The 134,632-nt window shown below is 43.8% G+C and overlaps 2 protein-coding genes across 3 annotated transcripts; both read left to right on the forward strand.

Moving 5' to 3' along the window:
- The first annotated feature begins 2,216 nt into the window (after positions 1-2,216).
- LOC115638922 (puromycin-sensitive aminopeptidase) lies at positions 2,217-69,454 on the forward strand. 2 transcript variants are annotated; one of them, XM_030541016.1, is made up of 23 exons: positions 2,222-2,454; positions 13,633-13,717; positions 33,518-33,595; positions 37,155-37,276; positions 38,995-39,102; positions 39,988-40,188; positions 40,678-40,774; positions 40,884-40,917; positions 42,409-42,523; positions 45,733-45,897; positions 47,469-47,573; positions 48,034-48,094; positions 49,080-49,189; positions 53,811-53,874; positions 55,005-55,144; positions 59,926-60,060; positions 61,508-61,727; positions 62,339-62,481; positions 63,740-63,796; positions 64,324-64,431; positions 64,949-65,104; positions 65,211-65,258; positions 68,082-69,454. In XM_030541016.1, exons 1-23 carry the CDS (start codon positions 2,332-2,334, stop codon positions 68,232-68,234), a joined length of 2,628 nt encoding a protein of 875 aa, XP_030396876.1. In that variant the 5' UTR covers positions 2,222-2,331; the 3' UTR covers positions 68,235-69,454. The 2 variants fall into 2 exon arrangements, with proteins under 2 accessions (XP_030396877.1, XP_030396876.1); XM_030541017.1 differs by lacking the exon at positions 40,884-40,917 and having other exon boundaries at positions 2,217-2,454; positions 40,678-40,802.
- A 14,566-nt stretch (positions 69,455-84,020) lies between these two features.
- Positions 84,021-116,337, forward strand: KPNB1 (karyopherin subunit beta 1). The gene is made up of 22 exons (XM_030541102.1): positions 84,021-84,153; positions 84,472-84,530; positions 87,480-87,662; positions 92,242-92,442; positions 94,701-94,853; positions 96,031-96,090; positions 96,428-96,517; positions 98,820-98,930; positions 100,670-100,771; positions 103,063-103,287; positions 103,851-104,042; positions 105,727-105,857; positions 106,939-107,086; positions 107,371-107,442; positions 109,767-109,911; positions 111,877-111,959; positions 112,618-112,725; positions 112,967-113,110; positions 113,221-113,326; positions 113,433-113,547; positions 114,294-114,455; positions 115,049-116,337. Coding segments are annotated over exons 1-22 (2,631 nt in total). The 5' UTR covers positions 84,021-84,113; the 3' UTR covers positions 115,050-116,337.
- Positions 116,338-134,632: the final 18,295 nt, after the last annotated feature.

Genomic DNA, 134,632 nt, shown 5'->3' on the forward strand with positions numbered 1-134,632 from the left:
GGGTCAAGATGCTGTCTTTTCCAATGTGTTTGTACAGCACCCAGCACAATGGGGCCCTGATTCTGACTGGGCCTCTGGGCACTATGCTGATATAACGAATAATAATTAATTAATCTAGGAATAATGTCAGGCTGGGAAAAGGTGTACTGCTGCTGCCCATGCTGTTCCTGTTTGGGATACAGGAGTCCAGTAACCAATGCTCCCGCTGGTACCTTTCGCCAACACTGAATTTACTTAATGACAATTAACTAATTAATTAAAAACAAACATCCCTCCTTTCCTCCCCAGCCACTTGTGTTGACAACTTGTATCTCAAGTTTTAGCACATTGAGCCTGATCCTGAACTACGTGGCTTTGCTCTTGGTTTCAGTGGGTGCAAGATCTGGCCCAGCATGAATTGAAACAGCTGCATAGAAAATGGGTTTTCTGATGGCAAAGGTAATTTGACTCCTCTTTACAATGGCATTAATGGGTGGTGCTGCACAATTATGGCCCCTGCGCAGGCAACCTTCATACAGCTGATACCATGCACTATGGCTGGCTGGCTGCCGTGAAAATGCATGAGGCCATCTGAGATGTTCAGTTTTGGGCATCCGGACCATGAGCCTGGAAAAGCAATCCTGGGGAACAGGTATAGAGGACTTATTAAATACCATGCACACCTCCAGCCATTCTCTTCTGTCTCCTTGACTGTTCTCAGGGCCTTGCAGCCAAAAAGAAATCCCAAACAGCTGTTTTTTAATTATGCTTCAAGATGGTCTGTTCTTTTTCCGTGCCCTAGTTCCTGCTGTAAACTCCTCTGGGTCTCAGCAAATTAATGCTCTCTCTCTCTCTGTGTGCTAACTTATATTTTAAACAGTGAGATATCACTTTTAACGAAAATAAAACCTTCTGAAAAATTCAGTTGTGGTTTTCAAGGATAGAAGGAAATTAACAGAACACTTTCCCTGCGTAAGATATTTTGCTCCCTCTTAAAACAAAGGAGGAAATAGAATTCAAAAAGAGATTTTATTTTTTGGCATTTGAGATTTTAATCAGGTTAATGTTTAACACTGTACCCATGGAGGAGATCTGGGCTCTATTTATTGGACCTAAAATTACTCTCCCCAGTCTGCCAGGAACAGTGGAAATTAACATGCGGGGTGGAATGGAGTGTCCTGAGTCACTTAAATGTGAGCTAAAGAACCCCACTGATAGGATATGGAGGTGGGGTTAGTTTGTGAGACCTGCACATCCTTCAGCTGAACAGAGGTCCTTGATTCAGTGCAGGCCCCAGCTTAATGGGCAGAGAAAAGGGCTGTATGAAACTGAGCCACCACTGATAATAAAATAAATTCACTTATCCTCCTGTTCAGCACTGGTTAACCTCAACTGGTGTTTTTTTTCTCAAAGCCCCTGCTCCTGGAGTCCTGTTATTTCACGAGCTGCTGCTTGGCTCTCATTATGGTTGTGGAAGAGGGTTGCCACCTTTTAGGTACAAAAACTGGGATTTTCCTGAGCCTATAAACTGGACAGCTAGCCGTGCGTACAATGCACCTTAACAGATTGCCCGGGACAGCTACCACCAAAAAAAGGGTGGGGGAACCCAATCCTGGGAAAACTTGGGACAGGTGGCACTCCTGTTGTGTAAAAACACAGGGAAACGTGTCCCATTCACAAATCAGAAGGCAAATAAGAAACCCCCCCAATGTAGCATTTTCTTTAACAGCCCAGTGGATGTAGAGGCGAGCTCACAGCCTCCAGGAGCCCAGCTGACGCGGCTGGAAGGCTGGGGAGGGGAACACACGCTCAGCTCTGGAGGGAGGGGGCGGGTGGGTCGGCTCTAGAAATGGGGGGGGGGGCACTGCACGTTCTAGACGTGGGAACCTTTGCCCCACTTCGGGGGGGAGGGGGTTTGTATCCCCTCCACGCCACACCTAGGCTCCCCACGCGCACGCGCACAGCCCCGCCTTCTTCAGGCGGGGCGCGAGAGGGCGCCTGGCCGCGGGCGCGCTTCTGACGCCAACGCGCTCGCTCCCTCTCTCCTTGGGAGCGGCGGTTTCCAACGGCGCGCGCGTCACGCCGTTGCGTGCGCCCTCTCGCCGCGGTGCGTGGCGCCGTCCCCCGCGCACGCAACGTCCAACCCCTGCCCTCTCCTCTCTCTCTCTCTCTCTCTTCCTCGGCCCCGCCCCCCTCACGAGACCGTCCTCACTCCTGTGTCGGGCGCGCGCCGGGCCGAGCCGTCCTTCCCGCCGTGTGTGTGTGTGTGTCGCTCGCTGGCCCGGCGCGGAGCGGAGCGCGGCGCGCTCGCTGGGTCCCCGCTGCCTCAGGCCTCCGCCCCCTCGCCCCGCCATGCCGGAGAAGCGGCCCTTCGAGCGGCTGCCGGCCGAGGTGTCCCCGCTCAACTACGGGCTCTGCCTCAAGCCCGACCTCATCGACTTCACCTTCGAGGGCAAGCTGGAGGCGGCCGTGCGGGTACGGCGGGCCGGGGGGGCGCCCTGGGGGGGGCGGCAGGGGCCGGGCTGAGGGGCGGGGCGGCCTGGGGGGGGCGGGGGCGGCCGAGGGCTGCCTTGTGGGGACCCGGAGGCGGGGGGGCGCCGTACAGGTGGCAGGCCCCGGGCCCAGACAGAGACAGGAGGCTGGGTACGGGGGGGCTGGGCTTTGGGTGAGGAGGGGGGCGGGGTGACCACGCGCTGCGGCCCCGCCGCGCTGCGGCCCCGCCCTACCGCGGTCCTTACGATTGAGGAACCTTGGGGTCTCCCGGGGGGGGGAGCGCTTTCCACGGTGGGGGCTCGTGGGGGGGAGGCTCTTCCCCGGTGGGGGGTCGTGGGGGAAGGGAGGCTGGGGGGGAGGCTCTTCCCCGGTGGGGGGTCGTGGGGGAAGGGAGGCTGGGGGGGAGGCTCTTCCCCGGTGGGGGGTCGTGGGGGGGATGCTCTTCCCCGGTGGGGGGTCGTGGGGGAAGCGAGGCTGGGGGGGAGGCTCTTTCCCGGTGGGGGGTCGTGGGGGAAGGGAGGCTGGGGGGGAGGCTCTTCCCCGGTGGGGGGTCGTGGGGGAAGGGAGGCTGGGGGGGAGGCTCTTCCCCGGTGGGGGAGGTGGGGGAATGCTCTCCCCAGGGGGTGCTCCTTAGGGGCAGTGTCTGAAGATCAGCTTTTAGTTTTCCCCTTTGGGGTTCTGTGTTGGGAGGGTGTGTTACCTGCCATTTGCTTTTGCTGGTCCACTCGCCCATATTTCTTGGATATTTCCCTTTCTGCTTCCACATTTCTCCCCCAATGTTTCCTTTCAGATCCAAAGAATCCAAGATCTGTCTTTTTTTTTCTGTAGGGATGTTAAACATCCAGTGGTAGGTAGTAGTGTACCAGTACTAGGTAAATTGGTTGACACTATAGTAAAGAGAATAGGATTACTTGCGGCACCTTAGAGACTAACAAATTTATTATAGCATAAGCTTTTGTGGGCTACAGCTTACTTCATTGGATGTAGCCCACAAAAGCTTATGCTACAATAAATTTGTTAGTCTCTAAGGTGCCACAAGTTCTCTTGTTCTTTTTGCGGATACAGACTAACACGGCTGCTACTCTGAAACTGTAGTAAAGAACACGATTTGTTGGGGAAGAGTCAACACGGCTTTTGTAAAGGGAAATCATCTCTCACTAGTCGGTTAGAATTCTTTGAGGTGGGTCAACAAACATGTGGACAAGAGGGATCCAGTGGATATCGCACACTTGGACTTTCAGAAAGCCTTTGACCAGGTCCCTCACCAAAGGATCTTAAGCAAATTAAGCAGTTGTGATAAGAGAGAAAGTCCTCTCATGGATCAGTAACTGATTAAAAGACAGAAAACAAAGGGTAGGGATAAATGGTCAGTTTTCACAATGAAGAGAGGTAAATAGCGGTGTACCCCAAGGATCTGATCTGTCACCAGGGCTGTTCAACATATTCATAAATGATCTGGAGAAAGAGGTAAACAGTGAGCTGGCAAAGTTTGCAGATTATACAAAATTACTCAAGATAGTTAAGTCCAAAGCAGACTGCAAAGAGTTACAAAGGGATTTCACAAAACTGGGTGACTGGGCAACAAAATGGCAGATGAAATTCAGTGTAATAATATATGGAGATATACCTATCTCATAGAACTAGAAGGGACCCCGAAAGGTCATCGAGTCCAGCCCCCTGCCTTCACTAGCAGGACCAAGTATTGATTTTGCCCGTAAGTGGCGCCCTCAAGGATTGAACTCACAACCCTGGGTTTAGCAGGCCAATGCTCAAATGACTGAGCTATCCCTCCCCCTATGTATAGGAAAATGTAATCCCAACTATACATACAACATGATGGGATCTAAGGTAGTTATTACCACTCAAGAAAGAGATTTTGGAGTCACTGTGGATAGTTCTCTGAAACGGTCTGCTCAGTGTGCTGTGGGAATTAAAAAAAAAAAGCTAACGTTAGAAACCATTAGGAAAAGGATAGATAATAAGACAGTAAATATAATGCCATTATATAAATCCATCGTGCGCCCACTTCTTGAATAGTACATGCAGTTCTGGTCGCCTCATGTTGGAAAAGATGTATTAGAACTGGAAAAGGTGCAGAGAAGGGCAACAGAAATGATTAAGGGTATGGAACGGCTTCCATGTGAGGAGAGATTAAAAAGAGTGGGACTGTTTGGCTTGAAAAAAAGAGACAGCTGAGATGGGATATGATAGAGGTCTATGAAATAATGAATGGTGTGGAGAAATTGAATAAGGAAGTGTTATTTACTGCTTCACCTAATGTAAGAACCTAGGGTCACCCAATGAAATTAATAGACGACATTTGTTTTAAACATGAAAGTTCTTCACACAATGCACAGTCAAGCTGTGGAACTCATTGCCAGGGGATGTTGCGAAGGCCAAAAGTATAACTGGATTTAAAAAAGAATTAGATAAGTTCCTGGAGGATAGGTCCATCAATGGCTTTTAGCCAGGATGGTCAGGGATGCAACCGCATGTTCTAGTTGTCTTTAAGCCTCTGATTTGCCAGATGTTGGGACTTGATGACGGGATGGGTCAGCTGATAATTGCCCTGTTCTATTTATTCCCTTTGGAGCAGCTGGCATTGGCCACTGTTGGAAGACAGGATAATGGGCTAGAGGTACCATTGATCTGACCCCATATGGCTGTTCTTATGTGTCAGGATTTGCCCCAGTCAGTATTCCAATCCAAAAGGTGCTGCATTTGAACGGTATTGTATGCATTCAGTCTCTGAAGTGGCTTGGAATTACCTGGTTGGAAGCCTTTATGTATAACATTACAAATTCTTCTTTTCCTCTTGGTTAACACCAGGTTGGAAGGGACTGTGGGCCTCAGTATCATACAGAGCAGATGTGTCAGTGAAACAAGAGGCTACACTACCAGTAAAAATGTGTAAACAACCCAAAACACTGAATTTCTCACTTTTTCTGAAAGGCAAAAACTTTACCATGCTCAGGCTTTTCCCTCTGAAATTAGTTTGAAAATGATGTACATTTGTTAGGTTCTTGCTGGGCTTTCTTTCAAACTGGGACAGTTTGAATGAAAAGAGAATGAAAAATATTTGAGGAAGATTGTAAAAACCTTGTTTGAAACACACCCATCCCAAAATCCTTTGTCATAAAGGGGAGTTAAAACCTGCCTGTAAACGTAATCCTGTGTGAGTAATAAGGTTGTTAAATATAAGTATAGGGGGAAGAAGACTGCTTCACCAGACAAGTTCGTGGTGTCTGTGGAGATTAGGGGTGGGTGAAAGGCTATGAATGATAGTAAATCTTGTGACTTGGCAGAAAGATGACCAATGATGAGTAAATTTGCATCATGAGGAAGAAATATTGAGCTACAGAAGAACCACCAAATACAGAATTTCAAGTGCTAGAGATGGGCTGCTGGGATCTTAGGGTCTTGCTTCAAGTCTAGGGCTGGTTTTGGAATTTTGAAAGACCTTCATTGAGCTTGTATTTGGTGGATTTATTATCCCCTTTGAGGTGCTCTTAAGGTTAGGGTACAGTTCAGAGAGCACTGATCAGTGCATTTAGAGAGAACGCATCAACTAGTGAAGAAAAAATGTAATGTGAAGTAATGTGAATATTTTGAAGATGTGCCTGTTCATTCTCTGAAAATCCTAGATCTTTGTCTAGGCACCAAGTTGCAACGGATTTCATACATAGGCACTTATTTTTGGGTCTTGAGTCTTCCAAATTATTTGGATTTGGATTGAGAGTGATAACTGGACCCTCATCACCGCCTCCTGAAGGGCTAATATCAGGATTTATTAACAATGGCTGCGCAGACAGTAGTTTGTGCTAAGGGGTTAAAGAGAAATACTTTCTGACCTGGAGGGTGTAACTTTTACACCTGGATGAATCACTGAGTTGTTTATGGAAGCTTGTGCTACTGTGTACCTCAAGTGTCTATGTTCTGCCGTTTGGTATCCTCAGTCGTGAGCCGTAGAATCAGTAATAAATATATAATTCAACTATCCTGTTAAGTGTCAGATTAAAGGTCAGTGTCCAATCAGTGAAATTGTTTTTTGCATTTGTAGCAGTAAGCAGGATATGTTGGTCTTTTGCACAGTGTTTCTGTTGGTGACCCTGCTGCCCTGGGCATTTAAGGCTCAAATATGTGTTGCGCTTGAAGTCTTGGCTTTGGAACACCAGACTTTTGAAAACTTTAACCATGTAAACTGATTAATAAAATATTTTTTTTCATTTACTCCACAGAAGTAAATATTATACTTATACAGGGTCTTTCCATGTCAGCATCAGAGAGTAGAACCTTTTATGATTCAATAGTTAAGACTGTGTGTCAATTGTTAACTGAAGCAAATCATGCAATTTCAAAGTCTTGAAAATTACCAGTCCTTATACACCTCAACCCCGATATAACGCTGTCCTTGGGAGCCAAAAAATCTTACCACATTATAGATGAAACCATGTTATATCGAACTGGCTTTGATCCGCTGAGTGCACAGCCCCGCCCCCTCCAGAGCACTGCTTTACCGCGTTATATCCGAATTCATGTTATATCGGGTCGCATTATATCGGGGTAGAGGTTTATGTAATTTTTAATTTTGGCACTTTAGGTTTGCTTGTTGTCTGCTCTCTTATCAGGAAACTACAATGTTATGATCTGTCTCTTGATAAAGCTCACGTTTATAGCCAGGTGTATCTAACATCTTTTTCAGAGCAGTGATGGAGCTTGTTAACTTACTGTTTAAGTTATAGCTATTTTCTGTCTGGTTGTTCAATGTGACTTTTAACTGCTAAAATTTAGCATTTACACAAATGCATATATAATTCAGAAGTCTGTAGAGTTCCTTAAAAGTCATATCAATTGACAATTTATATTACATAATGCTTATATCACACTACAAATGATGATCCTTCAAAGCATCTTGTGAGGTGGTTCATTTGTTATCCCCCATTTTACAGATGGGGAACGTAAGATGGGCTAACTGATACTCCTAAAGTTAGAGGATACGTCTGCACTGCAGTTAGACACCCATGCCAGCTGGCTCCATCTAAGAGGCTGTTTAATTGTGGTGAAGATGTGGTGTAGACCTACCTTGGAGGGTCCTAGAGCCTAAACTCCAGCCCGGACCTGAGCATCTGTACCACAGTTCAACAGCCCCTTAGCCTGAGTCCCACGAGCCAGTCAGCTGGCATGGGCCAGCTGCAGGTTTAGCTGGAATTGAAACTAAGGGGGTCTAGCTCCTGGTTCTGCGTTCAGTCCACTAACCACACTTCCTTTCAATAGTCCAAACTGTTGCAAGTACCTTTTTGTAACTGTTTTAAAAAAACATAATTAATGTTTATTCAGAAAAAGATATGAACTGCCAGATAGTTAAGTCTCCAGTTCATGGAAGTCTCCCTTTGTAACTCTATTTCTAAGGATCCAGCCATCAACTCAGCACAGTCATTACACAATGTCTAGTCAATTGAAGTCTGTTTTGTTTCCACATCCCAAAAGGCTTAATACTGGACCAGGAACAAAGAAGGGATATACTAGCATACCGTTCTTCAGCAGCATCAAATTGAAGAGGCAAATCTGAGTTAGCTATCAACAAAACTGATCAGCTGACTCCTAACATTCGACTACTGTTTTAATCCTATAAATTAAAGTTTGTGATGCTGTAGTGCCTCTGAACAATTACCTGTCCAGTTAAGGGTGTAACAGCTCAGAGCTTCAGACGGACTTGGGCAGCATGATTTTGCTGGTTTGCACATACTGGAAATTGTAAGCCATCATACTAAACATGGAGAATATAAGCTCATGATAGTTCAGTTTTGTTATGTATAAACTGCCAGCAAAAGTCTTCCTGGCTGCATAATAGGTATCTTCTACGTAAAATGCTAGCTGTACAATATAAAATGTGTGGACCTTTTAAATCTCTCCTTTCCCAGTCCCTTTAATATGTCTTCAGGATAGTCTGATATATTTAGCAGTGTTTTAGCCCGCATCTATCACTTTTTATAGCTTGCTTTTGCAGTGTCTTCCAGACTAGGGGAAGGTATGCATAGTGTCTGATCTTGTAGTAGGCTGATTAGGGATTGATTGATTGTGAAGTGTTGCATTTAAGACTCTTAAGATCCATCTTTAGGAGTACAGTGTTTGTAGGCCATCTCTTTTGGGTAACGACTTAAACTTTTAGGCTATAGCTACAGTACGCAGCTTTTAGTGGCACCATGCTGTTAAAAGCCGTGCAGTGTAGCTGCTGTTTGTTGGCAGGAGAGAGCTCTTCTGACGACAAAAATCTTCCACCCCCCACGAGCGGCAGCGGCTTTGTTGGCAGGAGAGCGTTCCTGCCGACAAAGCGCTGGTCGCACCGGCACTTCTTGTTGGTAAAACTTTTGTTGTTCGAAGGTGTATGTTGTTGTTTTTTTTAACATCCCCGAACAACAAAAGTTTTGATGACAAAGTGCCAGTGTAGCCATACCCTTTGAGTCAGAGTCTAGTATAGCAGTTTGGATTTGTTGTACTTTAATTTAGATCTGAGTATGAAAATTAAAGGCAGTGTGCTAAGTTTGAATCCATTTATATTTCACAGTCAGGAATTCCTGCTGTTACTCTTTCCATTCCTCCTGCTTTTCAGAATTGGCAAAACCTCTTAATTCTCAGTTCTGTGCAGTGCTATAATTCATCACACTAAACGGTTATCCTTTGTTATACATTAAAAAGACACTTGCATAGGGATTGTGTAAACTTAAACATTTCTGAAGTGTGTGAATACTATAGGGAAATAATAGAATCAAACGCTGATTGAAATATTAAATAGTTTTTTATAGCAGAGCAATACTGTATTCAGTATTAGTAGATTTACTACCTGGCGACTATAATCCAGTCTAGATATAGGGGAATAAAAATGTGGTTACTTAGATAAGGTCTAATAAATGTAACTGCTGCTGCTTTTCTTTCATTGACATGATTGAACTTTCAGTTTTAAGAATGATCTCTCTGCGTATTTGTTTGTATTCTAGGCTCTGAACTAGTTTTCATATTCTGGAGAATAAAGTACTAATCAAACGTTGGGCAGACTGAGTACATGGTTGTTGGAATGTTATATTTAGAATAACCATCGGACAACTTTAAATTACAAGGTTTTATTTATCAAGTGTTGACAAACTGTACAATACACAGAGTCCATACACCAAAGATTTTACAAGCTAAGATCTTAGTAGTATTAAAAAGGGGGTTCTGATGTATAAACCTTGAGACTGAAGTTCAAGTGGATTCAGATGCCATCAGAACTCCCCAGATATCGTGTTTTTTAATTGCTATAAATAGTACAGAAATCGTAAAGAGGTTTCTTTCCCTCTACTCTTCTGCTGCTTCAGTACCTAATCAAAGATTTTTGAACATCTTCAACTCATGTTTGGAATAGTTATGAAAATATCTATGTTCACAAGTTTTGGACTTTCAGAATTATGGTTCAGGTGAGGTAATCAGTAACTGACTTTTTTCCTTGTGCCCCACCTATTAGTGTGTTAAACATGGACACATCTATGTTAAATTTGATCTGAACACCAGAAAGCCTTGGCGATGGGCATTATAAAAAAGTGTATCGGGGGGGTGGGACCCTCATTGCTTTTTGACCTTTGAAACTAAAACTATACATGAGTATTTTAAAGTGCATCTGAATTAAAGATAAAAAACTGGACATTTTCAGAGTGAAATCTTGGCATACTGTCTAATTTTTCCCTTGTAATGAATTGTGGAATGGCTTGACTTTTAAAGCTTTGGATGCAATTGGGCTTTCTGGTTGGCAAAGTCCAGTAAATGCAGGTCAGACTTTATTGATTATTATGTAATGGAAACTATAAAAGGATTCCATGAGCCAACCTTCCTTGATGGTTAAGTTACTTAGCCTCTATGCAGTAATTGTCCACGGGTTCACTACCTTTATTCCCTTATTACTCAAGGACTCAAACTGTTCAATGATCACTATTCTTTGTGCTAAGGTAGTTTGATATGGATGAGAGCCAGAGTGTTAACCTTTACCCTTTTCAGTTCTGAATGAGGTGCCTGATATGTCTAGTTCACTTCTATTCCAATGAAATTAGTCATTTTTGCAGTGGCTTGAACTTTTTATTTTAAATTGCTGCTGGTTTACATGAATATTCTGACTTCAGTGAAAGTATTATCTCTGAATTTTCGGATCTTTGCAATGTCTAATCTGGACAATGAAAAGTAAAATTTCATGTAGACTTTGTCTCTGCATCCTTTTGTTGAAAGTGAAATTTATAGACCCTTCCAAATTATTTGTGGATTCAGATATGAGCAAGTGGACACTCCTCTTCAGATAAGTACACCATTTTGAAAATGAATCCCGCAAGGAAACCCTAAGAAAAGAGTTAAATTTTTGCTGGTATTTGATGAGGTGAAATTGAACTGGCTTTGAGTTTGAGTTCAATAGGACAATTATAACTATTCTTCCTCTGAGATCATGGAAAAGCAATTGTTGTTTCCGTTGAGACTTGATATATCTGGGATATCAACAACCCAGTTCAAGTTTGTAACAGAGAGGAGGGGAAACTTGTGCTTCAAAGCATTAAATTTTGATCTCCCACTCAGGCCGATGGAATTCTCCTCTCCAGAGAAATAAGCTTGGGTGGGGGAGCAGGAGGAGGACTGGAGTAGGGCTTCACCTTTCCCTACAGCCAGTAGCAAGATAGTGGACAGACTGTTGATCTGTTCCAGGATGGGCGATTCCGGAGGGATCTGCTGGGTATTTAAACTCCGACACCCATCTCATCTCAGTTTTATTGCAAGTGTTTTTATTTTGGTTATTGTTGGCCCTGTAGTTACTACTTTTCTATTCTGTCTTTTTCTTGTACTGAATCTCCTTGATCAGCCTGATCTGTTTGAAGGGTGGCTTAATTATGTTGTACAGCTGTGTGGAGCAAGGATGACACTTCACATATTTATAATCTTGGAAATGAATGTACCGCATCCATCAAGAGTGCTTTTTGCCTTCTTAACTTGATTGTATTTCATGAATACAAACTACTGCATGAGCAGAGTAACTGTCTTCCAGAAAACAAACTTCTCAAGCTTATAAACTGTGTTTTCTAAGTATAAACTTAAATACATAGCTTTTATTAAAAAGTATTAGTCTCTACAAGGCACTGTGAATGTCTGTTAAATTTAAGATTTAGGTTCTGGTAAGGCAGAATGGTTAAATGTTGAGTGTTTTGCATGGATTTTATTTTAATTCTGCCTTGTCTTTAAGGATTGTTGAAGACTTGTGAAAGATTTAGTTGATTCCTACTTATTTTTAATAGAACGGGGGGGAGGGCTTTTCAGCTGAGAACCTGCTTTTCTGTTTGAAGATTTTTTTAACTGTGCTGTGTAATTATAGCATCACAAGTGTACTCTGTAATTCTTGGTGCCTAGTCATATTAATTTGCTGATTTTCACCTGATATTTGTGGGAATGATAGAGTAAACATCACATGTTAATGGTTAACCTGATTCCTATTAATGTTTTCCAGCACTTTGCACACTTTTTGTAAAACTGGCTTGCTTTGCAGGAGGCAAGGAAAATCTAAAAATAGTGCATCCGCACAAAGATTTGACTATGAAGTTGTCTCCAGTCAATCCTAACCTCTACTGTATTTCAGGCACTGCGTTCTAATGAAGACAGTTCTGTGTGCTTAGGGCTATTCAGTGCTTTTAAAGCCAAATACTTGTTATTAACTTTGGTATTTTCTGGTATTTGGCTGGCCTTTGGACAGCTCTTTCATGCATCATTCCACTTTTAAGATCTCAACTAGCTGAGGAATTTGGACTAATAGGTTGAATAATAAGGGTCTTCCAATTTAGTACCATTTAGAAAAATGTTTTCACACCATCTAGTTTTTTCTGAAAACCAGATTGACTGTGTCCCTTGATTTTTTATTTTTTTTTAAATCTAAAAAATTTCCTTTCATAATCTCATGATGAAAAAACTGTGTTGGTTATATTTATGGGAGGGGATGTATATTTATAGTTACATTGGTTAGGATAAAAGTGTGTAAAGAATATTATCCTCTTTTTTCGTCAGGATTAAGCCAGTCAGTAACTACTTATGGTTCAGATGGAACTGCCTCAGTAGGTGTATTGTGTATTTTTCCATCATGCAGGTTTATAACACTGTCTTCTGAATAATCTGTTACTAGCCACTGTGGGAGACAAGCAGTTCCTAAAAACTTGCATTTTTCTTTCATCCAGAATTGTACTCATTTTGTAGTAGATTGGTATTTAATTTGGGCATCTCTCTATTCAAGCTTTTGCATCCAAGTGAGATGATGTAGAAGCGAGGCACTTTATTACATTGGTAGCCAGCCGTTTTAAAAATAAAACAATGTGTATACAGACACAAGTTCTCAGACGATAACTTTTTACTAGAAGTTAAAGGCTGCCCTTTTAGCAGATATTCCTGTGCTATGAAGTTCTTGTGTAATCTCTTAAATATTATTGACAGTGTAAGATGTTTTAGCTCATCTTCAGTAATTATACTCTCCACTTCTACTGTAATCCATTATTGCTCATTACTAGCTGGGAAGATCTCTGACTTCTCTGAGGCCTTGGCTACCCTGGCGCTTTACAGCGCTGCAACTTTCTCGCTCAGGGGTGTGAAAAAACATACCCCTGAGCGCAGCAAGTTACTGCGCTGCAAAGCGCCAGTGTAAACAGTGCCCCAGCGCTGCGAGCGCGGCTCCCAGTGCTGTAAGCTCATCCCCACGAGGAGGTGGAGTACCTGCAGCGCTGGGAGAGCTCTCTCCCAGCGCTGGCGCCGCGACCACACTCTCACTTCAAAGCGCTGCCACGGGAGCGCTCCTGCGGCAGCACTGTACGGCTGCAAGCGTAGCCATACCCTAAGTGTTTGTTATTTGCATGGGGATAGTGCTTAGAAACCCCAGTAAAGGAGCAGGGCCCCATTGTGCTAAGGTCCTCTACAGATTGTGCATATGCATGTTCTAGTAAATTATTTTATGGAAGAGAGGATATGGTGGTATATTTTTTCTTAGTAGCTACTTTGTTGCAATATTTCATCTAATTCCAAATGATTGAAGATACAAAGTGAATACCAAACAAGAGATAGTGGTAAAGGGGAATGTGTATGAGCCTTTCATGACACTTGCTAATAGAACTTCTTTTGCAGGTGAGACAGGCAACCAATCAAATTGTGATGAATTGTGCTGACATTGACATTATTACAGCCTCCTATGCACCAGAGGGAGATGAAGGTAAGAACTACTTTTGATGCAGTTTTACTTGTGCCCTCACAATGCTTTTGATACTGGAAGTTCCATCACTCACAGATCAAGTATCAGAGGGGTAGCCATGTTAGTCTGGATCTGTAAAAGCAGCAAGAGTCCTGTGGCACCTTATAGACTAACAGACACATAGGAGCATGAACTTTCGTGGGTGAATACCCACTTCGTCGGATGCATGTGAGTTGAGCGCTGTCACAAGATTTTCTTAGCTGTTGCACCAAACTCTAGTCTACTTTAGTTTGCTGTGCATAGATTTCAAATGTGTAATGTAGTGGATGTTCTTAATTTGATTTGCAGATTCTTCATTGGGACTCCTAGTTCTGAAATGGAGGCAAAATACAGAGGGAAAATGTGGTAATAGTTGGGTAGTAGGCAGATACTACTTTGCTGGCTCAGAATAGGAAAGTGGCAAAAAAGGAAGAGGTGGAGTCTCCCTCTTTCCTTGTTGGTGGATTTAGAAGGGATGCATAGAAAGAAGTCCTATTATTTCAGCATTTATTTAAATGGGTGAGTGAAAGAGCTGAGATTAGAAATAATTCTATCCTTTGAGTTTAGGCGTTAGTCCAGAGCTGAAGTTTAATTCCTCTACACAGTATTTAAAAAAAAGTCTATTTTAATTTTGCACAAAAAAGGAAATTGAGTTGCAGCTGGAATTCTACCCTGTTGTGCTTTAGCATTTCAGCTCAAGGGATGTTTCAGGTTGACAGTTCTGACACCTTGTTATCCATTTATGTAACACCATAGTGAGACATGGTTTGCACTGTGAGGCGTGTGCAGTTCAACATAAGTGACAAAACATGGAGTAACAGTGCAGGTAAAGGAGGTGTTGCAGAATCAATAGTCAGATCAATGTAGGAAGATTCATGGGTGAAGGTGGGAAGAAGGCACTTAGATGCATGTGAGAGTGTTCCAAGCATTGGAGCAACATGATTAGAATCTAAGTGGATATAGGAGACAACAGGAGTATTTTAGAGGTCCCAATTGGGAGGAAATAAGAACAGAGAAAGGTGAAGATGAGATTACATAGGGCCTTAACAGAGAGGACTGGAACTTTCAATTGATATGAAAAGACGGGAAGCTAGTGAAGAGATTCAAGGTGGTGAGAGAAGATGATTTCAGCAATGGGATTTTAAATAGATTGGAGGGTGGAGAGAAATTATAGTAATGAAAGCATGAGATGACCTAGGTGTGGACAACATGGGCCTCGATATAGAAATGCTTAGCTTACTATGAAGTAGATTTACAAAATAAGGAGAGTTAAGGATGTTTTAATAACTTGTTTGTGAGCTCTTAATGTTTTTTTTAATGGAGTCTTTAATAGTACAAACATGATAGCAGCTGTTTGGCCCACTGTGTAAGAGTACATTTTAAATCCTCCAGCCCGTAAAAAAGCTCTGCAGAACTTTCCAAAGAGAATGCTATGATAGTGATGTAATGAAACATTCCCTTGAAATTTGGTTATAAATAAGATGAACTACTGTGGGTTTAGATTTGGAAGATGTTCCTTTAAATAGGTTTAAATTTTCCTACAGTGTCTTCAGTTGTTGGATAAATGAAAGGGAGTTGGAGGGATGGGACCCATTACATTTTTTTAACACTTAAGAAAAAGGGAAGCTTAAAATTCTCCTGACTTGGTTTAAGCTTATGTTCCTTTTGCAGTGGTGTACTAGGAAAAGATTTACTAAAGAGTCCATTATCTATGTCACAATTGCAGGTTTTTGTGTGACCAAAGGAACCATCCACAAGCAGGCTTTATTTTTAATTTGGTTTGATCTTTGTCTTCAGTGTGGTGACATTTTCTGCAAACATCAGGAAAGTAACCAGAGGATCTCCCAGTGTTGGCTGTGAACAGCTGAATAGTGCCCAGGCAGATAGGGATCTGTGCAGTAAGGAAGTAGCATTCAATGGGTATGTTTTGAGAAAGTTGAACTTCATGCAGGAAGTGCCGTGGGCAGTGAAAGAACAAGACTGTTTTGCAGGGAGCATTGTCAAGCAATTTGGAATCTGTCCATTCAGCCTTGATGGTGGGAGAATGCAGTGCTAGTTGTTTTAGATGCAAGGTTTAATTCAGGCTGTGGGGCCATATCCTGACTCTCCAATCCTCCATAGTTTTCACAAACATTTTATCCTCCAGGACAACAGTGTACACTGTGTCATTAGCGATCTTTAGTCTCATTAAACACACTGTATTGCTAGGCATTCCTGAAGCTCTGTGTCATGCTGGTGGTGAGGAGGTGAAGAGCATGATGACAATAGCAGAGGATGTAGAATTTATCCTACCTAACAAAACCACCATGTGTACATGATACCTCTTGAAGAGTCTGTTCAAGTACTGGGGAAGTGGCAGGAGCAAGCAGGAAAGGATAAATCACATCTCCAAAATCCTTGTCTTCCCACAAAATTAAAATGAAGTCCAAGAGATTTAAAATTTTGCACCACCTGTTTTTAGTTATTGGCCCCCCATTTGCCATACTATGAAGAGTTTCCCTGTGACATTCATTTTATACTGTTTCATTGCTAGTATCCTTACTGGATAGCTTGGAAGTACCAGTAGCAGAACTTAGTATAGAAAATTATCCTTTAAAATAATTGTATGTTCTGTCCCTCTATTGTTTTCATAATCAAGTAAAATAGAAAAGAAATTTCTGTGGCTGAAACACTTCCTCCTGAGTTTTAATTACCTTGACTGTGGTAGACTGTGGCAGTGTAAATACATAGCTTTGTTACATAGAAAATGTATTCCTAATAAGGTTTATTCTTATACTCTGGCTATTTCTTTGTAGGGTTAAGGCATTTTATTCAGTTTGGCAGGCTGCCAAAATGTAATGGCTTTCCAAGTAAAATTGCATGGAATTGGCAAGCCATTTGTAGAGGTTCTTTTCAGGCACCTGTTGCTGTTACTTAGAAGTCTGTCTTACTAGTGCTGCTATTTTTGATAAATACCATGTAAAAGCAATACATATTGTTTGATTGGCCACAAATACAAAATGTTGTACTAGAAAGGGATGCAAATATAAAACAAATCAATTGAACTTTTGCTATTAATACTAACATTGTACAAGGGTCATGACATAACCTTATTCCCAGATTCTGGACCTTAGCGTCCAAAATTTGGGGGTTAGCATGAAAACCTCCAAGCTTAGTTACCAGCTTGGACCTGGTACTGCTGCCACCACCCAAAAAATTAGAGTGTTTTGGGGCACTCTGGTCCCACTGAAAAACCTTCCCTGAGGACCCCAAGACCCAAATCCCTTGAGTCTCACAACAAAGGGAAATAATCCTTTTTCCCTTCCCCCCTCCAGATGCTCCTGGAGAGATACACAGACACAAGCTCTGTGAAACTAGGCAGAGTGATTCCCCCTCTCCGTTCCCAATCCTGGAACAAAAGCACTTTCCTCTTCACCCAGAGGAAATGCCAAATCAGGCTAGCAATCCAACACACAGCTCTCCCCTGATTTCTTCCTCCCACCAATTCCCTGGTGAGTACAGACTCAATTTCCCTGAAGTAAAGAAAAACTCCAACAGGTCTTAAAAGAAAGCTTTATATAAAAAGAAAGAAAAAATACAAATGTTCTATCTGTATTAAGATGATACAACACAGGGTCAATTGCTTAAAAGAATATTGAATAAACAGCCTTATTCAAAAAGAATACAAATCAAAGCACTCCAGCACTTATATTCATGCAAATACCAAAGAAAAGAAACCATAGAACTTACTATCTGATCTCTTTGTCCTTACACTTAGAAACAGAAGACTAGAAAATAGAAAGTACTTCTCCAAAGCTCAGAGAAGCAGGCAGGCAGACAAAAGACTCAGAGACACACTTCCCTCCACCCAAAGTTGAAAAAATCCAGTTTCCTGATTGGTTCTCTGGTCAGGTGTTTCAGGTGAAAGAGACATTAACCCTTAGCTATCTGTTTATGACACGCCCCCCAAATTGCAGACAGTGGGGAAGCTCACTGGCGGCAATTTCTTCTAGAACTTGAAAATAAACAGATTAATACAACACATGCACCTTTACATATACTACTAAGTATATAACTAACAGACTTTAGATTTTAAGAACACTTTTTAACTACTGGATTCTGGGAAACTTTCACGGGAGAGTGCATCAGCAACTTTGTTAGAAGCTCCTGTGATGTGTTGAATTTCAAAATCAAAATCTTGGAGAGCTAAACTCCAACGAAGAAGTTTCTTGTTGTTTCCCTTGGCAGTATGAAGCCACTTTAGTGCAGCATGGTCAGTTTGTAGTTGGAATTGCCGTCCCCAAACATATGGGCGTAGCTTTTCCAGGGCGTACACAATGGCATAGCATTCCTTTTCACTGACTGACCAGTGACTTTCCCTCTCAGACAGTTTCTTGCTGAGAAACACGACAGGATGGAAGTTGTGATCTGTTGCTTCCTGCATGAGCACTGCTCCTATACCACGCTCAGATGCATCCGTGGTTACTAGGAATGGCTTGTCAAAGTCCGGGGCCCTGAGCACAGGGTCCGACATGAGCGTTGCCTTAAGCTGGGTAAAGGCTTTTTGACACTCATCAGTCCACTTAACGGCATTTGGCTGGGTCTTTTTGGTCAGGTCGGTCAATGGGGCAGCGATTTGGCTGTAGTGTGGTACAAATCGCCTGTAGTATCCGGCCAAGCCTAAGAAGGATTGGACCTGTTTCTTTGACCTTGGGACAGGCCACTTTTGGATAGCATCCACCTTGGCCTGTAGGGGGTTTATGGTTCCTCGACCCACCTGGTGCCCCAGGTAAGTCACTCTGTTTTGGCCTATTTGACACTTTTTGGCCTTAACAGTTAGTCCTGCCTGCCTGATGCGCTCAAAGACCTTTTCCAGGTGTAGTAGGTGTTCGGGCCAGGAGTCTGAAAAAATGGCCACATCATCGAGGTAGGCAACTGCAAATTCTCCCAGTCCAGCTAGTAGACCGTCTACCAGCCTCTGGAAGGTGGCGGGTGCATTTCGAAGGCCGAAAGGAAGGACATTGAATTCATACACCCCCGCATGGGTGACGAATGCTGACCTCTCCTTGGCAGGTTCATCTAGTGGTACTTGCCAGTACCCCTTGGTTAAGTCTATTGTAGAGATGAACTGGGCACGTCCCAACTTTTCCAATAGCTCATCAGTACGTGGCATTGGATAGTTGTCCGGACGAGTTACAGCATTTAGCTTACGGTAGTCCACGCAGAAGCGTATTTCCCCATCTGGTTTGGGTAGCAGAACCACTGGAGATGCCCATGCACTGGTAGATGGGCGGATTATACCCATCTGTAGCATGTTCTGGATCTCCCATTCTATAGCAGCTTGGGCATGAGGAGACACCCGGTAGGGTGGGGTTCTGATTGGGTGAGCATTACCTGTATCAATGGAGTGGTATGCCCGTTCAGTCCGTCCTGGAGTGGCTGAGAACAATGGGGCGAAGCTAGTGCACAGCTCCTTGATTTGTTGCCGCTGCAGACGTTCCAGGGTGGTTGAGAGGTTCACCTCTTCCACGCCACCGTCTTTTTTTCCGTCGTAGTAGACACCGTCAGGCCACTCAGCATCATCTCCCTGGACTGTAAACTGACAAACCTGTAAGTCTCTGGAATAGAAAGGCTTGAGAGAATTAACATGGTACACTTTAGGCTTTAGTGAGGAATTGGGAAATGCTATGAGGTAGTTTACAGCTCCCAGGCGCTCTTGGACCGTGAATGGCCCTTCCCATGATGCTTCCATCTTATGGGCCTGTTGCGCCTTCAAGACCATAACCTGGTCTCCTACCTTGAAGGAACGTTCTCTGGCATGTCTGTCATACCAGGCCTTTTGCTCTTCTTGAGCATCCTTTAGGTTCTCTCTAGCAAGGGCTAAAGAGTGTCGGAGGGTGCTTTGTAGGTTGCTTACAAAGTCCAGAATGTTAGTTCCTGGAGAAGGCGTAAACCCCTCCCATTGCTGCTTCACCAACTGTAATGGCCCCTTAACCTCGTGACCATACACAAGTTCAAATGGTGAAAACCCTAAACTGGGATGTGGTACAGCCCTGTAGGCAAACAGCAACTGCTGCAACACTAGGTCCCAATTATTGGAGAATTCGTTGATGAATTTTCTTATCATGGCCCCCAAAGTTCCATTGAACCTTTCCACCAGGCCATTGGTTTGATGGTGGTACGGGGTGGCAACCAAGTGATTCACCCCATGAGTTTCCCACAGTTTTTCCATGGTCCCTGCCAGGAAATTAGACCCTGAATCTGTAAGGATGTCAGAGGGCCAACCTACCCTGGCAAAGATGTCTGTTAGGGCCAGGCACACAGTGTTAGCCCTGGTGTTGCCTAGAGCTACTGCTTCTGGCCATCGGGTAGCAAAGTCCACTAAAGTCAGTACGTACTGCTTTCCTCTGGGCGTCTTTTTTGGGAAAGGGCCCAGAATATCCACAGCTACTCGCTGAAATGGGACCTCAATTATGGGGAGTGGCTGGAGAGGGGCCTTGACCTGGTCTTGAGGCTTTCCCACTCTTTGGCATACCTCACAAGACCGGACATACTTGGCAACGTCCTTGCCCATCCCCTCCCAGTGGAAGGACTTCCCCAACCGGTCCTTGGTTCGGTTCACCCCAGCATGGCCACTGGGATGATCATGGGCTAAGCTTAAGAGCTTCCCCCGGTACTTAGTTGGAACCACCAACTGTTTTTGCGGCTGCCATTCTTCCCGGTGTCCACCAGAAAGAATTTCCTTGTATAAAAGTCCTTGGTCTATAACAAACCGGGATCGATTAGAAGAGCTGAGAGGCGGTGGGGTGCTCCGTGCCGCCGCCCACGCTTTCTGAAGGCTGTCATCTGCTTCCTGCTCAGCCTGGAACTGTTCCCTTGAGGCTGGGGTCACCAGTTCTTCCTCAGACGGTGGACTTGGGCTTGGTCCCTCTGTAAGCGATGTAGGTGATGGGGTTGTTTCCGTTGCTGGTGAACCGCTCTCCGCTGGTGCACCTGAGGGTATTTCAGGCTCTGGCTGAGCCTTTTGGGTATGGCTGTCGTGTGCTTCTGCCAGTTCTGGCTCGCTGGCGCCCTCTGGCGTTGAGTTTGAAGATGTGGTTGCACTTGCTGGTGCTGGTTGCTGTTCCAGTTCCGGGCCTGGGACTGGAGATGCTGTGGCTGTTTCAGTGGTAGGCATGGAATCCGGGTCCACTACCTCTGTCTGGGTCTCTGGTAACACAGACGGGGCCTCTGTGGACGGCTCAGGAACAGGAATGGGTCTGGAAGCTTGCCTGGTTTGGCTACGGGTAACCATTCCCACTCTCTTGGCCCGCCTCACCTGGTTGGCCAAGTCTTCCCCCAGTAGCATGGGGATAGGATAATTGTCATAGACTGCAAAAGTCCACATTCCTGACCAGCCTTTGTACTGGACAGGCAGTTGAGCTGTAGGCAAGTCTACAGCTTGTGACATGAAGGGGTAAATTGTAACTTTGGCCTTTGGGTTGATGAATTTGGGGTCAACGAAGGATTGGTGGATAGCTGACACTTGTGCCCCCGTGTCTCTCCACGCAGTAACCTTCCTTCCGCCCACTCTCAAATTTTCCCTTAGCTCCAAGGGTATTTGAGAGGCATCTGGGCCTGGGGATCTTTGGGGTGATGGTGGTGTAATGAATTGCACTCGCATGGTGTTCTTGGGACAGTTGGCCTTGATATGTCCCGGTTCATTACACTTAAAGCATCTTCCATCTGATGGGTCACTGGGCCGAGGTGAGTTACTGGAGACTGGTGAGGTTGAAGAGTAGGGTATTTGTGGCTTTACTTGGGTGGTATGGAGGGTCTTTGGCTGTCCTCGGTTGTAGGGTTTATGGTCTGTGTGCCCCCTGGGGTAATCGTTCCCCTTGACAGTAGCTTTTTTGCTTTCTGCCAGTTCCATCCATTTGGCTCCAATCTCCCCCGCCTCAGCGATAGTTTTGGGATTTCTGTCTTGTATGTACCGTGTGATGTCTTCAGGAACACCATCCAAGAACTGCTCCATTTGTATGAGGAGGTTCACTTCTTCCAAGGTTTGAATGTTGTTTCCTGTTAACCAGGCCTCATAGTTTTTTGCAATGTAGTAGGCGTGTTTGGGAAATGACACCTCTGGTTTCCATTTTTGGGTTCTGAAGCGCCGACGGGCATGATCTGGGGTTATCCCCATCCTGTATCTGGCCTTGGTTTGAAAAAGTTTATAGTCATTCATTTGCGGCTTGGGCATTTCAGCTGCCACCTCTGCTAAAGGTCCACTGAGGTGTGGCCTTAATTCTACCATGTACTGGTCTTCGGGGATGCTGTACCCAAGACAGGCTCTTTCAAAATTTTCCAAGAAGGCCTCGGTGTCATCACCTGCCTTGTAGGTGGGAAATTTCCTGTGCTGTGGAGCAATAATTGGCGCCGGGTTGTTAGGGTTGGCTGGCACATGCAGCCCAGCTTTTGCCAAGTCCAGTTCATGTTTTCTCTGTTTTTCCTTCTCTTCATTCTCTTTTTGTTGTTTTTCCATTTCTCGGCGGTGGGCCACCTCTTCTTCTTCTAGTTTTCTTTTGTGTGCTGCCTCTTGGGCTGCCTGTTCTCTTTGGAAGGCTGCCAGTTTGAGGCTTTCTTCCTTTTCTTTTATCTCCATCTCTTTTTGTTTTATTTCTAGTTCCTGTTTGTGTTTTTCCATCTCTCGCCTGTGTTCAGCTTCTTTTAATTGGTCTTCGGCCTCCATTTTTGTCCTGGTAGACATGGTTCCTGTTTTCTTGTGTTGGGGTGCCCTCCGGTGTTTCTCTTTTGAACTGCAGGCTCTGTTGCCTCCTGAAGTCTGCCTAGCAACAGTGCTTTTTTCCCTTTCTCTCTCTAGCTAATGTTCAATGAAGGGAAACCAGAAAAACCACTTTATTTGCATGCATATAAGTGCTGGTACTTGCCTGCTAATGGGAGGGCTATTGCATGACAAAAGACCCTCAACAGTCTTCTCGCTTAACATGCAAACCACAAACTGCTAGAGAGAGCAGAAAAAAAAAATTCTCTCTGGTTCCCTTTTAAAACCAAACTGTTTCTCTCTGCTAAAAAGCCCTTAGCAGAGAAAAGAAAAATATAATATTCCTACTGGCTTCTGGATTCTGTCTATATCCCGCCGCTGCCACTCATGACATAACCTTATTCCCAGATTCTGGACCTTAGCGTCCAAAATTTGGGGGTTAGCATGAAAACCTCCAAGCTTAGTTACCAGCTTGGACCTGGTACTGCTGCCACCACCCAAAAAATTAGAGTGTTTTGGGGCACTCTGGTCCCACTGAAAAACCTTCCCTGAGGACCCCAAGACCCAAATCCCTTGAGTCTCACAACAAAGGGAAATAATCCTTTTTCCCTTCCCCCCTCCAGATGCTCCTGGAGAGATACACAGACACAAGCTCTGTGAAACTAGGCAGAGTGATTCCCCCTCTCCGTTCCCAATCCTGGAACAAAAGCACTTTCCTCTTCACCCAGAGGAAATGCCAAATCAGGCTAGCAATCCAACACACAGCTCTCCCCTGATTTCTTCCTCCCACCAATTCCCTGGTGAGTACAGACTCAATTTCCCTGAAGTAAAGAAAAACTCCAACAGGTCTTAAAAGAAAGCTTTATATAAAAAGAAAGAAAAAATACAAATGTTCTATCTGTATTAAGATGATACAACACAGGGTCAATTGCTTAAAAGAATATTGAATAAACAGCCTTATTCAAAAAGAATACAAATCAAAGCACTCCAGCACTTATATTCATGCAAATACCAAAGAAAAGAAACCATAGAACTTACTATCTGATCTCTTTGTCCTTACACTTAGAAACAGAAGACTAGAAAATAGAAAGTACTTCTCCAAAGCTCAGAGAAGCAGGCAGGCAGACAAAAGACTCAGAGACACACTTCCCTCCACCCAAAGTTGAAAAAATCCAGTTTCCTGATTGGTTCTCTGGTCAGGTGTTTCAGGTGAAAGAGACATTAACCCTTAGCTATCTGTTTATGACAGGTCAATATAAATATTATGTATTAGATTTTAAAACAAGAATTATAGGAATCTTTATAAGATCAGTAAACTTTCTCCTTTTGCAGGCTGCAGTGAGGAATTGCTACCCATTTTAATTCAATAACTCGGGGAAGAATTTCTGCTTGATGTACATGTTGTTAAATGTCAGGCAAGATAATGTCTTATCTCGTTTTAAAGTGTGGTTCTATGCTGAAAAGTAACAGTGTAGAAATAGCACCTTCTTTCTCAACAAATCTGCTCCCCTTGTGAGTAGAGGCAGGTTTGCTGACTTCAGTGAAAACTGTTGTTGGGTTGTTTATTACTAATTCCTATAAGCCCTCCAGAGCTCGGTATATGGGAGTTGGATTCAAGTGTGACTTAATATGCAAAGGCATTGACTACTGAAATATGAGAATTAATGATCTTACTAGAAATAGTAATTGAAATTCTGTCTGGTAGCTGTGAACTTGCCACATAGATCAACTAACGTTACACTGGAACCATGATGCTCAGTTTAGAATTACTCAGAATTTTCTGTTGCAAACTCTTCCTTCATTTCAGTGAGTTTTCTTTCATGACTGGATCATTTGTTGCCTTCTAGATTCCTGGGCCTATACTTTTTTTGGTGTTTGTGTAATGTTTATTATACATGGCCATCTACCTCTGGTCAAGGTGAATAGTTATGCATTAGCCATATTACCTTTGTCCAAATGAATGGCCATGCTCCACTAAATAAGGGATTAAGAAAACAAGTATAAATAGTTGGCACGTTAAGTAAATTTCAGGGGATTGTATTTTACTCACATTTAATACTGGATATTAAGCAGTTTGATTTCCCTGCAAGTCTGCATTTTAAGGAGGTGTGAAATTATCTGCTGAAGTCATAATTATTGGCTAATTATTTTTCATCTTCATTTAACTTGGAGAGCATTTTGGATGTTTCACAGATTACAAGCAACTTGTTATTAAAGACAGGAATGTTGAGGTACTTGGAGGGTAATTATCAGCAATTTCACGTGCAGAATTGCAAACAGCCAAAGTGTTATCTGTTAATTTTACCAAATAATTGAGTGACCAGTACCCTTCTATTTTAGCATTGCTATTTTTCTATACACATTTTTTGAAAAAAATGTTGCCAACTGACTCCTTATTTAAATTTTTGCTGCTTGATGTTTGCCACTTCAGTCTTTTCAGTCCCACAGGAAGTTAGCCACTAATAGAATGCAGAACCTGATTAAGGCATTCCTAGATTCCCCAGCTCCTGAAGTCACTCTGATTACATCAGAATCTCAGCTGTCATTTAAAAACAAAAATGAAGTTTCTAGTAGTCATGAAAAGCTTGGTAATATGCAGTTGTATCTGCTTGAGTCTGCAGATAGTTTGAACTGAGAGATGTGAACCACCTTGTGCATTTCAATGGAGTGTTAACTTCAAACCTAATGCTCCGAAGGGGTCTATCAACACCACCCTTTCATAGAATCATAGGACTGGAAGAGACCTTGAGAGGTCATCTAGTCCAGTCCCCTGCCTTGTTGCAGGACTAAGAATTATCTAGACCATTCCTGACAGGTATTTGTCTAACCTGCTCTTAAAAATCCCCAGTGATAGAGATTCCACAACCTTCCTAGGTAATGAATTATTCCAGTGCTTAAGCACCCTGACAGGAAGTTTTTCCAAATGTCCAACCTAAACCTCCCTTGCTGCAATTTAAGTCCATTGCTTCTTGTCCTGTCCTCAGAGGTTTAAGAAAAACAACTTTTCTCCCTCCTTCTTGTAATAATCTTTTACATACTTGAAAACTGTTGTCGTGTCCCCTCTCAGTCTTCTCTTTTCCAGACTAAACAAACCCAATTTTTTCAGTCTTCCCTCGTGGGTCATGTTTTCTAGATCTTTAATCATTTTTGTCACTCTTCTCTGGACTCTCTCCAATTTGTCTACATCCTTCCTGAAATGTGGTGCCCAGAACTGGACACAATACTCCAGTTGAGGCCTAATCTGCGCAGAGTAGAGTAGAAGAATTACTTATGTTTTGCTTACAACACTCCTGCTAAAACATCTCAGAATGATGTTCGCTTTGTTTTTTTATAGACTCATAGACTCTAGGACTGGAAAGGACCTCGAGAGGTCATCGAGTCCAGTCCCCTGCCCTCATGGCAGGACCAAATACTGTCTAGACCATCCCTGATAGACATTTATCTAACCTACTCTTAAATATCTCCAGAGATGGAGATTCCACAACTTCCCTAGGCAATCTATTCCAGTGTTTAACTACCCTGACAGTTAGGAACTTTTTCCTGATGTCCAACCTAAATCTCCCTTGCTGCAGTTTAAGACCGTTGCTTCTTGTTCTATCATTGGAGGCTAAGGTGAACAAGTTTTCTCCCTCTTCCTGATGACACCCTTTTAGATACCTGAAAACTGCTATCATGTCCCCTCTCAGTCTTTTCTTTTCCAAACTAAACAAACCCAATTCCTTCAGCCTTCCTTCATAGGTCATGTTCTCAAGACCTTTAATCATTCTTGTTGCTCTTCTCTGGACCCTCTCCAATTTTTCCACATTTTTCTTGAAATGCGGTGCCCAGAACTGGATACACTACTCCAGTTGAGGCCTAACCAGCGCAGAGTAAAGCGGAAGAATGACTTCTCGTGTCTTGTTTACAACACACCTGTTAATGCATCCCAGAATCACGTTTGCTTTTTTTTGTAACAGTATCACACTGTTGACTCATATTAAGCTTGTGGTCTACTATGACCCCTAGATCTCTTTCTGCAATACTCCTTCCTAGACAGTCTCTTCCCATTCTGTATGTGTGAAACTGATTGTTCCTTCCTAGGTGGAGCACTTTGCATTTATCTTTATTGAACTTCATCCTGTTTACCTCAGACCATTTCTCCAATTTGTCCAGATCATTTTGAATTTTGACCCTGTCCTCCAAAGCAGTTGCAATCCCTCCCAGTTTGGTATCGTCCGCAAACTTAATAAGCATACTTTCTATGCCAACATCTAAATCGTTGATGAAGATATTGAACAACGTTCACTGTTGACTCATATTTAGCTTATGATCCATTGTGACCCCCAGATCCCTTTCTGCAGTGCTCCTTCCTAGGCCGTCATTTCCCATTTTGTATGTGCAACTGATTGTTCCTTCCTAAGTGGAGTATTTTGCATTTGTCCTTATTGAATTTCATCCCATTTACTTCAGACCAGTTCTCCAGGTTGTCCAGATCACTCTGAATTTTAATCATCTCCTCCAAAGCACTTGCAAACCCCTCTCAGCTTGGTATCATCCGCAAACTTTATAAGTGTACTCTCTATGCCATTATCCAAATCATTGAATGGCCACAAGGGATCCTGGGCCGTAGGGTATGTCAGCACTGCACAACTGACCTGGTGTTTGGCACTCTGGTTACCTTGCCCGAGTGTGATCTGTTTCCACAGCAAAGCTTTACCCACATTATTGTTTCCTCAATGTTTCTGCACTCGCTTCTGTCTGTGGGCATATCCCATGATTTGTGCTGAGATGCTCGGGGATTTTTTCCCAGTTAATTGTAATAGTTGTGGGAGAACTTGTCTGTCCTTTGGAAGTGAAGAGGGAGAATTGTGGGAAGGGCATTGGAGCACTATGAGCACTTAAGTGCTCTTGTCCATCCTCATCCTCACGTTCTAGCCCTTGCTAAAGCAGTTTGTGCTTTAACCCATATCCCCAAGCTATGCATGCAAGCATAGGTTTCAAGTGCAATTAAGCATTTGGATGAGGGTGGGTAGTAACAGGGTTGGGCAAAAATGAATGTAGGAGCACATGCTAAAACTACAGACATACTCTGTGTGCTGAGGGCCCTGGATTGCCTTAATCTGGACCTGATGGGATGAGAGGGCTGCTGTGATATGTAATCATTTTTGTGAAGGAGAAAGTAGTACTACTTTTAACTAATTTAGTTGCATAGAGTCCAATGAAATTTTGTGAAAATCACCAGAAAACTCTCCATAAATCACATTGCTGGAGGTCAATGATTAATGCTGATGACTGAGGAAGTACAAGATGTTAACTTCTTTCATCTGTGAAACTTTAACTCCGCAAGAGGGTAGATGAGGAGCCTCAAACTCTTTCTGCTCTGGCAGATTGCTTGGGCACACCTTTAACGAAAGGCTGAAGTTTGTCCACACTGTGCTAGCAACAGTGTTTAAAAATAGATCCCAGCACAGTTTTGAGAAACACTGTGCTTGTCAGGATTCCTAGTATGGTGGTTCTGAGCTTGCCCAAATCACTTTGACTCTCTTCCCTGGGACAGATTAACTTTTGTAGTTAAGTATGAATATAAATAACGTTTAAAACATGGAACCCACTGACCCAATTTACCCACGTATTAAAACAATATTAGCCATAATCTAACTCCCCCATTCGCTGACTGCCCTGACCCCTATCCACACCCCCACACCCTGGGACTCCCATGCCTATCCAACTGCCTCCCGGGACCCCTGCCCCTTATCCAACCCCCCTGCTCCCCGCCCTCTTACCATGCCGCCCAGAGCACCAGGACTGGCAGCCGTGCCACCTGGCTGGAGCCAGCCATGCAGTCTAGAGCACCGGGGCAGGGTGATGGCTCTCGCAGCTGTGCTGCCTGGCAGGATCTCTCAGCCCTGCTGCCCAGAGCGCTGGTGGCAGCTGGGCTGAGAGTGAGCTGAGGCTGGGAGGGAGGGGGAACAGCAGGGGAGGGGCCAGGGCCTACCTGGCAGCTCAAGGTCCAGGCAGGACGGTCCCGCGGGCCAGAGGCAGCCTGCCGACTGTAGTTTGCCCACCTCGGTGCTAGATGTTCTGCGGAGCAGGAAGAGACAGGTCATGTCCTGAAGAGTCTGTGTTAAAACCACTCAGATAACATGTTTTTTCTGCAAGTGTAGGTGGGGTCATAATATAAATATAGGCATAGTGGTGAGTTGCTTCAATTTTGAGCTCTGTTGGCCAAAATCTGTTGCCATTGAATGTGGCAGCAAAAATTCCCAAGCTGATTTCAGAGAGGGGGAGAATGTGACTCCGTGTGCCATTATAAAGCCCTTGGATATTTTTCTAGGGAATTTAGTGGAAAAACCAGAACACTAAACCTGTTTTTTACAGTTTGTGCTGTTTAACTCAGTAACTGTTGGTATTTAATATGTTTGATGCAGCAAACAGGATGTAGAATGTGTTTTGAAAGCTATTTATGTAGATTCTACATTAATTGTATCAGAGTTGTATTGAACTTAATTTTTAGCTCAGAAAACACCACTGAAAGTCTCCTTTTCACTAGGGAAAAGTGTGTTTAATGCATATTAGTGAACTGAGGTAAACCTGTGAGGGATCGGGGGGGGGACGGGACAGGGGGTAGAGCCTAGGGTTTACCTCAGCCAGCTAGCATGTGTTTAAAGCTACAATTGTTGTCTCTAGCATTTTAATGCACCTTTCTCTTCTCCTCCCCGCCAGGTATGGACAGTGACCCCAGTTGAGTGTAGGGGGAATTATCTTTTACAATCAGCTTGATTCCAACATATATAATTCTATCTTTGGTATTGTTTGTGTTTTCTCTCAAAGACAGTACACTAGATTGGACATATTGCGTAAAACCTTTGGCCAGGATCTAGATTGTTGTAGTACATGCCTATAAATTGGAATAATTAATTAATTGACATATCCAGCTGGATACTGTGCAGTTTCAGGAATTACTCTCTAGAAATGCAGTAAGTTATTTAAAATAGTGGATGTTCTTTATGAAAAACTGATGTTAAATATGTAGTGCCCCATATTTTGGAAACTTTACTGGATCTTTTGTTAATGCTCTTTTCCAAAAGAAACTGAGAACTAACAACTTACGCCTGTTTTCTCATGCTACTTGGTCCAGTGTGTATATTAGTGTGCCAGTGATGAACTCACCACCTGGCAGTGCCAAACCCTTTAAAGTTAGTAGACTGCCAAAATTGTACTGTTTCCTTCAGGAGCCTTTGTATTCAGCTCCATCAGGAATTCCAGCAGCCTCTTGCAGCACTCACATGTTTGTTACAAGCAGTTAGTTCTCTTAGGCACTTACAAAAATATTGTAGGCAGTATGCTAAGGCTTAAATATTTGTGGACTGCATAATCACTAATTTATTTGTACTTTGCTGGGTATTAAAAAATCTTGCAATCTTGAATGGGCATCCTTCAGATCCTTAAAAATAGTACAACTTAAAGTGTGATTTTTGACTTGATAGAAATGCATTTATCTCTTGTGTATTTTAACATAAAAATGCATATGGAAGACAGAGCTTGAGGGGCTGGGAAGAGACATTTGATTTGACACCATCCTCAATAATTCTGTTACGTGCATTTTTGAAACATTAACTGAATAAATTCTCTTTTTGTTACCCTCATCGATTTAAATCTTTCTGCTATTTTAAAAATGTAAGTTAACCAGAGGAAGTTTGTGATAGCAGGGGAGGCTGTTATTGAATCTTGTGATACTTAAGGCCTGATTTTCAGAGTTGCAGAGAGCACCCACAGTATTCGTCAAAATCATCCCCTCTGAAAAATCAAGTGCTAAGGCCGTAGGTACATTACAATGGAAACTAATGTTGGAAGCAACCCTGTTTAAACATAGTGTTAGACCCCATCTGCCCTACACATTTAACCATGTTTAAGTACTGGTGTGAAACATGGTTATTATCTGCATGTAGAAACAATGTTTCTTCCTGTGCAAGCAGAAAAAGTAAAACCGTGGGGTGGGGGCTGTTTTGTCTTTATATCTATCATGGTTAAAACATCAGAGGGGTAGCCTGTTAGTCTGGATCTGCTTTTATGGTTAAAACAGTTGCCCAATGTTTTTCATGCACAGGCAAGAAAAGTTTTAAAACCACACCACAACAATGTGCTGATGCTAAGCGCAAGTGTTTTGTAGTGATTTAGAGCCTGCAGGGGGGGAAATAAATTAAATTAAGAAATTAAATATTTGGTGTCAAATTTGGCAACAATCTGCATGCCTTATGCATGCTGTCAGGTACTTCCTGAGGTTCAGTAGGGTGGTGCTCTGAATCTGCAGTGACAGAGTCCTTGACTTCATGATCAGGCCTTGCCACAGCGCTGTATGGAGAGCATAGTGTTGTTTCACTGAGCTTGGGATCAGGAGATCTTTTACTCTGGTTTCTTAGCTCTTTATTTTAGCCTCAGTCCTCAAGCTGACACACAGTTGGTCAGCTCAGCATCACTTGCTGGCCCCTGTGGTGGACAACATAGTTTCCAGGCAGCCTGACAGAGAAGTATCTGAGGCAGATGTTCAGCCCTTTCCTCCTCATGTGACAGATTACCAGTGCTCTATCTTGTTACGCCAGGTTTGTTTTCTGTTGGAATCTAAAGATAGCAGGGATCAAAATCCAGTGAATCTTATTTAGTGATGCAATTGGCAACCAGTTTTGCTCCCTCATTTTACCACAAAGCTCATTATTGTGCCTTGTTCTTCAGACCTCCATACACTCAAAAGTCCAACAACATTCTATCCAGTATGCTTCAACCTGCAGCTTGCTGGGAATGGCTCCTTTGCTTTCTCCGCCTTCTACAGAACTAAGAGACTAGAGGAACCTAATCACTTATCTTTTTTTTCCCTGGCTGTATTTGGTGAACCTTTGTCCACAAGGCATTGTTCAAGTCTTTCTTGTGTCTTAATATCTCAGACCTGTTTTCACTTGAATTCAGTGGTTTGAGCGGAAGAGGATAGACAATTTAAAATAGTGGAAGTGCACAGTTTTAACTATTCGATTAAACTTTCAACACATCAGTCCACTAAACTATCATTTTTCTCTTGGGATTGAGTCACTGCTATATTTCTTTCCACTTATAATTGTTTTATAGGGAGGGTTGACTATCTCACTATTGCAATCAATGCGGATTAAGTCCTGAGTAAAGTATGATGGAGCAAGTAGGTAAGACTGTATGCATTCATGCAATTTTTACATTTTAATTTTGTCAACAGAGATTGGTATTTACTCTGCATGACTTTCAAGCTGAAATAATGCACCATTTTAAAAAATGGAGCAACATGTTCTCTCCCCTAATATTTTATACTAGAGTAAACTAAAGCACATTTTCAGTAAACAGTATTACTGAAAAAGGAGTTCTTCCTGGCAGTTCCTGGCTTGATAAAATGAACTTGAGTGTTCTGTGACTGTATCTAAAAATGCATGTCTGGAAAATATCACCTTGCCACAATATATGACCCTAGAAAGAGGTCATTCTGTAGTACTTCAAAATTAAAATCTGTCGTTTCTAGATGTAGTTCATAGTGATTCAAGGATCCATGTAATGAGAGGATACTGTGGAATGTTCTTCATTTAATGTGTTCATATCTAACATAGCACAGTCAGTTTCTTCTATCACCCTTTTCTGTAATACTCCAAAATTAAACTCTGTCGTTTCTAGATGTAGTTCATAGTGATTCAAGGATCCATGTAATGAGAGAGGATACTGTGGAATGTTCTTCATTTAATGTGTTCATATCTAACAAAGCACAGTCAGTTTCTTCTATCACCCTTTTCCTTATTTCTGTTGTCCTTTAAATATTAATACTTTAGAAGATTAAGCAAATGTGTATTAGTAAATCCACAACTATGCCTCAGTGTATATAATGCTGTATAGGCGCATGATGTGTTGAATGGAAATTCACCAGTTCAGAGCATTGGGAAGTATTAAAAATAGTGTTCGTCTGTTGATTACATACAGCTCTGTGTTTCTCAAAGCTTGTTAGTGATGGGTTATTTGTGTGGACCAGGGGTGGGGTGAAAGAGGGTCTAGGATCTCACCTTAAAAGCTGTAGCACTTTTCCTGGGTCAGGAGTGCTGGACACAACAGTTCTCTCCAAACACAAAGTGCCACTCACTGAATTGGTTAGAAAGGAGGAAGTAATACAAGGTGCTTCCTCAGCACTGAGCACACTGCAGCTCGGTGGATGAGCTTGGTATCGAAGTGCTGATTTCCTCTATATGTCAATCTGGCCTAGATTCATTATTTAACACTAACCATTTACAGTGTAGTGCTTAGCAGCTCCAGTTGGACCTGGCAGGCCCTTAATTAGCTGCTTTACAAATCTAAACAAAGACAGGATCCCTGTTCATGAAGACCTCTGAGTTTCATTTTCAAGATATAAGAAGCAGCTTTGAAAAAATGGGATATTGGTTTTTCAAATTGAGATCTAGAAGCTTCTAAAACAAACTGATTTTTGTAAATATGTTTTGGACAATTAGGTAAAATTAGACAAATCTCTATTGGACCAACTTTTCTCTTTGTTCTAGTTGACACTGCTGCATCTCATGTTAAATGAGAGATCTCAACTGGAATTTCACATTGTATTAGGAGAGCAGCATGTAAGTGCCACCAGCATGCTTGGTGCTGAACAAGAGGCAGACAGTCCTCACCCCCTCTCATTGCTCTAATTGTGAAACAATTAGGTTGCTCAGCCTTTGCAGATCCGTGTGAGTGCAGCATTCCAATGGAGTGTGTGTGGGAAGAGATTGAGGTAGCAGCTTGGAGTGAAATCAGTGTGTAGGAACCCTATGACCCCCACATAAACATGCTTAAATTGGTTTTCTGAGGCATGAGAGTAGAGCATTGAACCTTGTCAGTAAGTGTGGTATTTCTTTGGGTGTTTAGGTTTATATTGTTCTATGTTAATTGAAATCTTGATTAGTGATTACAGCATTTTGCTAAGTTCAGCTGGATTCAATTCACCGAAGTGTGAACGTAAAGTGCTCTTGAATTAGGGAAACATTCTAGGCTCTTGTTTGAACCAAGTGCTCTTTCCATTTCAGAAATACATGCCACGGGATTCAACTATCAGAATGAAGATGAGAAAGTTACTCTCTCCTTTCCCAGTACTCTACAAAAAGGTAAGAGGTGCTTCCAAAGTCTTAGGGCATGTCTACACTACAAAATTAAATCAACTAAAGATAATTTGACTGCTGCAGTAATTAAAGAGGTGTTTCACATCCATGCTGTGCGCATCCTCACCAGGCGTGCTTCCATCAATTTAACTGTGTGAGGCATGGCGGGGCAATGACAGCTGGAGCCTTGCTGTCCTGGGACTGATAGTTCACAGCTGGAGTCTCCATACTGCCAAGAGGTGCAGGGAGCTCCAGCTGTCAGCCCTGGGGCAGGTGAGCTCCAGCTGTGAGCCCCACAGTGGGGCTGACAGCCAGCAGGTGATGTCAGTAACAGTGTCAACACAGATACTGCCTCACCTCACCTCACCATACTATTTTTAATTTTTTTTTACAGTGCAAATATTTGTAATCAAATTAATAATACAAAGTGAGCACTATATGTTTTGTATTCTGCATTGTAATTGAAATAAATATATTTGAAAATGTAGAAAAACATCCAAAAATATTTATAATAAATTCAAATTGGTGTTCTATTATTGTTTTCCAGTGCAATTAAAATGATAATTAATTGTGACTGTTTTTCTCTCATGGTTAATTGTGAATATTTGTTAATCATTTGACAGTCCTAGTTAATAGTGAAATTATCTAGTTAATTAAAAAACTCCTTTGTAGCGAACATCCTATGAGAAGTGGTTGAGGGTAATAGAAAGTGGGCCTGGTTCAGGTAATTATGACTCTCCTACCCTGGCTCTGGCTTGGCTAGCATTGCTTTCCGTTCTCAGTTCCCACCAAACAGGTAGCTTAATTGTTCACTGAATATTTTGGGTGTCTTGGCTAGACAAGAAAGAGAAAACAAGAAGAGGACCAAGAAAAATTGGTGACCTAGGAATGACAGAAGTTGCTTAAGACTCAACCCTCTTCTAGAGTCTTGATTCCATAACTGGGGATTAATGAATGTTTGTATAGTGTTTTAAGCATATAAACCACAGTGCAAAGTGCTAAGTATTTGTTTGTAAAGTGCCTTAGTATCCCTGAATAAAAGATGCAGTAAGGGTAAAGTACTATAATGTAAGACGGCTCTATTTCAAGATTTACTCAGTACTTATTCCTTCTCTGTCATCTAGACATAAAGTAACTTTTTGAGGCCAGTTTCAACCTCAGTATTGTTGAAGTAGTTGTTGGGGTTGGTGACATCATTGGATAGTTTAGGAGAGGAATAATTTCACATCTGACATGAGTTAAAATCTATCCCAGGTTGGTAGGGACTGAAAAAGAGCTGGTTATTGAGAGGCTTATATAAAATAAGCATTTGGATTCACCCCATGTCCTGGAGGGGCTGGTGTCCATCTCGCACAAATCCATACCACTGTTGGCTCTACTTCTAGGCAGTCTCCTTTGGCAGCCCATGCAGAGAGGCCCAAGACTGAATGAGTATGAAAAGTAAACTGAATTATCTTCTGACTTGATGGGGAGAAATCATTTAAAAGGTTAAGATACATTGGTGGGACGCTGCAGATGCTCATATTTAAGAGTTTGTGCTGACTGAAATCGCATGGCCTACTGGTATTGCAACGTTTAAAGAAATCTTCCTATCAAGCCACACATGCTGTCTTAACTATGGAATAATTTTGTCATTACCCAACAGAAGTGGTTCGGTGTTGACAACTCCAGGAATCTTTCAGCAGATCCTCTGTTTGATATTGTCCTCTTTGGTTAGGCTCTTTAACTATTTTGCACAATAATTAGTAGATTAACTTGTAGTTCAGTGGGAAAAAATGTGCAGGTGATAGTTGTCTGCCTATAGATATCATGGGTCTAGCAATGGCAACATTGTAGGGGAGGGTTCCTGTTGATAGCGGCAATTTGTATGGTAAAATACCAGTGTCTGGGTCAGCTGGAAACACTCCTCTTGTAGAGATGTTTAAATATTTCACTGACTAAAAAAAAATCTAGTGCAAGTGACTATTTGCCTAGCTGTTAAAAAAATCAAGATTTGAAAGACACAAAATTTCAACTACTTTAAAAATTCCATATTTGATTCTCTTATACTTCATTGTCTCCATTCTTGAAGTTTCTCCCCTGCTCCCTCCAAGAAAGATTGGGTAGCTGCAGCAGGCTTCACGTTTCATGTACAGATGCACAAAGTCTGATTCTATGCATGTAGGACTTATCCAGTTGGTCTAGTTTGTTTATTATAGTGAGCCAGTAGAAGATTGAAATTTACAAGAATCGTATTTGTTCAATTATATTTGGCAGTAGCAGGTTGATATTAAAACACAATGATGGGATTAAAGGTTTATAGGTCCCCTTTTCTAAAATTCTAGTAGGCTTTTGCAAGAGTATATTTTAAAAAAGAACAGTTGTGCCTGTGCCTTAAAAATTACTGTCGGTCTAGCTCCTTAGTTAGCAGTTGATTCTACATTAGTGGTTGGATTGCACTAAAATAAAGTTTAATTTGTATTGACACTGTAAATGACATTCACTTGACTTGAGACCTGCTCTACAAAGAACATTCTCACTGACACACTTAGTAAACAGCGCCTGTGATAAAGTGATGTTGATATGTCCGAATCTGGGCCTATAGAACTAAAAGATGATTCTGTGATTGTTTGCTTTTAGTAATAGTGAAGTTTGCTCTTGAACACCTGAGGTGATTCTAATCATCTGCTTGCCATTGGGAGTTAGGCTTAGGAGCTATTTATATGAGAGATTGTTGATCTGTTCTCTTATTACCCAGAAAGGGCTAAGCTGAATTAATGTAGTGCTCTCCAGGCTTTGAATATACAAACTCCTTGTTAACCGTGTGGCAGTTCTGTTTGCTGAGAGATTTTTTAGGTTGGAATTTAACACCACAGTTCAATAAGGTGTATATTTTTATCTGTGCATGCAGATTTGTAAAGATTCTAAGCAGATACACATGTTACTGTGCGCTGTCCTGTAGGTTACCACCATGTTGCCTTTCTTAGCAAGATCAGGTTCCCATTTTTGCTGAGGCATCAAGGACAGAATAAATCCTGGATGTCAGAGTGCAGACAGCTCTACCTTGACTACTGTATTAGATTTTCGTAAGATTCTATTAATAACCACTTAGGCACTCCATATAAATAGGCTTTCTAAGCCTACCTGTGGAGTGTAGAGTTAAAATTAGCATCCCATCATGCATCCCTCACTTGTAATGGTTGCAGTATCGGTCCTTAAATTGGGTAAATAGGTAGAGCTTAGTCTGATTACAGTAAAGTAATAAAGTACAAAAAGTGAATACAAACAGAAGCCTCACAGGTCCTGTACCAGTCAAATGCTATATCTCCATGGCTGGTTAGATTTTGCTTGTATTACTCCTAATGCTTAGCTGCCACTGAGCAGTGTTCTATGCAATGCTGCCAAAAGAGGGGAGGGTTTGAGAGGTGCTGGCGATGGAGCGGTAGGTGGGGGAGGAATTGGAGGGAAGAGTTATTTCGAAGGGCAGTGAGCCAACTAAGTAGCCTGGCCTGAAAAAACAGACTAAATAAATGTTCTGTTTGGCACCTCCAAATAACATGTCCCATCTGTTCTTTTTTGGTCACAGGGACAGGGATGTTAAAGATAGACTTTGTTGGAGAGTTGAATGATAAAATGAAAGGTTTCTATAGAAGTAAATATACTACCCCTTCCGGAGACATTCGCTATGCTGCTGTCACTCAATTTGAGGTATGAGCTGTATTTTTGTTTTCAGAAAGGGTCATTCATAAAATAAGATTTACTCTTGGGAGATTTGGGGACAGTTTTTCTAGTCTCAACTACACGCATAGCCTAATTTTTTTTAGAATCCGTATTTTCCATTTCTCATTCTCAGCAAAGTAGAAGGTAATAAAAAATAAGCTTTGTACTGTGACCTAAAAGTCAACAAATCCAGGGTCTGGCAAATTTCTCAGTCAAAGTCTCTGTCTATATATAGTATATGAATATATATATAACAGCTGCAGTGTTAGAAACAAATTCCTTTAACAGATGCTTTGAACCAAAAGTCCATATAAATTGCCTTTTGAAAGTACACTAATATTTTAGTTTGACTCTCTGACTTACTCCCAATATCTTAATGGCACTCAGATTGTGTGCTATCTTCTGTCTCATGTATTCTATAACTCTTAACAGAATTGAATTTTAATATCATTCTTTAAACCAATGGTCTCCAACTTTTTGCACACAAGATAACTTTTTGAATTTAAGGGCAACCCAGTTCTACCCCGCCCCTTCCCTGAGGCCCTGCCCAGCTCACTCCATTCACACACACACACACACACACACACACACACACACACACACACACACCCCCATCGCTCTCCCTCCCTCCGTCCCTCATTCACTTTCACTGGGCAGGGGGTTGGGTTTGGGAGGGGGTGTGGGCACTGGGCTGGGCCCAAGGGGTTCACAGTGTGGGAAGGAGCTCCGGGCTGAGCCTGGGACAGAGGATGAGAGGTGCAAGCTCTGGGAGGGAGTTTGGGTGTAGGAGGGGCCTCCGGGCTGGAGCAGGAGGTTGGGGTGCAGGAGAGGTATGGGGTGCTGACTCCTGCCAGGTGGCACTTACCTCAGGCGGCTCCTGAGCGGCGGCATAGTGGAGCTAAGGCAAGCTCCCTGCCTGCCTGGGGCTCATGTACTCCAGGGAGGGCGCGTGGCTCCGCGTGCTGCCCCTCTCTTCAGGCACCGCCCCCGCGGCAGCCATTGGCCACAGTTCCCCTTTCCCAGCCAATGGGAGCTGTGGGGGCGGTGCTTACAGGCAAGAGCTGCACACAACGACCCCTGCCTCCCGCTCCCCCAGGGCTGCAGGGGCATGCTGGCGGCTTCCGGGAGCGGTGTGGGGCAGGCAGGGAACCTGCCTTAGTGGCTACCCTGCTGCACTGCTAAATTTTTAGCGGCTGGAGATTGCGATCTCTCCAGGATCGACTAGTCAATCGCAGTCAACTGGTTCATGACCACTGGTTTAACAGTTGTCTTAGTTTGTTACATAAACAAAAACGTGAAGCACTTTCCTTTATCTAATGAACATAAAACATACCACTGTATGTGCAGTCTGAGATGATGCAACCAAGGGGTCATGTGTGCTTTCTGTGGAGGTCTGTGCACCCTCCCCTTCACATGACTGAAACATTACTCGAGTCATGGCTGTGCTGAATTTTGCTCCGGGACTGTAAACTTCAGTGGCAACGCAAGATGAATTTCTCTTGCCCTTTTTTTTAATTTGAGAGTGAATTAAACTACATGCTAAGAGAAAACACACTAATCCAAGGGCCAAGGAAGATGAACAAGGAAACTTTTTCTAGCAGAGACTGACCCTAGCTTGCCAGACTATCAATAGAATGTATTTTATGGGCTTCGTTGTGATAATCTCTGTGAAAGATTTGTTCAGTTAATGCTCTTATTTCCTTCAGGCCACTGATGCTCGCAGAGCCTTCCCTTGCTGGGATGAACCTGCTATTAAGGCAACATTCGATATTTCATTGGTCGTCCCTAAAGACAGAGTAGCTTTGTCAAATATGGTAAGTGCTTAATGTGCAAGTAATGAACTCAATTTTTAATAGCAACTGGCTGTGTAGCAGTTTTGTTTGCAAGTTAGTGATGTGTTTTGGTAACATCCATTAATAGGAAGATGGATTGTAGTATTTGTCATTACTAAGCAGTTATACTTGATTGAGGGAAGCTTTTTTTAAAGTAGATATCCATTGCTAGTTGACACTAGTACAGAAATTTAATATGCTGCACATGCCAGAGAGGGTTGTTTATTAAAACGAGTCCTAACACATGGCATGACGTGCTGCTTAATTAAATGAATGAAAAAAATAAAACTTTTGCTTGTTTAGAAAGCTACACAGAGATGCATGGCATTTTATAGACACATAAGACCAGTCTCTGCCCTGGAGAGCTGATAATTAAAGTTCAGACGTAACAGGAGTGGGTGGTGGCAATTTCATCGCAGGTACAAAGGGGATATCGTCACATTCCCCATTTTGAATATGGTGTAAATCTTCATAATAGTCATTTGCCACTGAGAAACCACCCTTAAGTGTCTCATCCTACAGGCTCCTATTGTTGGGATGACTGTTTACTAATAAAGGCCATTTTCAGTGAGGACTCCGTTTCCTCTGCTCAGGCAGCTTGATGCTGTAATGTGTTAATGCAAGCCAGAAGTCTCGTCCATCAACCGTTTTGTTGCAGCCATCCTTTCAGTGTTTGAACAAAAGAATCACGCCCTGAAAACTCTTAGGAGAAACTGGCTCCTGGTGTGAAATATGACTTGTGGTGTAAACTACAGAAAATAAGTATTTGTTTTTCAGCTGGGGACTATAAATGTAATGAGCATTTTAAAGTTGTAATCCAGTGTTGCTATTTATGGAACTAATCAGATTCCTTTTTGTGTTGGGAAGAATGTCACTGATCGGAAACCTTACCCTGATGATGAAAATCTGGTGGAAGTGAAGTTTGCCCGCACACCTGTGATGTCAACGTACCTAGTAGCATTTGTGGTGGGAGAATATGACTTTGTAGAGACCAGGTCGTCTGATGGTGTGTTAGTCCGTGTTTACACTCCTGTTGGCAAAGCAGAACAGGGAAAGTTTGCATTAGAGGTAAATGCGCTTGAAGTGATTTCTTCACTATTTGTGTAGTCCCCAGTTGTGGGGAGCCTACGTTCTGGCTGAGTTCTGTCAACAGCGCAATTAATGTGAAACTTGTCATGCTGTTTTGGTTTAATTAGTGACATGGAGAAACGAGGCTTGATAGTAAACTGAAATTCATTACATACAAATAAAACATGAAGTCATAACAAAAATCTAGATTCTGACCCAAATGAGATGATTTAGCATTATCACCTTTTATATAAAGTCAATGTAAGGTAGTAGAGGGTGGCTGAAGCCTGGAAAAAATTGAGGTACTTCCAATGTTGATACTCTGGCATTCCTGGAAGTCCCACTTTTTAGAAGTGGGATTTCTGGGGAAGAGAGCCAGTATGTGCTGCTTTCTGGAGTACTTACAGCCACGTGGAAATGTCAGTTCTGGCCTATCATTGCGAGTTAGTTCAAAATGTTTACTAGGTTTTTCCTTTTATTTTTTTATAGGTTGCTGCTAAAACTCTGCCTTTTTATAAGGACTACTTCAATGTTCCTTATCCTCTTCCTAAAATTGATCTCATAGCTATTGCAGACTTTGCAGCTGGTAAAGTAACTCACTTTATTGCTGAACGGTATTGATTTTCTTTGAATTTTAAACATTTAGGAAGAGGTGTGTATCAATGTCAATAAACCTTTGTATTTATTTTATAAAGGTGCCATGGAGAACTGGGGCCTTGTTACTTATAGGTATGCTGTTAAAATACTGTCTTTCCCCCCTTTGTTCACTAATTTTGGAGGCAATCAGACTGGTTTTAGGGAAATGCAATGATTGGGCTTCATCCCAAGTAAGGTTGAGTAACTTCCTCCAAACTCTAGCTTCAGTCTTGAGTAATTTAGGCTTTTACACCAGAATGCGCTGGTGTTCACATCTCAGAATGGCAAGAATGAGCTTTTAAGGCTACTGGCCAAGATCGTTTGAAAGATTTTAAAAGCATCTGGCAGGAACAGCTTCTGCAAAAAAAGAAAGTGTTTTCTTGGCTACACCCCCCACCCCCAATAGTTCTGTAGTTATTTACACAGCTTGAAAACTGTTTTCGATTTTTGCATGTTCTAGCCAAGTTGGTAAACTTGTGCAACCATAGAACAAACATGTGGGTTGAGTAATTTTAAAAACTTTATCTTGCCTTCCATTTTCAGTTGCTTGATGAGTTGAGCAAAATTTCATGCCTTCTGCTTGATAGTCTCGTGTTTATTTTGAGCTGTTGGAAGGTGCTCCTTTCAGCCTCTGCAACTTGGGACTCTCATTAGCTCTAGGTTAATTAGCATTGAAGTGAGATTTCAGGATTTTTCTTTTTAAATGTACCTCATTAATTTGGCCTTACAAAATTGTCATGTAAAATTACTAGCCCATGCACAAAATCTACTTGTCCACTCTACCATGCTGACGAGAACTGATATTTTATTCCCTGTGCAAAGATTATTTGCCCTGGGAATTTTGTGTAGAATTTTGTAAGCCTACTTTAATGCTAGTGCTACATTCTCCCCTTGCGTTTAGATTGGCAGTCTTGCCTGTTACCTGTATGATAGATAGAAGGCTGGCATAATGTGCGGGCTATATTTTATCCAAGACATTTTTCCCCCTTGAGTTGCAGGAGTCTGAAAGTCTCTTCTGATTGACCTACTGAGCCATGGTTGTGACACAGGTGTTTGTAGATTTCTTTAGAGTTCCCTTATTGAATTGCAAGTGAAATGAATGTCTGTGTGTGTGTGTGTGTGTATCTGTGTGTGGATATTCATATGCCTCTGAGATGGTAAATGTAACACAACTGATGATTGGGCACGTGGATGAGTGGTGACTCCTTCTGGGTTGAGTGTGGGAAAGAAGACTTGCTTTGCATACGTTATGAAGTGTGAAAGCAAATTGCAGTCAAGGTGAGATTTTTTTCCCCTGTTTTTTCTAGTCATGTAGCTGGACTATTTTTTGCAGAGTAAAGTTTTTCTCCTGTCCGGGTTTCTTGCCCTTGATTTCATGCATACTTTGAGGAAGAGTTGCCCCAAGTCATCCCAACAGCTATTAAATTTAATGTAACTGTTTTATGTGCAAACTGAAACAACTTCTGTTTTTCAGTTGTGTGGATCATGTTTGTAGCTTGTTTAGGCAATTCAGACTGTTTTAAATCTTGTTTTTCCCAGATGTATGCTGCTCAATTAATCTCTCCTTATTTCTTAAAAAAACAGGGAGACTGCGCTGCTGATTGATCCCAAAAATTCCTGCTCTTCGTCCCGCCAGTGGGTTGCTCTGGTTGTGGGACACGAACTTGCTCACCAGTGGTTTGGAAACCTTGTCACTATGGTATCTGATATTTAAAGTATTTTTATTATTATTTGTATTACCATAGCGCCTAGGAGCCCTAAACATGGAATAGTACCACATTGTGCTAGGCTCTGTACGAACACAACGAAAAGACTCTCCCCATCCGAAGGAGCTTGCAAGCTAACTAAGATGAGACGTATCATGTGTTTAGATTTGTCATGCTCCTCCTAACTCTGGTTAGATTCTTCAATTGCCCCTAAAGTATCATGTAAAAGAGAATAGACATGTTGAGTTAGATGCTTAAAAAAGCTGTCTTTAAAGTGGATTTTAAAATACTTACTTGACCAGATATGCCAGAAGAACAGGTGGATAAACAGAAAAATGCTAATTAACCAGTTCTGGTTCATGTGTGTGTGAATTAATGTTAAGAAGTTGACTGAGTCTGTTTGAATGTAGTCAGAGAGTGGGAAGAGAACAGCAGGTTTCCATGGAAATGAGCTAAGCCGCCATATTAGATTACTTTTAAAGTGATAAATCCTCATTTTCCTTTCTGGTAGGGATGATTCACTGTGTCATCAGCAACTTTTCATACTAAGCAGGCCGTCTCAGTTTGTGACCCTGGGACTGTATTATTCTAATCCATTAGTTGAAAAGTTGCCTGGTAGTAGCTGACATAAATTATTTTGGGTCTGTAGGGAACCAGTCTTCTAAATGATTGAAGCTGAAGTCATTTAGATGGGAAATAAAAGTACAGGAGAGGCAGCAGGTTGAAAGGTGCTAATAAACTCCCCACTGTGCTTACAAACCTGAAAGCCATGTTTACTGAAGCCTCTGCTGACAAATGGCCTCTGCCTGTCTTGGTTAGATCTTTGCGGTGTTGTTGTAGCCTGATGCTCCTTTCTTTCCTCTCACACTCCCTCAGAAAAATCCCCTGCTAATGGGTCTTTGGAAACCAACCCTGTTAAATGTTAGGAAGCCTTTTGTGTTGCCAGAAGCAGTGTGTGTTTGGTAATTGAACTAGAAGCACTGCAGCAAAGGGAGCACGGCTTCTGGAACCAGCAGTTTCCTAGCCATATCTTTTAGGCTGCCAAAACAGAGGTCATGACTTAGGTGGAAGAGAGATGTATATGTCACTTCACCAAGGAAACCAGTAAGGAAGTGGTTCTCAGACTTTTCCATAGTGTGGCACGCATCATAATAGAAAGTCGTCTTTTCCCTTTCACAATTGCACAGGTCATCTCCCTGTGTGATTCAGGTCACATCCCTGTGACAGAAACAGCAATTAAGTGGAAAAGTAATATTAGGATAGTATTGAATATATTTTTTAGCTTTTAATGCAGTTGGGCAGCTGGAAATTACTGGCATTGTGTGATCAACCAGCTCTTTGTGGATCACTAGCAAGTGCTGTTGGGACCGCTGGTGGCTCACAGACCATTAGTGGTCCACCGCAACTTGAGAATCACTACAGTAAGGCATTTAACAAAGCAATATTACTTGTCTTATAAGGGCTTTTCTACTTTGATAAAAAGTTGTACGTTTTCTTTCCCTTTTGAAGCTTTGTGCCATTCATAAAGTTTTTTTCTTTTAATTTTCAAATTTTATGTATTTGAAATAGGATTATGTTTTGTGAAGTGAAAGTCTTTCACTTTCCCATTTCAGGTAGCTTGTTGCACACAGGGAACAAAGATACTATCACTGCAGGACGTGTCAGTTACATCGTGGTTACAGTGTGCCAATGTTGGATCTTACCAGATAGCCAGCTCTTTAACACTGAAGATGTTAAACTAATTGGAATCAAAATAGTTCTGAGAAATAAATGGATGCCTGAGCAACAAGACTGGAGTCTCATCTCCCTACCCCGGTCTTTAGTTTTCATTGGGGTAGGCTAGCAGCTTGTTGCACTTAGCATGTGACTGACAGCCACTTACACTTCATTAAATTAATACAGAAAAAACCTGACTTGTTGGGAGTTTGAAAGTAAAGTTGAATGTCTTTCATTTTTCCCAGTTGCATTCATCCGTTGGCACCAATACTACATTTGAGTTCTGGAACTTTTGTCTTGGAAACAGATTTAATCAGAACTATAATGAAAATTGGATAGTCTCCACTCTAAAAATAAATAATGTTGGACATATCTGGGTAGAATGTCAGTGAAATTATTCCTTTTCGAATTTCCTCTGATGTTTCATTCTTAACCGGGAAGTAGAATTGTTGTGCGGCTGAATTTCTATTGGGTTGAGTCTGTATCACTTTCCAATGTCTTCTCCTTAAATAGATGTGGCAGCTTAATCAAACATATCTGAATTTACCTACCACTGTTTTATAACTATGAGTACTGTATCTGAAAGAAATAAGAGGATGGGAAAGCCCTTTTCCTCTATTTTTTTTTTCAGTTTCATATGTAGTCGGTTTCCTTATCTCCCTCAGTACAGTAGGCATTCTCTCTCTTAGCCAGGCATGAGGAAGGAAGATACATCTTAAAATATAGGACATATAATTGTAAAGCTGCAAAAATTGTCAGCGAGTGTGTCTTGGGCAGGTATAATCCTGAAACTACTTTTTTAAAAAAAAAAAAGTAATAAAAATTACTAGATTTCAGGTTTTCAGTGTCTGTTTACGACAGTATTCTTTCTCTCTCAGGTATCCAAACTCCTTTTCCATTACCTGTAAGGACATTAATACAAAAATTCCTGTGATTGACGGAGGCCTTTCCATAATTAGCAGAATGTATGGATTCCCCAGGATTTGGCTACGTTGTGGAGCTGTGGCCTTCCATGCCACAGACAGCTTCCCCAATCTGGTCTTCCCATGTCAGCTTCCTGTAACTGTTCCCTCTTTGCCTCTGCGCTCAAATCCAGCCTAATATGCAGCTTGTACAGCAGTTTCTTTGTACCACCTGCAGGTTTGCCCTCTCTATTTTGAGTTCTTGGAAGCACAGCTCACCTAGCAAACCATTGCTAGGTAGGTCATTCTGCGCTCGGTTCAGTTCAGTCCACAAGCTGTTACGGCTAAAGGGGATACTGTTGTGTAACCAGTCTGCTGTATGTTCTATTCCACTTCCTGAATGTGACGTCTCCATACTGGGGGATTCAGACACCATCTCAATAGACCTTTCTCTCTGATTTGCGGTTAACTGGGCCGTTAATAGGTTATAGTCTGTAATGCAGACTTTTTAGTTGAGTGAGTAGGAGGAGTGTTAAAATAAGTGAAACAAAGTATTTTTTATTCAAATACTCTTTTCTTTTCAGGAATGGTGGACCCACCTCTGGCTGAATGAAGGCTTTGCCTCCTGGATTGAGTATCTCTGTGTAGACCACTGCTTCCCAGAGTATGATATCTGGACTCAGTTTGTTTCTGCTGATTACACACGAGCGCAAGAGCTTGATGCCTTAGACAACAGTCATCCTATTGAAGTGAGCTGTAACTCCCTGCTATTGGCATTATTTGTCTCTCTTTTAGGTCAGCTAGGAATTCTGGGTAGAAACCTTCCACTGATAGCTAGAAACAGGGGCAGCTCCAGGCACCAGCATACCAAGCATGTACCTGAGGTGGCAAGCCACGGGGGGCGCTCTGCCGGTCGCCGCTAGGGCGGCAGGCAGGTTGCCTTGTCTGCGGAGGGTCCACTGGTCCCCCGGCTTCCCGCAAGCGTGCCGCCAAATCCACGGGGCCGGGGACCTTCCACAGGCAAGCTGCCGAAGGCAGCCTGCCTGCCGTGCTTGGGGCAGCAAAATTCCTAGAGCCACCCCTGGCTAGAAGGGAAGGAAGTGTGCAGGTATTCACAATGCAAAGGAAAATCTCAAATTGCTTTTACATCTGTTAGATTTTTTGGTAAAATAGGAAGGCCTCTTCTAGTAAAAGTAGTACTTAAGGGAGATCTGAAAGCTCAAGCAATTGTTAATGGTTTAAAGACCCTTTCATCTTGAGCTGGATTTGAGTTGGCAAACTAGTGACCAAAACTCATAGTTTTTGTCTGATGACGGCAAAATGAGTTGTTGTGTCTCAGTCCAGTTCCTAGTCAATACTTGCCTACGTTAGAAGCAACCACCGTTAATTGGTACCTTTGAGTCTCAGCAGTGAGGGAAGGATAGATCAGAGGACAATAACTTCCCTGTAATCCTTAGAGGTGGTCGCTCTGGTTCAGAATTTGAGGCCCATTAACAGGACAATATGAGGAAACTCATGTTGCCACTGCTTGTGCTGTACCTGTTCTATGAACAAATAAGAATGTAAGTCTTCTGGATTGTCAGTGTGGCACCTTAACCTAAAAATTTGCATAAAATGCCATTTAAAACTTTGAAACTTAGGCTGCTGATCTGTTTAGTATTTGTACAGGTGAGGTAGTAGCTGTTGGAGCTATTCATCTATATTTATAGTCTAGCCTCCATTATATAAATGACACAGGGATTTAATATGTTTAGTCAAGCTTTCAGATAATCAAGGAAATTTTTACTGTAATAGATATTAGGGGGCATGATCCTGCTTTGCATAACTGGGAATTTTGGATACTTGTGGATGTACTGCAGCCACCCACAGTCAGGTATCGTGCTGGTACTCTTAGACGTTTACTTTTCTCATTGTCTTATCAGTAACCCGTTTTCATTATATTCTTTTTTTACTTTGAGGTCAACCAGATTTAGTCAAGTCAAAGTGTGAGTGTTTGAGTGTAGATCATGGGCCACAAAGGACTAGGGCGAGATCGTCAGACCTATTTATTAGGTGCTGAAGCTAAGCACAAGACTGTCAATCTATAAACTAATCCTAGCACTGCCATCTCAACCTGTCTTGTTGAAGAGGCACGTGAGGCAGGCTTAGTAAGAGATTCAGACATGGAGATAGACTACATGAACTTTCTCTGTAGCTGAACTATTAAATAAGAAAATTGTTTTAGCGTTGGCTATTGAGACTTTTTTGCTCTATTCATTTGAACTAGAGTTGCAGACAAGATGTTGCTTGTTCTAACTACACATTGTACTGTAAACCCCAGGTCAGTGTGGGCCACCCATCTGAAGTAGACGAAATATTTGATGCTATTTCTTATAGCAAAGGAGCATCTGTAATCCGAATGTTACATGATTACATTGGAGATGAGGTAAAAATGCTCAATTCTATTGTACACCATTTAATGCAAATTATTAGTAAAAACTCTTGTTGAACCGTTACAAACTGACGTATGTTTGTGATTTCTGGGTGCTGAACATTCATATTCTTGAACACTAATTTTCCCACTCAGTTTTTGGGTATCATAACTACACTTCAAGAGGAAATGTAAACACCCTGAATAAATTCAAGGGGGAAGTAAGCTATTGGGATGACATGGAAACATGATTGTTTGTTTAAAAGTTCCAAATGCATTTGAAACTTGAATGCCACCTACCAACAATGCTACAAAGCCATTTTTCTGCCTAATGTCACGTCCTAGGGGAGTGGCAGATTAAGTAAAACCGGTGCTAGGGATCCTCGGCTGGTGTGTGGAAGTAAGTGCACTGCACTGGGAGGGCAATAAGTGCCTCCTTTCTGGTGCAATTACATGTTTAATTGTATGTTTCTAGGATTTTCGGAAAGGAATGCATTTGTACTTAACCAGGTTCCAACAGAGGAATGCAGCTACAGGTAATCAGCAGTTATTCTTGTATTTTATCCGGGAAAGCTCAACTCTGGAGAATTCAATTTTCAGTGGTATTTTGGGTTTCTAAAATACCCAGTTGACTGAGATGCAAGAAGTCAATAGACTTGCACTTGAGGTCATGTAATGAGTCAGTAGTTCAGCCTGGATTAGAACCCAATATGCTCTTGGCTTTCTCTTAATCCATTTCTCTAACCTCTGGAGTACACAGGCACAATGATCTGAAAGAGCTGCTTTTACCCCAGTAAAGCTGCCTGTCTAGTAGTCTAATTCAGAATTTTTGCCCTTGAGACTTTTTTCTAATGAGCGGTTGGTTTTTCAGAGTAAGGTGATAATTGGCCATTAAGGCTTCAGCAAATTTCCGTTTGCAGAACTGATCACATGTGGGATTAAATGGATCAAATGAGGTTGCGTCCAGCATATCCTGGCACTTAGTTCACATGGCGATTTACTGTGTTTCAAAGTTGAAATGCTGAAGTGGAATAAGGGGCTCTCTGTGTCACTTAGGTATAAGTGATCCAGATGTTCGGTAATGCTTCTGGGCATAATATGTGAAAGTATCTAGAGAAGAGAGCAGTTGTTTTTGAAGCCTGATACAGTTCTGAATGTTTTATTACTTACTCCAGACATTTTGATAACAATGCATTACAAACGGTACTCTTTGGAATCCTAATGAAGAGGTTGATGTTTTCTATGGGAGGTTTAAACTGCTGCTTATTCCAACTCCATGATCTCTGTTATAGTGTAACTTTACGAAAATGGAGCATAAAACCCCAGAGGGAAGCATCTTTAACTTCTGATTAGGTATATTTGTGACAATAAGAATTAATAAAATGACACAAATTAGACTCCTGATGGTGCCAGTATAGTGGCCTTACCAGCATTTTATGGGTGTTTAGATTAACATTTGTGTGTTTGGGGTGCGGGGGGTGGGATTTGGGAACCCTTAAACTGATGATTTTTCTTCTACAGAGGACCTTTGGGAGAGCCTGGAGAAAGCCAGTGGTAAACCTATTGCTGCTGTAATGAGTACATGGACCAAACAAATGGGATTCCCACTCATTTATGTGGAAGCAGTGCAGGTAAATTGTGATGATAAAAACGGAACATCATTAGATGCTTTGAAATTCCAGTTACACTAAATGTTTCTCTTCACTTCAGAACAAAACATTACCTTACTTAAGTGTCCTGGATCACTTTTAATAGTATCCAGTCATTTCAGAACTTTCTTCTGTTTGATCAGGAGACAATGCAGTGCTTGCTTTTGTTCAGTGACAAAATCTGCTCCTAAAGGGAGGGAGAATGCTGTTAGATTGAACATAAAAGTTGCATGCTATCACACTGTTGGGGGAGGGGGGGATGATCGTATATTCTTCATAATTTACAATTAGACTGGACAAAGTATCTTAAGTAGAGGAGCTTCTGTTGCTTTCCTTGGGGAATGCTGTTCACAGTGATATGGAGTTCATTCCCTTGATGCATCCAGCTCATGTGCTTGGAGGTTAGACATTAAGTATCCTTTTTGTTCTGAGTGTGCATTAAGTATAGGGGAGAGAATACCTGGCGTGACTCACTTCTCATTCCAGTTTAATTGCAGGGACTTTAGGAGACTGGCCCTGTCAATCTTCCTTGTGTTAATGAATCAGCTGTGGATTAAGATGCATGGCCAGTCTTGCTAGTGGGCTACAAGCCCTATGATCCTCATAGGGTATGACAAAGGTAGATGCGATCCATTAGTAAGTCATTTCTAAGTTAAATTCAAAGTAAATCCAGCAATCCTGTGGCTGAATGAATGATGTGAAGGGCTGTATTAGCTCAGGTTTCTCAAAGGAAAAATACTATCCAGGTTTATAGACAGAGATGTAGAAGCTTTACTGACGTTACTCCAATGTACTTGAAATAGTCTGTGCCCTCTGGGATTAATAGGGAGAAAATTGGTTAATGCAGATGCTAAGATTTGAGATTGGGGAAAGAATTCCTGAAAGAGTGTAATGAACTGCCATAATAGACTTCCTGTTTCTGAAATGTTACAGCCAGAAGACTGATCTGCCCTCAATTGCTCTGAAATCTTTTGTGGTCTCTAGTGACCAATTTTCAGTTCGCTGTTTTTCTCCGGTATCGTTGGCAGCATTGTAAACATTCAGAGAGAGACTGTCTCAGACACCTGCAGGAATGAGGAGCTGAGATATGTGGTGTTTGAAATTACAGTGTTGAAACACTGCATATAAATTGGTCTCTTGACCTCTAATTCTCTCTAGTTCATCATACCTAATATACATTAAGAATGTTATAATGGGGCAGTAAAATTGGCAAATTATTCTCTGAGCAAGTGCATCATTAAAGTTAGATGCATCACACTGTTAGGAGAGGATTACCATATATTCTTTGTAATTTAACATTAGACTGGACAAAGTATCTTAAGTAGAGGGACTTCTACCACTTTCCCTGGAAACTTCTCCAGTTTAATAATCTCACTTCCAGTAAGTGTCCCCCTTTTTAATGTCATCCCCTTACTTTTAGTTCATACCATCCTATACAGTGTCTTTCCATCACTGATGTTACACATTTCAAATACTTGTTAGATGATTCTCATGTCCCTCTCATTAGTAGTTCCTTAGCCACTTAGTCACTTTTTATAAGCTTATGTTTCTATCACCACTAATTTTTCCTTTTTCTCTTAAAATCTTCTGGTGCTGAGGCACTTATGACTTACTACAATATGGTAGGTCTCACTAACACTTTATGGACCACTATCTTCTACTATACTCTGGTGTGATGAGCATAAGAATGGCCACACTGGGTCAGGTCTATCTAGCCCAGTATTCTGTCTTCTGACAGTGGCCAGTGCCAGATGCCTCAGAGGGAATGAACAAAACAGGGCAAGTTCAAGTGATCCACTCCCTTTGTCCAGTCCCATCTTCTAGCAGTTGGAGGTTTAGGGACACCCAGAGCATGGATTGCATCCCTAAGCATCTTGGCTAATAACTTCCTGGAGGACAGTTCCATCAATGGCTATCTAATTCTTTCTTGAACCCAGTTATACTTTTGGCCTTCACAGCATCCCCAGGCAATGAGTTCCACAAGTTGATTGTGCATTGTGTGAAGTACTTCCTTTTGTTTTAAACCAGCTGCTTATTAATTTCATCAGGACACACCCCCAAGTTCTTGGGTTATGTGAGGGGGTAAATAGCGCTTCCCTATTCACTTTCTCCATACCATTCATGATTTTATAGATGCCTCTACTAACGTGCACCAAAGTTGTATTTGCCTTTCTTGGTGCCATGTTGCACTGCAAACATGTAGCCAGCTTGTTTTTCATGGTCTGTGAGAACCATAGTGGACCATAACATCTTGAGGAACATTTACTATGGGTGCTTCTGTCACCTTCTCTACGTTAATTCTGATTATTGGGGCTTTAACCTATACTACTTTTCAAGCCCTATACTTTCAGGTTTAGAAGCACATTTAAATGGAAAAGGATGGACTTTACTTTGGTTTGACACTGTTTAAAATGGAGACTTACTCATTGAGGGAAAGTGCTATATGTAGTCATTCCGTCACACTTTAAATCATTGACAGTCATCCCAGGCTTCTTTCTTCCTGCTTCCTGCAAGCTTAAACCCAATTCTCCACTCTGAAGCAAAAGTGGCAAAGCAACTTTTCAAAGGAAAATAAAGGATGAATGAGTAACCTGTCTCACGTCATCCCAGTGCTGAATGAGGATCCCTAAAAACTTGGCAAAGCTGGCATGCATTAGCTTGGAAAAAGTGCTGCCTGACAACATTGCCTGACTCAGGCAGGCTTTGAGGACCAGCACTGTGTAGCTAATGTGCCCAAGCTCCAGTAGAGGAGAAGTTCTCTCTCCAGTAGCTATGCTGATGGACCACTTCCTGCCGTAACTGATGAGCCTTTGATTGCACTTCTGAGTATGTTTTTGTGAGCATTTAATCTCCAAGATTTGTGCTATATAACCAATTTGTCAATCCTTCAAACCATTGGAAGCCTCATTTCCCTTCAGACTGTGGCAAAGCTGTCTCTGCCTCCACTCTTCATTAGTATTTTTATTACCTCTCTATTCTAGGAGTCCACCTGTAAAATGTCATTGCATGTAAATTATACTTTTTCTTCCAAAGCCTTTGACCCCAGCCCAGCACTGCTGTAACAGGTAATCTTCCGACGATATGAGTGCTCTTGTTCCTGTTAATTACAAGAAGCAGGAAGTGACTTCCGGATACTATTCTTTTCAGATTAGTCCTTCCAGGCACCAAATACCTTTTTCACTTTTCTGACTTGGCAGTTATCACCACTGCTGTAGTTGGGATTCTCTTGCATCTGATTCTCCTAAAATGAACATTTTTCTTTGCCTATTTTTTTCCTTTTGTGTCTTGTCTTTACACTTGAATAGCATTACAGAATCATACTATACCAGGGATTAAAATATATGGGCTTCTTTCTATCACCTGTCATTTGAATTTTTTTATCTATTGGTTTCTAGAATATATTAGATAAAAGTGTTTTTCTGCACTGAAGACATTGAACTGCTACGGTTACAGTTTGTCAGTCTTGGAGTAAGTGAGCCTGTGAAGAATGACCCTATTGTACTCCCAGTAGGCTTCAGCGTTGGTACAGATTAAGGACATGTTTGAATTTTAGCTGCTTTGATTCTAGTTCTCTGTGCCAGCAGTTATGGGACAGGCTGGGGACTTCAGATGAGGGACTCATACCTTAGTGACAACTGGAAGCCACTCTTGATAATGGAGCTGAAATCTCCATTCATCATTTGGGGGAATAATAATCAAATATGGGGGTTTTCTAGTGGGGTTCTGCAGGGATCGGCACGAGGTTCACCACAGTTCAACATGTTTATCAGTACTCTGGAAGTAAATGTAAAATGGCTGCAGATAAAATCTGCGGCTAACCCAAAGATTAGTGGAATGATAACGTATGACAACAGAGCAGTGATATTGAGGGATACTGGATGGCTTGGTAAGATGAGCCTGTTCCAACAAAAATGCGTTTTAATATAGCCAAAGGCAGACTTATACTTCTAGGAACAAGGAATACAAGCCATGCCTACGGAATGGGGGACTGCAGCCTGGAAAGCAGTGATTTAGAGGTCATAATGGACAAGCTACTCAACATGATCTCTCAGTATGATGCTGTGGCAAAAAGGGAAGTAGTGAGTTAGGAGTAGGGAAGTGATTTTAGCTCTACACGACACTGGGGAGACCTATACAGGAATTCTGCTTGCAGTATTAACCTTTGGAGCAAAGGGGGATGTAACAGATTCTCAGTCTCTTGGTGTCTTGATTTGTAGACTGGATGCCTTTTTAGATGTGCCTTTTGCCACATACAAGTCATTATACTTAATATAATGGTAACTGGGTAAAATTTAATGGCCTGTGCTATGCAGAGGGTCAGACTAGATGATCTAGAAGTCCCTTCTGGCCTTAAACTCTATGGATCTTTAAATGTGCTGGGACTCTGTTTTGAATCTAGTGAATGACACCCTAGTATCCATTTCCAGTTGTGTTGCTTGCTAGTTAAAAAGAAAAAAAAAAGAAAAACCTCTGCCCCAAGTGATTGAGCAGAGGAACTGGACAAATAACATTTTCCAGTTATTCTGAGTTTTCATGACAATGTTCTTCCATGGTGGAAGTTTTTGAAATCGATACTACGCTAGCATTTATTTTCCATTTTTAGCAAGAAGAGGACAAAGTTCTGAAGTTAGTCCAGAAGAAGTTCTGTGCCAGTGGACCATATAGCGGTAAGATGAAGGCTAATAGCAGGAGTCAAGCCGTGCATCATTTTGTATGCCGCGCCAGCACTTCCGTGAAACTCAACTTTTGCACTGTCTGATTGCACAGGCAGGTGCCTTTTTAGGATTTAGATAATTTTTTTAAATACTTGTGAAAACCCAAAGTTAAGAACAGTCCTAAGTTTTCTTGCATTTTTAGAGTATGTCTATGCTGCAAAGAAAAACTCAGCACCTAGTCTCAGAGCCCAGGTCGATTGACTCAGCCTGGGTATGGGGTTAAAAATAACAGTGTAGACGTTTGGGCTTGGGCTGAAGCCCAGGCTCTGAAACCTAGGACAGGGAAGGACTCAGAGCACAAATGTCTCGACTGCTGTGTTAGCCCCAAGCCTGAGCTCCACAAGCCTGAGTCGGTCAACCCAGGCTCTAAGACTCGGCTCTGTGGGTTTTTCCTCAGCAGTGTAGATGTATCCTGAGTCTGCATGTTATCATCACATGTATGGGAGAGAGACTTGCACCTGTAAAATGCTTTTATAATAGCATATTAAGATGTTTAAACCTTTGTTCAATATCCAATCTAGGGCCTTGATTGCCATCTTAAAGAGCTCGTCTTATGGGCCTCAGTAACCGAGTAAATTCTCCATGTATAAGAGCAAGCACAAGCTTGTCGTTTATAATTTAAGTACCCCTCTACCCCAATATAACGCGACCTGATATAACACGAGTTCGGATATAACGCTGTAAAGCAGTGCTCTGGGGGGGGAGGGCTGCGCACTCCGGCAAATCAAAGCAAGTTCGATATAATGTGGTTTCACCTATAACACGGTAAGATTTTTTGGCTCCCAAGGACAGCGTTATATCGGGATAGAGGTGTCGATACAAATGCTGGTTAGCTACTGCATATACAGAAATTAAAATGTTTTATTTCAGAAGTGATATATGGACTCCTGTTGTCAGATTCTAAAATGATCCTTTTCTCTCAGAATCTTTGCCATTTTTCTGACTGTCAGAATAAGCTGAATTTAAACCCTTGTGTTCAATTGGCCACTGAAACCTGCTGGAACATCAGGCTGAACCTCTGTGTCGAGTAGTGTCTGCTACCTCCTTTCTTCGGACTTCATTTTTTCCTTTCCCTTGTTTAGGGGAGGACTGCCCTCTATGGATGGTCCCCATTAGTATTTGTACAAGTGATGACCCCAGCTGTGCCAAAATGCAAGTGCTGATGGACAAGCCAGAGCTGATGTTGGTTTTGAAAGATGTTAAACCAGGCCAGTGGGTGAAGGTGAGTTTGTGCAGAAGGGAACATATGCATGAGACTTAAATTCAGCCTAATTGAGATGTTACATTATGCTTCATTTGGACCATTTCCTTTCCTACTCTTTTGCAAGCTTGCTGTGCTTCTGGTGGGTCTTACCCTGCATTGGCTCTGCTCCATAGTGCTTGCTTAGTGAAGTCCTTTCCCTTGGAGGGTTTGCTTCCAAGAGTGTTCTAGACAACATAAACTAAAACCATTTAGGAGTCCAAGCTTGGAAAAGCTGAGCGATGCTATTAAACTGAGGCAGCTTTTGAATTGAACTGCTGTGGCGTCTTGTGTATCCCCATAGCAACCACAGCTTAACTCAGCCTATCCTGGCCAAAAATAGTCCTGTTTATCTTTCACGAGTGTGTAGAGTTTTTCTTGGCTATTACCAGGCCAATACAGATCTGCAAGTGAAAAATTCAGCGTTAAGGTCTTCAGTAGATAGTGGTGCGTGTATCAGAATCTAAATGTCAAAACTGAAAAACACTTATCTTGTTGGATTGCTGTCATATGAACTACTTAGGTTAAGGAATAATCATTCTTAAGGTAGAGAAGTACTTTGAAAGGTGACTCCATGAAATAACATTATGGGCCAGTCTCTCACTGATTCCATATCAAATGGGCACTGTCCCATTCTCAGCCTTCAGCTACTAAACACCTTAATCAGGAAATCCAAATTCCATATGGTAACACTGGCATCGATTATCCCATCTCTCCCCCATGGGGCCTGGTTTGTGGCTCTTCCACATCAGCATTCATATGGCCCACCAAAAATTTCTTCATTTCCAGCTAGGACACCACTGCTACCAATTCCAAGTCCTCCCTTTCGTCATAGCAATGGGTCTGTGAGTCTTCATGAAAGTTTTTGCCGTCATAGCGGCACAGATATGCTGCCTCAGCTACTCTGTGTACTCCTACCTGGACAACTGGCTTCTTGTCGCACTATCCTGACAAGAACTCATCTCTGCCATCCTCACCCTTCGCACTCTCCTGACATCTCTAGGTACTTGCATCAGTGAGGACAAGTCAGTGCTCCTATCTACACAGATGATTCAGTTTGTTGGGGCATGGCTCAGCGCCATTGTAGCATGAGCCTTTCTTCCGATGGAGAGCGAGCCATAATTGCAGACCTCCATCTCAAACCATGCACCATGATCTGCTGTTCTCTTTCTCTCTCTCTCTCTGGTTATACCTCCATCATACCACACACACTTCTGCACATGTGTGTCCTTCACCTGTGGCTTCTTTCCATATACATACCCAACAAGGACCATTTCGGGCCAGAATTGTTATACAAACAGTTCTGGCCTCCCTCATGTGGTGGACCAATCCTTCCAAGGTCATGGTCAGGACCCCCTTCGTGCTTCCCACCCTGCAGGCCACCATCACAACAGACACCTCCCTCGTGGGTTGGGGAGCTCATCTAGACCATCACACAGTCCAAGAGGGTTGGATGCCACGAGAGGTCAGAATGTACATAAATGTGCTGGAACTGAGGGCAGTCCGTTTTGCAAACCAGGTGTTTCTTCCTCTCATTGGGTCTCAGCACATTCAGTTGCTGTACAACAACATCGCAGCAATCGTGTATATCAACAAGCTAGCTGGCGCCAGGTCTCCCACCTTCTGCACTGAGTCCATCCACTTTTGGAACTGGCACATCAAACACCACATGACGCTCCACGCCACATACCTCCCAGGCACCCAAAATTCCCTAGCTGACACACTCAGAAAGACTCTACCTTGGTCATGAGTGGGAGTTACATGAAGTCACACTCTGATACCTCTTCCACAGATGGGGCATCCCAGGGGGGGCTCTTTGCTAATCAAAAGCTGCCTAGACGGGTGACCTCCGCTATGCCTTTTGCCCTCATTTCCCTCCTCCCACAAGTGTTATACAAGATCTGATGGGACCAAGCTACCATCATACTTGTAGACCTGTTCTGGCCACACCAGTTCTGGTTCCTGGACCTCCTCAGACTCAAAACTCACTCGCCACTTTGCCTCCACTCACTCCTGGATCTCCTGACACAAGATCGGGGCAAGGTTCAGCACCCTAACCCAGGCACTTTTCACCTCGACCTGGTATTTGGATGGGGCTCAAGGATAGACGAGGCATGCTCCACCCCAGCGTGAGACATCGTTAACCAAAGCAGGAGGGCATCCCCCAGGGCCAGCTACCAAGCTACATGGCCACAGTTCATCTCATGGGCTCGCTGCCATCAACACCCACCGAGTGTGATATTTATACCCATTGTCCTCGACTGTCTTCTCGATCTCAAAATGTTGGGCCTTTTCAATTGCAAAACCTCTGAGTCCATTTGGTGGCGCTTGGTGCCCCTCACTCTTCCCTCCCCCATGGATGACGCATCTGTGTTTACATCTTACCACCATCTGTTTTATGAAGGGTTTACTCAATACCTTCCTGCCAGTACTCAAGCTCACACCCTTGTGGGACCTTAACCTCGTTCTCTCCACCCTCGCAAAGCTACCTGTCGAGCTGCTGGCAACATGCTGCCTCTCTCACCTCTCCATGAAGGTGATATTTTTGTTAGCCATCACCTCAGCTAGATGGGTCAGTGAGCTGGCAGCCATGATGGCAGATTGCCCTTATAGATTGCCCCATGATGGAGTTGCGGCACATTTCTACGCAAGCAAAAGCAACCACGTTGGTCTGGCTCACAGATGTCTCATGGCAAGACATCGGTCATGCAGCAACTAGTGCTCCATACACAGGTTCACGTCTCACTATGCCATTGCCAAAGCGGCGGCTGCGGGTGCTGCTGTACTGAACACTGCTTGTCCTCGCACCTGCCTTCGCACTGCTCACCTTGTATGGAATATGCATAGGGACTGTCATTCAAAGAGGAGAGGCTGTTGCTTACCTCTAATTGAAGGTCTTTGAGATGTGTGGTCCCTATTTGTATTCCAATACCTGTCCTCAATCCCCTCTGCTGCTGACTGGAGTACTCAATGGTAAGAGGGATACTGGAGAGGCGTCGATCCACACAACCTATTATACCCTCGGCTGCAAGCACGAGGGGATGCACTTGTTGGTCAACAGACACTGCTAAGAAAACCTTCCGAACTCAGGTGCATGGCGCACATGTGCACCCACGTATGGAATACACATAGGGACCACACATCTCGAAGAACCTCCAGTTACAGGTAAGTAACATCCTCTTTTCCTGCTGGCAATTCTGCATGTTCACCTTGGAATCAGAGAATGAAGCTGAGTTCCTTCCTTCTCACCAGTAATAAGGGTGCATAACTTAAAAGACAGTGGACTTGCATGTTTGTCAGTGAGGGCAGGACTTGACCTGTGATATCTGTGATCGTCAGTGATGCCAGAGAAGGAAAGAACCCAACCCAAGGTGAACTTGTAAGGCTAGCAGGTAACAAAAAACATAGTTGTGTTTGTAAACTGAGATAATTTGATATGGACTCAATGAGACACGTCTGGGACCCTACAATGTCATTTCAGAGTCACTTTTCAAAATAGAACTGCACGATGGTGCTTGATCTCTGGTCCTGTGGTGTTCAAGGATTGTTATATTCGTGGTGTGTTGGGACTTGACAGATTTGACTTCTGCTTGTTTCAGTTGTGTTACTATCTTCTTGAGAAGAGATTTTGCATTCCTCTTTCTGGCTAGAGTGGAAACACTGCATTCTTGGACTTCAACACAGGGAATTCTAAGAGGTGTAAAGTAGGGAGTGTAGGACCCTGGGTGGGATCCACCAAGATTAACCTTCAGATGTGCCTGTTAAGAATGGGGGAAGCAGAGTTGAGATCATATTGTCTGAAATATCACTTCCTTGCCTTTCTGAGAAAGAATCATCGTCCTTTGTTTTGCTTCGCTAAATCAGCCCACTGTCTGGTGCAGTTACACCTGCAGAGGTATGAACTTCCCTTTGTCCTGTTTGGGTGATAAATTCAAAGCCTGGCTGAGCTCATTTACCAGCCCAGACGTGTGAACATCCAGCTCGAGTCACTGAAATGTAATATTATTTCAGCTGACATGCAGTTTATCACATTTACTTACCACACAGCACATTTACACAGGACAGAGGAGTTTAGTTTTCTTTCTGCAGGAAGTAGAAAGAGATCTGCAAACTTGATTTGGATGGTTTCTAAATATTGCACTAGCATTGCCAATATCAGAATTGAGCTGGCTGTGAAGTGAGGTTTGATACTGCATTTTTGTTCTTCCTCTGTACTTAGATGTGTTTCTGCACTGCAGTCCCCTTCACTGATTCCTCCAAGGCCTAGAATGCTGCAGTCTGCCTTCAGACATATACAGATGCATGTCCATGTCAGCCCATCCTCAAACAGCTCCACTGGCACTCTGTTCGCTTTAGGCTTCCATTCAGAATTGCCCTCCTTGTTATGGAGTTGATCCAGTCTACCTCCTGGACCTAGTTTCTTTCTGCTCTCTTCCCCACTAATTTTAAATACTAGCCTCTGTCTCCCCCACAAACTCACCACTGATGGTGCAGGAGCTCTCACCTCTACAGCTCCTGCCATTCTGGATAGCTCTGCTTCAGCATACCTTATTTCAGATCTGTTCTCCCTTGTTCATACCTCTTAATTTCTTTTTCCCTCTGTGCTGTGCAAAATAGTTATGATTTTAAATGACTGTGTGGCTGATTCTGCTGCATGTACTGACAAGGACCATTTGAAAACTGTTTCCATATGCTACAGAAGGACAACAGTGTGCTTATTTATTCAGTGCTGGTAACGTTGGTTTTGTTTTGGTGTATTTCAGTTAAACCTGGGAACAGTAGGGTTTTACCGTACTCAGTACAGCCCTGACATGCTGGAGAGTTTAATACCAGCGATCCAAGACCTCTCCCTACCCCCTGTGGACAGGCTTGGGCTGCAGAATGATCTCTTCTCTCTGGTGAGCAACATGCTTCCTGCCCTGTATTGTCCGCTTTACAGCTGATTATTAACGAGAACTACAGTTACTGTAGCTATCAGTGTCTGAAGAGCCAGGCTCTGTTCCTGGAGTCAAAGCACCTTTGGGATTACTGCATATAGAGGATTATTAATGAGCTTTGCACGTTAGAACTTGTACTATAAATTTAAATCCTGTAGCACGAACCTGAGCCTGCAACTCTGTTTTGCTGTTTCCTGCAGGGGTGTTTCAACCTTAGTGTTTTTTATAAACAAATAGTATATGAAAACTTCCCTTGCTTCTCTCACCCGAGTCAGGATTAGTTCCTGATCCCTAAAACAGTTTTGAGCAAAGTGCTTGTTGAGGAAGCTTGTCAACTCTCTTTCCTCTGGGGACAGAATCCATTTTTATGTCCCACATACCATACACTTTTTTTTTAAACTGCATAGGGTTTGAGCATTAGATATGAAACAGTCGACTTCCCCCTTCTCCTTCCCTGAAATTGGCTGGATAAGGTCCTCTTTTGCTGAAAGAAATGACTGGTGGTTTTGAATACAGTGTCAAAGCACAGATTTGCATTAAAGCAAGGTATACCAGTTCTGAATATCACCTTTCAAAGATACAAATGTCCCATGAGGTGGGCTATTGGAGCAGTTACCTCCTGTAACTGAAGTCATACTTTCTTACATTGCCAGTCAGCAATCAGCTGCAGGATTTAAACACAATTTTGAGACTACATTGACTTCCTGCAACTTTGGAGATAGAAATAGTCTTAAGCTTGTAAAGTATGCCACGGTTTAGCTGCTACAGTTTTACGGATAAGTTGTCAATAGTTTTGGTCTGTAGCTTAGGAATTGTAAACTGCTCAGAACAAAAATATTTTCATGACACTTTTTAAAAAATGTCTTTTCTCATCGTGCTGGAAACAACAATTTTGTGCTAGCGCACAAGAACTGGGAAATGAAACTGACTTCCCTAGTTTCCCTGTCCCAAGTGAATGAAGAGCAAAAAGTAAACAGCAAAAATGGTAACAAGTAAAATTTAGATGTTTAATCCAAAATGAGGTTTCAGTGGACACACAGTCTGACAGGGAGAAAGGAAGATCTCAGGGGGGTTCTGTTTTCAGCCCTAACACAAACATACTGTGACTTTGAGAAAGTTGCTTAAGCTCTGTCCCTCGGTTTTTCCATTATTATCCTTAGCCTCCTTTTTCTAAAGTGCTTTGTCTGCAGTTGAGATGCACTCTGGGTGCTGTGTATTATTAATAAGGCAGGTGAGAAATTCTCAATAGACCCATCTTGACACCATCTTTCTCCACACACAAGTGCAGCTCACATTCAGACCCTGTAGACTGTGAACAGGAAAGAATGTTAAATAACTGTGTGGTGAACTATTGACTGTTTCCATTCTGTTTGGAGATGAGATTAATCTGTCTCTTTTCCTCTCCCAGGCCCGAGCTGGAATCATTAGCACTGTAGATGTTCTAAAAGTCATGGAGGCTTTTGTGAATGAGCCCAATTATACTGTGTGGAGCGACCTGAGCTGTAACCTGGGGATTCTCTCAACTCTCTTGTCCCACACAGACTTCTATGAGGAAATCCAGGTGTTTGTGAAGGATGTCTTTTCACCCATAGGAGAGAGGCTGGGATGGGACCCCAAACCTGGAGAGGGTAGGAGATGTTTTTATGCTATGGAATTTAATGGTGGTTTTGAAATACTGCTATATGGTGAATAGGTTAAAAAATGTGGGTTTGCAAAGCATTTTGAGGGGTTGCTGGTGTGTTTAGAAAAATGTTCCTCATGTTTTCCTGCTGCAGTTAAAACCACCTGACATGGTCAAATCCATCTCACCATGTTTCTCTGCGCCTTGAAAGGTCTCTTACCCTAGCTATGAGTCTGATAGTGCAAAGATTGCAAGGCCAATGAAAAGCTTTATTCCTGCACTACTTGTCCTGGACTAATCTGAGCCATGTTGTAGCAAAGCACTGACAGGTATAATGCCCATTTGAGCCTAACTTCAGTTAGGCCACTTTACAGATCTAACTATTTGTGGCTAGCCTGCAAAATTCCCTTCTCATGAACCTCCACTCAAAAATCAGTGCACTCTCCAGCAGAACCAGGGGAGTGGGAAAAAACTAGCTTTTTTACACCGCTTACAAGGATGTGGGAGAGAAGACGACTGTGCATTTATAGCCTGCCCTAATGGTTGTAGGTCATGAATGGAGCTGCTTAAGTATTGTCCCAAATTAATTTTTCTCTCTTCCTTACCCTTGTTTATCAGGTCATCTGGATGCACTTCTGAGGGGCCTGGTTTTGGGAAAACTAGGAAAAGCTGGGCATAAGGCAACATTAGAAGAAGCGCGACGTCGGTTTAAGGACCATGTAGAAGGAAAACACATCCTGTCAGCTGACCTGAGAAGTCCTGTAGGTTACTGTGAACTCTACTTCCGAATGGAGTCAACCCCATTTTCACTCTGCCTCTTGTTCTGTACCAAACTCCTGTATTTACAGTGGCCAGAATTAGTCTGAGTCCCGTACTGCAGCACTGCCTGACTATGTTTTTGTCCCTAAATTCGGTTTGTACAGAGCAGATCTCACCTTTTGGTTTTGGAATTTCGCTTCTCGCAAGTTTGCAATGCTCCTCGTTGCTTTGGAACTTATTAGTGAAGTGATCCCCCTCCCCTTTGGCAAGCTAGCAGAAATCAGTATCACAGAATTAAGATTGCTGTGCCCTATATTGAATTGTGCCTGGCTCCTAGTCAGTAATTCACAGTTTAATCCTTCAATTGCTGGCTTTCTCCAGGCAGCTGACTGAATGCTTATAGGTGTTTAGTCTCATGAGGACTAAAATGCTTTATTTAACTGAAATAATTGGGCTTAACATAGGAGCGTTTGGATAAAATTCAATGGCCTGTGATATATAGGAGGTGAGACCAGATGATCTAATGGTCCCATCTGGCCTTAAACTCTGTTAATCTTTGTATATATATATCTGTCACCAGTGAGTTAATGTAGTTTAGGAAAACATTTACTCTTTCACTAGTATGCTATTCAGCTTGTCTAAGGGAAGTGCCACAAAACCCCTAATTATCTCTCTCACCAGATCAGGGGTTGAAAATCACATTGGTCTGAGGTCTGGGACTGACTAGATCAAAGGATTGGTAACAGTTTTAAGATCAGATATCTTGTGAATTACCAGAATCAGGAATGGCTTGTGCCTTATCCCACTGGAAATCACTTCACTGTCATTGCTTTCTTGCGACTGCCTCCTGGCACCGCTGTCCCATGTTTAATTTCCAACATGATTTTAGAAGCCAAAATCTCTCTCCCTTTTATAGTTAGATTAAAGCTTGATGGCATCTTTTAAAGTATTGATTTCTAGCTTTGAGGTGTCCTGAAGTGTGACTTGAAGCAGGAGGGCAAGGAGTAAGACACACCTTTAAAGTTCACTGTCTTGTAGGGATATTTTCAGGACCAGTAAACTTCTCCAAGATCTGGTCCCAGACCACTGATGAGAGAAATGTATTATTGCAGGTAGCTTCTATTGTAAGAGAACTCCTACAGGTACTCTTGTGTATAATATCTTACCTATAGCCTCTTCATCCATGTTGCCATCTTTTCCTCTGTCTTTCCATTTCTAAATGCCTGCTTTTCAAAGAATCTTCCTTGTGTTCTCTCTTAGGTATATGTAACCGTTTTGAAGCATGGAGATGGTGCTACTTTAGACACTATGCTAAAGGTGAGTGCCCTATTCTTGTCTTCCTGTCACCTCAATTTCTGCCCGTTTATACAGCCAGGAACTAGATGTTCTTCCTCATGAACTGATCTCTGAGGCAGTTGGTCTGAAGCTAGTGTCGCTCCCATCTTCTGCAGGTGATGTGGAAACTAGTTTGCCACAGCATTGTTTGGTTACAAATAGTGTTAAGGTGCCATCTAGTGGGCTGCTACGCCTGTTTCCTTAAAACAATGTACCATTGCTCAAAGGCGTTTGGTGCCTGCTTGACCCTATGTAAACTAAGTGCTGAGTAGTCCAGTGCAGATTACCAGTTGGCTATGTACCCCATTGCTGGGCAGATAACGTGGAGAGCTGTGGGAGTATTTGTAGCCATGTAGTATCACATGTCCACTTCAGAATCTCCTCTACTTGAATGCCAGCCATGCAGCTCCAGTATATTGCGAATGATTTACCATACAGGGTAAGAATCCACATAACGATTGCTCCTAATCTGTGCTGTGTTTAACATTACTTACTCTTGTTCCCCAAAGCTACACAAACAAGCAGATATGCAGGAGGAGAAGAACCGAATTGAGCGAGTCCTCGGAGCCATCTCTCAACCTGAACTGATCCAAAAAGTTCTGACCTTTGCACTTTCCGTAAGTTATCAGAGGGGTTGGTGCTTGTCTACCTCATGGGAAGAGGGCTATTATAGAGCATGTCGAGGTGGTAGGATGGAAGGCTCCAGGGTAGGGTGAAGTATCAGAACTGCTTTTGAAAAGGACCCATCAACCTTTGGCCTTGTTGCCAAATCTTCTAGAGTCGTACTGTATCCCATGGTTAATGTGGCATAGACTTCTCAAGGCCCCAGTGTCAGGCCCAAGAGGGTTATAGAAGGAAAGTGTGAAGGGGTGTCACCTGTCTTTGTCTTTTAATGTTCAGCCCTAGACTGAGGCTCTCTGCCCTCTGTCCACAGGGTTAGTCATTCTCCTGTTTAACTAGTGTCAGCTCTTCCTCATAGATTGCCTTCTTGTTCTCTACCTTAAAAAGCCAAAAGGTGTACAGCCTGGGAGAACAGAAGCTGATAGATGCTGCCTCTGAAAAGTGCCTTGGGAAATAAAGCAAATGGTCTGTTTCCGAGGACACTGGCTTGAATGTTTGCTTCCTCCTTTACAGGAAGAGGTACGTCCCCAGGATACCGTGTCTGTTATCGGTGGAGTGGCTGGAAGCAGCAAGCAGGGGAGAAGAGCTGCCTGGAAATTTGTAAAGGACAATTGGGAGGAACTTTATAATCGCTATCAGGGTGGATTCTTAATATCCAGACTAATAAAGGTGTGTGCAGTTGCCTGGAAACTTTGGGCATGTCGTTAATAACATCTAGACGGTTCTAATTAAAATGGTTCTTGGCTTAAAAATAAATATTCTTATCTCTTTTCAGCTAGCAGTGGATGGATTTGCAATTGATAAAATGGCTGCAGAGGTTAAGGTAAGACATAACAAAAGAGTGACCAGCTTTCTTTGACAGGCACAGGAGTGGGGAGCTTTTTCCCTCCACTCTGGCTGTGATTTTGGCCAGGGCACTTAACCTCTGTCTCTCAGGCCTTGTCAACATGAGAGAGTTTCACTGGTTTAAGTAAATTGGTTTTTAACGTGATTTAGTTGAACCATTGCAACCCCCGTGTAGACGCTTACTTTGGCTTCATTTAATCTGATGCCTATTCAGGTCAAAATAAACTGCTATAAAACCTGGTTTGAACTAGAATAAGTGTCCATGTAGCTTTTTGCACTGGTTTAACTAAATTGGTTTAAAATCATCCCATTAGGTAAACTGGTGCAACTTTTGTTATGTAGACTAGCCCTGTTTCCACCATTTGTAAATTGGAATTAAAACCTCCATATGTCAGAAATAATGGGGTGGTTAACTATCTAATGTTCATCTTTTTACAATGTAAAGTGCCACGTAACCTATAAAGCAAATTGATTATAGAGAGGCAGTAGTACCACTATCATTAAGGTGGAGAGTAGCTTACTGTTTAACAGCTGATTTTTCCAACTGCTCTAAAATTCACATATTTGGATTGTCTTGAAAATTCCTGTACCTCATGGGGATCCAGGATTAGTGGTCTAAATCTGAGGTCATTTGGCCTATGGGGTTCCCAAGATAAGGTCCCCTTAAAAGAATCATGACATCAAAATGTTGTCACTTTTTTTTGTGCGTGTACCTGGAGCTCAAACTGATCTTGCTTTCTCAGGACTGATCTCAGCTAATGTCTAGCTCCCACTTTGTCTCCGGAAAAGCTATGTTAAAAAATTTAGCCCGAGTTGGACAGCAGTGTGGTTTGAGCCAGTCGTTTGCCAGCATACTGCTACACTGGGGCAAGCCGGAGCGTTTGCAGACAGTCTGATGTCAGAGTAGGTGACAAGCTTGGGCCATTGAATCCGAGTGGCACCCATTCTCTTGAGAGTTCAAGGCCTGTCTGTGGCAGCTTTCTGAAAATGTGTTGGGGACAATATTTGCTCTTTGCCTGCAGAGGCTCCTTCTGGAAAGAAATGTCAGATGTTAAAAACGTGTCACATGGCCCTTTTTAAAACCTTTGTCGTCGTAGCCAGTTGGTCCCAGGGTATAGGAGAGACGAGATCAGGGAGGTAATGTCTTTTATTGGACCAACTTCTCTCACCAACAGAAATTTGTCACAGCTCCTCCTTTATTAGAACAGCTGCAGCAAACCTCAAATGAGATTTTTTTCTCCCACAAACGCTATAGAAGAATGTAACTGTTCACAAACTACAGTAAACATTTTAAAAATTACACTCCAAGTGAAAAGACAGTTTGTGTAGACCTTTCTCATCCCTGTTAAAATGGAAATCCCTAGTGCAACCATAACAGGTAGGGCTATTGCCCCATCATAATCAGCAGATTTTCCATTTTTTGATGTCTTCAGATCTTTCTTTCTGGAAGAGATAATTAAGCCAAACACAAACGATTGGGCTCAATATAGGGGTCCCAGGGTAAAATGTAAGGACCTGTGTGATACAGGAGGTCAGACTAGATGATCTAATGGGCTCCTTGAACCTGAAATTCTACCAATCTTTAAATAATATTGCTGTCACACAGGGCCTGGAGCAGTGTTTAGTTTTGCAAATTGGGGTCATTTGGTTAAGGGATTTCTCAGCTACAGCTCCCCCCATAAGAAGCTGCTTTTAATACTCAGATTCTTCTAAAACCCAGAAGCACAGTAAGATTGTCTTGAAAATGGATGTGCCGGAGCAGGCTGGGTTGGACTTTGGGCGATGGGGGGAAGAACACTCAGTGAGATGAATGAGCCACGTCACACCTCTGCAATCCTTCTGTGCTGCAGGGGATTGCGCAGAACCCCTGTCCCCTATACAAAACTCAGCCACTTATCCCGAGAAGTGAACAGAGTATTTTGTGGTGCCGTTTCCATCATTATCGATACTGTCACCTTGCTCACTAATGTGCTAATTCTCAGTGGCTCTGCTAGTCAATAGAATGAGTTAGTGAGGTTCTGCTGTAGCGGGGAAGAGCTGACTAGTACGCAAAGGAATAGAGTGATTATTCATCCTTATTTCGACAGCATCCTCCGCTCTGCCCCTGTAGTCAGTTAGTTCTGAAATGCCAAGTGACGGTCTTTAATGGAGAGTTCTCTGCCTGGAATTATTTCCATGTGGTCAACTTCCATTCTCCCAGGGAGTGGAGAGAAGGGCAGGTCTGTGTGCAGCAAAAATGTCTCAGGCCTCCGTGCTCTCAGCAGTGCTCCTTCTCCTCTGGGACAGAGGCCCATTTAAAAGCAGCATGTTAGCGAAGGTATTCGTAATCCTAAAGGACCTCAGGTGTAATTTAGTGTCTTCCAAGTAGCCTAGTGACATTCACACCTTGGATATGTTTCTCATTTGCTGCCCTCCCATGACGAGATGGCTGCTGGCCCTGGCTTCGTTTAAGCGCAGTTGGCTATCACTGGTAGTCAGTACGTAGCAGTGGAAGGCTCTGTCTCAGCCAGTTTGCAGAAATAACGCTGTGGATTTTCCCTGGCATTTTGCTGTTCCCCTGCCGTACCTGTGGTTACACAAGTAGCTTAGCAAACTAAGAGCCCCATCCTGTGGCCTCACTCACCCAGCTACACTCAGTGACGTCTTCGTCTCTTCTCACACGAGTAAGGGCCCCAGGGGCGAGATACGTTGTTTTCGTAGAAATACTTTCTACCCAGCTGGTGAATCTGACCATTTAAAAAAGCATAGTTTTGTCTATGGGTGTTACCCCTGTATGGATGATTGTGTGTGTTTTATTCAGGCCTTCTTCGAGACTCACCCTGCTCCATCGGCAGAACGCACTGTCCAGCAGTGCTGTGAAAATATCCTGCTCAATGCAGCTTGGCTGAATCGGGACGCCGAGAGCATCCATCAATATCTTCTGCAGCGCAAGGCCCCGCCAGCCATGGTGTGAATCTGTGCATGCGGCTGCTGCAGTCCTACTGCCTCGTCAGGGGGAGAGGGAGAAGCTACCCAACAGCTGGTTCATATGCCAAGAATTTGGAGTCTTTTCTCAAAGCAATGGGGATTGGACAATGAATGTAGTTAACTGGTTCCTGCTCACACTCAAGAATTAAATTCTATTAAAAAAAATGATCAGCAATTCAGCAAAAAAAAGAAGTCTGTAAATATGATAGTAATAAAATAGAGCATAACAAAACTGTGAAACTTCCTCAAGCCTTGTCAGTGGTTAAAATATTTAACACCCCCTTCCAACACTCTTACCGACAGATGTTCTGTTTTTTTACATCCCCTAAAAAGGAAACCAGAGGCTCTGGGTCAGTGGAATTTTGTGATGAGTCTGGGGCAGGAATGGGTTAACACCTCTGTGTAAGACAGAGACCTAAAAGACACTGTAGTGCGCGTTGTGTGGAACAGTTCACTATGAAAGGCAGGTAGCTGGTATAACGTACTCTGAATCTGTGCATAAATTCCACTTGCGTGGTTTTTGGGAGATTATTTTCCTGCAACCTCCAATCAAATCCAAGGATAGTAGGTTCCCCCCACCCCATCCCTTCTGTGTCACCTCTTGGCAAAAAGAAAAATCTTCTGTTGCTCTTTGGTTTTTCTCCTTGGTTCCACTTGCTGATGTCCTTCTTAGAGAGAGAGGAATTGTTAAAGAAACATCTTTCACAGCCACATTAAATAAGAGATCAATTCATGCAATAGTTTTTTCCTTATTAAATGCACCCTCAAAATGCATGTGAATGAGGAGCTAGAGTAGTGTGACTGGTTCCCCGCGGGCACCGTTACTTGTTTAAAAGATCTAGCTTGTCCAGCCTCCTCGCAGCCATAGCCACACCTGCTTTTATTTTTGTTCCTTTGCTGTGATGTTGATGGTCATTTGATTCAGACGCCTTAAATTAGTGATAACTGGTGTGACTTAGATGAAGTCTAAGCTGTGTGCCATCACTGACGTCACCAAACAGCATGGCCTACTAATCACACACCACCACCTAATGACCGAACGTTTGAGTTTCTTTTAACAGGAATTCATATTTGGTGTGGCTTAACTGTGTTTCAGAAGGTCATCAGACTAACTGTCCGACTGCTTCCCTGAAATTTTTTGTGCTATTGTTTTAAAATAAAAAATTAAAACTGTTGGCGTTAATAAAAATGTCAATGTGAAATCAATGTCCTGCTTTTTGTGTTCTGTTCAAGGCCCGAGGAGATGTTTGCTGCTTCAGATTAATCGTCGCAGCTTGGAAAGCTGCTTAAATGTCCATAGACGCTGTTGGTCATTTGTCCACTGTGGCTTTAACTGTCCAAAGGAACACTTGTCCTTCCGCCTTTTTGTCCCTCCTGCGGCCATTGGTAGGGTATCGGGGTGGCTGGATGAGCTAACCACATGGAGATCAGAAGACCTGTATATCTTCTACAGCATTTTGCATACAGCCTATATCCCAAACCCAAAAGAACTAATAGCCGAGGGACAGAATTTCCAAGGTGTAGACAAGGGAGAAGAGATTCCCAATCTCAACTGAAACCCTGGAAAGTTGGGGTGGTAGAGATGCAGGAAGCTGTTTAAAGTGGCAGGAGCTGCAGAGGAGCTTTTGTAGCAGCAGAGGTGAGATTATCTAGCAGTGCAGAGAAAGGGAAATAAAATAGAAACTAGTTGTATAATATCAGAGGGGTAGCCGTGTTAGTCTGTTATAGTTGTATAATGACCGCTGGCGCACCAAGGAGGGAGCTTGGAGCTGAATCCTGAAATGGAAAAGGAACCAGTAAAGGCGACAGAATTGGGTTAATGTGGCCATGCTTAACGTGTGTGAGAAGGGGGCAGGGAGGAGAATTTTGCATAAGCTATAGGAAGGAAAGCTGGGATTTAAAGCTGCAGAAGAATGCTCAAGGCACAGATTACTTGAGCAATGTCGCGGAGTCAAGGCAGTGATGTACATGGGTAACAGGCAGCTTTATTGCTATTGCAGATGTGGGCTCTTGAGCATATAACGGTTGATCTGAAAAATGCCAGCATCCCTAGAATTAGTGTAGCTACATGGTCAGAAATGTGATTAAAATAGGCAGTCGGTTGGCTCCCTATGCCTTCTGCATCATAGCGACTTAATTTACTGACCAAAACAAATTTTTTTCGCTGTGTCAGGACTGCAGCACTAGTGTAACTGCGTATGGGCAAGCTGGTTTCTCTTGTGTGCTGACAAAATAACCTGCAACATTCTGCTTCCAGTGTGAGTGGTGGTGTATGAAGAGAAACGAATGCTGTTTGGGTTTGTGACACCAGATGCAGCTGCTAAGTTAAGACCATCTCATTTTGACTTGTAAACGAAGAATGTTTGATTTGCAAGTTATTGAGGTAGAACAACAAAAATAACTTTGTGGTCACTGTTCAGTTGGCTGACTAACAAATTGAAAGCTTGGGTCTTCTGGATCCAGGAGAATTGAGCTAGGTTGGATCCCGGATGAAGAGTAATCTTATTTCTTTTGTCCACATCCATCCAGTCATCCTGCAGTTTGGCACAAGCTGGCACCCTGTCTAAAGAGATCCAGGCCAGGAATAGCAGGAGTTGCTGCAGATCAGGCTTTTGGTGCCTTGGTGAAGCTTGACCTGAGGCTTGGGCGACGGACAACAGGAGTTTTGCAGGTCAGGAGTGAGGTGTGTGTTGCTACGCTGTGTGCAGCCCGTGGTTGGAACATCAGGGAGTATAGGTAACCTCCAGGTCAGCTCATTAAACAAGGGCTCCACTGTGTTGTATTTGGAAGTTAAGCCCATGAAATGTTACACAGAATTATTTGTTCTTTTTTTTCCCTTCTAGTCTGTTTCACTCTTTATCCAACTAGCTCCCTGTTGAGATCTAAATTAGGCAGGAAGTTGGAGAGCTACCGCACGGGAAGCAGTAGTAAAAGCTTTCCTAGCCTGCTTTGGAGAAGTTTGCTTCCATTCCATCCCATCACTGGCCTGGCAGCTGCAAAATACCCCTAAATCTTTTCTCCCTGCAAGAACCTTGGTACTAGGCTGACTCACATCCCAAGGTGGTTTGTGGAAAAATCTAGATCAAATCTGTTATCCTCCCTCACTGAAACATGGGCTTTGAGGGTCTCGGCTGACAATCTGGGTATATTCTACGTGCCTATTAGGGCCTATAGCTCCTGGTCGTGGCTGCATCCCTAAGAGCAAGTGAGAAGCAGCATGTGATGTGCAAGAGTGGAACTCCTGGGTTCTAATCTTGGTGACTTTGACACTTCGGATGAGTAATCTATGCCTCGTTTTACCCAGCCTTGGGTACCACACTTGCCCCCTAAGCAGGCTGAGGTTTGGGTTCATCTTAAACATGAAGATGCTGTCGTGAAAGCTTCCTTACCCCCTTCCCATGTTCCTCTACATACTGGAGTGGAGGGCTATGGAAATGGTGCACCGGTGCCTCAGCCTCAGGGACTCTGCTGTTGATTTCTGCCCCAGACTGGTTGTGCAGTAATTGCAACCATACACATCCTATGTGGAATGTCCCTTTAAAGGCGCAGAAGCTTTGCATGTGCTAGAAGGCAGGTGGGCTTTGCTAAGCGCCATGATCGAAACAGCCCCACTTGGAAATGGTGCTCCTGAGCCCCTCTTTGGTTTTCTGACAGCTGTGCCAAAGCTGCTCATTTGAATCCCAGTCAACCGAGGTGCTGTGTAGGTTTGGCACAGATGCTGCTCCTACCACAGAGCTCACTTCCTGCTCTGTGCAAAGGAAGGCGGGGCTTCCCTGAGCACAAAGCATCAAAGTAATAGAAATGTGCTGGGTGCTTTTCTTTGGGTGGAAGGTTTAACCCTCTGATCTCTCTACACCTCAGGCTACCAGGACGTAGGAAAGTTAAATCATATTTTAAAATAAATTCCCTTGCTTATGTCATAATCCCCCAACTTAATCATTAAAACTCAGCTTTTAAAAAACAGACCTCAAACGCTTTCCTTCCTACGGTTTGTTCGCTTTTGCCATTTTCTCAGCTTGGATCATGAAAGTAGCCTAGTTTCAACTTACCTACAGTCCTGCTCAATTTCCTTTTCAAGCTCTCATCCACCTGCACTTCCATGTCTGGACTGCAAATGCTGCAGAGGAAGATTTTGGTTTTGACTCTCCACTGGCATTTTTAAAATGTCATTGAAATACTTACATTGGTTTTAAGTTTTATGTAAACTTTTTACAGAAATGGAGAGGTTGCATTTGACTTGAATTTTTGTTTACTTAGGAATCCACTGATGTTTTTCTACTTAGTACGTCGTATCCTATCAATTCTGCAACGGCGGCTCCAGGCACCAACACTCCAAGCAAGCCACAGGGGGGTGCCCTGCGAGGGCGGTAGTCAGGCAGCCTTTGGCAGCTTGCCTGCGGGAGGTCCCTGGTCCTGCGGATTCGGTGGTGATTCGGCAGCGGGTACGCCGAAGCCCCGGGACTGGCAGACCTCCTGCAGGCACGTTGCCAAAGCCACGGGACTGGAGATCTCCCACAGGCGCGTCGCCAAATCCACAGGACCGGGGACCTCCCGCAGGTGTGCGGCCGAAGGCAGCCTGCCTGCTGTGCTTAGGGTGGCAAAAAAGCTAGAGCTGCCCCTGCAATTCTGCTAGCTCGTCTGAAGCAGATAGACACGAGCAGGCCTCAAACTCTAGATGCAAACTTCTAGTTGGTCCTGTCTGGGAAAGGATGCCAACTATATCCTTCATTTTAGCCTTTAGGACCCTGATTCAAATGCAGCCAGTCTTGGTTGTGATCGGGAATTATGATCAGCTGACAGTTTGATAGTCCATGTGAAGTAACTTGATCAATCCAATTTGGAGTGAGCAGGCATCTGTATGATTAAAAAATACTGTGCTTGTTAGCCAAAGTCTGAGCTCTTGGGAGTGGTCATCATAGCTGGTACCAGTAAGAAGCTTGTGCTACTGTGGCTAGGGCTATCTACCCACCTCCTTTCAAAAAGATTAAATTCAGTTTTAAATTAGATTTTAAAGTGTTCGAGCCTTTTGACAAGGAGCTTGACGACTTTTTGAGCAATGTCCCAGTCTCTAAATCTTACACAATGTGTAGTCCCTGCAGGCAGCTGGGTAATCATTACATGAACATCCTACTGTTCATCTATCTGAGAGACTTTTCACTAGTTAACAAAATCTGCCTTAGTCCATGAGAAAACTCCCCTCACTGAACTCTGTGGAAAGTGGGGAATACGTTAGCTACCCCAATTTATTCCTTGCATCCCCCGGGCTCAGAACTATTCTAGTGACAGTCCGGTAAAGGCAGGGTTGTGGCTAGCCTGAGTCTAGTACACTTCCCTTGACGCGAGGCTGGGGGCCAGGCAAGAGGAAAGCGTGCTGCAGCTCTTCTGGCCACAAGCATGTGGGAGTGATCATCGTTCTGCTCGGAGAGTGCAAAGGATCATAAAGCACAGGCAATGCAACGCTGCTCGGGCACTAGACGCGGCATTAGGCAGAGCAGTGGGCAGCGGGCTGGCTCGGAAGGGATGTTTGTCCTCACCTAGCTGTGTTCCTAGCGCTGGGTTGGGCTGAAGGCAAAGGATCTGTTCATTCAAATGAAGCTGCAATTGCATGAAAATGCAGCTGTGCAGGTGCAGTCTCCAAGCTGCTCTGTTGCCTCGGAGGGTGACGATGTGCTGCTGTCCCAGGGCTACGCTCACTGGTTTGGTTTATGCTAAGCACCAGGCCCAGGGCCTCAAAGGCATTAGGTGCTTCAGTGGGTACGTCTACACTGCCAACTGACCTGGGCTGGTGGAGGTTGAGTGGCATGGCAGATGTCCCTGCTGTGCTGGAGGCCAGGGTCTGAACCCAGCAAGGGGAGTGTCTCGGAGCCCAAGCTCCACCCGGTAGCGCAAGCCCCAGCCAGTCGAGCAGGGCTCGGGACTTGCTGCCACGGGTCTTTGTTTGCAGTGGAGAGGTACCCATGGTCGATCTGAGCTCAGCAGCCTCTGGCAGTTTGGAGCTGGCTACGGTAGCTGCTGAATGTCCCCTGGCCTGCCCTGCACTGGAGGTAAATGACCTTGGGCCGCTCCATTAAGGGCAAGTGAGAGGGAAGGAAAAAGGTGACCATCTACCTGCTGCTTAAACACCTCCAGACGGGAAAGGACAAACCTGCTCTGTTCTCCTTTCAGCGGGTGGGGAAGTGTGTGTATGAAATCCCAGGGCACAGCTTGACCCCACCATACTGCTGATCCTGTTTATGTCACAGGGCTGGGCTGACTCCAAAAGTTTGTCTACACTTGTGTGTTAATTCTGCTTCAGGGAGGGTGGGGGGACCCAAGCCTAAGAAACCACCCGGCGTTGCAGGAAGTAGTGCGCGTAGGTCAATAGGTGGTACTATTTTCCTCTGCCTCAGCCCTGCCATTGCACAAGGTGCAATGGGAGACGCTTTCCTTTCAATGAGACACAGATGGGAACTGTCTCAGATGTGGGTCTTAAAAATTCCCTGGAGCTTTTCACCAGTGTGGTGTTCAGTGCTGGAGTCCTGCTCTAGTCCAGTTTGGAGCTTGCAATCTGTGGCGCTGGACTGTCAAAGGAGCAGCCGAATCCCACTGAATTTCAGTCCACGTCATTTAAGAGCATAGGCAAAAAGGTGGCGGGGAAGGGACTTTCTCACAATTACTCATTGGAGCAGCGCCGGAGCCAAGAACAGACCCTAGCTCTCCTGCCATGTACACCGACTGCCCTCTCCACTCCACCACTCTGCTGCCTTTAAGCTGAGCCTCTCAAAGCTGTACCAATGTTCAGTGTGGCAATGAAGCTCGCCCCTTTTACAGCTAGGGCAACCGAGGCACCGAACAGTTAAGTGACTCATTCAAGGTCACGTGCTGAGCTACAGTTGGCAGGAAAACCCAGCACTCCCACCTCCCCAGGCATCTGCTCTAACCAGTGAACCGTGCTCCCGGAGTTAGGAATAGAACCGAGGAGGCCTGGCATTCCCAGTTCTCGCTGGAACTCCTCCACCCCGATGGAAGTATCGTGTCCCCGGAGTACCTGTGCCTGGGTTGAGCGTCGGTCTAAAGGTCAGCTCTTTATCTGGAGGGGGATTCCAGGATTCCCCTCCCTGATTCAGCCAGTTCAGTGTCTCAACACAGGCTGATACAAGACGTTGCACCACGAACCATTTATGGCAGTGAAGAACAGGAGCGTGCATCCATCACAAGAGAACAGCCCCAGCTGCAGTCAGGCCAATCAGAGCCGATCCTGCAATCTCAGTTCTCTGCTCGAGCCTGGTTTTACATTAGGTTCCAGTGCTTTGATTTGTACGGGGAGCCTTAGCCCCTCGCTCCTTGGCTGTCCTGCAGGAGCACACCGAGGGAATGGCCTGCTGTAGGGCAGGCGGATGCGTCGAGCTGTGCATAACACCGAGTTTCATAAAATTCCAGCCACGCATGCCGAAGGGTTGGCGTTTTTCACACGTACCCTAATGCCCACGCTTAGAGCCAGGCCACCCTGTGGTCAAACCCAGCAGCTGGGGCCGTTTTGGATGGCACCAACCTGCAAGTTTTTGGCACTGTGATTTCAACCCCAAACGGTGCTGTTTGAGCTGTTTCACCTTGAGCCATTTGCCTGGCTAGCGGAGGGACCCCAGAGAGGAGGCTCCTTCCCCTGAATAACATCTCACAGCCGTTTTGTGAGTCAAGCCGCAAATAGGAAGTGGTCTTAGCCAGTGTAGCTGTGAATTCTGCACAACCCTCTACCCATTCCCAGGGCCCCGTCTGATGATCTCAAAGCACTTTACAGGCATGAACTCTGCCTCCTAACATTTGGACCAAGGCTCAGCCCTGAGTGTATGTCATCACGACAGAGTTAAGCTGGGTCTGGGCACCTAGCTTAGACCATGCAAATCCCCTGGGTCCGAGTGCTGCTCTGCTGTGAGCACCTTGGCTCAGCCTGCTGGGATGAGGGTCTCCCAGGAGGCCCCGCTGCTCATGGGCTGCATTGACATGCAGCAGGCCATGGGGAAGATGGGGCTGAATCACCGAAGTGGTGCCTATAAACTAGGGGGAGCCTTCTGGTGCAGAATACAGCCCTGAGGGAATTGTGCAAAGGCTCCGGAAGATAACACACCCGAGATAAGTAACGGGGGTTATAGCCTGTGTCCACACTGAGGTGGGTGACAGCCTGAGTTAAAACAGAACCTGAGCGCTGACCTACACTCCTAGCTGGGCAAGCCAGCCTGCCTTCAGAGCACCTCCATATTCAGCTCAATTTTTCTGTGTGTGGACCTGGGTTAACGTTACGGCAAAGAGTAGCCAGACCCTGTTTTACAGATGGAGCCTGAGGCAGAGAGAGGCACGGGGACATCCATTAGGGTAGCGGCAAAGCTTAGGCTAGACCCAGAGGTCCCAGCTCCCGGCCCTTCTCTTTTATTTCCTCCCTTTTGACTATATTAAGCTCAGCTCCACTCACCAGCTGTATGTAATAGAGTCCGAATGGGCCGGGGGCCAATGGATATTCCCTGTGATGCACGTACCCTCGCTGTAAGACAGCCTCCTTTGCGCTATTGCTAGACTTGTCTCCCTGACTGAGGCTGTTGCTATGGGTGCTTGAGATTGCTCTGCCATGCATGAGCTGGCTAGGTCGTTAGTCCCCCGTCTGCCGGGCAATAACTACTTCGGTGACTCACCCTGAAGTACAGCAGGACTGGAAGTCTGTGGCGTTGTCTGGAGGACCAGAAGCTCCCCTTCCTCTCAATTTCACTGGACATGGGATTCTTCCTTTCCAGGGCTAAACCATTGGGCAGCGTTACTGGGAGGCTGTCAAACGGCTTCCATGGTCCACCCCAGAGAGAGGTCACATTTCAACATTGGCTGCGCAATCCCTATGCAGTAGTACTCAGCTGTTAAACAGCCCCGTGTTCCACCCCAGAAGTGGCTGCATTTCAGCGCTCGGCGAGCAATCCCGGAGCAGCGTTGCTCTTAAACACCTCCTGCGTTCTGCCTCAGAGGTGGCTACCCTTCACTGGTGGGGTGATACCATATTGATTTGTTACAGTTTTAAAGCACTCTGGGATCCTTCAGGATGACATGGCAGGTAACGTTAGTCCTCAAGAACAACCTGTAGGACAGCACTTGAAGATGACTTGGGCACTTCAGCTTGGAGCGGAAATGAGTGGCCCGTTTCCTTAGTGGCAGCTCATGGAAGCAACACACACAAAGGCCCCAGAGCTGGGAGGGACTGCTGTATGTGTCTGGCTGCAACTCCGGGTGCGGGTGTGGTTTTGGGCCTAGAGAATGAGAGGGGCCATTAGAGACAGAGCTGGGAGTGGAAAGGGGTCTTTGGGAGTGGGTGAGGCCGTTAGAAGGGACAATTGGATATGGTGATTGGCAGGGCAGGCGGTTGGGAGTGAGTGGGGCCAGCTGGACATGGCAGTTAAGAGGAATTACTTCACACAACGCACTGTCAACCTGTGGAACTCACTGCCAAGCGATGTAAAGGCCAAAAGTATAACAGTACAAAAAAGAATTAGATGAGATCATGGAGGGTAGATCCATCAGTGGCGATTAGGTTTGCAAGCCCATGCTCTGGGTGTCCCTAAGCCTCTGACTGCTGGAAACCGGGACTTGACAACGGGATGAATCATTTGATAAATTGCTCTGTTTCTGTTCATTTCCTGTGAAGCATCTGGCACCAGCCACTGTGGCAAGACAGGATACTGGGCGAGATGGACTATTGGCCTGACGCAGTATGGCCATTCTTAATTCAGAACTGGAGGCGTGAGATGAGAATGGCAGGTAGAATTTGGTGGTTGAGAAGAGGGCACTGTTCTTTTAAGATCTGTCTGTCAGCCACATTGCTCAGGGTCAACTCAGATAGCAAAGAAAACCTGGTTCTGGGGTGCTGGTATTGTTAGCTTTTAGGGACAGTGTCCCAAGTTCACAACTTCACAGATCACAAGGCCGGAAGGTATCGTCTGACCTGCTGTATTAAAATACAGGCTGGAGGCCTCCCTTGAATTACTTTCTGTTTGAACCAGAGCAGATCTAGAAAAACATCCAGTCGTGCTTTGCTGCTGAGGCTGCCCTAGGGGAAATGTTTAAATTCTAAGAGGAGGAGTTGGGGCTCGTCAGAAGCAACGAGCAAGGCACAGGAGCCACTTTTCCAGCCAGCGGCCACTGCAATAGAGGAACCCACAAGGAGGAAAGCAAACAGGGCCCTTGTAGCAGCCTGTGCCAGGAGCATCATAGACTGAACAAGGCCAATGGCAAAGGTACCTTGGGAAGCTGCTCGCATTCAGCAGACGGGCTTGTGTCTGTCTAATCCATGCAGTGAACCATCAAAAGAACAATGTTAAAGACTCAAAAGCCGGATTCTCCTAGCTGGCTGTGCACAGCTGGGTTCCTGCCACCTTAGTAAATGGGGTGGGGGTTGAGTTGACATGGGATATTTCAGGGAAGGGGTCCTCAGCGTATCCCTCTCTGGGAACTCTCTCCCACATAGCCCACGTCCAGACTAACCCGCGGCATCGGCGGGTTAAAATCGATTGCTCGGGGATCGATATATCGCGTCTAGTCTGGACGCGATGTATCGATCCCCGAGCGCGCTTACATCGATTCCGGAACTCCATCAACCCGAACGGAGTTCCGGAATCGACATGGAGAGCCGCGGACATCGATGCCGCGCCGTCCAGACGGGTGAGTACCTCGATTTTAGAAATTCGACTTCAGCTACGTTATTCCCGTAGCTGAAGTTGCGTATCTAAAATCGATTTTAATACCTAGTCTGGACGTGGCCTTAGTAATGCAGGGAAGGCTGAGAGGTTGCAACCCCCAGGAGCCTGCTAGCGGAGGTCAGTACACAGGCTCGTTGGGAATTTTTCTACATACTGTTTTTTCATTGAAACACGTCAATTCATCAAAACCGTTTGCCAAACAGTACCAGGCTTGATGAATACCCGACTGGAGAAACAACGTGGAGAAATGAAGGTCTGAAATTGTCAAAGTGTTTCATTTGGAGCCTGTTTGAAATGAAAAATTCCAGTTTCCCGGTTCTGAATCCTCCTTTTCAGTTTTGAAATTGCAGCTAATGAGGCTGAAAAGAAGGCTGAAAAATAGGATGAAAAAGCCAAAATTTAAACAAAACATTTTGAATGATCCAAAACAAACAAAAACTCCATCTTCAGTGGGCAAATATTTTTGACACTTCATCCCGATTCAAGACAGGAAATTTCAAACCCTCGAAAATATTTGTGGGATGGCAAAATCGATCCCTGCCAAGCTCTAGCAGCTACTGAGGAACAAGAAACTCCCTGCCACCAGGGACAGTGTGTGCTGCCCATCGACAATATCCCCAAGCCCAGGGCTGACTAGTTCTTTTTTACACTCTACCAGTGCACCCATCTGCCAGGGTCAATCATTTAGCAAGGGGCAAGTTATCCAGTGGTTAGAGCGAGGCACTGGGAACCCAGGACTCCCGGGGTTCTATTTCTGGCCCTATGTGATCTTAGACTCACTGTGCCTCAGTGTCCCCACCTGTAAAATTAGCCGAACAAGACCTGTTGTGAAAGGCTTAATGGCTTGAGAAGGTGACTTGGAGGTCTATGCAACAGGTTTTAAACATACACACTCTCTGGATCCCCAGGTTCATATCTTGAAAGAGTCAACAGTCTTTCAACCTTCACAGAGAGAGAAATTGAATTCCATGGAGTTTATTGTGCGTGGGACCTTAAGAGGAGACCTTGCAAGCTGAGACCTGATCTGCTGCATATTGACATTAAAGATCCCAGGGCTCTTTTCAGAAGAGTAGATTGCACCCCGGGTATCAACTAAACTTTTTCCTCTCTCTCTCTTAGCCTCCTCTCCAGAGGTGGTTGCATTTCAGTGGCACATAGTTCTTAAAATGCTTCGCGTTCCCAGAGAGCCTGACATATGTGTATGAAGTATGGTCAATTACAGGGCCCGAATTTCATGTCAGACCAGCAGAGTCATGTCTCATTCTGGCTGCAGCAGAAAGGACCTAATATACATCTGCCAAAAGAGACTGGACTTTCCTTCTCCTCTTCCTTCTTGTGTGAGCAATTAAGCTTGTTTTATCCCCTCTCTGTTATTAGCCTTGGGGTGCTTCCTAACTATAGCAAGAGAGAATCAATTGGAACATATCTAGCTAACTTCCCCCTCTCCACACGGCATTTGTATTTAATACAACAGAGCCAGACTGTGTTACTAATTACTCTTTCTCCTGCAGAACAAGCCAGCAAGAGACCTTCTTCACCTCGATTTAATTATTCAGCTGTGCCTTTGTTCCCCTATTTTCCTTTTCTGATAGTTTTTATTTTCCATCAGTGCATCTTGCAAGTTTCACTCAGGCCTTGTCTACACACAGAATGCAGCTTTACTAGTACAAGGGTGCTTTATACTGGGATAGCTATTCCTGTATCGCTCCAGTGGTCACAGGCGCCTTTCTGCCAGCATAGTCCATGCTAGGGATTGTACTGGTACAACTATTTCTATACAATCACCACCGCTCGAACTGAAACATGTGTATGGTACCAGTACAAAACCTGAATGTGGCCCAGGCTGCATGATTATGATTGACCACTTCTATTGTGGGAGCACCTTGGAGCCCCAGTCCAGGACCAGGACCCCAGTGAGCTAGGTGACCACAGACCAAAAAGAAGCCCCAATTCAATCAGTCAAAGTCTGCCTTAATTTCTGCCTTGCCTTCAGAGCAGTTTTTAGGATAACCAGTCTGGAAATTCTGTCAAGCCCAAAGCCTCTTTGGAAGATGGGATCCTCCAAGGGGTTTATTTTCTGGTTCTTTGGGCTTGTGGCACGTACTTGGGGGGAGGGGGGCAGCCCTTAGCTTCCCAGGGGCCAGCGATGAAGGAGCAGTAACTGCTTTCAGCTCTGTGACTACAGCATTAAATTTGTTTGATACCTGGGAGATAGCCCATGACACATCTTCTTAGGTGTTAGCCTGGGCTTTCCCGCAGACTGGGAGAACGCTGAGGCTCTGATGCTGTCACAGGTGTAGAGAGGACATGGGACGTGACACTACTCAGGTGGACAGGTCAAGAGAGAATACTATGCACTCTGCGATCTCAGGCAAGTTGCTTCATGTCCTCATTGCGTGAGTCAGCCCCCAGCCTCGATACGGAGATAAGGAGAGTGTAGAGGGTGAATTATTTCATGTTTATAAAACACGTTGAAAATGTGAAGCACCGTAGGTCAGCCTGTGCCTCAGCTACTCTACCTTGTTTTACTGGGAAGAGGCCACAGAGGTAATTATTCCTTGCTCCTTAGCTTGGTATTTCCACCAGGAGAGCTGTCACTATCAGCCACAAGGGACAATGGTGTGATCTAGCTGGCAAATTCCTCTAATCCCACCAATACCCCAGTGTTCTTTATCCATGCTGAACCATTAGATACAGCCACAGACAATGCTGGAGGGAAGTCTGCTGCATTCACACCATCCTCTTATCTCTTCGTTGTATACCTACACTGTTTTAAATGCCTTCTGAACAGGGGAGGGCTGAAGATGTCTTAAAACCCCCTCAGCTCCCCCAGAAAGCTTTCAAAGAGAAGTGTCTTACCTCCAGCCCTTCCCTTCATGGTGGTTTTAATCGTCCCTAGGAATGACTTTATTACCAAGTTAGCCACAAACTCTTTTAGTCCATTTTCTACAGTCCCTCGAGCCTGACTATGTCCTCACAGTCACAGCACCTTCCCCTGCAAGTTGATCTCAAAGCACTTTCCAAAGGCGGTTAGCATCATTATCCTCATTTTACATATGGGGAAACTAAGACCTGGCAGGGATAGCAGAGCCAGCAGTGCTCTACCCACTAGCCCGTACTATCTCGAGAGATCCATTTAGTTCAGCAACACGTCTCCAAGAGTGGACTGTACCTACCAGATGTTTCAAAGGAATGTATGAGAAACCTTGTGATGGACGATGATGGGCAACCTACCTATGGCAGCGTTTCCTTAACCCCAAGCAGTGAGTGGCTGACTAATGCTATAGACCAGCCATTACAGACCTGGCTCCTATTGACCCAGGCCAATGACCTTGAGCTGCAGCCCCAACTGAAAAGGAGAGTATCCACAGCTACCTTAGCATGATAATTACATATGGGCTAGAAATCCTCTTGCTTTAGAGCATGTACCAGCCACTAGCAGCCTGAGCTTAGGAAGACACTTCCCTCGCGGGCAGAGGATTCCAGAATTGTCCATTATGAGTTTCTTACACCTTCCTCTGAAGCCTCCAGCACTCGGTGAAAACATTATTTAAAAGTTGATCTGATCCCATAGCAAGTCCTACATTTCTAAAACCACAGTCCCCTCCAGACACAGCGCTATTTCTTCTGATTTAGAACAGGGCCTCAGTCATTCCCCTATAGTACAGCCCCAGCCCCTAGAACCCGCTTGTTTCACATCCTTTCATATGACCCCAGCTCCCATCCCTTGTAATCCCAGCCACATATAGCTTCCTTTATGGCCTCACCCCAGCAGCCCTTTGCACTGATGGCCCAACCCCCTCTAACCTCCCAGCAGCCCCTGATGGCCCAACCCCCCTCTAGGCCTCCAGCAGCCCCTGATGGCCCCATCCCCTCTAGCCCCGATAGGTTCCACCCCTCTCTAACCCCTCTGGCCCTGATAACCCCCCACCCAAGTCCCCTGACGGCCAGCCCCCCTCTAGGACCCCAGCAGCCCCTGATGGTCTCACCCCCCTTTAACTCCTGGCCTGATAAGCCCCCAGCAGCCCCTGGCCCTGATAAGTCCCCCACTAGTCGTCCCCCCCAGCAGCCCCCTGATGGCCCTACCCCCTTTAGCCCCCCAGCAGCCCCTGATGGCCCCATCCCCTCTAGCCCCTATAGGCCCCATTCCTCTCTAACCCCCCTGGCCCTGATAACCCCCCACCCAAGTCCCCTGATGGCCAACCCCCCTCTAGGACCCCAGCAGCCCCTGATGGTCTCACCCCCCTTTAACCCCTGGCCTGATAAGTCCCCAGCAGCCCCTGGCCCTGATAAGTCCCCCACTAGTCCCGTCCCCCCCCCCCAGCAGCCCCCTGATGGCCCAACCCCTCTCTAACCTCCCTGGCCCTGATAAGCCCCCTGATGGCCCAACCCCCTTTAGCCCCCCAGCAGCCTCTGATAGGCCCCACCCGTCTCTAACCCCCCCCTCCCAGCAGCCCCTGGCCCTGATAAGCCCCCTCCCCCAATCCCCTGATGGCCCAGCCCCCCCCAGCAGCCCCCTGATGGCCCCACCCCTCTCTAACTCCCCCCCGCAGACCCTGATAGGCCCCACCCCTCTCTAACCCCCCCTCCCAGCAGCCCCTGGCCCTGATAAGCCCCCTCCCCCAATCCCCTGATGGCCCAGCCCCCCTGTAGGCCCCTGGCCTGATAAGCCCCCAGCAGCCCGATGACCCATCCCCTGGCCCTGATAGGCCCCGCCCCCGCGGCCCTGTTGGCCCCGCCCCCTCAGGAACGTCTCCTCGCGGCCCCGGCCTCTCCATCCGCTTCTCTTGGCCGCCTTTGCTCCGCCCGGCCAAACGGGCCAATCGGCGCGCTGCGCCGGAGCCCCGCTCAGCCAATGGCCGCGCCTGCGCCGGCGCCGGCGCCGGCCCAATGAGCGCCGCGCGTGCTGGGCGCTGCCAGCCAATGAGTCTGTGCAGCGGCGCGGCGCGGGCCCGGCTCAGCCATATCCCTCCGCCCGCGCGGCTGCCCGGGCCCTTCCCCCCGCTCCGCCTAGTCGGTGCGCGCGCGCTCTCCCCCAGCCGCGCGGCCCTTTCTCCCTCCGCCGCAGCCGCTGCCGCCCGCCCCGGGGTCCCCCACGCACCAGGAGCCGAGAGCGCGAGCGGGACCCCACCCCGTGCCGGAGACGCGCCGCCGCCATGGAGCTCATCACGATCCTGGAGAAGACGGTCTCGCCGGGTAGGGGCCAGCACGTGGGGGAGGGACGGGGAGCGGCGGGCGGGCGGCAGCCGCCAGGCCCGGGGAGGGCGCGGCCGGGCCTGAGGGGGAGGCCGGGCCCGGCGGCGGGAGGCCAGGCCTGGGTGGGGGAGGGAGGGAGCGAGCGGGAGTCCGGGCGCCGGGGAGGGGTCGCTGAGAGGGCCCCGCGCGGGGATCGGGGGGCCGGTCGGAGGCGCTAGGCCGCGGGGAGCCCGTTTGCCCCGGGCCGGGGTGGCGGGGGGTGTGTGGCGGCGGCCCCGGGCTCGGGCAGTGACTGACTGCGGCTCCCCCTCCCCGCAGACCGCTCCGAGCTGGAGGCGGCGCAGAAGTTCCTGGAGCAGGCGGCGATCGAGAACCTGGTGAGCGCCCCGGGCGGGGAGCGCCCCGCCCCGCGCAGGCCGAACCGCCATCGAGGGCGCAGCCCAACTTGCCGGCTCCCAGCCGGGGCGGCGGCCGGCCAATTGGGACGCGCCCGGGAGCCGCGCCGGCCAATGGGGGCGCGGAGCCGGGCCGGGGGGAGGGGAGCGCGTTAGGCTGCGCGGCGCTGCGTGTGGGGCCTGCGGGCCATGTGGGGAGACCGGGGTGCATGGGGTGCGCCCGGGGCAGGCCCCGTAGCTGGGACATGCCCTCCAGGGCCATAGGCCCTTCACTTCCCCCCCTGCAGAACCTGATCCTGCATCCTGCCCCTTTATCTTGTGCCTGCCATGCTGGGCCTTTACCCTTCTCTGCCTGCTCTCGGTCCCCCCATTGCTGCCCTAGGCCGGTCCTTTCCTTCTGCACTTGCCAGGCCTTCTGGTTGTCTTATTCTTGGCCCTTCCTTTTTCTCTTTCCTTTTCCAGTGGCTGGGTCCTATTTACCTTTCATTCTAGTCCCCTTTTTACTCTTACAAGGACCTTCACTCTCTTCTGAACTAGGCACTTCTCCCCCCACTTGTCTGTGGCCCAGATGAGGTTGAGATAGAGGATGAAGGTGCTATCAGTGTTGGGAGCCTGTGGTCCACCTCCCTGGGTGGCGTTAGAGCAGATTTGGAATGTATTTAAGGGAAATGACAGGCTGGGGGTTTCACTTTGTTCCAGAGGGAAAGGGTACTCAAAAATCTGCAAACAACACACTTGTATTAGCATGTTATGAACTCATAGCATCGTTCACACATGCACATACTAAAATCAAGGGAGGATTAAATTAAAAATATGTCCTACTATTAATGTATGTTGTCTGTGTAATCAAGGCACAACATTGCAACTATTACACTAAAATAAGGGTGTATGGGTCTGATTCTTAAAATTGCTATTCTGCTTTCATCCTTGAGGCAATCTCTGGTTCTTGTGTGAGTGATTAAAAATGGGTGAATTATTGCATTCCTCTTTGCTACAGTGAAGGTTAGTTGTCACCGACTTGTCTGATGGATTGGAGGTAATAATTGAGTTTAATTTTTTGGCAATCATATACATTCTTTCCTCTCCACCAGCATAAATTGACAACCTATGCAGGTTACTTTTATATAATTTAATGTTAAAGGTTTGTGAAACCTGGTAATCAAAGTTGCTTACAGTTGGGTTTACAGTTTTATATTGGCTCCAATTCTTTGGCTAACTGTTTAATGAATCATAGCCCTCCACTGCTTTTATTTTGGGACTCTTGCTGAGTCTTCCTGCAATGCTTCTGTGTGTGGAAGCTGTGAGAACGGGTACACTACAATTGGGTTTGGGTCTGTAGTCTAGAAAAATTAAATAAATTCTAAATTAGAATTGAATTTGGGCCTAGAATGAATAAAGCTATTGTCAGTAGCTTTTAAAAAAAACACCAAAACACCTAACCATTTGAGGGAGGCGGGTGTGAGAATAAATAACTGGTGACTGCTGGCTAATCTTACTTTTAGTGGATTTTCCTTGCATAGGCTTCATCAAATGTATGGCATTTTGGGAGTTCTGCCCACTGTTTCCCTTCAGGGGATGTGTGTGTCCTTGCAGCATTTTCACTTACTATACCAAAAACATCCCTTTTCTGAAAGCTTTCCCCATTTTTAATTTAATCGAGCCTTGCAAAATTTTGTGCCTCAAATATGAATACATTTTTGATGGATAAGTAAAATTAGCTTTTTCATTATGGTAAAAAGTGAACAAGTATATTTTGTGCCGGGGGCATTGCATTTTTCAGGATATTTTTGCAAGATTGATTTAGCTTAAAATGGTGGGTTCAAACTATATATTTGTTTATAAACTCTGCAGTTTGGGTGTTAAAACAGATTATTTGATAACTGTATTTAACTTTTTTAGGTGATATTTTGGACCAAGGAGAACACAAGTTCTTTTGTCCTCAATACTGCCTTAAAAATTGTTGCCTAGCTACTTTTAGGTAGTCTTTCTTAGGCTTGATTTCCAATAAAAATTTTGTTTGCATTAACTACGAGTGCAGTTGCACCAATTTAAAAGATTGGTTAAATGCTAGTATAAAGCAGGCAAAACTGTTTCAGGAAGACTTGTTTCCACCGGGTCTGAATCACTTTTGTATGAATTGATATTGAAACCAGTGCAGCTGCATCGAAAAACACATACACAATTTTTAATGGAGACAATGCTTTGGTCAGTCTTGGCACAAGAGCTGCACTAGTGGAGTTCTTTCTCCATATCACACAAAGCAAAAATGTATCAAATGTCAAGCTGCCAAATTGCAAATAGTCAGAATACTAAGGACTTTTTCACTAGTTGTTACCAAAACCGAACAGTACAAATGCAGGTGTTGATAAACATACGTGAAATAGCCCTGCATAAGTTATACCTTCGACATCAGAGAAATCATGTAATAAACTTACTCTTACAGAAATATTTTTACTGTATATAAAGCACCTGATTTGAGCTTTTAAAAACATTTAATAATTCCAAAAGGAAACCGACTTGGTGCTCCCCTTGAAAAAAACAATTTGCTTTATTTGATGTGACATTTAAATTCATGTTAATTTTAAAAACCACAGACAATCTTGGATGATATAGGCCTTGGAATAGGACCTGAGTGCTTTATGTAATCGAGCACTTTAAACAGACAGTAGGATCGTGGAAGGTAACTGAGTCTCTGAAGTAATCTGAAAAAATCCAACATCTAGTTACGTTGCTTTCCAGTAGTTCTAATTAGGAGCTTAACATTCATAATCTTGGGATAAAACACAGTCGTATGGTAGCAGTTGTTTGGTTGGGTAAAAGTTTAATTCTCTTTGGTTAGAAAAACCTAATGGATCAGATTCTGATTAAGAGCAGATTAGAGAAGTATGTGTTTGTATCCATTAATAAGCATGTTTTCTTCTCCTGACCCAGCCCACTTTCCTTGTGGAACTGTCCAGAGTGCTGGCAAATCCAGGGAACAGCCAGGTTGCCAGAGTTGCAGCTGGTTTACAGATCAAGAACTCTTTGACGTCTAAGGACCCAGATATCAAGGCCCAGTACCAACAGAGATGGCTTGCAATCGATGCCAATGCCCGCAGGGAAGTCAAGAACTACGTAAGTAACTTCTGTACTTCAGTGAATTCCATTTTTGTCCATTCACTTCAAAACTGCTTATCATTTTTCCCACAGTATGGGTGAGTAATGAACATTTGATCTATTTCTCACTGTTTGAAAAATCGTTATGTTTCTTGCTATTATGGAGCAATGAACCTCATTTGTACTTAATACTTTGTTGCTGTAGCACCTTTAATGTGAGGAGCTGTTTCATAAGCATTAAATTGCAGAAGACACCTGAGAGAGAGCTAAAATATAGAAAAGGGACCAAGTTCATCAACTCTGTAATGCAGCTATCTTTGGAGTGTAGAACACAGCACTGTGGGTTTCTTTTAATCTCTTTTAAATTGAGGTCTAGGGCTGTGTTGCTTTAGTTCAGGGGTTCTCAAACTGTGATATGTGTACCCCTGGGGATACATGAGACCTCTCTGGAGGGATACATGGGAGAAATTGTGTAATGGTGGGTTTTATTTATTATTTATTTATTTTCATAATAGGCTACTCGCATGAAGCTTTAAAACTCTGGGGGAATTTGTGTTATAAAATACGGTAGTTAATTTTTTTTTCAAGGTATACCAATGAGAACACAGAGACACTGACATACAGACCCCTGACCTCCAAACACTGTACACCATGGGTTCAATTGCCCAGCAACTGTCCAGTCTAACTGAGCTTGGAACTTAGTCAGTTTTTTTTTTTTTTCCAGTTGTATATGTCGCACTATAACTATATCTGTATGTAACTGAACTATGGGCAAATGGCTAAAGAACAGGTAGTGTTAGGAAGAACACCCAACGTATCAGTGATGAGAATGGTAAGGGTATGCAATAAGAATCTTTACTTTAGTTAATTCTCTCAAATGCTTGCAGCCTGTTAAGTACTCTTCCAGCCATGATGAGATTGGGATGTGTAAAATATGTGACAGATGTCTACTTCTGATGCTTCAATAAGCAATGCTGGATAGTGCTTAGGGAAGAATAATATGTCCAGTACCTGTTAAGATAATGTTAGAGGGTAGGTGTTCCCACCTCTGTTCTGCTACTAGTTTTTCTCTTCCTTACCATGAAAAGAAGTGGGATTTGCTTTTGGAGCAGCATGGTGCTTGAAGGAGGAATTATAGGTGAGGTTTTGGGGCAAAAACTGAGACTGCATTTGTATTTTGTTAAAGCATTCTTCAGAAGCATATGAATAGCCGGACAGAAAGATTTCTGAATGATGAACTGCGATTCCAGACTTTTTGGAGGACATAGTTTTCATCACTAGTAGTTTACAGGTGCATTGGGATTTGATTTTTATTCTTTATACTTGAACAGTTTCTTCAGTTTTTTTTAACTGTGTTAATTGTCATGTACATTGTGAAATCTCTGAGACAGGAACAGTCTTTCTGTGTGTGTGTACACGTACACTGGGCCTAGCACACTGTGGGTGTTTGCAGAATACAGTTAAAAACAGTTACCGAAATTCCAGATGCTGAAAACTACCGCTAAGTTTTATAAAGATGTGGAGTGTCTTTGTAATCTGTCAAGCTAAAAGCTATGACCTTTGTCAGAGGAGATGGCAAGAGATTTTAGCAGTGCTAGCAAGTGGTTAGCATGAAGAGACATAATGTTGGCCTGGCAATAATGGCTTTCCAACAGATAACTGCTATATTCTTTAATGACAATGGGTCGTATGCTCTCAACCAGAGAGTCCTTTGTGCTGGTTATCTTTTTGACTTTAGAAGATGTATGTGTACTTGAATCTATGCAGAACTTTGTAATGGGTACATTTTGGATGCAAATGGACTACCTATTCTGCATAATCATTTCTCTGGGATAATTGGTGTCTTTAAATGTGTAACACTTATGCAGTATTCTCCAGAGTAAGGTTGGATGATTAGATATTGTGTGATAATTTAACTTTTTTCAATTATTACTTCCAATGGGGAAAAGAAGGGGTAATGCTGTTTTGATGTTTTTTACTTCAATTGACAAATGTGTGACCAGAAATTTTAGTATTTTTTTATTTGTTTTTTTTGGTAACGGTATGATTACAGAATAACAGATCCCTAGTTTAGGAGCTGCAGTGTTGTAGTATGTTGAAGAAAACTCATTAGTTTCATTTGCCTTTAATACTGTCCCTCCAAAGAATTAAAGTAATCATCCTTTACTCATTGTCATTGGATCATTTGGTGCAAGTGATCTACTGAGAGAACTTTTTGATTTAAGATTCCAGATGACTAGCTCTTTCTTAAAAACGTTGAGAATGTTCTTATTTGCGCTACCCTTTTTCCAGTTTAGAAGTTAAGTGGGAGTTGTGACAGATATGGCAATTTACCGCAATATCTTTAGGAGTCCATTGTATTATGAATGTGGCATTATATGCGACTTCTCTGGGGAGGAGACTTGACCAATGTAAAACCTGGGACATTTCAAAGTACTGTTTTAAACAATATGCCAGATAAGAAGGAACTTGGGGACAATCAAAATTAAATGGGTTTCCTAGGAGACACTGGGCTGGGTAGGGAAGGGGTGAATGCAAGTTCCCACCTCCAGACCCAACCTTTTGAAGCTACACCCTGAAGAGAGAACCATTGTCTGACTGATTACATGTTCATGGTCTCTAAAGATCAAAGACCCATGCTGTATATAAAAAAGAGATTGACTTGTCATGAATACGCTTGTTCTGGGCTAAAAACTGATATGTACTTAAAACCACAAGGAAAAAAAACCTGTGATAAGATTTAAAGGGCTTATTGCCTTTTAGATCCCTTGTTGGAGTTGGGGGGGTCATTTCTGGTAAGCTTATTAGTGTGCATGTGGGTTTTTATTGTTTTTAATGTATTTTCTCTAATGCTTTCACTTTAAGAATAAATGTACTTGCTTAGAAAGGGCTGTGTGGTTACTTAAAACTGGGCAATTACGAAGCCTTTGGAGAGAGAGCAATGTGCAGATGCTGCCCAATTAAGGCAGATTGGTTTGCTGGGAAACTCAGTTTAGACTAGGGACTGTGCCACATGGAAAAACACTGGTCAGGATGGAGAGAGATGTGTCTCCATCCAAAAGAGGTGATGGCTGGGAGCCAAAAACCTAATAGTGGATGCCCATGCTGGATCACAGATGGGGAATACAGGTGCAGTTGAACTAAACAGTGATGGGAGAGTATTGACCAACTACTACTGTCTGATATCAGTGACCTGATGTGAAATGAGTTGGTGTATCAGGCCCATTCTAATCATAAAATCACTTCCGCATTTGGCTCCAACTGGTATTGTGAATACCAAACATTGAATGCACATGACCTTTAGGAATGAGGGGAAAAGCTTCCAACTAAGACAATAGTGATAGGTAGCTTGGGAGAACCTCACAATACTACCAACAGTGCTGTACCTATTGTATGAACAAATGGAAGATCTAAATATCCAAGGCTGAGTGTTCTGCAATTACTAAATTTTTGAAAGGAAGAAAGTTATTTGCTGAAGTGGAGAGTACAATCTTTGCTGCTGAGCAAAGACTGGAAAGACTGTTCAGTAAGTCAACCAGTTAGAATAAACAGGTTTAGTTTGTGCCATACTACTTGGCCAGAGGCAGTTCAATGCTTGCTATTGGGACAGTTTGACTTAGAGATTCAACTGTAATATAAATTTAAAATATTATTCACCCTCCACTCAAAGATCATCTTCTCATAAGCTGTCCAGTTAAATTTTTGATTGGGAATGTCATTTATCCAATTTGTTTGTATTTTTTATTATGAAAACAAATAAAAATTAATCACAAACAAGTAAATGACTCTCAGCATGTATGTTTACCAAATGCTGCCCATTTTACAGGATATCCAGTACAGTTATGCAACTTCATAACTCATCAAAGCTGCAAGACCAGGCAATAGAGAATTGGACAATAATACACAGGCATAACATGTTAGGGTGGAGGGAGTAACAATTTAAAAAAAATCTTACATGCACAGGCAAAATAAGGAAGGAGGGGGTGGAAAGAGGGAGGGGGGAAAAAGCAGAGAGGTCAGGTGGAATGGAAGTTTAGCATTGTTTGAGCCATTTCAGCATTCTTTGTCAAGTATATCAAGAAATAGGGTCCAGATTACTTGAAATCATGTAATTCTTCTCTAAGTTGAAAAGCTTTCTTTTGTGGATAATTTTTCTGATTTATAATCTTATATCAGAGGAAGGGGAATTGTTCCCTTCATGGTTCATCATATATGGGCACCCTTCATAGAATATGAAGGGTGTCTTAGAGAAATGTATTTAATCATGCAGACAAATCCTGCTGCCTAGAGGGGGTAAACCATAACCCTGTCAATATAGGGGCAAACTCATTTCAATTGCTGGGGTTAAATGCTTATTTGTAGAGGCAAAGGTGAAAATGTACCTGTTTTAATCCATGTTTGCAGGTAAAAATAAAATTGATCAGCTAACTCATGCTAGTTACATTTGCTATACTCTCTCTCTCCTCCCCCCCGTCAAGTAGAGATCTTAGATTCCAATTTTCCTGTATTGAGTCACTGATATCAAATAATCAAAGTGTGTAGACTAGTGAAATTGATTTGGAACAGTCTGACTAAATTGCTGATGTTTTCTCCACAGGTTTTGCAGACATTGGGTACGGAAACATACAGGCCCAGCTCAGCCTCACAGTGTGTGGCTGGCATTGCCTGTGCCGAGATTCCCATGAACCAGTGGCCTGAACTCATTCCTCAGCTGGTAGCTAATGTTACAAATCAACACAGCACTGAGCACATGAAAGAGTCAACGTTGGAGGCAATTGGTTACATCTGTCAGGATATTGTAAGTGCCTTCTCTTGAATATGTGCTATGCAGTGTCCTCTTTCCTCATCCTTTCTCCTGTCTAAACTTCTTTTCTCTAGACAACCCCTCTAGGCTGTTTTGTTGCCTGTGGGTTTAGGATGTCTATACTGAGACAGCAGCAGAATGGTCTCATCTGTGGGTTTTGTGGGGAATCAAAGTGCAAACAGTGGCATCTGAAGGAAGAATTGACCTGGTTTCACATCATAAATCCAGGTCATCTTTACAAAAGTGCAGATTTAATCATGGAATGTGCATGGTGTTCAGCCTGTGGAGCTGGGTGCCATTTTAAGAACCCAGATAAACGTCCTGAGAGTCAAATGATTACAACTAAGTGGTAAATCCTTACTGAGGTTGTCTCTGGGGACTCAAAAGTCTAAATTATTTCATTATATCATGGGCTGGGCTCAATATCTTCTATATATTGACACATATTTAGCTCTATACAGCACCTTCCAGCCAAGGACCTTAAGAAAACAGCTGTCACAATTTTTATAGACAACTTGTTTTTAGTATCAAACTGTGTTGTGTGTGTATATAGGACAAGTGGCTGATCTGAACTGCACTTAAAAACCCTGTGTCCTGACCTAAGGCTGAAAACAAAAACTGGCTCCCTGCCTGTTTCTGTGTAAATGCCACTGAGTGGTTGTTTTGCCCCTTATTACACTTTGGAAAAAGTACAGATGTGCTCCTTTTGAAGTGTACAGTGCAGTACATGTAGTTCATCAGACAGAGAAGTTTATAAAAGCAGTGGGCTAGATAGCTGTCACACAGAAAACTTGCCTTTCACAAGGAAAGCAGGAGGGTCTCCTCTCACTTTTCAATCTATGGTCAAACATCTTGTCAGTCAGTGTGTAATAGGATAAACATGTTTTCCCCTTCTGCTATGCGTGCAGCAAATGGGATATTTTAGGTGGTGTCCCTTTTACAGGAGAAAGGATGGAATATTGGAATCAAAGTTTGGGAAGCTTCCGTGGTAGATGGAGAGGTCCGAAGAACGTGTAATGACTGCAGAAGGCGGGTCCCCTCCTTGAAGAGGAGAGAGACAGGGAGCAGGCAGTGAGGGAAGCCTCATAGGGTAAAATGAAGAAACAGTATCAGAAGTGTCAGTCAGGACAGGGAGTGGAAGAAACCAACAGAAATAAGGCAGGAGGAGAGACCAGAGGAAAAACAGATTTTGAAAGCGACCTGAAAAGATAAGTGTGCCTCTTGCAGCACTGAGTGTCGGAAAGGTTTGAATTGCTGCCTGACTGATTTGAGTTGAAAACTAAAAATTCTGTCAGTAATAAGTTCTGGGGCGAGTAAACAGGCTTGGGAGGGGAAAATACTGGTACTGAGATACGTAAAATGAAGAGGTGATTCAAAGTTGCAGTCGCTACTACTAGAATAGAGGGGCTTCAGGTCAACCGTCATCAGTTACAAATACACCCAGGATTTCTAAGTGCACGTCAGCCGTTTGTCTGGAAGACAGCAAGTCATTAAGCTTCACTAATCCATAGTGGATTTTTTTGATTGTCCTGAGTTGCTGAACAGAATTTTTCCCTTTTACACTGCTTTGTATTGTGCCTCAATGTGATATTGATAAATCCTAACACGATTTAGGGGGACTTTGCATTCCAGATACTCATTTTTTTCCTGTAGTGTAAGCGGTGCTGTTCTCCAGCCCTGAATGATTAACCTCTACTACCTCTTTTGGTTATAGCTGTCCTTCCTTGCTACTGTTCCTGGCATGATCCACTGCCAGTATACCAAATGTGGGCCTATTGGTGACCCAGTGGTAAGGGGTATGACCACTGATATATGCCTCTCTGCGCAAATGGTAATAGAGTGGAAATTGGCAGTTGCTTGAACTCACTATAACATAGCTGAATGAGGCAGTCTGAGGCTTGCTGACTTGAAGCACAGTGGTAATACTTAATTTTATTTTTACTATTTGGCACTTGTGATTTAAACTCTGGAATGCATTTGCTGTTCAGATGCAGCAAACTGTGCCCTGTTTAAGGATGCACTGCCGTGGTGTCACAGTGAGGTGTTGTGTTGCTCATATTTGACCCCTGGTGTTTCTAGTGAACAAAAGGCCATTTGGCCTTAAGGGATTTGAATTTCCTCTGCCTGTAGAATTCATTGCCAAACCGTATGAAGGGGGAAAACTTGATACATAGGGGAACAGGCACCTGAAAAGCAGAGATGCAATCTGCAAGCCATCAGATAACTTCATCACTATTTATTCCTTGTTTCAGGATCCAGAGCAGCTTCAGGACAAATCCAATGAAATTCTCACAGCCATTATCCAAGGAATGCGAAAGGAAGAGCCCAGTAACAATGTGAAGCTAGCAGCTACTAATGCACTCTTGAACTCTTTGGAATTCACCAAAGCAAACTTTGACAAAGAGGTGAGTAAAGGAAGCAACTGAATTCTGGGTGCGAAAGGGAAGGAGTGAATCCATGGTCTATGATGAAAAATCATGCACCACGCTGAATTTTGCTTGATGCATAATTTCATTGGAACTGAGACTTGGGTTCATGTCTGTAAAATTAAAGTTTTAAAGACTGCTGTGGTGCAGAAATACTGGGGAAGTGTTTGGAGAAGACATAAAATGAAAAGGGAGCGTCACTGACTTTTTTGGCTAAATATGAACTGAACTTAAGGTTTAGCCTGTTATACACTCTGTGTCCTAATCAAACTCTGCTCTCTGCAATGTTGTTGTAGTAGCCTAAGGGCAAGTCTGTACTACAGAATTCAGTCAACCTAAGTTACGTCGAGGGATAACCATCACAGTAATTAAATCGCTTTGCATGTTCACACTATGTTGTTTGTGTCGACTGTACGTGTCCTCACCAGGGGCACTTCCACCAATTTAAAATCTGCAAGGGCATTAAAGTAGGAACACCCCTCATATTCCTACCATAGAGATTTAATGGAAAATGGAGCTAGTAATTAAACTTTTATCTTGGGATGCTCTCTTAATAAAAACCTTTCCCTAGTCAACCATTCAGCTGTTGTTGATTTCTATCGGTGCCTTAGTGTTTGATGAGCTGGTTGAGCGTAATCCTTTCAGATTGCATTTGTAGTGGACTTCTGCCCTCTAAATGGGCCTGGGAGTAGTAAATAGAATGTTAAATTATTATATTCCCTATATCCTCTTAACACCTCCCAGAAAATTAGTGTCCCAGCTAAATCAGCTTTTGACACATTTTGTAATAACTGCTGAAATAATCTAGGAGACAATAGCTTTTAAAAAACAAACAAGCAAAAAAACCCTTACTTTCCCTAGTGCTGTGACCATATTTTTTTTCTGATTAGAGCAATGTACCTACTTGCATGTGACATTCAAATTTGGGATTCACAATTGCAGTAGGCTGCTTATCACTTGGAAGTAATCATGAAAACGCTGTGTGGCGAGTGGCTGCCTATATCCTGCCTAGCTCTTGTAGCAGTGTAATATTGGTGGCAGTAATTGCTGAGAAGATCAGGGGCTGTCAGAGTCAAAGAATTAAAATATAATCCTGTTGCAAGATTTTTAAACCCTTTTGCATAATACACTTCTAATTCTTTTATTTCTTTTGCAGTCTGAAAGGCACTTTATTATGCAAGTAGTCTGTGAAGCAACGCAATGTCCGGATACAAGGGTAAGTGATGATATAACGTCTTGAACTGTCTGTCGCTGCACCATCCAGTGACCTCTAGAATTTTAAGTCTTATATTTAAAGAAATAGTGCTATAGGAATAAGTATATAAACTCATTTTAATTGGCCTGTGGAGTAATTTTAATCACTAATAATTTGCATTGATTTTTGCTTCCCTTTGTTTTAGTTGTGCTATGTTTAGGCTACATACATGATAATATTGAGTACTAGTCCCTGAAAAGAGTGTTTGACAGTTGCATGAATTCTGCATCGAGAGTAACATTTTCTTGACATGCTCAGAAAAACGACACATTTGTTGACCCGCTTCCTTCTCTGACAGGTACGAGTGGCTGCCTTACAGAACTTGGTGAAGATAATGTCCCTTTATTATCAGTATATGGAAACATATATGGGTCCTGCTCTTTTTGCCGTGAGTACTTCAAATCAAAAATGGAATAGTGGCTTAACTCCAGTGCGCTCATGCTTATAAACCGACGGACAGGAACCAAGAAAATTGCTCCCCCTGTGTCTCCCACGCCAATCCCTGCAGTGCAAGAACTGGAGAGGGAAGTATGGCCTTCCACTCATGTTCTCCCCCCCCCCCCAATCTGGAAAGAGGGCATCTTTCCTTCTTAGGGTGGGCTAGAACCATTTATACATTACCATAATTTGCAGTTACAGTTGCTTTCCTCCACAAAGAATGAATCCTTGTACAGACATCCTCTCCTGCAATTATATTTGTTTAATTGGGGGGGCGGGGGAATAGCTCAGTGGCTTGAGCATCGGCCTGCTAAACCCAGAGTTGTGAGCTCAGTCCTTGAGGGGGCCATATAGGGAACCGGGGTGTAAAATGTCTGGGGATTTGTCTTGCTTTGAGCAAGGTGTTGGACTAGATGATCTCCTGAAGTCCCTTCCAACCCTGATATTCTATGAATTACATCAGTGTTGTGGTCACATTTTACAGACTGAGTTAGATGACATGCACCCAAGGTTTTGTCGTTACTGGCAGAGCTGGGAATAGAGCCCTGAACTCCTGATTCTTGGTCCCTCTGCTTTAACTCCAAATGTATGGCAAATAGATTTTTTTTAATCTGAACATAAAAGCCTCTCGCCTCTTCACAGCCACGGTTGTCAGCTGTGTTCATAGTGCCTCTCCCTCTGTGTTAAGTGGATTGTAAAATAACTAATCCCAAATGTAGGTAATCTAAGAAACACTCAGATACTCTTACAGGTTCCTTATGCTTGCCCCATCCCTTGACCCAGGATTGGATTTTGGCATATTTGTTTAAAGTAGGACTTCCCTGCCACTCCGCCTGTGTGAAGAGGAAATTGGCTTTCTGGCCCTTTCTCATTAGAATTTTGTTTCCCATTCCTTCTATGTGGCAGTTGCTGCTAGAGAATGGTTGGGCACTTTAGGTTTTAAAAACTGCATATTCACAAATCACCTGTCAGTGCTGTGGTCGCAGGGGAACCCGGCCTGGCCCTTTTCATTGCCTGTTCTTTTACAGGCTTAGGGCACTAAAGGCTGAGTCTAAATATAAACGTGGTCTCTACGTTAGCTGCCTGGTATGGCTGCGGCTTTGTGTGAATTTTATTTTTTTACAGGAGTGCCTGCTTTTCATTTTAATGTCTATAGCACTTCTCTTCCTGAACAATTGCAAAACATTTCAAACTGGATAGTTATATTACCACTGTAATGCAGCCACTTATGGGACAGAGCACTGCGGCTAACTAGCATATAGCATTACATAGTAGTGAAGGGGGAAACTTCCGTTCTTACTAAAGAGCCATAGATCTTTAAAATCCAGGCAGAGGACTTAGGACTTTTTATTTAGGTCTCCGTGAAAGAACCACATATTGTAGATGGAACTATTTTGAAGGGACAGTAAGCCTACATTAATTTCAGATAAAAAACGGAATACACAAAATTCACAAACATCACCAATATCTCTAGATTTTTCCATGTCGTAGGTTATCTTCTGTCTTCACTCCACCCTCTTATGTACCACCAAACCTGGGCAATACCTTCATAAGCAAGACATCTTGAATGTAAAAAACAGCAGGTCCCTATGCAAGAATTTCTAACCGTATCCTCTCCATCTTCTCTAGTTTTTGGTGTAAACCTATCTTTTTGTGGGTGCAGGGGTGGGGGTAAGGTCTCTCTACAAACACCCCTATTCCAATCAAATCTATGTAACCAATAACTGGAGTCACATCTCTGTTAGTGCTTGGTACTGTGAACATTTGCATCTAAGCAGTGTGCATGAGCAATTGGTTGCTGTTCTGCAGTCCTTAAAAGCTATTCTCCCTATTGCCCAGTCATACTCTCTTGAAATGTGGAGGTATTGTTTAGCAGCTTGGAACTTGCATTGGCATAGCTACATCTCTCTGGAGTGTAGATTTTTCACACCCCTGTAAGTCATTGCTATATATACCTAACCCTCGATGTAAACAGTGCTAGTTTGACGAAAGAAATCTTCTGTTGACTTACTACCTTTTCTTGGGGAGGTGGATTACCTATGCCAAGAGGGGAACCTCTCCAGCTGGCATAGATAGGGTCCATACTGTAGTGTTTCAAGTGTAGACAAGCCCTAAGAAAGACGAGCTCACTCGCTTTCAAGCTGCCTCTTGTTTCAGGATGACTAGGTTCCTGTACCATGCTGCCAATATATGGCATCAGAATGACTTTTGCTAAAATGTCCACTTTTTCTCTACCTCTCATGTTTCTGAAGATCACAATTGAAGCAATGAAAAGTGACATTGATGAGGTGGCTCTGCAGGGAATAGAATTCTGGTCAAACGTCTGTGATGAGGAAATGGATCTGGCTATTGAAGCATCTGAGGTGAGCTTGGAATTGGTGTTCGTGGGGATCGGTGTTAGCGAGTAAAACAAGTAACCATTGTTTCAAATGTTAAAAAGGAGGGACTGAACCAGACCTGGAAGCGCCTTTGTTTTTCCAAGGTGCGATTTTTATTAAAGAGCTGTCTCTGAACCCTTGTGTAGCAGTCCTAGGTCCATGATGAGAGATCATGCACCACTCTGAGTATTAAGTGATGCATATCTAATATGGAAGCTGAGACTTGAGGCTGCATGGTACGCAAGGCAGTATATCATCCATTTCCGGTTGCTGTCTTTATGAAGAGCGATTCAGTAGCAAACTTCTCATTCACTGGCTAGACTTTTATGGATGTCTGTCAAGAGTTTACAGGTAACCTTTTGTATTTGCAAGTCTCTCAAGTTTGTTTAGCAGCTGTAAAAGCTTTTTCTCAGCTCATTGCTTTTGGCCAATAATTCGCTCTGTCCTTGACATGCTGCCAAAATATTTCTGGGTTTGAGTGCCTTGGAAATATTTACTACAGTCAGAGCACAAGTTTCAGGAGTGTTTCCATTGTAAGTGCCTTCGTAAGTTCTCAAAATTTGTATCCATCCGGCTGAAATTCTTCAGGCTCAGCGGTTCTCTTAAGGTAAAATTTTTGGGAAAGCTGGAGCAAAATGCTTCTGCTGTTCTGAGATGGGACTAGAACAGGACTTAATGTTTTTTTAAATAATGAACAAAAGCATTCTAGTGCCAGAATGGCTGGGATTTGAAACTCAACAGGGCTAAAGAGTGTCTTCGAATATTCCGATGAAATTAGGTTATGGTTTTGGTTATTTGAAAACAGCGTTTGTAAAGTGGGCATGATTTTTCGCATTCTTTAAAGACGAGTGAGGTCCCATATGTGTGGCTGCATAGTGAACACACGCATTGGTTTGCACATTACGTTGAGCTTTGTACATAAAGTTCACAGCACCTTGGAAGACTTAGGTCTCTTGCCTCATTAAGGCCATTGGAGCCTTTCCTTGGTCCTTGTAGTGAACAAGGCCAAATGAGTATTTTCTTAGGCTGAGTTTCCTTAGCTCTGTGAATAATAATGCTTTCTGTACCATGAAACAGTGATGTGACTTAGGAGTTCAGTGATACTGATACCAGTAGTTTACCTCTAGGAACATTTAAAGGGTTACTCTGCATCGTGTATAATACACGAGATTTATGGTTTGGTTATAAAAAGCAATTGGCTAAAATAAAAGTAGTTCTTATTCTTTAGAGTGGATGGATTGAAAAGGAAAAAGGTGTCTTGTTCTTCATGCAGATGCTCTTTCTTTCCAAAAAGTCTTAGTGTAAACTTCCTTCTTTAAAGGGAGCTAAATGTATTTTTCTGCTGAATGCTCAAAATAGCAAGTGTAAAGAGACAGTCAGCACAGAGGTCTAATCTGTATGCTAAGTGCCTCTTGCCCTTCCTGTTTGGAGGCATTTAGTAATTGTTTAATTTGTAAATATTTGCAGTTTGTCTTCAACGTGTTTGTGTAGTGTGGGGAGTGGCAGCATGCACTTGCGGAATAGCAAACTCTGCATGTGCATCGAACATTGAACTAGAGTAGAATTCAAGGAGTCCTCCTGGGAAAAGAGTTCCAGCTTTTGCTGGTGATTTTACAGCATAAAGTAGATAACGTAACTTAAAATCTAATTCAGTTTGATATTTTTCAGAAGGAAAACTGTTTCTGGGCAGCTATTGAGGATTGTTTTGTAACCTTTCTTTCTAGGCAGCAGAGCAAGGAAGGCCTCCAGAGCATACTAGCAAATTTTATGCTAAGGGAGCACTGCAGTATCTGGTCCCAATTCTCACACAGACACTAACTAAACAGGTGAGTTTGGAGGTTCCTTACTGTGCATTGTCTGGAGTTGTCCGTATGCACCAAGAACCTTACACTTATGGTACCAGCCTTACGTTACACAAGCAATTGCTGGAATGCTGTCAGTCTAACTATGTAGGATAGAATGCCATTAGTTAAATGTGGCCCCTGGTCATTGAATCAGTATTCTATTTTCATAGATGATTCACTAATGAACTGGGACCGGAAGATCCTTTAGGTTCTTTATAGAGTTAAGATAAAGGCATGCTTGTTCTGAACACCTCATGTAGCAGTCCTTGGTCTATGATGAGACATCGTGCACCACTCTGACTGAATGATGCATTATGTGTGAAAGCTGAGACTTGAGGCTGCAGTGAAGCTGGTTCCAGCCACTTGAGGTGGTTTCATTATTGTACAACATTTCATTAAGGCAGGTTTCCCTTTCTGATTACTGAAGGCTTTTGATGGGTTATCATGAGGCTGCAGTATCATTTAGCACAAAGTGTTTAGTGTTTGTGGAATTAGAAACAGGACATCAAGGTTTTGTTTGCCTCATTTAGAACCCTTTTTAAAAAAAAAAAAAAAAAAAACCTCAGATTCTAAACTCTGAATACCACATTTTACCACACTTATTTGTTTTTATGAGGACTTCTTAGGGGCTAATTTAGACTGTGGAGCAAACCGTATCCAAACGAAATCACTTGCTGTACCAAGTCTATTTAACATGATATTAAATAACAGTTAAAAAATCCACGTAGTATCAAGTACCTTTGTCAAGTTTGAGAGAGACTAGGAAATGGCTGTAATTTTTAATGGCTGTTATGTTTGAGATTGCTTCCATGTTTTAGTGCCAACTGCCTGAATAAGTAGTTCAATTACAGGAGGCTGTGAGGTTGTTAAAGAACCAATCAGGAAACATAAGTCATCCTCAGATGTGCACCTTCGAAGGGGTTAGGTTAACAATGGCAGGGCCATCAGCTGGAGGGAGAAGCTACCTAACTGGTTCCATCCAAGCTAGAATGGGTTATTCTTCCAAAGGCTAAGCCTGTGGTCAAAGGAGACCCAAACTCTCAGACCCTAGAAAAGGGTGTAGTGTTGGGTGGTCTAGAAGAGGCTACTGAGTGTATCATTAACTGCTGCAAAGAGAAACACTGGGAGTCGGACACACTGCTTCGTCCTGACAGAGACGGAGTTAGCTGGCAAAAGAGAACTTGCAAAGGTGTAGGTCAGTGGTTCTCAAACTTTTCTTTTCGTGGACCACTTGAAAATTGCTGAGGATCTTAGCAAACCACTTAATAATCTTTCCAAATGTTGTTTGTACTGTTAGCTAGCTATTGTAAAGCGCTTTGGATAAAAGCACTATATTTAAACCCTTAATTAACTTTTTTTGGTCTACAAATAAAAGCACACAACTCCTATTTTTATATAAGTAGTCTTACCTTTCTAATGCGATGGATGTGCCCTCTCTCCCCTGCTGCGGCAGCCCCCGAGCTGGGGCTGGGAAGGAGGGGGTGTCTCTTCCCCTGCTGCTGCAGCCCTAGAGCTGGGTAAAGTCACATCTTTGGCTGCCACAGTCCTCCATGTCCCAAATTCCCCCCTACCCCCTCTTCTTACCCCACTGCCCCCTGCCACCTACCCTTTATTCCCCCCAAGGCCATCACCTCACCTTACATGTGCCTTTTCTCCAGGGTCCAGGCACCTAATTAGTGGAGCCATGCCTGCGTGGCTCCACTAATTAGGTGGGTGGCCCTTCATTCTCTTATGTGCAGCCGCCCAGGTGCACACCTTAGAGGGAACTGTATGCGGACCACCACAGTTTGAGACCCTCTGGTGTAGGTAATACCCATGCATGTAGACCATTTATGGTGTTTACGCTTTGATCTAAATGGTTTTATCTTCTGATGAAAGAGTAATACTTGGTTTGAAGATGTTTGTGTTACTGCAAAATTATGCTCTCATGGGCTTCTGAAGGGAAACTCGTACTGGATCCAAAACAGAGTTAACACATTTGGGAACCCCGGGGCTGGACCTGGAGATCCATTCTGAGTGATTGGACCATGTGGTTTCACCTAGATGCCCATCACCTAAAGGGGTGCTCTCATGAGAGAATAAAAGGGCTCTAGGGTGTACTTTGCCCAGAAACTGACATTTACTTTTTTAGGTTTGTAATGTGGACTGAATTCATGTCAAAACACAGTCGGTACCTGTTCGTATTCCTTGTCCTTGGATCCAGCAAGAAGCAAAGTTCTGATTGGTAACCAATATTTTTGCTAAGAGTGACCCAAGTGGTGGTGTCTTCCCAGGATGAAAACGATGACGATGACGACTGGAATCCCTGTAAAGCAGCTGGCGTTTGCCTTATGCTTCTGGCAACCTGCTGTGAAGATGACATTGTTCCTCATGTGCTGCCCTTCATTAAAGAACACATTAAAAACCCAGATTGGCGATACAGAGATGCAGCTGTCATGGCTTTTGGGTGTATTTTGGAGGGGCCAGAGCCCAACCAGCTCAAACCACTCGTTATTCAGGTCAGACCAAGTTTTTCTTGCAGGTTGGCTTTCTTGAACAAAATTATTTGACTTAATGTAACTACTTTGAGCACTACCCAGGAAGGGAGATCAGAGATCACGGTTGTGTGTAACCCTTCAGTTTTGATCAGTTGCTGAACAACCTGCAAAGGAGATTTCTAAGACTATAAATTTTAGAATTGTAACACGCGGGCGTTTGCATGGATTTGGCAAACTCTTGTGATCAGTTGGAGTAGCTATCCTTAGAGCAGGAACTCTTTGTGCAGCACATGGAAGGCACACTCAATCCACACAGCTTTGATTAGCGCAGGCTTTTAACCCTGTGTATGTTGCCTCTCACTGTGAGGCAATATGTAGAATCTGAGAATTGAAACTTGTAGGGTTCCGTGCTCCTGGCTTTGTCACTAGGAAATACTTTACTTTATGGGCCTTCTTTACATCCAATAGTGGCTTCTTAGCTCGGGGGTAAGACCATATGCCCAAACAGCTACAGGCTTATTGGTATAATGCGAGTGAATTTGGTATGATTCTGACTTATTACTAACGGTGTGGTTTTGTTCTAGGCCATGCCCACTCTAATAGAACTAATGAAAGATCCAAGTGTGGTGGTTCGAGATACAACTGCATGGACTGTGGGCAGAATCTGCGAGCTGCTCCCTGAGGCTGCCATCAATGACATTTACCTCGCTCCGCTGTTGCAGTGTCTCATTGAGGGCCTGAGTGCCGAGCCCAGAGTGGCTTCCAATGTGTGCTGGGTAAGGCAGGACTCCACTGCTATGGGACAATATGGGCTGGGCTTCTACCAGCAGGTGTGGGGTTGAAGGATTTACCTACCAATTCTTGTGAGCAGACCTTGTACGTAAACTAGAGGAGTTCCGCAGCCTATGGGGTACTCCCTTAAATGATGTGAAGAGATGACTGACTTGTTCATCAGCCACAAGAAACCTTGTGTGAACGAGCCCAAGTCTGTAGTGCCGCATGTTGGTGGGACAGGAGAAAAGGAAGGGAGCTAGTGGGGAGAAGGCTAACTGGAAGGATGCTCAGGAAGGGAACAAGTGTGTAGTTGTCTTCAGTTTGAAAATGCTGTGGAGACGACTTTTCCCTACAAAGACCTAGGGGCGTTTGGTAACTGAATAAAAGAGAGGTCTTCAGATGACTTTTTTTTTTAATGCACCCTCTTTTGTATTGTCTAGCCACCCTTCTCAGGCAGCCAAGGCTGCTCATTCAGCTGAGGGGGAGACAGGATATTTTCTCTCCCTATTAGCTCGATATTCTGCCTTTGCAGCACTAACTCGAGGAACACGAGATGCATCTCATTCCCTTGCATACATTCAAGTTGTGTTATCGCCAAACCACTGGGTTGGTTTGGCGAGTTCAACTTTACCTTCTTCCTAATGCATGTAATATTAGACAACCTATCTGAACAAACATGTAGCGTCATTGCAAGGAGGAGGCATGCCTCACTGCATTTTAACCAATGAACTGCTTCTGCTACATTGTTTTTTTTAGAGTCCTTTTGTTGTGTTCCAGCAGAAATGCTGACCATTATGATGTTAAATCAAGTGTTAGGAGCTGTATAATTAACATTTTAATTTTCCTTAGTACGTTTTCTCTACTGGTCCCAGGAGCTTAGGGACCTCTGGTCAGCCAGGGCTCTTCCTGATCCCATTGACCCTGGCCAAGGCTCGTGTTACTGGGGCTTTTTTCTTCTGAAGATGTGAACGAATGTAAATTTTGCAAATTGAAATGAAAATCATAAGGCTTTCACCTTTTCATCTGTTCAGTTCTTTTGTCCTTTAAGGCAGCTGCAGTCACTGCCTGGCCCTACAGCTGGCAAAGTTAGCCTTCTCTCAGGCCTTGTTTAAAGTAAGATGCTAGCACAAGTTAGCTAACAGGTGTCAGTTCATGTGTTATAAGCCTCACAGAGTCAGAACTGTGTGCCTTTAAAGGGTAGGCTATTAACAAATCTTAAATCCTAGTCTAGACAAGGCCTCAGGCTCATTCTTGCTTTGAAAGGTCACTGTGCTTGGGTAGCTGGCCATGGGGAGGAAGTCATTAGTCCTGCACATGGCCTTCTTTGTGGGTGACTTTGATGGCTCCTAGTGTTGGTGCGTGAACTTCCTGCCCCTCACTTGCTAATTGACTATAAACAATGGCAAGTTTTCTTCCTGCTAGTCAGCTTGTTTCCTATTGTGAGCTGAATTCTCATTCCGCTGACCCTTTGCTATTGTTTTTGGCAAATGAATTTGGCCACATATCGCAGTTTCTCCTAAACCATTGATGCTGCCATGGGAATGAATGGGCAGGCTGCCAGATTATTACTTTAAATGTGTCACTTGCAATCCCTTAACCTGGCAAGGCCATGTATGTGGCTGAGCTAGTTTGCTGTTATGATAAACTCATTCCATTGTAGACATTGTGATCTGTTCTGTATTTCAGGCCTTCTCTAGTCTGGCTGAAGCTGCCTATGAAGCTGCAGATGTAGCAGATGATCAAGAAGAGCCAGCAACCTACTGTTTATCCTCCTCGTTTGAGCTAATAGTTCAGAAACTCCTGGAGACCACAGACAGGTACTCTCAAACCAGCTGTCCTAATCTCTGCAGAAATGCCTTTTTTTTTTTTTTTAAATCCTCCTGTCCCACTCCTGTTGCCTCCCAAAACTCTTAGGTGAAGTGATGTATTAAGGGTGTCAATTCCTCATGGCCTAAAGTTTTTGTGACTTGGAGTATCTAATGTCAGTTCCCAAGAGAAAAGTCATGTTTGCACATACAGAGATTTTTCCACTTTTTGGTCTCATTCATCCTTATTGAGCACTCCGGAGCATCCTGTAAATGTATTTTCTCCTCCAATGCTTTCCTTCAAGTTGTGGAATACCATGTAAAACTGTGTACACAGTCTGAAACGTACAGAGATCTGCACAGTAGTCAGCAAGTTATTTGAGAGATCCTGTCTGGCCTGAGAGTCACTAAGTAGTCAAAATTGTAGCAAGACAGGCTAAAGGTCTCTAGAACTGTGTGGGGTGTGACTTTCATCACTGTAGCTTGCATGTATTCAGTGTATCATGGTGTCGTTTTTACCTAGAGGCCCCACAGCAGATCACAATTGCATTATGCTGAACATGGTATACACACAGTAGCGCTGCCCCTGTCCCCAAACAGCTCACAAAAATAGACACGACCGCCATTTTGCAGGTGGGGAGTAAGGCACAGAGTAAGTGACATGCCCAAGGACAAATAGGGAGTCTAGCTGATCCAGTAATTGAATGTTGATCTTTTGAGACCTTGCTCTAGTGCTTTAACTACAAGATCAATGGTCCCTCTAGGGTGGAGGCACATCAGGAGATAGTGTTGGGAAGTTTTCCCTGAAAGTGCTGCCCCTGCTGTCCGTGGCTAAATAAAGGACTTTCAGCATCTTTCATTAACACAGATGAATAAAACCAAACTACCAAAAATTGAACCTAGATTCAAGCCTTGGTAATAGTGCAGCTATTGCAGTACATAGTATAGTACAGATAGATATGTTCAGCTTCTGCTGTAGCATTGAGGTTTAACTTTTACTTATTGGTCAAACAAGGTCTGTATTTAAGCCAGCACGGCCACTGAGAGCAAAAAAACAAAACAAAAAACAAAACCCTCTTTCCTTCCTGTTTAGGCCGGATGGACACCAGAATAACCTGCGGAGTGCTGCATATGAAGCTCTGATGGAAATAGTGAAAAACAGTGCCAAGGACTGTTACCCTGCTGTCCAGAAGACGACTTTGGTCATTATGGAGCGGCTGCAGCAAGTGCTGCAGATGGAGGTAGACAGAGGCCAAATTTGCTATCAGGGTCATAGGGCAAATGTAATCCTCCGTGGCATAATCACTTTGCTGTATTCTGGCTTTAGTCTCTAGCCAAATGAGTTCTTCTGTTGATTGACTATATAGCAAGTATCTTTGAGAAGCTTGAAGTGGAACAAGCAAGTTTAAAGCTGCATTCTTCTGGTTATAGCACTGCCATTGCTGTGGCATCTTAATGTCCATGCTGCAACTGCAGAGACCTTTTTTTAAGTATTAAAAAAAAATCCGTTTTTGTTCTCCTACAGTCCCATATCCAGAGCACATCAGACAGAATCCAGTTCAATGATCTTCAGTCTCTACTATGTGCTACTCTACAGGTAAACCACTTTCTTACCAGTTCTGATATCCATGGAGAGGAGATAGGCAGGCAGAATCTTTTGAAAAGTTCATGCATCCCAAAGAGTGCACGCTTGCAGATGAATTTTTTAAAATGAAATGCGCTCCTTACACCCAGGTTAGTCTGAAAGGGGCAGAGGAGCTTAAACATGTGAAAGGATGGAGCCTTGTGCAACTAAGTGCCTGGTTTAAAAACCAATAAAATACTCTTGTTTTTGTGGGACAGAGCACATCTTACCAGCAATATTTAAAGTAAAATATCTGCAATTTCACGTTAGCTGTCATGTTAATGTAAGATTGAACAATCACTCACTTTTGTCACACTCATCAAAGAAATTAACAACTTTAATTTGTGCGCTGCTGCTTATGGTTGGAGTTCAATACTCATTTAAATTTGCACTGAAATTAAACAGCCTGGTAAAAGAACATCTCACGTGTTTTGGGAGCATTAGCTCATTGCACTTGCTTGCCTAGTCTTAAAGGCTACTGAAAACTGCCATCCTTTTTCTGAGCCACTTGGGAAATCCATCAGACAGTCTTGCTGATATCATGTGATATCTGGCAGCACAGCTTCCTGCTTGCTGTCTGTACTGCAAAAGGACTGGAGCTACTGTGGGATCATGCCTACTGTATGTTTTCCAGCATTGCTGTAACTTTTTTAAAGTGCAGTTAATACCTCTGTTTATTACTGGAAAATATTAGCATATTATAAGTAATGCACTTCTCCAAAATACTTTACAGTAGATGAGGATTCAGCATGCTCCATGCAGGATTCAGAAGCAGATCCTGCTCTCTTCTGTATGGTAACATTCCTTAGAGGTGTGTTTGAACATCATGTACACTGAAATAAAAGCCGTTACTGAACACCCATCTTTATCTGAAACTCACTTTTTCCCTGTTTTTGTTGTGTGCTCATTATGGGTTCATGACTTCTCCCATTTCCATTAACATAAGAATCTGAAATGATTTAACACCCTCATGTTCAAAAGCAAGTAGTATCAGCTGGGGGCTCTCTGAAATTTGGAGAGAATGAAAGAAAATTTCAAATCACGGATGCTAATAGTAAGATCCATCAAACCCAGCAGAATCATAGAGGCAAGTCTGATGTCTGGGATCTCTCTGATCTCACTAGTATGAGATTATCCCTTTCAAGCTGCTTCCAGTCATTTGCAGTCCGGTTTTACTCTTCTAAGGTATACTTTCAACCTGAATATCACATTTCTCTGAATTTTGTACTTACTGTAGCTACAATACTTAACATGACTAACTGAAAAATTAATGGAGAGCACTTTTCAGTTTTATTTGAATAAGCTTTGTATGTAATCAGTTTCACTGTTTCTGGTGTGTAGGCAGTAATTTATTCCCTGCTGAAAAGATAAGCATGCAACATAAGAAATCACTTGAAAAATATTTGTATGAAGAATTTTAAGAAAAAGAGCAAGACCTACTATGTTCATGGTGAAACTCAAACTTTCTGAAGTGGGTCAATTTAAAAATTCAAGTTCAAAACATTCCTTGAAGTGGCATATGTGAAATATATTAGTTTAAGTTTTTTGCCAAGCGTGGAGGCAAGTGGTTAAAGGATCTTTGTGTCCTTCGCTTGGTGGGTGTTGGGGGCTTCTTATTTAAGAAACAAATAGTGAACTGCCAAAACTAAATTTCTGAGGTCAAGTTAAAGATGATGATAGGGAGAACTTTGCAGTGAAAAGAGAGCATATATAGCAGTCGGGAAAAGAGATCTTTGAGGAACCTGGTAGGAACAATATTTAGGAATGTTGTAGGAAACCCTGTTTTATAGCACTGATGGTAAAATGTGTCCTGTCTGTTAATACTATGGTGTACATGAAGCATGCAGGACAACTGGAATTCCCTGTCGCTTCATGGGGCTACCAGCAAAATTCAATTACAATCCACAATCGGAAATAAAATTGCTAGGAGACTGTTACAATAGGAAATGGGCGGTGTTAAAAAGGGATTGCTTAAGTCTAGCCATACGTAATTCCAGTCATAAATGAAATGCCCAGAGAACAGCCTCTCTAGCAGGAAAGATAAACTCTGCTTGTTCTGTAGCTGGAAAATCAAGGATAGATAAAATGAGAACAGCATTCTGTACTTGTACTGACAACGCAGTTTTTGCAGCAATGGTTTTCAGAGCAATAGTTGATCTTTTTTTAAAAGCATAGTATAGTTTTGATAAAACTGTAGTGTTCTGCGCTAGTGTGGAAAATTCAAAGGAAGAATTAACCTAATGTATATGGGAGTGGTGTATCACAATCTTCTTTTTTTCCCCTTCCCCCAAACCTAGAATGTTCTCCGGAAAGTGCAGCACCAGGATGCTTTGCAGATCTCTGATGTGGTTATGGCATCTCTGTTGAGAATGTTCCAGAGCACAGCTGGATCAGGGGGAGTGCAAGAGGATGCCCTCATGGCAGTCAGCACCCTGGTGGAAGGTCAGTAGTGGAGACTGGGAAAAAGTAATTTGCTTTATGCAGTGCGCAAACAGCTCTGTGTGAACAAATCAGACTTGTGGTTGGCACTATGTGTATCCCTGACAGCTGCTGCTGTTGATGAAGGCTTAACATATAACATCCTTTGCTAAATAGTTGAGTTTACGCAGATGCAAATTTAACTGCATAACTATTTCAGAATAACACCTTCAGATCTGTGAAGGTTTGAGGCTAGTCGGTCCAACAAATCAGATGACAGCTTGATTCTCATAGACTGTATTTCTTGTGTTTGTTGTTTTCTGTAGATAACCTGGGTAGTGTGTGTGCTGAATAGGCAGTATATAGGACTTTCTCTTTTATTTTTGTACAGCGCTTTGCACAATGGGCTGCTGTCTCTAGATGCTATTGCAATGAAAATTAATATTCTGATTTACATTTGCTGTTATCTATTACCATTGATTTGTGCAGTTATGTCAGTGGTTGGTGTGTGTTTTGTTTGTAAAAACCACACATTGCAGAGACTGAAATTCTTTTTGGTTGCAAATTTTGATTCTTACTAACGTTTGGGTTGCAGCATACCAGACGGTTTTAGAGCTCCATTGTGATTCCTCTTTACAGTGCTGTTGCTATGGCACGATATTGAGCTCTAGGAATGCATTGTGTTTTCAAACACTGTGTTTGGATGTGAAAGTTGGGTGCTGTTAGAAATCCATATGTGGTTTCATTGTTTGGAAAAACCTGTAATTTCCTTTAAACACCATGCTTGATTTGGAAATGGTTCTTGAGAGACAGGAGGCTGTAAAGGGACTTATTTGAATCTTCCTTCATGTTTCTGAGGCCATTAGTGTGACTAGCTCATTGAGGGGCTGCTCTCCTGGGGACTTGACCTGTTTTTAGTGTAGAGGCATGTGTCTAATTGCTCTCAGAATACATGAGAGTCTGAAAATGCAGAGAAGTTAATTCTGGCTTCCTGGAGTAGCTGCTCTTAGAACAGGTTTGTGACTTTGCCGGGCAAAGTCACAGAGAATGATTTGTGACTACACTTGAAGTGATCAGTATTGCTTGGCTGGTCTGCAAGTGAGGAAGAGGGAGTGCCTGATTGCTGGAGATTGGTTGTGACCCTGGCTAACAAGCTGATTTGTGAATAAACAGTATGATGCCCGTTTTGGGCAAAGCCATTCTCCTTGCCAGAGGTTAATAGTAACTTGTGGGTTAATTTGTGGTAAGGGGCTGGGGGAAGGCAGATATGTAATATAAAAGGAAGCCTTTTCTTTCACCAGATAGTTAAGAGTTCTTTAAATACAAGCACCCCAAATATTAGTCTATACTTGGGCCCCTCAGTTCTTCCCTAGCCGAAATAGAAGCTCGATGACTGTTCCAAAAGGAGGATTTTACTATTGTCTCATTTATGCTGTGCCCCACCCCCAATCAAATTTAATCCTACAAAATAGGACTTCTCAAACTGGTGTAGTGTGACCTGGTGCTGCCCCATGCATCCCCACACCACTGAACGCTGTGTGGAGAGCCCCACCCAGTATCAGCCATATTTTTTGCCATCATCCCACTTGCACAGTCCTTTGCAGCCACAAAAATAGGTATATGTAGTCTAGGTAATTAAAGGCAGAAAACCACTGCTCTAAAGGGTGCTGTGTATGTATTGGGGGAACCAAGGTCCTCTGAGGGAACCCTGCAGCCACCTCTGAGCACAGGAAGGATCTGTTCCTTATCTTCAGTGTACTGCATCTCCTACAATTCTCTTGAAGTCCATTTTATTACAAAAGGATGTTTTCCATTGGTGCTCAATTCTTAGTGTAAAATCTAGTGGAGAATCAATTTGTCGTGCTTCTGTTGAATGTACATGCTCTTCCTGAGAGCTGCAAAGGACTGGGTTTCCTTGTTTTTAGACATCAGGCAAACATGTAGACTGTCCTGTGGGGATTAGACCTAATCAGAGTGTTTTCTGTGCAGTCTTGGGTGGAGAGTTTCTGAAGTATATGGACGCCTTCAAACCCTTCCTGGGCATTGGACTGAAGAACTATGCAGAGTACCAGGTAGGACCTGAATCTGGGAGTCCCACATTCAGAACTTTTTTGCATCTGTTGATAGGGATTTACAGAGTTCTTCAGGATTGCATCCCCAGAGGCCCTTCGCCTTCTGGTGAGGAAGCCAGCATGTGAGCACTGTAGTAACTCAGTAATTACAGGCTGCACTTGTAAATGAATTTATAGACTCTCCTCTATTTAAAATTGTCCACTGCAGGCCGTCATCTGCTTGACACCTGAGGTTCTGCATTGACTGCATATTCAGTGGCATTGATCAGGAGAGAAGTTGCTACTAGGAATGAATTTCCAATAGACCATGCATGCCATGGTGTTTACTCTGGTGCTGATCCTTAGAACACCTGGCTGCTGAACTTTTTCAGCATCTTTCTAAAACAAGTATCTATCACTCATTGGCATCTGGAACTCTCGCCCCCGATCGGGTAAACTAATTCAGATCTCTTCTTTATGACTTAGTATTTCAACAGTTAACAAAGCTCTGACTTTTATGGGCAATTGCAGATGAGGGTCACTGTTAAGTGATGATTTTAGTTCCTGCCTGTTGCAATGCCATAATTTAGTGTTTTAATAGGCTAGCGCAGTAAGCACAGGCAGTGTGGGGAATACCAATTTATACTGGGTTGGTGCATACTTACTGTTCTCTTCGTAGGTTTGTCTGGCTGCAGTAGGCCTAGTTGGAGACTTATGTAGAGCCCTGCAGTCCAACATCTTGCCTTTCTGCGACGAGGTTATGCAGCTGCTCTTGGAGAACTTGGGGGTAAGTGCTTACCTACTTTTAGCCAGTTAAGCAAACTAGCTATTTGTGGCAATAAAGGAAAGTGAGAGGCAGAGACTGTATTGGGAGAAGTTAGAGATGTTTGAAAAAGGTTATATCAGGAGACGTAAGCAATATATAGCTAGCTAACATGATTTTGAAGAGAACTTGTGTCCTCTGTGGAGGGAGGGGATTTAAGTTTCCAGTCATTCATCTTCATTTCCAATCTCTCTCTCTTTCTCAGAATGAGAACGTCCATAGGTCTGTGAAGCCTCAGATTCTCTCTGTGTTTGGCGATATTGCCCTGGCCATCGGAGGAGAGTTTAAAAAATATCTAGAGGTTGTATTGAATACTCTCCAGCAGGCCTCGCAAGCCCAGGTTGATAAGGTAAACCAGCAGGGCACTTGGCAGCTCCGTCTCATCCAGGGTGAAATACGTCTGTATTAGTTGCTTGCCAACGGCCGTTGTACAGGCATGTTCTTTTGTTTCCCATCTAGTCTGACTATGACATGGTGGACTACCTGAATGAGCTAAGAGAGGGCTGTCTGGAAGCTTACACTGGCATCATTCAGGGACTGAAGGGAGACCAAGAAAATGTGCATCGTGAGTATTTTGTCCTGCAGCACAGAGTCTTTAGGGAAGGGGGACCTTTTTTTAAAGGTATGCTGTAACTTAAGCCTGCTACATTAAACTAGTCATTTCCTTTCAGCGGATGTGATGCTGGTGCAGCCAAGAGTAGAATTTATTCTGTCTTTCATCGACCACATTGCTGGAGATGAGGATCACACAGATGGAGTAGTAGCTTGTGCTGCTGGGCTGATAGGGTAAGCGTTCCAGACTCCTTTGGCTAGAGGATAAGTGACCGCACACTCGCCAGGTAGATTATTGTTAGTACAGTAAACACAATATTATAAGAAGTGCTTTTTTGAAGTTATCTGCTTGAATTGGAAATGGGTCTTGAGAGACCGGAGCCTGTAAAGGGACTTATTTGAATCTTCCTTCATGTATCTGAAATGCTAACCACAGAATCTTCAGTTTAGGATTTTTGTAACTCATTGTTGGGCACTAACCCAGGAACAGGCGTGAAATAGGAGGACTGTGCAGAGGGGTTGGTTCCTCACCACAAGCTGTGTACCAGCCCTGGTGGGTGGCCCATTTGCTCCCTGTCAATCATTGCCATGAAGAGGCAAATTGCATATGCCTTAAAAGGAGTAGGGGACAATGATCTTAAAGGAAGACTCCATACAATGAAATTTTCAGCTTGTGAATTGACAGTGAAGGGCCCAGTTCAGCTGTCATTGAAGTCAATGGGAGTCTTTTCTCTTGACTTCAAAGGGAGCTGGATGGAACTTTCAGGGAGGACATCCTTGGACAGGAGACATGGATATTTCCAGCTAATAGCCGTTTAGGAGGCTGTTTGGCTCTAATGTTGCTGACCATATGAACATTTAAAAAGGGACATTAACTGGGAGTCAGTCTTCTCTTGTTGCTAGCAAAAGCTGATATAACTGGCATGTTTCTGGCTGTCAGCAAGCATTAAAGCCCATTCTGTCTCCTTTGTTTTCCACAGGGATTTGTGTACAGCATTTGGAAAGGATGTACTGAAATTAGTAGAAGCTAGACCCATGATACATGAACTTCTAACTGAAGGAAGAAGATCCAAGACAAACAAAACAAAAACCCTTGCTACCTGGGCAACTAAAGAACTGAGAAAACTGAAGAATCAAGCTTGGTAAGGGGCCTTCTCCCTTTCCTCATATTGCGAAATGACCACACAGGTTAAACTTCTCAGCTCAGGCCCATTGAAGGAGACACTTCACAGATGCCTCATGCTATAAAAAGGCTTTCTCTTGTTTAGCTTTCTGTAAACTACCCATTTAAAGCTATAAAGGCCAGATGGCCACTGCTTGTTCCTAGAGAAAAGAACTGATGCTTGACCGTAACACATCTAGAGTAAGGTCCTCTTCACGCTGGAATCAGAACTGTGCTGCCATAGCTGCTAATGAGTTCTAGTGGATTCCAGCATGCTTTCTCTGGGTCACATGGGCATGGATTTTTCTGTGGTTTAGTGGTTGGTTGGTTGTAGCTAGTAAAATTTTGACCCCCAGTATGAGTAAGGGCTTTTAAAAGGAATAGTAGAGTGGGGAACAGCTTTCCTGTGCACTGTGGGATATTGTGATTCCTGAACTTGGAATTCACAGAATGATGGCCCCTTCTGGTTTTGTGAAGATGCGTTTTTCTTGGCCTCTTGTAAGTGGCCTCACGTTGGCTCCAAAGAGGGGCTTTTTTTTTTAAATTTCTACAATTGTCCCTCTCTGATTGCAGATCTGTTACCATTGGGATGACATCCAAGACCCCCACTGGAAATCTCCACTCTTTTGAAAAAAACCGGAAGTGAGGAGTGTGCACGGATGCTGAATGTTTGGGAATGAGAGGATGAGTGAGTGAGGCTTGAAACACACCACATTGAAAATCCCGCCACAGCAACAACAGCAGCAGCGCTGTTAGTGAGCTGAGCACTGACTTGTGTAGAAAACCCGACATCGGCCGTCTTCAGGAAGAGGGAACGACTGGTTTCTGTCAAAAATAAACAGTCTCTTCTTCTGACAGAGACTAGAACTAGCTTTTCTGTCTTTTGGCCAGTGCGAAGCGGAATGACTAGTTTGGGGGAGAGGAAACTAGGTTCACCTGTGGTGCTCTTTGTTTAAGGTCTGGCTTTTGCTGCTGAAGAGAGATGGAGTCTGGGTCTCTGGCCCGCCTTCTGTAACCTTTGCCACACAATGCTGTTAGTGCATGGGATAAAAGGAGGGGTGAAGGATTTTCAGTCTAAGAGTGAGTGTGTGTGAATGAGGCGGTATCCACATTCTCAACTTCAAGTCATTGCAGTTTATCTTTTCCCAAAAAAGGGTTAGCAGTTGCATTTCATAAACTAACCGAAGTTCAGTCTACTGATGCAGCATAAGAGATGTAAAAAGAAAAGAGGAAAAAAAGGAAAGTCGCTCTTTAGGGCTTTTTATTTTAGGGAAACACTGACGAATGTTCAGAGCTCCCGTTCTGAGTGACGCTTTTCATGATCTTGTTTCATCAAAGCGCCTTTCCTTCCTTAATATTGTTCAACTGTGAATGTAGAAATGGGGTGGGGGGGAACTCTTGCGTTAGAGGGATTAGAAACAAACTGTCAAACAAGATTTCAAACTAAAACAAAAAAGTCCCATAAATGTAAGTGCTCAGAATTGGCAATGAGAATGCAAAGGGAAAGATCTCTCCTGACTTGTACTGTAACAGCCCGAACACCCACTAAATTGTGCCAAAGAGTTTAAAAATAATAAAGTAAAACTTCAGGTAATATTTTGGATTGCAAAATGAGGATAAATTCAATGTTCAAACAAAATCTGATAAAATGCCATTTGGAAACTGCTTGGCCTTTTGTGCTCTTTTATTTGATCGAATTTAATGTGGTATTGGTCTCTTGCTGCACTTCAAAACAAAAAAGGAAAAAAAGAAATTTATATAAATATATATATATACTGGCTTGAGCTTACACAAGACGGCACTTGTAAAAGGTTCTATTTTTCCACTGCAGTTGAAGATTAATAAAATGGTGTCAGACATTCCCCAGTACTTTCTTTTTGTATTCTTGGTCTTTCCAATTAAAAGGGGAACCCATTAACTTTTTTTCAAGTGCACTAAAAGTCTGATGGGCAACCTTGGGACAGATTGGCTGTTTGCCGCTCCCTTTAGCATACTGCCTTTTTTATTCTCTAACATGAAAGATGTGAAGGATCAAAATCTCTTGTCTCTCTTTTTAAATCAATTTTTTGTTCTTTGAGGCATAGTTCCTCAATTATTCTGGATTTTATCAGCAATAAGACATGAAAAGAAGAGAAGGTGTGGGGTTTGAAACAATTTTTAATTTCATCTTTATTATGCAGTTATTGATATTACCAGCATTTCTGAATTTGCAGCTTAACTTGGGCATTTTTAAAGCTGTTTGCCTGTGGGAGGGAGAAGGGAAAACCTTCATCTATAATTTTGCAAGAAGCAGATAAAAATCTGTTTTATCCCCTTCCTTCTCTCCCCAACTGATCCAGGGATCCATAATAATGGAATCCACTTCTGTTGCCCATCCGCACTGCAGCATCCACAATAGCTCTTGTACAGGGTATCGGATATGTGCCTTTCAGTGCCGGGTTCAGAATGCAGTCAAAGTGCCGACCTTTGAACCAGTGTACAAAAAAAAATCCCAGGTGTTTAGAGGAGAGGACAGCTCTGTTTGTGAATTGGGAGAGTTGACCACCTCAAAAACATTGGTTAGGGAGAGGCCTGGGTCACATTTCTATTAATGCCTTTTCTTTTTGTTTTGTTTCTTGATGTAGGTTGGGGTTTCCTAAAAAAGCCATTCCTGAAGTTGGGGAGGGGGCCGTGGAGGGGAGAAATCTGATCATTCCTCAGTGCTACCTGTTTGTCCTGTGTGGCTGTTCAGCTGTAGACAGCAGGAGAATAAAGGACACTGAGACAGTAGTAGAAACAAATCTTGTCTGTCATGTTTTTGTTCCAGGGAAAGCAGTTCTTTTGAAACTGTTCAAATTAATCCTTAACAACTTTCACACAAGCAACACCATCCCACAGTGTGGTAGTGAGGAAAAACTGGTCTGTCACCTCCAGTGTTGGTGCTAGGCCTGCAACTGTTATCCTTTAATCCTGTAACCACTGTGGTTTGGAGAGAGGGACAAATATATAAATATTAAAAAAAGAAAAATCTTAAAAGCCAGTTTCACTGCCTGGCAGACTTAATTAATGGGATAAATCTTTGATTTTTTTAAATGTGCGATTTCAGCACCCGGATCAAAATGTGCTTGTTTCAGCAAAGCATTTTGGTAGCATTTTATTAGCTCCCAGCCTGGGCTTTGCACCAGCTTTGCCCTTCCACATGAGGTAAAGGTTAATGTGTGATTGGGAAAGGGATACAGAGGATAGGAAATATTGCTGTGCTGGAAGTGGCTTAAGAAGCTTTTGGTCTCAAGTAACAATTCAGTTCATATTGTGCTGTAGCATTTCTGTATGTTTCTTACGCTTTTCTTTTCCTGGTCAAATGTCTTGCCAAAGGCAGCTAATGGCACTGCCCTTGCAGTTGAATGGAGGGGAAAAAGTTAATGTAATCTTTCCAAGTGCCCACTTAATGCAGTCCTAGTATTTTACCTTTCAGAACCAAGCAACTTTAACTGTCTCAATTCTGTCAAATTATTGTCAGCCAGACCTAATGAGGTTGGTGCTTATTTGGCTTCTGAGAATACTTTTTTATATATCTTTAATCTGTATTGACACTTACTGTTACTGTGTCACCTCTGAATTGGCAGTTGTGACCTGTTGACAATGATGGATTGGAAAGGGTCCCTCTTACTAACAAATTGGTACCACTGATTTTATTTACCTTCTAAATAAAAGCTGCTTTATTTTGGTTTTCATTATTTTTGCTGCTTCATTTTATATAGCTACTGCATCTCTTGCCAGAAACCCTCCTCCTCTACTTTGCTCAGTGAGACTGTGTGGGTGTACGCTCTGATTGCATGAATGACACTCTCTCGTCTCGTTTCCTGTTTGGGGGAGCTGGAGCTGACAGTGATGTCTCATCCGCCCATATGTGCTATTCTGACGTCCATCATCACAGAGCAGGAATAGCAGCGCTGTGCAGAACTTTTCATGGAAGAAATCTGGCCTCTTCGATCAGGGTTGGCTATCTGTTCTGGTTCTTTGATCTTCAGTGCTGCTTCTGTTCTGTATGTGCATTTGCTGTGTAGCCTCCTAAGTGGTGGTGAGTTAGGGAGAACAGTTTTATTTGCCTCGTGCCTTCCCCTCCCTACCCCATGATGCATCACTTGAGCAGTGGGGTAGAGCCACAAAGCACAGGTGAGAGGCTTATCAACCTGTTTGTAAAGGAGGATTGAGCTGGCTGGGATCCCACTTGTTTTTAATTGGCAGTAACACCTACTGCTCACCTTGACAAAGCTAGTCTCTGCACATATGTATGATCTTCTATTCTGCCAAAGCCACCTCCTTAATACGGCTCTCTGTCACTGAAAATCTCATTTTCCCCTTTGGGCAGTGGCCGTTGCTAACAGGGCATGGCAAGCCTACGACATCTTAGGCAAGTATTAGTGGCTAGCTGTAGCAAAGGAAGTGCAGGGAGGTAGAATGTAATTTCGTCAACGGTCTTGCCATTACCCTCTTAGGTGAAATCCCCAGGCATTTTTTAATGACTGAGTGGGCAGGACTTTGGTTCAAGAGATGAGACAAAACAAGTGACTCCCAAGATTGTGGCCTTATGCCATGTGGAATAGCTCCCTGTTTCCAGCTGCTATATAGCATTAAAAGAAGTGAAAATACATCTTTTTCATGTAGGCATTTGCAGCTGGGCTGTTAGGTGATATGTGAATGGGAGGGAAGGTGTCAATACTAAAACTTGAGTACTGTGTCCTAGCCGAACCTAGTTAGCGACTTCAATGTGCTCACATATATCATACCTAGCTTCCCTACCACCTCATGAGAGATTGGAGGCTTTGTCTGTGGAGGGGGAAGAGATAGTACACGGAGCCCATGCAGTTCCTACAATCCATACTGTGAAATCTCACCTAGCTGATCAAAATTATAGTACCTTCCTGCTCATACAAGCGAGGGTGCTAGAGCATGCTCTTACCACTGCTGCTGATGTTAAGTTAGTACGAATCCGAGCCAGGATGAGCACCATTCTGAAAGGAGCACTTGTGCTGATTAGGTAAGCCTCCAGGGAGGAGATGATTCATGACGTATGTCTCATTTTCCCTGGATCATGGTGCAGCTGGTTCCCCACTGCCATGACTCTCTCCCTACCCCTTCCTGGAGTTGTTGCTACCTCTGCCAGGAGATGAAGATGTAACAGTAGAAATATGTGAGGATTCAACTCCCAAGCTACATTCTGCCAGTATTACCTCTCGAGCCATCCTGCAGTTCAGCAACTTAAAACTGTGAGCCAAAGAGCCTCCTTCAGCCTCAGGGCCCTGTGTAGCTGATGGGTTCAAGGGCATTAAAATCACCTTTCTGCACCTGCGCACTCTGCCCCATTAGAACACAACCTTGTCTATGATGGTGTTAATAGTAGCCTCTGGTTAGGACCCTTCCTGCTCCCTTAATCCAACTGCTGAGTTATGACTGCCTTACTGAGAACACGCACTCTCTAAACATAAAACAGGAGGGGGGCATTGGTGTGCTGCACAAGAGTGAGGACTGGAGATCATCTGCCACCCTGTGATCTTAAAGCCCTCTCCATTCACTCAGCGTCACAACCTCCTTGTGCCTGATGTGAAATGAATAATGCTACGTAAGAACGGTTACGCTGGGTCAGACCAATGGTCCATCTGGCCCAGTAGCCTGTCTTGCGGCAGTGGCCAATGCCAGGTGCTTCAGAGGAAATGAACCAAACATCAAGTGATTCTCTGCCCGTTCCCAGCTTCTGGCAAACGGAGTCTAGAGACCGCATCCCTGCCCACTACTATATATACCCTGTTGAAATGGCAGGGGCAAACCAGCTAGGCAGAATGGCATTTCCCTAGCTGGAGTTCAAGCAAGACTGTAGCATTAACGCATTTCTTTTCTCAAAGGTTCCTGGAGCCTTACGTTACTGTCTGGTCAGGGCCTCTTATTTCAACAGCATGTTTGAAAGAGAGCTCCCCCTAACAGCCTGGTGTTCTCTTGTAGGCAGGTGGGGAAGGAAGTGGGGGTTGGTTCTGTAACAACACGGACAGCAGAGCCCCCTCTACTCTTAGGTGTCAGCATAAAACAAGGCACGAGAGAGGCCCTTGTAAACTTCTCAGATGTTTTTAACTATCCAGTCTTATGAACCTGATAGGCAGGCTCTACCCGTGCCTAGAGCTAGGAATATATGCCCACTGTTGATTTGCATATCCATACCGGCCCATGTCCTCCTACCCCGGAGAGCAATCCCACAGCAGTCCCTGGGGCTTCTTGCATAAAGGCAAGCGAGATTTAAGCTCCTCTCCATTGACATTGCTAGCTCATAGACAGTGCTCTGCTTACCCAAATAAGGTGTTGAAAGCACCAGAAAAGAGGTCTCTAGATTCCAAAGGTGGGCTCTGAAAAAAAGGCCTGTATTATGCCACAACCTCGTTAAATCATTTGAGTTTCCCCCTAACCAGTTACACTAATGCCTTTCTGCAGCTACAGTTGTTAAAGCCCCTGATACTTTACATTGCTCCTGGTGACATCCTGAGGCCACACAGTCTATTTAAGAGAGTCACACCCAGCTTGCCGGCCCGAAGCAGCTCCCAAAATCCAGAGCATCTTTTGGTGTTGGTGACTTTGTCTAGACCAAAACTGTGAATGTCAAGTGGTGATGTTGCAGAACCTGCAGTGCCTATAAACTGGATGCCGAGTGGAACAAGGGTGAATCATCTCTGAACATCAAATAAAAATTGTCAGTACTTAAGAGGGGTTATAAATAACAGATCTGAGCATGGGATTTGATTGTCCTTTAAGACCAATTGCTTGTAATTGCACTATTAGTTTTGTCCTGAATGTGGGACAGAAAAAGAAACATAGGGTCTCCTCAGCTGATGGACCCTGTTGAAGTTAATTCATAGATCCCAAGACCAAAAGGAACCATTGTAGTCATCTAGTCTCACTCCTTGTATAACACAGGCCAGAGAACTTCCCACAAAATAATTCCCAGAACAGATCTTTTAGAAAAACATCTAATCTTGATTTTAAAATTGCTGGGGATGGAGAATCCACTGTGACCCTTGGTAAATTGTTCCAGTGGTTAATTACTCTCACTGCTACAAATGTATGTCGTCTTTCCTGTCTGAATTTATCTAGCTTCAGCTTCCCGCCATTGGACTGTATTAGACCTTTCTCTGCTAGACAGAAGAGTCCCTATGTGGGTTCTTATAGATTGTAATCAAATCACCCCTTAATCCTCTCTTTTTGAAGATACATAGTTTGAGCATCTTGAGTCTATTGCTATAAGGTAAGTTTTCTAGCCCTGTAATTGTTGTTACTGTAGCTCTTCTCTGAACCCTCTCCAAATTTATCCACATCCTTCTTGCACTGTAGACACCAGAACTGGACACAGTATTCCAGCAGCAGTTGCACCAGTGCTAAATGCAGAGGTGAAATAACCTCTCGAATGGACTTGAGATTCCCCTATTTATGCATCCAAGGATCTCGTTAGCCCTTTTGGCCACAGCGTCTCACTGGGAGCTCACGTTCAGCTGATTATCCACCCGCAAATCTTCATCCTGTAAGTACAACCTCTGTTCTTTGTTCCTAGATGCATACATTTACCCATATTAAAATGCTTATTGTTCGCTTGTTACCCAGTTTACCAAGTGATCCAGATCACTATTAGTGACCATCCTCTTCCTTATTGACCACTCCCCCAATTTTTGTGTCATCTGCAAACTTTATCAGTGATAATTTCATGTTTTCTTCTAGATTATCGATCAAAATGTTAAAATAGTGTAGGGCCAAGAACAGATCCCTGTGGTGGACACTTGCTCAATGATAACTCCATTTACAATTACATTTGGAGATCTATCAGTTAGCCAGTTTTTAATCAATTAAATATGTGCCAGGTTAATTTCATACCATTCTAGTTTTTTTAATCAAAATACCTTTCAGAACCAAGTCAAATGTCTTATCACAGAATACTGGGGTTGGAAGGGACCTCAGGAGGTCATCTAGTCCAACCCCCAGACAGATTTTTGCCCCAGATTCCTAAATGGCCCCTCAAAGATTGAACTCTCAACCCTGGGTTTAGCAGGCCAATGCTCAAACCACTAAACTATCCCTGCCCTCCCCTCCAAGTATATTGCATCGGCCTGGTTACTTTTATCAAGCAAACTTGTAACCTCGTTGAAAAAAAATTAAAATAGCTGGACAGGATCTATTTCCCATAAACCCGTGTTGATTATATTATTCTTGATTAATTATATTACCATCTTTTATTTTTTATTGAGTCCTGTATCATCTGCTCCATTGACTTGCTTGAGATCAATGTCAGACCAACAGGCTTATAATTACCCGGGTCATCCCATTTACCCTTTTTAAATATTGCCACAATAAGAACATAAGAACGGCCGTACCAGGTCAGATCAAAGGTCCATCTAGCCCAGTATCTGTCTACCGACAGCGGCCAATGCCAGGTGCCCCGGAGGGAGTGAACCTAACAGGCAATGATCGAGTGATCTCTCTCCTGCCATCCAGCTCCATCCTCTGGCAAACAGAAGCTAGGGACACCATTCCTCACCCAGCCTGGCTACTAGCCATTTCTGGACTTAACCACCATGAATGTATCCAGTTCTCTTTTAAACACTGTTATAGTCCCTGCCTTCACAACCTCCTCAGGTAAGGAGTTCCACAAGTTGACTGTGCGCTGCGTGAAGAGCAACTTCTTTTTATTTGTTTTAAACCTGCTGCCTATTAAATGCGAGCTGCCATCCAGTTTTCTGCAGCCTACGCAGTGTTTCAATGCTGAATTGCATCAGCTGAAAATCTGGATTTAGGTGCTTGACTTCCCTTGAATTTCAAGGGAGTTTGGCTCGCGACATTCCCTGCCGTGCTTTTGAAAACCCCCAGCCTTTAGTTTCTAATTTCAAAGGAACTGACGTTAGCCGCAGCACAGAAATGTGGCTGCAGATGAGGTTGATTCTTTAAAGCATTGCAGCCTTGACAAAGAGGAGGTAGAACATAAGTCTGGTCGACAACAACTATGTGAAATTGACATGAGAATTTACCAGCCCTGGCATAAAATCTTCCCACACAGCCTTGTGGTACCAGACAGTGATGAAGGAGGTGCTTGAATATCACCGTTTAAAAGCCAAGCCTATAGGGCAGGGGTAGGCAACCTATGGCATGTGTGCCAAAGGCGGCATGCGTGCTGATTTTCAGTGGCACACTCACTACCTGGGTGCTGGCCACCAGGCCCGGGGGCTCTGCATTTTAATTTAATTTTAAATGAAGCTTCTTAAACATTTTTAAAACCTTATTTACTTTACATACAACAATAGTTTAGTTATATATTATAGACTTATAGAAAGAGACCTTCTAGAAACATTAAAATGTATGACTGGCTCGCGAAACCTTAAATCCGAGTGAATAAATGAAGACTCGGCACACCACTTCTGAAAGGTTGCCAACCCCTGCTATAGGGGGAGAGTGAAGAAAATGAATATTTTATTATGCCTTCATTTTTTTGCTCTTGTTGTGTGTGTGTTGTTTTTTTTTAAGTTGCCTTGGTAAAAGGACAAGTAGGTTATTTTTGCAAGATGGAACTGGGGAGTCCAATTCTGCAAACCTTCTGGCATGCGAGTAACTTAGGTGAGTAGTTCCACTGAAGTTAAGGGCTGCAGAGCTCCCCAGTCCCTGCTGGCTATTATTAAAGCAATACATTGAATAATACCGAAGGAGAAAACGGACCTGTTTGCGAAATGAAATTCGTGAAAGAAACGGAGGAAAAATTGATCTTCGGGCTCAGATGGCATTCCTGGTATGTCTGGAACCTTCTGTGAAGCCTGAGAGATTGCAGGGTGGAATGAATGTAAGGCTTTCTTGGGTGGCAGCATTGTCTAGTGGGTAGGACACTGGGCTGGCAGCCAAGAGATCTAGATTCTATTCCTGCCCCTCACCTGCTGTGTGATTTTGGGCAAGTCACTTACCCTCTCAGTGCTGTTTCCTCTCCCATCCTCGGTCTTGTCTGCTTAGATGGTAAATTCTTTGTGGCAGGGACTGTCTCTTATTATTTGTTTGTACAGATTCTAGCACAACCCTGAGCTTCCATGGGAACTCCAGGCACAATGGTAATTCAGATCAGAAGTAATGATTCGGCATCTCAGGTGCATGGGCTTTAAGCAGTGTCAGACAACAAGCTCCTGGTTTGTGGTTTGCCTTCAGACTATTGTGCTGTGAGTAAAACAAAAGCCCACCTTTTGGGCCTGCTACATTGGGAAATTAGTGAAAACATGCACATCGTGTAGTTACTCTCGTGCGAATCCCTAATGTAGACATGCAGCAGCAATGCAAAGTGGCACCTGCAACAGCTGCAGCTTAATCTGGTGTCCTACCCAAGGGAACCCCTTCCTGACACACCCATGCAGCTTGCCTATGTTACATTTGCACTGTGCAAATTTCCTTACCATAGACAGAGCCTGACAGGTAGGACAGTGGATCCCCCCAGCACCAGCTGCACACCCATCACGCTTAAGGTACTGAGCTCTCATTGCTCTCCCCAGAGCCACTGGAAAATCATAACCACGGGCCAGCACTGCTGTGTTAATGGTAAATGAATGCACAGTTTAAATAAAAAAAAGGTGGTGGTATTACGGTGAAGGCTCCAATGTGCTCGGAGCTGTACATACACAGGCTGAAACGGTCCCTGCCCTGAAGAGCTATAGTCTAAATAAACAAGACAAAGGGGCGGGAGAAGAAGTGGAGGCCCAGCAAGAGGAAGTGACTAAATGTGTGGCTTTTCACATCGTCTATGGAGCCTCCAAAAATACGATTTTATTTTTGTTTTTAAACTTAAAACTCTTCCTCTGGGCTTGTGAAAGAGCCAGGTTAGGGTGACCAGATGTCCCAATTTTATAGGGACAGTCCCGATTTTGGGGTCTTTTTCTTATATAGGCTCCTATTACCTCCCTACTCTCTGTCCCGATTTTTCACATTTGCTGGCTGGTCACCCTAACCCAGGTCATGGTGAAAATGTGCCCCAGCTACTACCGGACTGTAATCTCTTGGGGATAAATCTTTTATTCTGGGCACTCTAGCCATAATGGTTAACATCACCCTGTTGTGAGTGCTGTAGCGAGAATAAGCACGCCCTGTTGTGGGTACTGCCTGACCTGGCCTATGGATAGTGGGTTGTTTCTGGTTTGAAAGGCTATTTCATAGCCTAGAAAAACAATTCTACACCCTGCACCAGTGCATGGCTTGCTGTAGATCCAAACTCACCCACTTCACGGGGCTTGATTTCATTCACAAAAGGACCGTAAATTGAGTTAAGAAGCTTGGTCTTGAGGTTAAGCCACTGGCTTGGAACTCAGGAGGTCTTGGTTAATTAAATTCTTGGCTCTGACATAGGTTTCCTGTGTGCTTTTAGTCAAGTCACTCAACCTCTCTCTGGGCCTTTGTTCTCCATGTGCAAAAGGGACCATTTCCCCCCTTTCCCCCCTTTGACTGATTTACTCCCTGGCTTTATAGACCATGGAGGACCCAGGGAGCTCTCACAACTTCCCCCTCCTCTTTCTGTCAAGGGCATATTTTCTCCACTGATGGTAATTCACATTAAGAGCTCTTACATCTTGTTCAGTACAAAAGAACGGCCACACTGGGTCACATCAAAGGTCCATCCAGTCCAGTATCCTGTCTTCCAACAGTGGCCAATGCCAGGTGCCCCAGAGGGAATGAACAGAACAGAGTGTCATCGAGTGATCCATCCCCTGTCACCCATTTCCAGCTTTTGACAATAAAAAAAAAATTGATTAAAGCTAATGTTAAAAAAATGATATAATACGTAGATTGGGAAAAGAGTGTCTGTACATCTGGATATAGTTAGATTATCCACCAATACAAAGTTTGTTTTTAAAGTCATATGATACATAGAGTACATAATAAGCAATAACTCAAATATAGGTGAATAGATTTAACAATACAGTTTAGATATTAGAGTCTGAATACTCAGGCACATCACTCATGAAAAGTTGGACAGAAATTTGGTTGTGGAAAGCAAAATATATCAATGAATGGAGGTTGTCCCTCAGTGACTGAGAATTAGGTTGGTTTTCCATTTAGAAAATACAATCCATGAGGAAAGTATTTGTTACTTTCCTGACTGTGCTTTTGATTGGCCTCCAGCTCATTCCTCCTGGTATTGCCGATGTCCAGTGATGTGTTCTATGTAGATGTCCCTTTACCACCTGATGGTGTCCGACACCGTGAGTTGCCCCATTACTATCACTTCTTCTCCTTGGTCAGACACCACATAGATGTCCTGCCAAGAGATTCTTAGCTGGCTTGTCTCCCAACATCCCAACTATGTGCCCTACCGAATGAAGTCATTGGGATTTCACTACATTTACTGTTCTTGGTTTTCTGTAGATTTCCTGCAGTTCCTTATGGTCTCCCGCTCTTGCCTTAGATTATAAATTCGTCAAGACCGAGCGTGTCTCTCTCCTAGCTGGTTGTGCAGTGCCAAGCTCTGTTGAAGTAATACAGTTACCAAGCTAGCATAAAAAATATGAGAGAGAGAGAAATGCAAACGTGAGAGATGCTTGAAAATCGGTGCAGAGCAGGTGAGGCAGAGGAATGTAGGGGAAACTGATAGGAGTTGTGGAGGAGAAGGGTTTTGCACAAACAGTGGAGAAACTAAGAAGAAGTGAAGGGGAGGTCAGATCTAAGCAGGCAGAGGGAAGAGGGTCAGAATATTGTCCATAGAGGGATTTAAGAACAAAGACAGCAGTTTTGAGCTGTATTCTGTAATGGCTGGGGAGCCAGAGGAGCTTTTTGATAGGGAGATAGGTGGTAGTTTTCTTACATCGATAGAGAGAAGGGTAAAATCCTGATTCCGTTGAAGTCTATGGGTGTTTTGCCATTGACATCAGTGGAGCCAGGATTTCACCCAAGGTGACTTTTTTTAACATGGCTCCATGACAGTAATGCTCTAAGGGCTCGTGCATGTGGAAATTGATCGGCACAGCTATTGCAGAGTAGCTACCCACTCTGGTGCTCACAAAGTGGAGTCATTATTCCAAATAAACTGTCTTTGATTCTGGAATACAAGGACCACATGGGGGAGTTTTACCTCCAGCCCTTTGTGGATTTATACAAGAAGCCAGCATATTAGTACAATCGGACGGAGTAACACTACAAAGGAAGATACCCTGGCTCCTTCCTCAGGCGGACGATTACCCGGTCGCAATGGCACAGCTCCGTCGACAACAGAGATGTTCCTCCTGCTTCTCCCTGCTGGACTATCGGGGTTGGGGTTCTCTGGGGTTTAGTTGTAGAAATGCGAGACAATTCCTTTGCGTGGAATATCAGGGTGAGATCAAGCTAACCCCTTATGCACGTGAGTGAGCTCCCCCAAGAGAGTCTCCTTGAGTCCAGGAGGAGGACGGCTTTGCAAGAGCAGGATCTGGGTGCGTGTGTAATTCAAAGTGAGCAGTAAGGCTTAGATACCTACAGTGCTAGCACGGTCAATGACTGGGGATCCTAGACAGTCCCTGCAATACAAATAATATGCAGGATGCAGCTTTGAGGCAGAAAGCTGAGGACAAAGGCCCAGAATGGGAAAGGTATTTAAGCACCAAACTCCCATTGATTTCAGGCGTGGAATCCAGGTGGACGACAGTATGGTAAATACGAGTTCTTTTTTGTTACAACCCCCCTGGATTAGAGCTGGCGAGAGACTGATGAAAGCCCCCATTGCCCATCTGCTCTGTTATCCAGCACCACGTGAGCATCTTTTCCTCAGGAGCATTGTTGCCTTTGCAGATCTTGATTGTAGCTGGGATTTTCAAGGCGCCTGAGGGAGTTGGGGAACCCACCCCCTATTAAAAGTCAATGAAAATGGTGGAACAATGTGTCAGTGAAAGGAACTTCTTTGGCCAATCCGCTGGCTCCATCAATCCAACTGTTTCAAAAAAAAAGCACTCGGGGCCAGATTCTTAAAGTTATTTAGGGTCCTTTGATTTCAGTGAGAGATGGGTACCCAATACCTTTAAGAATCTGGCTCTAAATCTCATTAGCATTAAGCTTCATCAACGAGGCGAGAATGCCTGATGAGTGGTGAAACCGTGGCAAGTTCAAAACTGATCAAAGGAACCACTTTTTTAAAAAACGCGTGATTTGACTGCGGAACTCCCAGCCTCATTCTGTTGTCAGGCCGAAAAAATTAGCCAGATGAAAAGAGGGGCTGGATGTAGTGGGGACAAAGGACCTAACTCATTTCAAATGGAGCTTGATAACATTTATGAATGGGAGTATTAGGAGTTGTCTGTGTTAGCAGGGGACTCCATGACCCAGGAGTCCCTTCCAGTTCCTGTGGATAACAAGGATGACCCGAGCTGTTATAGTTAATAGTAAAACAGGGTTCTGGGAGGGACGGTCAACCTTATGTTTCAGGGGTTTAGCCAATCTCTATTAGGGTATGTCTACACTGCACACATAAAGGCGGGGTCTGACTCAGGTTTGAGCCCAATCCCCACTTCCATCTATACATGAGTTAGCAACACTTGGGACCTGGGTCCTAGGACCCTGCCAGGGGGGTGGGTCAGAGCCCGCTGTGACTTGGACCCAACACTTGTCATTTTGCAGCATGGACATGCTAGCACGGCTGTGAGACCTGGGTCCAGTGATTGGAAGGCCAGGCTTATAATGCTGTTTGGCCACTCAAGCGCCGGGTTGGAAACACCTCGTCCACAAAACTGCCCTTCTAATATCTCTGTCTCTGTGCATTTCTCTGAGACCATCAGCCTGGTATACAGTGTGGAATCTTCTCAATGGAACATTCACAAGATTTTAACCCACTTACAAAAGCAAGGTTAAGTTTCATATTTCAGTCCGAGAGCTTCCAAATGTGAGGTCCCTTAATGCTGGTTCTGGGGCCGGACTCAGGTTTCCAAGCATCTCGCTCTTTTCCCCTCCTGAACTAATTCTTGCAAGGACGTCAATTACCAGCTGACTCCAGACGCTGAATTCAGATGCCGCGACACCTGCCCTCCCTCCCAACATGCATAGGCAGAGGCCAGCCTGAGTTTTTTTTCTTTGCATCAAAATTAACTTCAAACCTGATAGAAGGCCTCAATTTGCACTTCAAAGTGTTCTGCAGCAATCAGCGAGCAGGAACAAAGCCTGAAATTATTCCTCTTGTTTTTTTTCCATAGCCCTATCTGCGTTAGAGGATCGAGGTTGGGTTTTCCTGTTAAGTCCCAAACGCAAAGGCATATTTACAAGCCCGGCTTGTGCGTTTTAATTCTGCTTTAGTGAAACTCTATTTCCCTAGAATCAGGGCTATTGATCTATCTAGGGACTATCACCCAATATCCCTCTGTCTGTCATCACCATCGTTATTCAATATCTGTCTATCTCTGCAATGCATGTGACTATAATCACTAAGCCACCTGACAGGTTATGAAAGAGTTAAGCACCAACTAAAATGGAAATGGATGCATTTTGCTGCTAAAGTTTATTAACATAAACACACACTCATATCCACCCCAACCTGAACGAACACACACACACCTGCAGAGTGCCTTATCCTACTAACCTTTACTCACCTGAGTAATCGTCCTTCTCGTCTGCTTTCAAAGGTAAGGACTGGGCAGGCGACGATTTGCAGAATCAGGCCCCCAGAGCGTAAGCTTTTCTGGGGCAGTTACTTTGTCGTATTGTCAGTGTTCAGCTGCTAATAAATGAAAAAGTGTCAGGCTAGTTTCATCTTAACTGTAGGGAGATGAAACGTGAAAACCCAGTTCACAGTATGCAGTGGCAGGGCAAATTATGCTGCTTGCACCGGTGATGTAGGGGGCTGTCTTCGAAAGAAAATATAATTGACTGGAGTGGGTTACTATGACAATGTCAAAGCACTTTCCCAAGAGCTAGGCTTTAGGAAGTCTATTGACTAGCAGAAATACCTTAGGATCTTTTATTCCCATAGCACTGTGTGCACTATACGCAGGGATCATATCCCCTGCTCCTGAAAAGCAGCCACCTCTGGGCCATAACGTGGAAGCTGTGTCACTGCTTCCAGCAATGCTGTTGTGAATGAAATTGTTTTTAGTTAGTCACTGTACCATTGTAACTTCTGTTCACCATTTCATTACACTTGCCATTTTGCCAACATTGTAACTTCTGTGCAATATTGTAACTCAAAACCCATTTTAAAATGCTGACTCCATTTTGTAGAAGGCTTGTGCTGCAGCCCCCATTTTTGCAAGCCATACTGTAATTTTATTAGTCTAGTTGAGATGTGTGAATGAGGTATGCATGGGTAATAGAATCAACCTCCAGCACCAGCCCGTCCTGATGAGATAAAGTTCAAATACCAACGGCTGAAGAACTAGACAACAGCCCTAACTCAAGCAAGAAGCATCCACCCTAAAAAGAAACAACAGAAGGAAGATCAAAGCCAGGTCCCAGACTGACAGTCACGCCTGCAGTTGAGGGGTGATCAAGCGAGACCTAGGAACTTTGAATCCAAACTAAACTCCTATAAAAAGGGAAGGGTGAGATGAGAGACTTTGGGTAACGTTCTGCTATCAACGTCAAGGAGCATCGGTGCGTGCCCGACAGAGACCCGGCTCCTCCTCGTGCTCAGCTTTCCTGGCCAGTTAGCTGCCACGAGCTCCGATCCCAAGCTGCGAACTCAAACTGCAATCAGGACTGGTAACTATCCAGCAGCTGCAGAACATTTTGGTGTGTGTGTGTGTGAGTGTATGTGTATAAGCATTAGGGTACTTGCTAATAGTTACGAATTAATAATAAATGTGGCATCTTTGTCTTAACCCCTAAAACGATCCTGTGTAAGTTTGTGGGACAACACTGTGTGCACTATACGCAGGGATCACATCCCCTGCTCCTAAAAAGCAGCCACCTCTGGGCCATAACGTGGAAGCTGTGTCACTGCTTCCAGCAATGCTGTGCCACTGTTTGGAGCAGGAAATGAAGAGGAGCATAACCAAGTGAAATGGCTGAAGGGGTGGATTGGAATGGAGTTACCCAAGGAGGGGTTTGGCCTGAACATCAGGGGATGACAGTATTGTCTAGTGGATAGCGCATTGTATGGGGACTCAGGAGACCTGGATTCCTTTCCCAGCTCTGTCAGTGGCTTGCTGTGTGACCATGGGTAAGTGGTGTCTCCTCTTGTGCCTCAGTTTCCCCATCTGTAAAATACTGACCTGCTTTGGAAAGGGCTTTGAGCTCTAGGGATAAAAATAAGAGCTAGGTATTACTATTATTAGCAAGAAGTGCCTTAGCAGGATTTCTTTTATTGTGCAGCACAAGACCCCACCATCCCTCTTAACACTGCTGGAACATTGGTTAAACTCTTACATGGAGAGAAGACTGTCACCTATTGAATGACCATCCCTGCTTCTTAGGGCCCCACCCAAGTATTGATGTAGCACTCCCTGTGGGAGCTGGAAGGGTCAGAGCACACAGTGATCTGCCACTGAGACAAGAGCTCTTTCAGATATCAATGAATTTCCCCTTTGTGGATGTGCAGAGACAATTCATTCAAGAAACAAAAAATATGACTGAGACAAAAGTCACTGAGTAGCTGACTTTAATGTCCATACTTCCGTTGGCTACACTAGCACAGAATCAGACACTGAAGGACTACCCAGGATCTCTTGAGTACGTGGCCCAGCTGTGCCACTGACGGGCCAAGTCACATCACTCTGACTCAGTTTCCCTATCTGTAAAAGGGAGATAAGAGCCCATAGAGATGAGATATGGTGAAGATACATGCGTTATATGCATTCATCTAGGGTATTTACATAGAAACACAATTTGGTTTTCACATCAATCACACATTTTTACTGGTTTTCCCATTCTCCCTACTCCAGCAAAGGTAGGAAGAAAGGCTTTCCGGTGAAGGCAACAACCTCTGAGATGTAGGTTCAATTCCTCCCTTGGTCATAAACATCCTATGGGTCATGGTCAAGATTTTGAAAAGTCTTTTGATTTTGGAAGGGTAACCTGAGCCTCCTTAAAGCAGCCTGGTTTTCAATGCATCGAGCCTCTGCTCTCTGGACACCTGGGTTTGGGGCACCCTAAATCCCCAGGTCAGTTTTGAAACTATTGACGGTAAATCTCTCTGGATTTCAGTGCCCCATCTGCGAAATGGGGTTCACGAGGCTTCCTTTCTCCCACCCTTTGGTCTGTTTTGTCCATTTTAGACTATAAGGCCCAGATCTTGAAAGTTACTTAGGCTCCAACTTTCCACTGAAGGACAAAAACAACGAGGAGTCTAACAGATTTATTTGCCACCGGACTCCTCGTTGTTTTTGTGGATACAGACTAACACGGCTACCCCTCTGATCACTGAAGGACAATGTCTCTTACCGGCCATGTGTGCGTCCCCATAACTGGACACCTCAGCTGGGGCCTCTGGGTGTGACCTCATAAAAACAACAACCATCCCCAAACCATCAACTCTACAGACCCCTTGACTCAGATAATGATGCCTTTGTTAAAAGGATATATTCCGTCCCTGCATCAACACCCGTAACACACACTACTATATGGAAACCCACAGTGACAGCTTCACCAGAGAAAGGATAACAGCTATTAATAAGGCCCCTGTGCAACTAACTGAAAAAAAAATGTAATTCCATAATAGAAGCCTCTAAATAGAGAGATATTTAAAGAATAATATGTTCTCACTGGGAAAAAAAAATCCCACGCCCCACTGCATGTATTTAATGGGGTTAGGTGGTATTTTTTTTTAATTTCTCCCACTGTTATTCTATTTAAAATGTCTCAATTTTATTTTGATCTCTCATACACAATATGGAAGTAATCTACTCCTACGGCTTTCTTGAGAAGACTTGAGAAGGAATAAATCAGTTTACAGGAGCTCGCGAACAAAACACTTCCCATCCTGTCAATCAGGGCTGCATGACTGGCGAACTGGGAGGTGTATTGACTGCAACGGAGCGCATGGGCGTTTTAGATGCTAGTATGAAATACGTCCTTTGGAGGAAGTGCCACCTACAGTCCGCCTCATGGAGCCCCCTTGCCCACGATGGGCGCACAGGTAAAGCTATTATGCCATCCTCAGCTCCAGTGAGGTTGGCTGAAGGGGGGGTGTTGAGAGTAGGTTGTCGCGTCAGGCATGCACAGGAGTTATGGACTCCCACTGGAAGGTTGGCATAGCAGTTACAGGGCGGCCCTGGGCCCTGGTCAAAGGTTGGTGGGTTGGGGATGGGATTCAGTTCTCTATCTCTGCTTTGCTCCATGTGCAGAGTGTGTGTTTTATCCATGGGGGGGAGACATGTACTCAATTTTTTCCCTGGGGTATGCAGAATCTCATTTCAAGCAAACATCCACTAAACCAAAAAAATTCTCAGGCCAAGCTTAGCCTGGAAACGATCAGCGTGGAAAACATCTCCAGTGGGTGCTTCAAACGTCCCGGAATTACTTAGACGCTTTTCACAATCCCACCCGTTATGGACCGAGGACGTGCAGGTTCATCTCAGCACAACCCTAAGGGCAAAGGCCGAGCTCCAAAGGGAATGAACTGAATTTGATTCATGTGTAAAATTTCCAGCAGTGGGGGGGGAAACTACACAAAGGTCTTGAAACTGCAGCTCACCTGCTCCATAAACTAAACGAATCAATTGCAGCCACAGGCAGAGGTACTGTTTACACAGGACTTCCCATCTCTAAGCGATTTGCAAACATCCCCTCCTGATGGCTCCCTGCAGCTTTGTGAAGAAGGGGAAATTTCACAGACTGGGAAAATTCACAGGCCTAGGCTTTTCCAAAGTGACTAGTGAGCCTTGGGGCTGGCTTGAGACTTCTTAAAGAGGCCTAGTTTTCAGCAGGGACATGCCAGCGCTCCAGGCCTCTGAAAATTAGGTGCCAGAGGGGAAGGTCTCAGATCTGGGCCCCCAAAATGAGGCAGGGGCTGTGGGAGCAGGGGGAGGGAAACGGGGGCTAACTCAGTTCGCTCCAGCCGGCCGAGATCAGCCGCCTCCTGCCAGTTAGCCAGGAGGAGCCAGACACCAGACAAATAAATGAGGAGGAAATTGAAAATGACGCTCCTGTCTGGGAAGTTGGTTGAGCAGCAGAGGCAGCGGCCAGCTGGTTCTGGGGGGAGAGGAGAGGCGTGGGGAGGGTTATTTCCCCAGCTCCTCC

The sequence above is a fragment of the Gopherus evgoodei genome, chromosome 23 (assembly GCF_007399415.2).
Source record: "Gopherus evgoodei ecotype Sinaloan lineage chromosome 23, rGopEvg1_v1.p, whole genome shotgun sequence".
In the NCBI taxonomy this organism is placed as follows: domain Eukaryota; kingdom Metazoa; phylum Chordata; order Testudines; family Testudinidae; genus Gopherus; species Gopherus evgoodei.

What these genes read in the sequence shown, in the direction of transcription:
- LOC115638922 (XM_030541016.1), top strand. Translation starts at nt 2,332, where the DNA reads ATGCCGGAGAAGCGGCCCTTCGAGCGGCTGCCGGCCGAGGTGTCCCCG. An exon ending in TATTGCAGACTTTGCAGCTG is followed by an intron (nt 40,775 to 40,883) that starts GTAAAGTAACTC and finishes TATTTTATAAAG; the next exon opens with GTGCCATGGAGAACTGGGGC. An exon ending in TGGGGCCTTGTTACTTATAG is followed by an intron (nt 40,918 to 42,408) that starts GTATGCTGTTAA and finishes TTAAAAAAACAG; the next exon opens with GGAGACTGCGCTGCTGATTG.
- KPNB1 (XM_030541102.1), top strand. Translation starts at nt 84,114, where the DNA reads ATGGAGCTCATCACGATCCTGGAGAAGACGGTCTCGCCGG. An exon ending in GCAGGGAAGTCAAGAACTAC is followed by an intron (nt 87,663 to 92,241) that starts GTAAGTAACTTC and finishes TTTTCTCCACAG; the next exon opens with GTTTTGCAGACATTGGGTAC. An exon ending in AGCAAGTGCTGCAGATGGAG is followed by an intron (nt 107,087 to 107,370) that starts GTAGACAGAGGC and finishes GTTCTCCTACAG; the next exon opens with TCCCATATCCAGAGCACATC.